This window comes from Aythya ferina (genome assembly GCF_964211825.1).
Source record: "Aythya ferina genome assembly, chromosome: 4".
Lineage (NCBI taxonomy): Eukaryota > Metazoa > Chordata > Aves > Anseriformes > Anatidae > Aythya > Aythya ferina.
Genome location: NC_140300.1, coordinates 35,887,991 through 36,032,169, shown reverse-complemented (window position 1 = coordinate 36,032,169; position 144,179 = coordinate 35,887,991). Strand labels below are relative to the sequence as shown.

General features: G+C 38.3%; 5 protein-coding genes across 10 annotated transcripts in view; 1 reads left to right on the top strand and 4 right to left on the bottom strand.

Moving 5' to 3' along the window:
• Positions 1-7,429, top strand: part of MFSD8 (major facilitator superfamily domain containing 8) — a 21,740-nt gene extending 14,311 nt beyond the window's left edge. For 4 of the 5 annotated variants that reach the window (XM_084519063.1, XM_084519062.1, XM_084519060.1 and 1 more), the window contains exon 15: positions 7,199-7,429. The gene's annotated coding sequence lies outside the window, so the exon portion shown is untranslated. The remainder of the gene's footprint in view (positions 1-7,198) is intronic. The other variant, XM_084519064.1, reaches the window with a different exon arrangement.
• Positions 1-11,352, bottom strand: part of PLK4 (polo like kinase 4) — a 15,633-nt gene extending 4,281 nt beyond the window's left edge. The window contains exons 1-11 of the mRNA XM_084519058.1: positions 11,248-11,352; positions 10,802-10,897; positions 9,919-10,014; positions 9,712-9,826; positions 6,743-7,775; positions 5,523-5,623; positions 3,522-3,895; positions 2,490-2,594; positions 2,015-2,117; positions 1,045-1,194; positions 31-161 (exon numbers count right to left, since the gene is read on the bottom strand). Of these exons, the coding sequence (XP_084375184.1) occupies positions 31-161; positions 1,045-1,194; positions 2,015-2,117; positions 2,490-2,594; positions 3,522-3,895; positions 5,523-5,623; positions 6,743-7,775; positions 9,712-9,826; positions 9,919-10,014; positions 10,802-10,897; positions 11,248-11,277 (2,334 nt within the window). The 5' untranslated portion in view covers positions 11,278-11,352. The remainder of the gene's footprint in view (positions 1-30; positions 162-1,044; positions 1,195-2,014; positions 2,118-2,489; positions 2,595-3,521; positions 3,896-5,522; positions 5,624-6,742; positions 7,776-9,711; positions 9,827-9,918; positions 10,015-10,801; positions 10,898-11,247) is intronic.
• A 21,136-nt stretch (positions 11,353-32,488) lies between these two features.
• HSPA4L (heat shock protein family A (Hsp70) member 4 like) lies at positions 32,489-56,790 on the bottom strand. The gene is made up of 19 exons (XM_084519057.1): positions 56,613-56,790; positions 52,641-52,698; positions 51,097-51,237; positions 49,272-49,394; positions 47,973-48,072; positions 46,024-46,157; positions 44,799-45,043; positions 44,586-44,662; positions 43,234-43,385; positions 42,625-42,731; positions 42,099-42,232; positions 40,698-40,900; positions 38,477-38,578; positions 37,825-37,962; positions 36,791-36,916; positions 35,547-35,654; positions 34,345-34,464; positions 33,609-33,770; positions 32,489-33,183 (listed from the first exon to the last, which is right to left on the bottom strand). The coding sequence occupies exons 1-19, from the start codon at positions 56,717-56,719 to the stop codon at positions 32,989-32,991; spliced, it is 2,532 nt and encodes an 843-aa protein (XP_084375183.1). The 5' UTR covers positions 56,720-56,790; the 3' UTR covers positions 32,489-32,988.
• Positions 56,791-59,437: 2,647 nt separating this feature from the next.
• On the bottom strand, positions 59,438-66,963 carry SLC25A31 (solute carrier family 25 member 31). Its single transcript, XM_084518585.1, has 4 exons — positions 64,114-66,963; positions 63,369-63,496; positions 60,980-61,134; positions 59,438-60,725 (listed from the first exon to the last, which is right to left on the bottom strand). Exons 1-4 carry the CDS (start codon positions 64,172-64,174, stop codon positions 60,662-60,664), a joined length of 408 nt encoding a protein of 135 aa, XP_084374711.1. The 5' UTR covers positions 64,175-66,963; the 3' UTR covers positions 59,438-60,661.
• A 683-nt stretch (positions 66,964-67,646) lies between these two features.
• INTU (inturned planar cell polarity protein) lies at positions 67,647-116,853 on the bottom strand (the record flags this gene model as incomplete). Of its 2 annotated transcripts, none has more annotated exons than XM_084519055.1 (16): positions 67,647-68,503; positions 70,323-70,474; positions 74,458-74,647; positions 75,321-75,418; positions 75,962-76,384; positions 76,942-77,163; positions 78,516-78,578; positions 79,956-80,009; positions 83,415-83,604; positions 84,707-84,784; positions 85,383-85,472; positions 86,316-86,434; positions 90,960-91,163; positions 96,572-96,657; positions 106,163-106,749; positions 116,710-116,853. In XM_084519055.1, the coding sequence occupies 16 exons, from the start codon at positions 116,820-116,822 to the stop codon at positions 68,392-68,394; spliced, it is 2,781 nt and encodes a 926-aa protein (XP_084375181.1). In that variant the 3' UTR covers positions 67,647-68,391. The 2 variants fall into 2 exon arrangements, with proteins under 2 accessions (XP_084375181.1, XP_084375180.1); XM_084519054.1 differs by lacking the exon at positions 116,710-116,853 and adding an exon at positions 110,835-111,004.
• Between the last annotated feature and the right edge of the window lie 27,326 nt (positions 116,854-144,179).

The following is a 144,179-nucleotide window of genomic DNA, read 5'->3' as shown; positions in this document are numbered from 1 at the left end:
CATTTGAAAGGGCTATATAAAACCATTTACCTCATTTGCATGATCCATATATACTTGTATTTCCTTCTTCAAACCTGTTTCACTTTCTCCTTTCAAAGTGAAGGATTTCCCTGATTTTTCAATCACACGAGTTATACCAGCTGTCTTGTGTATCTTTGCTCCTGTAAAAAGGATTTTCTAGTCTGATTTGTATAAAATGCTAGTATCTATGAAATAGAAATCCCCACCGTTACATTGTACTCTACTAAAATGTGACTCGTTGACAGAAGAATTACTACAACAATAGAACTGCTCCTGGTTAAGCTCTGTGCATCTAGCAGAAACAAATGCCACTTAAATTGGGACTGTGATGTTAGTGGAACATTTTCTTTCACCAAATATCACTACTTATGTAGGTTGAATGACGCATTCACTACCTATTAACAAATGCCTTTTTAAGCGTTAATCTGAGACAAAATTGCCATCTCTAATAGCACTGCCAAGAATCAGTTCAATATGATCTATTAGTATTTAATATGGTTTTAAAGATACACATTCTTTCAAGAGCGTTCTACACAATCACAGAACTGTTACTGAATTGTTCTTAAAATCATAAATTCTGTGCATATGTCTACTTATGAGGCAAATCAAACTATTTCACAGTGGTCTATAGTGAGAAAACAATAGTCAGTGCTGTCTGGATTAACAAGGGAGAGAAAGTTGGAGAAGACAGTCGCTTTCTCAAGTTAACAATGGAACGCTTGATGTATGGACACACCTTTCATTAAGTAGGTTAACTATCAAAAGTAGATCCAAAGAAATTAAACAAATTCATGAAAGGTAACAAGGTGTAGGTTAGCAATACTTCTGTCATGTACTCCCTTTGAAAGGAAGAAGATAGGCAGAAAGAAACTAATGAATAAATTCATCTGTGAGTGCTAGAATGGGGCAAAGTGCTAAGTGGTAAAGTCTTGTTTCTAGTATTTTCTTCAACCTGAAGCTTTGTTTGGCAATGTTTTTAGTACAGCTTTAATAACATAACCACTTGCAAAAGTGAATACATACCATCATAAAAACAAACTTCAACATCTGCAGTGGGTGAATTTTCCATTAACATGCACTTGGCATATCTTGTGTAGAAGGTAACTTTGGGGGTTTTTGTTCTTACTAACTGCACAAACTTGGCTGCATACTGGTATTTTTTCCAGTACTTTTCTAAAAAAAAATATTTTAAAACATTTATCAGTCAGATTAAACACTGTATATCAGCTTGAAAACAATTTAAAAATACGTATTTTACAGATGAAGGCTATAAATAACATTTAAATAATTCACAGAAATATGCTTAAAAGAAACTGAATTCAATTTCCACTTTTTTTTTTTTTTAAGAAAAGTTTACATCTTCAGTAGCTGTATCTTCTATTACCATAGTTCATAACCTCAACAACATAGAGGAAAGCACTGCATGCATCATTTACAAAGATAACATGGTCCAGCTGGTTTCCTGACTTCAAAACTTGTCTTTGACCTCCATAAAACTTTTCATAAAACTTGTCTTTGACCTCCAGTTAGTAGAGCAGTCTGCTCATCTTTCAAGAATTTGTAGTTAGCTTGTTTGTTCTTCTTTTCTCTAGATTAAACACTGTCAATGCTTTCAAATATGTATTTTCCCCTTCTCACCCCATGCAATAAGTACTACGAAATGCAAATTGAAGTTGCTTTTTAAAATTTGATTAAAACAGCTTCCAATGTGAATGACCAGAATATGAAAGCGTCCATTTAAACTACACTTTAAAGAAGGCAAGTGACTCCTTATAATTTCAATATAAAATGACTTAAAACCTGTGACTTCAGTCTCATCAAGTTTCAGAAGTTTGCGGAAAGTATTCATTTAAACTGTAATTTTCAGCTTATTCTGAAAAGCGTTTTATCCTCCTGATTATTTGAGTAGCAGGTAAAAGCTAGTAAGTCTCAAAACAAGATCCACTTAAGCATCAGATTACTTGTAATAGTTTTAAAATAAATGTCACATTACCTGGCAAGTTGTCAAAATTATACATACAGATGTCTTCAGGAAGAGCAGGAGGTTTGTCATCAAGAAGGAAGCCTCTTCCTTCATTTGGATGATAAACTGCAATCTACAAAAAGGGAAGAATTGTGTTTACATTTGCAACTCATATGGAAATACGTCAGTTTAATTACCATAATAACACCATGAACTGTTCTATTCCACTAAGTGATTATTTAACAGCTGCAGTTCTCAGCAATACTCCACTGTTCTCTAAGTCAAGTCCAATCTTGCTGGGAAATAATTGCTTGCTACCTACATCTGTATGGCTGTACCACAGCAGGGGTGGGGGTGCAGGGGAGGAGGCTATTTGCAATTCTAAACAAATAATTTATAACAGTAAATCATAGCAAATAATTGCTAAAATGAAAGTTAATAAAGATTTAAACAACAGAAAACTGAAAGAAATTAATATTACAATAAAGAATCCGAGAAGTCTCACCACATTTCCATCACAAGATATTCTGAGAACTTCTTTCACAAATTCTTGTGAATGGTGTTCTTTTAGAAACTCCATACACACTTCCCCAGTATCTAGAATGCTCACCTAAAATAAATTAAGAAATACAAGTTAGACCAAAAAGCCTTACTCTCTGGCAATCTAAGCTAACATTTTTTCTACAAATGGTTTATGAACACAGCTTTCTAAAAATATAAGGACTAGAATATTTCTAGAATATAGTGCAAACTGATAAATACCTCTTACAATAACTTTTACTGCTAGGGCTATTAGAACTGTGCTTCTTCATGACTCAAGGTTATAAACCTGGTCAGCAAGGGTGTGGCTTGTTAGCTGACAAATCAAACTAACACCAGTTGGTCCTATTATGTTCTTTAGAAAAAGAAATGGAGAAGGGAGAACAGGTGAGCAGGACTGTAAAAAACTGAACAAAAAGCAGAAGGAACCAGAAACAGACCAACTAGAAAAATCACGTGAGCCGTAAGGATTAACAGAATTTCTTTTGCTTTCTTCTTCACCCACAAGTTAGGGATGAAACAGCACTATAGAAAAACATCCAAGTATTGGAGAGCAAAACTATTTTAATTTCTAATCCAGTTATCTACCCGGTTCTTAAAAAATGTTCAGTGTATCAGACATAGTTAAAATCTTAATATTTAAAGTCTAAATTTGTATCTTATACAGATAAGCAGTGCAGATGTTTAGAACTATAGGAAGTATATATGCACTTAATATTTCTTATGTCTACCTATAGTTTCTTTGCTTGTAAGCTAGAAGCAATGCGACATCAACATTTGCAACAAGTAGCCACCAGGTTGCAGTATTCCATATCCAGAAGAACTAGCATCTTATTGATATAATTTTGAATTTAATCACTAGTAATATAGATTCATATAATCTTAAGTAATTACAGATCTTTAGAAGAACAAATGCTTCTGGTTTTCTAACTGATTTTTAAAGAGATTCACACTATTTAAAAATTAAATCCTTTTAGTTCTAAGAACTGACACGTACCACTGCATTTTTTGTTTTTTGCCTGATCGGTTTTAGCCTGTGAGCGTTGAGAGGCAATACTATACTTCGCAGTGTAGGCTTCTGATATGCTGGTGGTTCCTTGCCCCATGCTTGGTTTTGTTCTGTAGTTGACCAAAGGCCACACGAAGATGACTGAACTTTCTCAGACTGGCAGAGAACTTCAGAGATGTATTTCTTTGGGTTTCTCTGGTTTAAAGAATGTGGAGGGATGTCAAGGGATGCATCATGATTCCTGATATCTTTCAAGGTGTTCCATGCATTTCTTGATGCATCTTGCTGCACATCCACATGATACTGGAAACCTCTATGTGCATTACTGCTGCCAGTTAGGTCTGCAGATGGTCTCAGCTGACCTGAAAGCATTGTAAGAAGTACATTGGAAATTTGAAGAGCCTTACTAAGGAGGAAAAAGTCACTTTTTAAAAAAAGATTTTAAAAGTAACATGTTAGAAGGCTTATTTAAGCAGAGAATGATTTCTGTAATCAGTCCAAATTGTTAGGCTATGACTTACATGTAGGTACCAATCAATATCAGCCCTTATAAAATTGCAGTGTTTATTTTTAAACTGTTACTATATCTCAGTTATGACAGCCTTTGGTCTTAACATGCACCAAATCACCTCACAAAAGCATCGCTAAACAAAACACTAATTCAAATATATACTTCCCCAATAACTGATCTGTTGAAAGCCAGTTTCATTGCCATTCAGATAATCACCAAGTTTCACTGAGGTTTCAGCTTAGCTAACCAGAGTGTTTTAACATCAACCAGGTTTCATTGCTCCAAATGTTAACTTCCCACTCCAAAACCTGTGTTTTATCCCCAGTCACTTGTTTAAAAAAAAAAAAAAAACAAAAAAACACAACTATTTTTATATTTAAACTTCTTATAACCACTTCTCTAGTTTTGATATTTAAGCCCTTGGACAAGGGCCCAAATATCAAAAGGGGCCTCACCCAAACAAGTAATGCACTCCTCCTGTCATGTTGCAGAACAGCTGAGGAGGGACCAAAAATTAAGTAGGATTACTCCATCATGACCATGTGTCATGATTCCAATTCCCTATACAGACAAAGGAAAGGAGTCCAGTAATATCAGAACAAAAGAGAACAGAATGGATTTATGATTGCTCTATGATTGAATTACATTACTAAAAAATGTTGTAATATGATGCGTAACGAAGAACACCTCCTTCCCTTCTGTGTCTTTTGTCCTTTCCTCCACCCCTCCTTCTGCAGCCTAATTATCCTTCTCTCATTCACTGAGGTCACATTTTCTCTGAAGGCATATTTGCACAACTGAATTAACAGAGTTTGAGTCACCTGCCAATCTTCTGTCGCATATATATAAGTGATTCAGGTCAAAACTGAATAATTTGGGCAGGTTCTAAAATTGCATTTCCCTCTTTGTGGCCTTATTTACTTTTTGCTGAAATACTGAAAAAAAAAAGATGACCTTATTTTAGGAAGCTAAGCATTCAAATGCAACATAGAATTTCTTCACTGTTCTGAAGGCAGTTATATGTAGCTCATTGTACCAACTCAACAGCTTGGGGAGAACTAACTACAAAGCCTCCTGAATTTCCTACCTCAGGAAATTAAAATATTACAGCTTAGTCCAAAAGAGAAAACAAAATATTATCAATGGCATGGCTCTTGCTTTAGAGTGATTTCACAGATGAGTGATGCTGGAAATCATTTTGCCTCTTTCAATAGCTCTGTCAATTTTTGGCAGTGACAAGTCAGTTTAGGGTCTCCCATGCTTTTCCTTCACAAAGGAAGTCTTGTGTCTGCAGTGGCTTCTGTTAAAATCCAACCACTGATATTTAGGATGCCAGCATTTTACTCCAATATCACAGTTACTTGGCCAATTGCTTCTATCATGAGTTTAATGAAACTAAATTTGGAAAAACAACAGAAACAGTTACAGGACACAACTACAACTGGAGTGCAAAAATACACAATCGCTTAGTAACGCACCGTTTGTTTGCATGCTTCCAAGCCACTGCTGCATTGTTTCAGCCTGGGACTTCTGCTCTAACAAACCAAGGTGGGGCTTCATTGGGCACAGATAATCTGAGCTGCAAAATAAAAGTTACGCATGTAATCAAAATTACATCAAAGACACTTGCACAACAAAAGTTATGATGTTGCAGCTGCAGAAACCACAACCTTTAAAATGTTTAATTCAGGCAGCATTTTGCAGCTGCAGACAGCATAGAACTTGCTTCTCCTTTCACAGGGAACATTCATAAAAACCCATTTCCAAGTGTAATAGAAAGTTTGTACTAATTTTTAGTATGAATCAAGTCTGAAACACTTTACAAAAAGAAAAACAAATGAGACCACACACAAAGTTGCCACTTCTTCACACTGAGGGGAAAGCAGGAACTAGGATATGCAATAGTTCTTACATTAAACACAGGGAAATGTTCATCATTCTGCTAGCGGGAAAACATTATCATAACAGAGGATTTTAGTTGCACAGCAGTGCACAGGAAGCAAAGCTCAGGCCTCCAACACGCACAAACATCCTAGCATCCCTTGCAGATTTTACACCTGGGCTAGTTTGCATGAGCTAGGAAAGCCTGTCAGATATGAAGAAAGAAGTCAGGATTTTCATCCAGAACTTCTAAGGACATAACTAAGTTTCAAGTAACTTTGAAGGTGTTTTTTTTTTGTTTTTACCCCAAGTGCAGCAAGCATTGCTCATTTTATAACCCTTAACTTGTACTTAAACTTTTTTTTTTTTTATCTTGTCTAGGTATAAGGCATAGTAACTGAAAAACCCCAGAGCAGCAAGTATATGCATTAGCAGTCATACTCTGAATGACTTCTACTCTAATCTGTATTTCTAAAACGAGCAATTAGAAAGGGTGCCCTACCACAATTGCTGTGGGGAATGAAGTGTTCACCTTGCTGCACATGGGAATAAGTAAATAATAGAGTATTACCAGGATAAATGAAAGCTACAATCCAGCTGGTAGGCATGTAGCATCTATGAACTTTAAGATGGACTAGTGGGAAGGTGAACCTCTACATTAGCAACAGCATCAATTATCACCCTCTTTATATTTGTATTCAAGCTATAAGCAGAGACACTTTTGGCACTTACTGCAGTCTAGTACCTGGGGAAAAAAAAAACATTCACTTTACACAGGACAGCTCTACATTTCATCTTAATAAAAAATGATTCTTACTGTGGTTGATCTTTCACAGGTGGAGACATTTGCCCTTCAAAAGGACCAGAACTACCAGAAGTCTTTTCCTTAAATATTTCTCCCACATCAGTATAGCTGCTTGAAGGTGAAAAGCATTCTGTGTTTTCCCTTGTTCCTGCTCTAGGCTTGGAAAGCAGTTCCATTGAGTGACATCTCTCAACAATATTTGATATTCCTTGAGTCTGGCTATGGGATGCGCCAGACCTATCTGAAGAGTGGGCTCTTCGGAGGTAGCGCGAATGTGGTCTCTCTTCAGAAGGTTGCATGGTTCTTCCCCTGCCAGTTACGCCAATTTCTTTTCCCTGAATTCCCCACTGATGAAAAGAACCGCTTCCATCTACAGATGAAATGTTACTGGAATTCTTGTTTTTGGGAAAAAAAGTAATTTTATTCGGCAGCGGCTGCCCCACTAACAGCTTCTTCTTTTCCTTCAAGCAACCACTGGTACTGATGCTGGAAGAGCCCGTAAAGGTTGTAGAGATGGTAGCGTTTCCGCTGTCCATGGAATCTTCTGAAGTTCCTGAATCTTTGCTCCGCGTAGACCTGCACCTGGACATAAAAGGATGATCCAACACAGAGGAAAGACTCAAACGATCTGCTGGATTTTTGCGAAGTAATTTGTGTATGAGGTCTTGCGCCTCTCTTGATAAAAAGGCTGGCATTTCATAATCTGCTAACACTACTTTATTCAGTGTGTTCTTGACCGTGTCCGTGTCAAAAGGTGGCTTTCCAATAAGAAGAGTGTAAAACATGCAGCCCAAAGACCATACATCAGATTCAAGTCCATGCGGACTCCTTGTGGCTATCTCTGGAGCAATGTAGTTAGGAGTTCCACACATGGTATAATGCTTTTCGTGAGGCATTTTCAGCTGAGTTGCTAGTCCAAAATCAGCAATCTTGACGTTCATATTATTGGTGAGTAAGAGATTAGAAAGGGTGAGGTCCCGATGCAGTATTCCATGAGAATGAAGATACAGCATACCCGTGATAATTTGATGCAAGAAGTGGCGGGCTGTCAAGAATACAAGAAAACACACATGCTTCAGTAGTATAATTGAAATCAAAGTCTTGAAAATAACCTTTTCAAGTCTGCTATTGGTCTTGCCTTTTTTTTTTTTTTTTTTTTTTTTTTTTAAAGTGAGGATGTTATAAGGGTTGTAAGCATCACACTAATGAGATTGGAACTTTCTGCTCTTTTGCTTGGAGCAATTCAGTATGACTATGTTCTAGGACAGTCCATAAAAGGATGTTCTGTAATGCATTAATCCATGTGATGCTTTGATAACAGAAACATGTAAGATGTAAGGAAGGACTGGAAATATTTTCATTTCGCCTAAGCTTCTTAAAATTAGGTTTCTGAGAAGCTAAAAATTCAAGTTGCACTCCCACTTGCAGAAACAAATACAAGAAATCAAGCATCATTACTACATGCAGATAAAATACTGCACACAACTTGGATGGTTTATTCCCAAACCTTCAAGGCTACCAATATTTCAGTTTCTCAGTCTTCTATGTTCATGATGTTGGGATAATCTTTCTGCTCTATTACATTAGAAATAAAACCTCACCCAGGCTGAAACAGCATCATTTATAATGATGTTGCAATTACAGTAATTGTAAGAATCACACTTTCTAGAGCAAAGAATTTACAATCCTTCCTCTTAGCAGGGGGCAGACACTGCAGGACAACAAACATTACTAGAAAGCTCTTCTCAAACGAAGAGGCTTCTTTAAACCTGAGCCAGTGGTTTTCAGCTTTCAGACCTGTGTTACCATCAGATGAACTATTTTTGCTGGAGTGGACTTGAATTCAACAGATGCCTCTGTAACAGCACCTCTTTAGTCCTGTCCTGTGATCTAGGAATTTCACAGAATAAGATTACTTGTTTCCTTGTTTCTCCATCAGTTTCTAAACTGGAAGAACCAGACAAAAAGATCAGCATGGTAATTCTGGGAACTGGCATAGGTATTAACCACTGAACCCAGATCAGATGAGGACAGAACAATAAGTCTGTCTGCACCCTAAAACACTGCACATAGCAGCATGCTTCCATGTCCCTTAAGTTTTGGAACTGCACTGTCCCACTTAGCCTTTCAGTGATCCATGTCCTAATGGGAATCTTCTCACTGACAGCTATAAGAAAATAGAACACGAGTAAGCTCATAAATGCAATTCTTTTTTTTTTTTTTTTTCAGGACAGGACTCTGAGACACTACTCAGAAGAATAATAAAGCCAATTTAAAGTTTTTAAATTACACTGACAGTGAGCTCTCAGTGTAAGATATGATTTTTTATTTTAGTTCACTGACTTCCATAAGAAACAGATAAAAACAGCAGGATTTCTCCTCAGCTGCAGTCCTTCAAGAATTCTAGAATTGTCAAACTGGATACTTGCTTCTCATACAGGACTTCTTGTTAACTCAGCCTTCAAACAACTTTTAAACAATTAACTGCATTTTCTTCGTTTACACACGTCTTGAAACAAATGTTTCCAACAATAATGTGTAAGATGAACTGGAATCTGGAAGGCTTTCCAACTGGTGACATGAGGCAGTAATACTGAGGTGAAGAGGCACAATGCAAAGCAAACATAGCTGTTTACATGCAGTTGCCTGTTTTCCTTTACTGAGTTTCCCAGTTTTAAACTCTATTTCAAAGTAATTTGGTGTATGAAGTACTACCTTTTGGTAGATATTGATGGCTTTTTTTTTTTTTTTTTAAAGACAAAAACAGGTAGTACAAGCTAGCGTAAAATGGCATAAACCAAACAAAAGCGTACAGACATTGGAGTGAATATGCGTATAGTCCTAATTCATCCCTGGATTACTTTTCATAAAATTTCAAGCTATGCTGATTGTTTCATAAAGATGGCAATTGTAAATATTCTTTCAGTACAATTAAATTTATTGAATAAGCCAACGTGACGTATAAAGAAAAAAAATCTCACCTTCTTCTTCTGAAAAGGGTTTCTTTCTGTTCTTTATGTATCTGCTCATTTCACCATTGTGACACATCTCAAGTATCAAGTACACATAGTTGCTATCTTCAAAATAGTTATAAAGCTAGAAAAGAAAATTAAAATATTAAAATACATTTTGTAGACTACACAGCAAGTCACATATACCGTTATTGCTACAAAAAACATGATTCTTACCTCGAGTATAGATGGATGCTTTAGCTGACAATGTATTTTCACCTCATTTTGAACCCTCTGTACCATTCCAACTTTGTGCATGGCTTTTTTATCTATCTGGAAGTAGAACACAATGCTTTTCAAGTACTGCAAGACTGACCACACAAATTAGTTTCACGTGAACTTGAAATTCTAAATATTCAATGCATAACACATTTGCCTGAAAATGCTGAAATACAAGCAAGGTTTCACATAGTATTGCCTACTAGGTGCTTTTCATGAGCAGGTGCCTTAGAGAAACTGGAACATACGAGTGTCCAGAAGTAGACAAGTGTGAATATTTTAAATACTAAAACCAATAGCAAAGCTTTCTGAAATAGTTATGCAGAGAAATCTATTGCGTATTTTGCCAGGCAGATAAGCTAAGTATAGTTGATATTAAAAAGGTGGCCAAATAGAAGCATTACAAACTGTAATTAGATGTAGCAAAACACCTGTGAAACATGAGTTTCTTTCATAACAGTTTGTGCTGGCAGTCAGGGAAATTTTTCAAGACTCTTACAAGTTAAAGGGCTGCAGGCTCTTACGTGTGTCCAGGACCTCTCCAGCCAGATGAAATCTAAATTAAGGTTTTGTGGCTGTAGGTTTCAGTATAAGAATTACAGGGCTGAATGTCCAGCCAGAAGTGAGTCTTTCAGCTCAAGCTCTTTTAATAGGAATGTATTAACTATCAATAGAGTCTTTCTGTTGGTGCTGTCTCTTGCAGGAGGAAACTCTCCTCTAACCGTCAGTTACCTAGAAACGAGTGACCAGGCACAAATGCCCAACGCCATAACACAGAGCCTGCTGCAGCCTGCCCTCGAGAACTCTGAGCGGGTTGAGATCCCCGTGCCGGCTGCCTTACCATTTTGATAGCCACTTCCAGGCCCGTTTTCAGGGACACCGCTCTGTAGACCCCGGCGAACGAGCCCTTTCCCAGGAGGTTCCCCACCTTGAAGTCCTGCAAGGCAAGCGGCACGGCACGGCACGGCTGTCACTCCCCCCCCGCTCTCCTTCACACCCCTCTCCCAGCCCGCAGCCCCCCGGGGCAGCCCCCCGGCCCCGCTGCCCCCGCCCTGCCGCGGCGCTACCTGGAGGGCGCCCCCGGCCCCGCTCGGCACCATCCTGCCCGCGGGGCGGCCGCCTCCCGCCGCCCCTCCCGCCGCCCGCCCCCGGCTCCCGCTGCTATGGCAGCGCCACGCAGCGCCTCACACACACCCCACACCCCCCCCGCGGCTACCCCGGGGCCCCGTTTGGCCACCGCCGCCCCTCGCAGCCGGGGCTCGCCCCCAGCAAATGGCGGCCGCCCACCTCGATGCTCTCGCCGATGCAGGTCGCCATGGCGCCGTCCGGCCGCTCTCTCGCCGCCCGGCTGCCGCTAGGAGCTGTCCCCGGGGCGCCGGCCGCGGCTCCCCATCGCCCTCACGCCGCCCGCCGCCGCCCGCCTCGGCCCAGCCCCGCTGCCTCGCGGGCCCGGCGGCCGCTCCCCCCCCCCGCCGCCTCCATTTTGAAAAATCGCGCCCCGGCCCTCCCGCCCCGCCCCGCCCCGCCCCGCCCCGCCCGGCGCCGTGACGTCACGCGGGCCGCCAGCAGCGCCGCGGCTGAGGGGGGAGCGGAGCTGCGCATGCGCGGAGGCTCGCGCAGCCTGCGGCGGCCGTTAGGCGGCGATGGGCGCGCGCGTGCGCGCTGTGGGGGCGGCCGTTGGAGTTACCTCAGGAGCGCCCTGGGGGAGCGGGCGGGGAGGCGCTGCCTGAGCGGCTTCGAGCGGCCCTGCGGGGAGCCCGCGGCTCCTGCTCGCCCCTCACACCGAGCTGCCCTGCTCGGTTTTCTTTTTTTTTTTTGCAGAGCCACCGAATATCCTGAGTAGGAAGGGACCCACAAGGATCAGAGTCCAACTCCTGGCTCCACACAGGACCGCCCTAAAATCGGCCCCCATGGCTGAGAGCGGTGTCCTAGCGCTGCTCCAACGCCATCAGTTGGAGCAGCCTGGGCAGCCTGTCCCCGTGCTCGAAATAGCTGGAAAACCTCGGGCCGCTGAGGTTCTGCAGGCTGCCAGGCGTGCCGGTAGTACTGCAGGCAGCGAGCTGTTGGAGCGCATGCTGAGCAGTTAAAAGGTCTGCGCTGAGTTTTGTTTTGTGTTTGTAAAACCCCATGTATGATCCCCCGATCTAGGGGCTGTAGTGCCAAAATAACCTACTGGAATGGTGGCATAGCTTCAACATAAACACACTGTAAGATGGTAACTAGTTTGTAACCAAGGCAGCATGCAGCACTGAGCTGACAGTGGTGATTCCCTCTGACTAAAATCTGTTCCTTGGGTGGTTTCTATCCTGCATCATATAGAATATAGACATTATTGAAAGCAAACTTAAATATGGACATTAATAAAGGCAAAGAGGAGGTATTTTTATATTGAAACACCACTGTCCATCAGCAGGTTGTATTTCTCTTATAGAATGTGTATATGGCATTTTGACCTGCGTATATGAAGGCTTACAATATAGATTGGCCTTTCTCAACAGAGACAGCAGTTTCTGACTGATGGGAAGCGTGCACATACTTTGAAAGATAGTAAAAGTAGATCAGAACAGGAGGGGGAGCTGTCAACGCACCAGGCAGAGAAGAAGGGACTGCACAGAAGTAAACTTCCCAGCGAGGGAGAGGAGGGCTTCTTGCTTTGCTCTTAGCAGGAGTCAATGAAAAGTGCTTTTCTCACGGTCTGGGAGTGGAAGTAGGGTGCTTGGATGCGCAATCATCTTGTGTAGTGAAACGTTTAGCAGTAAGAACTCTCTGAGACAATCTTTTCTACCAAGGGACCAGGTCAGCATTCTCACATTTGAACTGATCGTAATTCTTTAATAAGTGACTGCTTCCCTTAAAACAGCAGGTTTTGTCACTTTGTTATGATGTCCTTTAAGAGACATACCTCTTTCCTTTAATTGTCTGTAGCTTCTTTCTTCCAAAGACCTTACTGTTTTTCTAGCCTTTGATTTATGAGAGACGTAACTGGAATAGCAATATGTTTGTTTCTTTTTGTCACACTTGTCACACTTAGTGTGACAAAATATTGCTCTCTGATCATTACACATCTTTGTTTACATAGCTTGTCACACTTAGTGTGACAAAATATTGCTCTCTGATCATTACACATCTTTGTTTACATAATCAAATTTTAAATTCTTGCTGGGTTACAGCTTGGTTATAAAATTGTCGGGGTCACAGGGTTTTGAAAGTAGAGCCAGAGAGATTTTAAATTACCTTTAATGCTGTAGAATCTAAGCTACGGATGGGTAGTCAACATTTTTGGAAACATTCATTCAGAAAGGGAATGGCACAGAAGGGAGAGCAGTCTTGTTTCATTATTTAGTTTCAGTTGTTTTACTTGCTGTCAGATTTCTCTTCATATTTTGGTTTCTTTTACTTAGGATGAAAGTGCTTAAGGTAGATCTGGGACTGCTCACTGATTCCATAACTATTCTGCCAGCATCTTTGTTCTCAGTTTATTTCTAATCTCTCAGTGCTGCCTGCAGCTTCAAGCCAGACTTTTACAACCAAATTCCTCTTGTTTTAACCTTATTCAAAAGTATTGTAAATCCTGCTTCTGTTAGTCTGTTCCTCTGATAGGAATTATGCCAACCTTACCGTGGTGTTTTGTTTGTTTGTTTGTTTGTTTTTCTTCTAATTCTTACTAGAATATATCACAGCTTTTGTTTGAGTTGTCTTCTACCAAAACAAGAAGAGGTGAGGGAAGAAAGTGATGAGTGTTGAGTACAGGCAGAACTGAGAGGCAAAGACAGAGCAGCTGGGTTAATCCATTTGTGGGTTTAATTCCTAGCTACATTGGCTTATTTTCCAAAAATACTATTTCCAACTGCATTTCTGCCAAAATAACTTCAGAAAGGTGAGTTTGATTGGAGCTTAAAAAAAAAAAAAAAGGGTCAAGAAAATAGGATGTGAATCTCATTCCATCACCTGTGCTTAGCAAGCTCTTCTTTCTTGACATAAATCTTTCTTTAACCTGAGGCAAGAATGCATTATTGGGCAGAGCCCCGAGTGTCACAGCTGTTGGCAGACCTCCAAACCTACATCTTAATGACAAACTCATCCTTTCTAAGGCTGCTGGTTCATGTTAGCTTGGCTTGAGTTTATTCAGGGCTGCCATTGTCTCCCATGTTCTCTCCTCTGCTGGCTATGATGTTTTTTTAGCTGGCTGTCAAGCTGTTCCAAGAAGCTGAAGCAGCAAAAAAATGGTTCTCGTTCAGCAGGGTTAGGTTTTTCTGAATTTGTTCAGTGTGTTTGTGCAAGCAGTAGTGCCAGCGCCTTGGAGGGGGCAGGAGTGCAAAATGGGAGCAAGAGGGAAGGTGGGACAGCAGCAGCTGTCTGGGATGTGCAGATGTTGCTGTGGAATTGCACCCTCTGTGAGAAGGGGGTGAGATGAGGATAAACTGGGAGAAGAGCCCCTGTGCTCTTTCCTTTTGTTTGTGCTGGAGAGTTGGCTGGTAAGTGCTGTTTTCACATGGGAATTGAAAACTACTGACTGCCCTTGCTCTGTTGTGCTTTATGTAGGATATAAGGTAAAATCCTCTAGCTATGCAGAGAGAAAGATTCTCATATTGCCTGTGTCCTTTGGCTCCTGCATTTAGCTTTTGTTTATTATGTCAAAGTGGCAATCAGATCTGGTCAACAGCACTTCAATGTCTAACATAAAACAGAACAAGCTTCTTACAATAAATTTGTGTTTGCGGACTAGTTGCTTTTACCTGTTGCAGGTATGACTGATGAATTTTCTTTCTTTAAGATGAACTTAAAATGTGAGGAAGCATCTTCAGGCCCTATTACCTGAGCAGTTGGTTTACATCCTCATTATTTCTATTCCTTTTTCTATTCCTAGCTACTCTATTAAAATTAAATTCATCTTTGGGAAAGCGTGCCTTCAGACAATATTCAGACTTAAGCAGTGTTGTGATCTGGTGCAGGTGCCTTGCACGGAATAAGTTTTCCCCAGTTTTGGAGAAGCTCTTTGCTCCTCTGTTTCTTATTTTCCAAATGGTACTTCAGTTGCTGACACTCAGATGCAGCACTGCTTAAGCGGGCTGAAGCAGACGTGACAATTTGTTTCCAGCCTCTGTTTCTTCATCAGTTCAGTGGCAGGACTGTGCATGTGGCTGCCCAGTGAAGCAGAGCTAGGAATGGGTTTTGGCTGGAAAAAAGCTTTTTTTTGTTGTTGTGGATTAGCCTGCCCTCTGAATGACTCCACCCCTTGAATGACTTCACTGGGTGCACAGTGAGCACTCCCAGAGATTTACTCTGGCTAGGGCAGGCCAGCATCCGAGCTGCAAGCAAATGCACTGGTTTGGCACTTCACCTTCGCCAGTGTTTGTAAGCTTGTTGGCTGTAAACCTTAACAGTTCCCCCACTGCCTGCCAGCTTTCCTTGATGGAATAAAATACGGAGGTGGCTTATAATCAAGCTGCACTTTCCAGTTCAGAAAAGGAGGCCGCTCTGGAAGTTGCAGGGAGTCATCCACTTCTTAATGGATGTAAAATGGGTCCCTGATAATTACAGATAAGTGCCTGTGTCAATTGTTGAGAATCCTTAAATGTAAAAAAGGAAGCCGTGTGACTGATTAAATAGGTCTGGTTTGTGGAGCTGTGCAACATTAGCAGTCATCAGTGGTTTGAGTAATTAGGCTGGAAGATCAGCAAAAATAAGACTTTCAGTTTAATTTCATTGCTAGATTTTTAATCTGAACAGTGATGAGAAAAGTTGTGAGAGAGAATTCATGTGTCAAAAATATGACTGATACACACTGATGTCGGGGCAAACTACACAGCTAATGAGCAGCGTTCGAGATATGCTGCATGACGATACAGAAGACAAAATTTGTAGGTAGAGGTAGTAACTTGTAATGTTAGCCACTGTGCCTGGAAAAGTGTACGTGCTGTAGGGCACAGGCTCTGGTTTCTGTGAAGTTCTGCTGCACAGTGTGTAGCTGGGGTTGCCTGGTAGTTAGGAGGTTGTAAGTAGGAAGTCTTCTGAAGGTTATCGTGTTTCTTGCATAAGATCGGGAGGACAAAGTCATTGTTTGGTTTGGCTTCTTTCTCTTTCATGTCATGTAGTCCCCATTAAAAGGGGAGCCAGAGAGTCTTTGGACTTCCAGCGAGTGGGTAACTGCTCCGCCAGTAATTGTCGAGCCGGCACCAAGCCAGTGAAATGATACTTTGCTCTGCCTGACTAAAAAAGAACTTGAATTGCTATTCTGCTGGTGAGTTGAATTTTGGACCACAGGGGTCAGCATCTGCTGTAAGCTGAGCTTGCAGGAAGAGCTAGTGATGTAACAAATGCCTCGCTAACTCTTTTTATCAGGGAACAAATGCATATCTAATCTTGTTCTCCATCCTCAAGCGTTGAAAAGAATGCTAACATAAGGTCTCTTTAAAATAGCGTTAGCACAGTAATAGAACTCCCTTTAAATGGGACATGCAGGCCTTCTTTCAACATTGCTGCATGAACAGAAAGGAAAGAGTTTGAGGGCTCTCTGTGAGGGGAGAGCTCTGTTCAGCAACAAGAGTGAGAAGAGGAACTGAGCAAGAAGGATGATCAAAAGCACAACCAGAGTACTCAGAACACAGAAAGTTGCAGAAAGAAGGGAAGTATTTCTCCTTTCTAGGCATTCAGCTTCATGCAGGTGTCCCTGTAACCTTCCAAAGCCACTGGAGCTCTCCCAGCCTTCCCCAGGAGGGTAGGTAAGGGAGCACCAAGAGATTTTGGGTGGAAGGCAAACAAGAACTGTCATGAGCGCTCCTGCAGCTGCAGCCCTGATGATGGTTTAGCCCGTGTTTGGAGCACTGCGTGGGGCTTGGGGCACTGTCCCCTGTGTACGGCACCAGGCAGGGAAAATGGGTATTTTCAACCTGAGGTCTTTTGGCTACGTGGGCTAATTTTACGAGCACGGATAATTGCCTTTGCTATTGAAATTCATCTGGGTGAATCACAAATGATGCAAATCAACTTCGTCCTTGAGCAAAATGGCAGAGGTGCAGTGTCAGTAGGTTACACAAGTCTCCATGTGGCTGGCGAGTGTTCTGCAGGCTGACGGGAGAACAGTATTCTCAGTAGTCCTTGTCTTGCTCTTATGTGAAGTCTCTAGATGGGTTTCTTTGTGCCATCTCCTTGCCATGAAACAAAGACAGGACAAAGAAGACAAAAAGGGCTCAGTGGCTCAGGCCTGCTTTGTTTTCCACTGATGTGTAATCAGGTCTATGCAAAAGGCTTCATATGTCATGCAAACTGCATGATCCAAGGTCACTTTTTATGTTGGGCTGGCCGCTGGTTCCAGTACTCGTCCATAACCAATAGTGTGTGCGTTGTGCAGTTGTATTTCTGCCTGCTGGTGGAGGCTGTAAGCAGCTAGCAATTAGACCTTTCCTGTGGGGAAAGTCAGAAGTGAGGATGGTCAAATTGAGCCTGTTTTCCTATTTATTTCTGACATGAAGAATACACAAGACTTTGCTGGATCAGAACAAGAGCAAACTTTTTATTTTAGAAGACCTTTTTCATTGCAGTTTTCTTGATTAAAAAAAAAAAAAAAAGCCTTTGGTTTTTGGTTGTAGCTCTTAATTTTAACAAGCCATTTAAATAGGAAAGAGTTACTTCTAAGCCTGGAAGCAGTCAGTAGATTTGTAAAGCAGTGTTAAAAGATAATACGGATACAGTCGTGGGGTTCATACAGGTCACAGTGTGTGTTTGCAAAATAAACATGTTTATACAGCAACACTGGGAGCACTCTTGGAGTGCTTGACCACAGGGCATAAAGTTAGAGTTGACAAGTGACAATCTGTCATCCTTAGCTGTCCTGCAGCTTTGCTTGCGCCTTGGCAGCAGGCTCCATGACACTGGTAGTTTCACAAATCTGAGACACGTCCATATTTATTTCTTTGCTGCTTTTGACAGAAGCAGGGAAGGGTTGTCAGATGCATCTGCTAGTGTGGTACCTAATAATAGTCGGCTCTCTGTTCAACAGCATTCCTTGTATACCCTGGGTAAATGATGAACTGTAAGCATGTAATGATCCATCCACTGCGGCTTGTATTTTCCAGCCAGGACTAAAACAAACAAAAACACACACAAACAACCACTTGTTTTATATTTTTGCCTTTCAAGTGTTATTTCCAAGTTGAATTTGACTCATTGTTTTCTACAGAACATAGCTCCAGCAAATCATATCCCACTGTACCTTAAACACAATGGGTTAATTTTTGTGACAGGAACCAAAAGTGAAGGGTAGTTGGAGAAATTAAAAAAATAAATAAATAAATAGTGATGTTTCAAAGGCTTCTTTCTTGCTCCAAGAGGTGAAGTTTGAATGAGGGAGCCAATGGCTTCACATGTATTCTTTCTCCTTGCTGTCACCACCCTTGCAATGCTGCTGCCAAGACTTGATTTCTTTAGCCAAGCAAATTAATTTTAAGGCTGCTTTGCATGTGTCTTTGTAATTTGAGCACCATGGAAATTGTTAAACGAAAACAACTCCTCCTATTCATTGTTTTTTATTAATTGTGTTTATTCATTGGGCTGCAATGAGACTCCAGTATCATACAATTTGCTGTTGCAGGCCATTCTGGCATATTTCAGAAACTGTCCGTGCTTTGTCTTAAAAATACAAGATCTTGCAGTTGTTGGAAAGGCTCCTTTAGAACTTACCGTTCTGAAGGTTTAAATATCCTTCTCTATCTATGTATATATATACGTAGTCATCTTAAGCATACTTGTTCTTGCCCAGGCATACTGTGGCTTCTTTATCTCTTCTCTGTGCCTGCTGGATGTGTGTATGCTAGAAAATTGAAAGGGTCCCAGACCTCTCTCAGGTCCTCATCTGAATGGTGTGTCACAGCCTGCATCCTCTGCGTAAATGCGCTCTGCCTCTCACTGCCCTGTCAGGGCGGTGGTGGCCTGGGTACCAATTACCTGGCTTGGGCCCAGATTGGAGAAGTATCCATCCCTCAGCCTTTGGTGCGAGCTCACCTGCATGCTTCTCCTGCACGACCTGAATGCCTAATGGCATCTTTCACGTGGTCATGGGTGCTCTAAAAGATGTGGTGTGAGAGACCGGTGCCCAGAGAGACTCAGCTGTGTGCAGGCTGCATCTCCAAAGGTTCGTCTTCTGAGCACTCTCGGGCTCTGTTTACGAATGGCAGAGGCTTTGATTCATCTGCAGTTTCCTTTCCTCTGCTGATTTTTTTCGTGCTGACACTACACTGCAAAATTTCTCCTTCTGGTCACAGAAGAACACTAATTGTTTCTAAATCCAATTCTGTCTCTTGGGGACTTTTTGCCCTAACCCAGTGGCACATCTGAATCCCAGTTTGGAGTTCCCCTCAGACTTATTGTGTGACCTTGTTTTATCCATGGCACTTCTGATTGATGTGGTCATCATCATGCTTTGTAGACTTGAAAACAAAATTAATTGGGTTAGGGTTTCTGGATTAATGATTACATGATAGCTGTCCTTTGGGATTCAAAGTTTATACCAGCCTTTTGCTGGACATATGGTACTGTAAAATATGTTCGAGCCAATTTGTTTAAGAGAGAAACCTCTCCCTGCTGCTCTGCTGCAGCTGCCACGAGAAGTACTCAAACTACATCATTTTCTACACAGCAGAGAAGGAAGAGTACCGGTGGTGTGTTTGACTGAGAGGCCCACAGCTCTGCAGTTCCATCTCCAGGGATCCCATTTCCATGTCAAACACGTCAAGTGACAATGACTCTGCCTTGCCTTTAGCTAAGTTGTCTCAGTAGTTAATTACCCCCACTTTAAATGTGTGCATTTGTGCTGGAGTGAGCATACCTAATTTTGGCTTCAAGCCATTTTGTTCTGTGTTTCACTTCTGCTAAAACAAAACTCGCTACCATTGTGTTTTAACAAAAATGCAAGGTGGTGCTAGGTCCTCTGCCTTTCAGAAGTGTAAGGATGTGGTGTTGTGTTTGGTTTGCATTTTGGAACTTCTGCCCAAGCACGCCCGGTGCGTCTGATGCTGTTTGTGTGATCCTGTGCGGCTGCAGTTTGTTGTGCCAGTACCCTTTGTCTCTTTCACATCTTCTACTTTGGTCTGCGCTGACATCATATTAATCCATCCGTATCTCAGGTCATCCCATTAACTCTTTAAAAATAGCATTGCAATATTATTTTTTAGTAGTTTTTTTTGAGGCTTCCTCAAGTTTCAGCAGCTTAGATAACTGCTTCAATAATCTCTATTTGAAAAAAACAAAAACAAAACAAAACAGAGAGGTGGAGTCATTTAGAGAGTAACCTCTGATTTTTTTCCCTCTCCATTTTATTGCCTCAGAGAAGTGCCAGTCTTTGTTCTTTGTTTTTCTCTGCTTTAAGTCTGGAGCCAAAAGAGATGCTTAGTTTTAGTAACAATGGACAGATATTTCCACACTGAAACAAATACACTGCCTGCCATTTGTAATTCTTTTCAGTCTGGGTTGTGACTAGGGTTAGCCTAAAACCTGTCCATGTTTACATAAATCTGTACAGGTCAGTTGTGTTTCATGCTCTTTCTTGTCCAACTAAGAAAGACACATCAGCAAAATGATTAGAAACTGCAGAAGATCTGTTTGTTCATAGAAACTTTGCACTCTACATTGGTGAGTTGTTCTCTTTTGAAGCTGTTCCTTTCTGGTACTCTTGTGTTTAGTTAGTGGTGCTATAGACGAAGATTACTCTAAAAAGCTTTATTCTTCTGGTGTAATATAGAGATGGTCAAGCTGACCCTTTGTATTTCGGCGATGTTTACTGTCTATTAACAGTATTTTCCTAGCTATTATTCTCTCACCCAAGAAGGCTCAAATCGTTTGGAGGATGACTCAGGGGCACCTTCCCTCACACCTTGAAGATCGGGGCAGGTGTCTGTGCTTTTGAAGAAAGCTTGTTTAGACCACATGGCAAAGTTTGATGAGTTCTTCGTTAACTTCAGATTTAATTTTTTAAAGTTTGCATAACTTCTCTCATTTATGACTGCTTTAGTATGCAAGAATGCTAGAAATAACATGTTCTCAGGTGAAGGGAAAAAGGAAAGGAAACAAACCACATAATGCATCATTCGCTCTCTTAAGACAATTTAAGGTGTGGCACAGGAAGATGTTGAAAGGATCCCTGTCACATCCTGCTTTGAAGTGTTAACTTTATATTCTGAATGTCAGAGTGAATTATGCCTCAGCTTCACAGGCATATGCACAAGAGATTGCGGTGAGCTGCCAGCGAGTGAGCTCATGGGCAGCATGCTTGTGCAGGAGCACGTTGCTCTGTGAGCTGCTGAAGCCAAGAAGGGCAAGCGAGGCGATGCAGGCACCGGGGCCTGTCCTACAAGTCTGCCTGCGAGCATTAGCAGCATGATAAAGGCAATGCAGTTCTGCGAGACTTCTTCACTAGGAACCAAGTCACAAGTGTCAAGAAGAGGGACTTATTCTTAAAATCTGAAGCTTGTAGTTGTATGGACACAGAACCATAGTGGGGTATTTAGCAGTATAATAGCACTGGAAGGCATATTTTGTTTTCGTATTTAGCATGACTGCCCTATGAAACAAGAGTCCAGTTGCTGCCTCAGTGACACCACACAGGCAGTTGTTCTCCCATATCCTCCCCTCTAGATGATAATGCTGGAAGGAAAGGACTGGTTTACCAGAAAATTAGAAGTGAATCAAATCCGATTTAGGATTGTAATGCTTTTTGTTGTGCATTTTTATTCATTTATTTTATTTGGGGAAAAATATGTGATCATGGAGATTTGGATGCTCCTCTCTGTTTCACTGAAGAGAGTTATGAGTTACCCCAAAACATATCAAATTTTATCAAATGCAAATTTTCTTCTGTTTCACTGCCCACCCACACAAATGCTTTCAGAGTTAACCTTTCAATAAGAGAACTGAGCTTTGCTTTCAGAGATGAGAAACCCTTCTCTTGCTGAGAATCGTCTGTCTGATGAAAACTTGAGCGGTGAAAAGCAAAATTTCTGTCAGTAACATTTCATTAATGCATGGTTGTTTGAGTCTGGCATTTCAACAGTGTGATCATTAATTATGGAACATACTTGCTGGACTTTGGCTGTGCACAGTGGTCTGCAGTCTTCACATTGTGCTTCTTGTGTTAAACACGTTAATGTAAGAGCTGCAATAGCAACATCTCACGGATCAGCATAAGAAACTATTGTTTTTTTTTGTCGTGATTTATCTTAGAAGGCACCAGGCCAAAACTTGTGAGAACAAAACCTCTGTATCTCCATTATGCTGGAGCAAATCTCATTGAAATTTTTGTTTTCTATGTGTGATTCAGAGCGTATGACCTTATGGTTATTATCCATGCCTTCAGTGTCCATAAATTTGTTTTGTTTTCTAAATTATAAACTGTCCAGAAAATCTGAAGTGTTTTCCTATGACTCAGAAGATAATCTGGAAAACAAAAGCAACCAAAACACCACACAAAGAAAACAAAAACCCAACCTTTTAATTTTTGGCTTATACAAGGGTATGGTCATCACCTCATTCCACCTCAGATTTCTCTGTGCTTAATTCAGCGTGCCAAAATGCCCGGGGAGGAACACTGCAGCGTCATTTTGTTACAAATGCATTTTATTCTTGGAAAGGCTTCGGTCTCCCAATTTCTTTGTCTTGGGTTCTTGAGCATCCCAATGACCAAAAGTGACACTAGCCTGCAGCTGAGATGCAGGTGGAACTTCAGCTCTTTGTCTTCAGCTCTGTAAACCTTTTCCTCTTGCGTTTCTTTCTCTTTTCTCTTGACAGCTGAGCGCCTTGGTATGCTGGAGATGCAGGTCCACGGATACACCTATTGGCTGAAGCATATACTGAGTGTATCTGAGGATTCGTTGTTTTTATCCTTGCATGATGCAGCATCGTTTCCCCCCTCCAGATACACTGCCTAACATATTAGTTTATTCAGATGTTTGCTAGAGGTTTCTTTGGTCTTCCTTGTTGAATACTCAATTGCCAGCAGTGGGTGTAGCTGCCTGTGTTGACAGCTAGTTCCATTTGCAAACACAGACTGCTCCCTTAGGCACAATTCCTTTGTTAATGATGTTTCCAAGCTATACAGAGTTACGCAACAGTCATGAGAGTAACTACTGTCTTATGTCATACTTTAATCCTTTTTCTAATTACCATCTGTCCTTATATATGTTTTCAGAACTTGGATCGTTGCGCTTACCTGTGAACTGAGCTTCCTGAAAGCAGATTTTGCATGTTTCATAGGATGCAAAAAGACTGCTGAATAGGAAGCAACTGGATTTTCAACTGCACTTCAATGCCTCCATGAAGAAGACAGGAACATAGTAAGCAATGCTTTTGATGATAAAGATAGCATTCCTATCTGAGCAGTTTTTCAAGTTAGCAAAAATGCAACCTATTGAGTATAGATCACCTTAAAGACTTCTTCCTGGACATAAAAAAAAAAAAAAAAAAAAAAAAAGAGTTAATCTCCCTTTTTAGGATGTTGTTTGTTTCATTCTTTTATCAAAAGAGAATGAGTAGATTTACCCTGATGTTTACAGTCTTTAGCAGTAAAGCTACCTAAATTATAGAAGGAAATATAGGTACCAGTCATATACACCATGATATTATTAGCTGTATTTGTTTGTGCTATGAACAACACTTAGATCTTCTGCTGAACCATCAAATGTTACCTACCATCGCACCAAGCACAGAAGTCTTCTGAGTGAGTAGATGATCTGAAATGCTGTCACTGTATTCCTGGGACCTGAAACAGCCTGCAACATTTGTGTAACTGCAGAGGCTTGCCCAGCTGTAACATGCTCCGCTTCCTCTAAGAGAGCTTAGCAAAAAAGAGGGTAAGATACCATCAGTTTTATCAGTAGAACAAATCATTGACTAATGCATGCAGTTTTTGTCCACCAACTTGACTGAGAATGTATCAGTTCCTGCTTAAACCATGCAACTGTTCTGAAGTAAGCATAGAACATTGCTTTGTAAGAGCAGAAACTGCAATGGGCTACGTTCAGATCTAAACATAAGCAACTGTAATTCTGCTGAAATTCGAGAAGTGGTATTGCTTCGTGAGAGGTTTCAATTCATTCCTAGGTTGAGGTTTAAAATTCTTAAAAATCATGAAGTTACATTTCTTCTGTGACATTTCCAGCTCAACGGTATACAGCCTTACTCACAGGAAGAAGAATTTATGTCTGTATTTACTTATTTATTTTCCAGTAAAATTCACATACTGTCAGATTCCTTATTTTTCTGTGTGTTTCAGACTCAGGAATACTTTGACCAAACAGCTTCACATTTGCTCCACTACCTGTACAACAACACGTGTCTAGTTTTCAGCAGAGCCTAAGGTTAGGCCAGAATTAGTAAGTCTCTGTTGAGCTTTGTGCTGATGTGACTAAACCAGTGCTTGAACAAGGCAGTTTAAAACTGTCCTGGTTATCCCTACAGTGTGACTGAAGTTGGAATATACGTGGAGCTGTATGTAGGTTTTCCTTTGAAAGTCCTTTCTCAGACAAAAGCCTCTGCTGAGCTTTAATTATTGAGCTCGTAGCTCTCCTCCCTCATACTCTGTCCTACCACTAAGAGACCAGACTGGTTTTCCTTGAGAACTTTCCATGGCATGTTCATGCCCATGATTCTTTATTGCTTAAGGGCTGAGAAGCAATAGCATTGTTACAGTACAGTCTCTGTTTTTCCTTCCAGTAGCCCAAGATATTTTTTATTAAAAAAAAAAAAAACTTTTTCCACTTCAGATTCCTCTCATGCAGCTGCTCAGGAGAATGACGTTTCTCTCTAAAGCAAGTTTAGAGGGAACATGTGAATGCAGATGTCAGACTGCAGGAACCGAGACTGGGAGTTGAACAGGTATCTCAAGAGCTGTGTAATTTTCAATGCTTTGCTCACAGAGGAGAGGGCTGTGATTCTCATTTGTCTATCTGATGGCAGCTTCTCTAGGGAGAGTATCTCTTTCAGACAGAAAAGAGAACTCCAAGCTTCTTCGTCTCATAATTGACCCTGCCGCTTTTTTCCAGAAGAAAATAGAGCAGGCTTTTTTCTTTTATCTTCTACCCTACTCCTATGCTAGTTAAAAATCCATTTATTTCAAATAAGTATTTTTTTTTATTATTATTATTTAAATCCATATCTTTAAGAAACAGGTCAAACTTGTCAGCCATGTGATTTAGTTTACTCATCTCTAAAACTGACAACATATTTTTTTCCTTAGCTGAGGAGTGTGGGTGGAGGGCAGTTATTTGTAATGTAAGTGAAAGAAAAAATACTTTTTGCAAAGAATGGTTGTTTCTGAAATGTTTGCTGTTAGATACACTGCGGTTTGAGTAAAAACCTTGGTATGTCACTTTGGCTTTGTTTTGGTGACTAACACATTTTTATGGGCATTCCAACCTTGAACCCTCCCATCGAGTTACTGGCCCTGCAGCAACATCCCTAAGCCTGGGTTACAGGAATACCGTGTTGCATATATAAATTAAATATCAAAAATACTTGATAAAATATCAAAGCCAGGTGAATATTCACTTTTTGCTAGCAGTGCTGGGCTACAATGCTAGCACTTGGTATTGCAGTGACATTACTCAGTGCAATTCCACCACTTACACCAGCAGCAACTTTTTTCCTCCCTTATCTTTTGCATGTCTTAGCGATGTTACCGTATCTGTGACTTTGTGTCATCTGCAGTCAAATCCTGCCTCTGTAGATACCAAGCCTGAGATTAGTCACTGACTTAACATCAGAGCCAGGATGGCGTCATGCCTGTGTTGTTAGGGAAACAATTAGATCATTGGGATGTTTCGCTACTAGAGCTGAAGCCCTGGCTCTATGTTCCACCATTTTTGTCACTATATGGAACGTAGTCGTGGTTTTGTCATAGTTGCCACATAGTGTTCTTTAGTAGGAGTCAAATCACTGTGAAAGTGGCTTTTTTATTCTGTCCTCTGGAAGTTCAGTCCTCAGTCTGAGGGTCCTCAGTCCCCCTCTCAACGTGTTAGTTTTCTGTACTTGGAGGTCAGATCTTGGTTTGACTTCCCCACTCCCAATTATATTTATTTGTTCACAGCCTTCTTTATAACTGTACTCCTCAGTGGCTATCAGTATGTGGTAGGTGCATTGGCTACAGAATGATCTCCATGTCACTGCTGAAGAACAAAAGCAACTTAATGTGACTTACAGTATAGCTGCCTTTCCCCTTTCTTCCCTGTTCCATCAAACTTCTCAGTGGCAATGATGTGCCTTATGCATATCTGAATACCTTTGAAAATGAATTAACATTTCTATTCTTTAACAGCACGACAGTAAAGAATAGCGAAATACAAGAAGTTCTAGATGTATGAGTGCTTTCCTTACAGAAATTTGTCTACACAGACCTGACAAAAATGAGACTTCTTCACAGTCAGACTGGAGCTCTGTAGCAGAGCTGGGGGCTGTGTAGCTAGTTCTCAGTGCCAGCAGTAACAGCTAATGCTCCATTCCTTACAGTAGTTATGAAATCCATTTAGCAAGAAAATATCTTTAAGAGCTTTTACTTATTTCTTTTTGTTTTTGGTGTTCTCTGTGAACCATCAGAGTAGGTATTTACATTTTCAAATGTATTTACATTTTAACTATAATAGATTGTCTTCTGAGATTATGAAGTCTGTCATTTTCAAGAAAAACAAAGTATTTGTTAGGACAAGTACACCTGTTTTATTTTTGTCTTGTAAGATTTAGGTGGACTAGATGGCCTCCAAAATATCTTTCCACGGATACTTTTCCGTATCTCCATCTTTTAATATTTTCTGCTATTCTCTTGATTGTAGAGCAGTTGTGATCACCAATAGAGAAAAGTATTGCAAGTTGAATTAATAAAGTAAGGAGAGGGATAGTTTAAAGTTTGCTCAACAAAATGTCAGTTACATTGTAGTTAGTGTGCCTGACTGAAATCCTATTTATTTTTTTCCCGTTTATCCTTTGCCATCTGCCCCCTTGACTTTTAAAATTGGTTTATTGACGTTATCCACAAAAACAAAATGCCACCTGAGCATAAGAATTGTTTAGATGAGCATAAGCAGTTGTTTACCAAGGATTTATAGATCAGCATATTAAGACAAATGTTTTTTAGTGCCCTTTTTCTGGCAAACTGGTCATTGTGCTGTTTTTTCTGACATGATACTGATGTAAAGGAAGACAAATAGTTATCTAATGGTTTGTTATATAGCCAAGATGCTGTAGCAAGAAATTACCCCCAAATCAGCTTCTTGTTTGCTTACCTCTATTCCTTTATATCCTTTAATAAATCCTATTTTTCATTTAATTCTAATTTGAATCCTGAGCCATTTATAACATCTTGTATGAACTCAGGTAGTTTATCTTGAAAAAGCATTATTGTGATAAATCACAACATTAGACTATGGCTATCTGTATTTCTTTTCAAGCAAAGCCAAATGCAAATACTATTTTCCTGTGTATAAAGTCATAGGAAAATTATTAAAAAACTACCATAGTCTTGGGCAACTTAGTAAATTTAGATATCAAATTATATTTATGTTATACTTTCTGCAATTGGGAATAAAATAAAATTTTCCCATGATAAACCAAATCAAATAAATCCCCCTTGAACATCTGATGTCTTAATGTGGATTTTTAGATTCTTAAACTGAAAACTGATTTCTGAAAAATACTGGAGTATAAACCAGCCTATTCAGCTGTCTGAGGTACTCAGATGACAAAGTAGGTTAAGAGTTTTCTTCCATGCTGACTTGTTAAGCACATGGAATTGATTTTTAGATCATAGTTTTTCATAAACCCTTCCTTATACGTATATATGTGCAAATATCCAGCTATCCAGAAATTTCTTTTTTGTTTGTTTTTACAGGAAGGACCATTCTTCACCCCTAAGTCCCAAACCGTGCTGGTAAAATGAGCATCATTGAAGTATTTTATTAGAGCTTATTCCTTGAGGTCCAAGAAGTACATAAAACCTGGAAGAAACAGATTGATATACATGTAGATTTTAACTAAAATGTATCGAGGATGATGGATATCAAAATGCTGAATCCTGTTGTTTTGATGTTTCCATAGGTTATGCTGACACCCTACAGTCATTACACACTGGCGGAGCACAGAAGGATTCCCATTGCTGAGACATGCAGCAAGAACTCCTGGAGTAAGCAGGTGCCAGACTGCTCGCCTTTTTGCTGTGCTTCAGTATCTTTTCGCTCAGAGAACCAACAACACCTGAAACCATTGGCTTTCCCAAGCAGTTCAAGACCCAGAAAGGTTACGCTTTGAACTTGTTCAGATGTTGCAGTAAATTATTTAGTGAAAGGGGAATTACCTGAAATTCGGTGGGCTGCGCTCATCCAAATGCACAAATGTGATTTCAGATATGAAAATGACAATATTGTGCAATTCACCAGAACAGCAGCACGTTTGGGCTCCAGCGGGTGAAGAGCTGCAGTTGTAGAGTTGTGTGGTGAAGCCCAGAAGTGAGGCTGCAGCAATTGGGATGTGTGAGAGAAGCCCTACCTAAGCAAGCAGGACAGGGTGAGGCGAAAACCCGTTAGCTCTTACCTGGGGTCTTCTGGACAACTATGCATTAGGTACATCCAAGAAATAAGGCAAAGCTTCTTTTAAGAACACTGAGGTAAAAATTAGGCCTCGGGTGGTCATTTATGGTTCAAGTAGCGGTTTATATATTTATTATAATTATACACAACCTCGACAATCTATATTGCCATTCAAAAATAAATCGAAGTATTGTCAATTTGCACATGATCTGTCACTAATCAAGGTCCCATTTACATACATAGTAAACATTTTGCATACTTAAACACTGCTTTTAATTTTAATCCCCCTTTCCTCCCCCCCAGTCTGGTGGAGATATGTTTAGAATATGTAAACAAACTTTTCCAACTATGTAACATTCAGCAACTACCACCTTTTTTCTTTTAGTTAATTCAATTAAACCATCTCAGCACTTTATAAGGGTAGCTGATAGGTATAGCTCTTAATTGCATTTTGTTTAAAATGGTTCTTCATATATCAGTGCAATGATTCCTGCTTTTCACGGCTTATAGTGTTTCCCTCCGACAAGAAAAATAGCAAATGGAGCTCGGTAACTGCCAGGCAAGTCACATGAGTCAATTCCCACTGTACCATTCTGCAGCACCAATAGTTATGTTCAACGGTGTTCACTTGTTATTTATATTTGTAGTAGATGGTTGAAGTCTTCAAATTTTAACTGTGGAGAACTACAAATTCATCTAAGAGTCAGCTACCACACAGTTTCTCTAGCATGTTTAAGAATTTGTACTCCTAATGTTATCTTGGGAGCTGAAATTAAAACATACAAGGCCTTAACTGCCTATTGTTAAGCCATGTGTTTTTACTATCTTTGTCTTCTGGTGCTTCAAATGCTAGAAAATACAGAATAATGAAAAAAGCATCAAGAAAAAACAAAACATTCTGCCATTCAGTTAAAGAAAACTCATAGCTTGTTATGAGTAATGTAAGCAGCATTAGTATTTATAGGCAATACATTGATCCACACTTTAAGGTTTGTCATCTGGAATTCAGTTTAGGATGGCTCACAGAGAAGTCAGAATAGTGAAATATTACTGCATGACAAAAGTCGAAGCACTGTTTTGAGAGATGAGGGTTATGCTGAGACTAAGCAACACCAGGCCGGGAGAAGAGAGTACCTCCTGCCAAACTGTTTTGTGAAGCCTGGGCTGAAACACGCATTAGGTGCTTCACCCAAAAAGCTTCGAGTGTTTAGGCTCCAATCAGTTACTGAAGACTTGCAAGCACGTCCTGAAGGCAGTAGTCATACAGGAGGTTGATGCTACCAGAATGCTACCAGATGCAAAGAAGGGAGAGGAGTCTTCATTCCAATTCAGACATACATAGCCAACTCAGTGACCAAGCAACAAAGGCAGGTATACACTGTTAAAACTCCCTTGTCAGATGAACATAAGAGTGCACAAGCTTAAGGGATGGTTTAAAATCTGTGCTGTACATCGATGTGACTTCCCAAGAGAAGCCTGACTTTTAAAATAGCGTGATAGAAGGGAAAGAATGTGTACTTTTTACAGGAAAGCAAAAGATCTTGCTGGTGAAGCAGAAGGAAAGGGTTGTGATGTTTTGTAACTGAACTTTTACATAAACTTGTAGGCTGCTCCTCTGCCCCCCCCCTCCCCCCAACAAACAAGAAACACTCTACTGCCTTTATAAAGATAGTGTTGCTTCCTATTTTATCGTTATGGGATGGAGGGAACATCTTCAACCATAAGAAACCATCTTGTCCTCAACAGAACAGGAAGCATTGAATAGGATGTTAGCAATGAATACCTGTTTTTTTAAACTATCCAAGATGCAAGGTAGCACACTACTGTTGGTCCCCCCTTCCCCCCCCCCACCAAAGCTTGTTGTGATGTAAAGGTTAATTCATTCTGGTGCTGTCAGGGTGGCCACAAGGTAACTCAGGAGTCTGACGTGCAAAACCTGTTCGAGTTGTGCATAGTTTGAGTAGATGAGCACCTATGTCTATGACCTGGTAAAGTTTTCTTCTTCATAACAGAAAACAGATTACACGTTAACAAGTCATACCTTCACACGTTAATATTGAACTTGCTCTGGAAAGACCAAGTTTGCCCTTACAAACCGAATTCTTAACATATACTTTGTTACCAGCAACCAGTTGCTGTCTGTAGTCTACATGTAGCAATACTCTCCACATCTAGAGACAGAGCACAGCAAAACGCTACTCTAGTAAGAAAACAGTCTTACTAAGATTACTTTTGCCATATCGGCTTAAGCTTGACATATTAAACAGCTGTAGAATTTATCTGGCCTTTATGCATAAAAATTGCTTCCACTGCTTGCAGTATAACATTGAGAATTTAATGACCAAGAGCAGGAGAACCATTTTTTGTTCTTACATCTGACCTTTCAGCTACTGGAGAGCACATTGGAGATTTCCAGTGATTGAGCTCTTCCTCTGCTAGGTATCAGGAAGCCTACTTACTCAACAAATTAATGTTTAGATGGGTTTTAGGAAGCCAATACTTAAGAACTCTAGTTATTACATTACTATGGTAAAGCCACGAAGATGCTCATAATGTTCAAGCCTATGGGCTGAAAGCTTGCTCAGTCATGTACTGACTTACACAAAGGACAATTAACACCGAAGCACAGGCACCACTTGGGTGCCAAAAATGTGCGACTGCAGCAGCGCAAGTCAAGACTGAGATTGCAGAGTAGCTGCAGCTTGCCTCAAGGTCACTCAGCTTTTGTTCAAGAGCTTTCACAAAGTAAATGCAAGGTGTCACACCACCCACAACTCACTGAGTAGGGGAGGTGCCTGCACCTCAGTCATAGAAGTACAATCCCAGCATTGAGCTAGTTCAGCAGTTATAGCTGTATCTGTAAGTGATGCTTCCTTTTTCTGTGAATATGGTGCAGAGTACAGTTCCCTTCTGTCAACCACAGCTTAGGCCTAGGACTCTTCTTGTAGAATCAGGGCACAGATGAAGATAAAATAGCTGCCAAAGCTGGAAGCAAGAACACAATCCTTGGCTTGTTTACGAGAGCAACAAGCTTATACAGGAGAGCTGCTGCTGGAACACCTAACACCTGAACAGATAACCACCAATCTACAATGGAATTCATGTCAGTAAAATGTTACGCTGCAATTTATCTCACTCTCAGGCTGACGTAGCTAATAAACCACTTTTCATGGAGTAGCCCATTCCTCAGTCCTGTTCTGGTAATAGAGCTGTTTAAAGTCAGAAGTAAAGCAGCTTGTTTTTAACAAGTGCAGCAGTAACTCCGTAACTAGCAGAAGCCTATAAATGTATGAACAGACATTGGATCTTCGTGACATGCAAGACAAAGAAAATAGTGACTTAGCTATGTAACATGACACTTTCATTAGAAAGTAAATGAGCAAAGGTAACAGGTAAGCAATTCCAATTTCATCAAGTATCATCAATTTCATCTTTGGGGTGAATATCCAGTTTGTATGCTCTTTCATTTAGATCCTTGGTCAAAAGAGTGTATGTCAAGTACCACGGGTTAAGTAAGCGCTCAGTATTTGTTTCAAGTTTGCCACAAATAGGATTTAAGCAGCTTCAAAATTAGGTGTGCCAATATCCAGCTCACACAGCGCCATTTCTGCTGTTTCTCCTCTCCAGCACAACATGTGATCAAGATGCAGACTTCATTCAAAAATGGAAGTGGAAATAACAACATGTGCAGCAAGACATTTTCAAGGGAAAGCTATGCAACAGTCCCTGTATATTCTACCACTTCATACTATTATCATTAGCATCACCCTATCATAAGCACAGTCCATTATGTACAGCAATGTGCAACGAGACCATTCATTTCATTTCAGCAAATGGCAGCGCCATTATAAAGTATTTTGTAACTAAGCTTGTTAGTGGTATGGGAGTCTAAAAGTGTTTAAGCTTATATTAGTTTATATGAAAGAGACCGTACAATTTTCATGGTACATCAACAAGATGGACTAGTATGCCAACTAACCTCTATTTTAATATTTAAATTATAACAATACAATAACTAGAAAAGGTCAGTGCTTCAAGTGACAAGTTTTGCCACTTCAATTCCAATATTTTTCCAAAATAAAGATGCAATTAGATCTACACTTGAGCATCAGTAGTGCAATACAGTATCCTTTCCTGAATAAAGGAGCTGAGGTTTATCCACAATAAAAGCTTTAAATAAGGTAGATTGTTGCCATTTATATATCAATTCTGTATGTTTGATATAAAATATATTGGGAAAGCTTAAACTGACTTATACAATCTACATTTGGCTAAAGCTCCACATAAGCAGCATCAGTGGAAATGAACATCAGAGGTGTACTTAATATGAAACACTTTCAAAACTACTCAGCAACAAATGACAGAAGGTTGGCTAAGAATAACTCAACATCTGAGGTGTGTACCAGACAAAAAGAATGGACCCTGTGGTTACTTGCACTATTTTAATTAAGTAAAAGAAAAGCAAGGTTTAGTCCACTTCCATTTCTCCAGATGGTTTGGTCTGCTGAGAATTGTCCTTCGCTGGATCAGGTCTTGTTTCAGTACCGCTCTGTCCATTCACTGGTCCATTGTGTTCACCATTAGCTTTGGACTGCCCATCGCTGGGTGGTTCTACCTTGGGTTTGGGCTTGTATATGATAGGATTACAGAAGCTATCCAGTTCCTGGTTGTAACAGAAGTGAGAGAAGTTACTTGGTGGCACGGTAATTTCATTACCATAGAATGTCTCAATTTATTTCAGGTTCATAATGATGTAGACTTCAAACTTCAAGGACTAGACTTCTCAATTCTATCAAATCTAGAAGCTTTACAGAAAACAAAAGAACCTTCCAATAGCTGAAGGGCTTACAGCAATCTATTTTCTAGCAAACCTGATGCTTTAACTCTGAATGTTTTAAGGGCTATTCAGAGGTACTGGCTGCAAGTCAAGAGCTAGGACTGCTAACACTGATAAAACTGCCGTTCCCTCTATATGACTCTTACCAGAGCTTTGAAGATCTCTGTAGGTATTGTATCCTAGCTCAATACAGAGGCTAAAATCTTTTAAAGAAACCTTTATTAAAATACAACATTTATGACAATTTTTACCTTGGATTTTGACAGTATTTCTGCCACTTTGACAACTGGATCCTGAGTTAGACTTAGTTTGTTCTGGGCATTCATTTTGCTGTTCAACCAATTCATAGCCTCACTGATGTATTTTTCAACTTTTTCCATCTCAGCAGGGTCTAGGTGATCATATTTTTCATCCTAAGGAGAGAGATGTTTATATCATCAATTAGCACATGCTTTTCAACCACTTAAGAATTTCAGGGACACACAATAGGGTAACATTGCTACAACCCACTAGAAAGAAGGGCTTCTAACTAGAGTTTGGTATGAAGAGTGACTGTAGTACTGAACACAGGATATTATTTTTAGACATATTTGGAAATTTGATCTTAAGTGCACACTGCTGAAGCGCAAGTTTGTAAGGAAATTTCGAGAGAACAACAATTCACCCAAGTAACTAACCCCAAAACACTATCTTGTTAATTATAAAAACACAGATAACAACCCTAAGTTGAGATAACCATTTCAAATGGTACAAGCCACCACAAATAACATGGCTGTGTTTAATTCACATTCATGAAGAATTTTTTTTTTTTTTTTTTTTGCTAACGATCAAGAATGATTTTTGAAATTCTCAGGAATGTAAGCACAACAGCCATTTCAGAGCAGCTTAAAAGTTCATCTAAATAGGATTTCTTTTTCAGCACTAAAAATAATCTTACAACCAAACACACATTCATAATAGTTCATTCCCTAAATAATTTGCTTCTACCTTATTTTTGTATGCTTCTACTGCTTTCATAAGGAGCTGAATCTTTTTTCCGAGTTCATTTAAAACTTTTGGTCTCTCTTCATGTTCCATGTATCTTTCCTGAATAGGCTGTCCAAATTTCTGTAAAGACAAGCACAAACATCTTGACAAAATAGAAGTTTAGCATACTCTGGTCAAAGAATAAAACATGGCACCAGAAAGAAGACTGCTTTTTCGTCCTTTTCACACCCATTCCAAAGCTTAATCTATGCATTTTCCTTCAGTGCAACAAAAAAAGCCCACAACTTTGAACGAGTAGTGCTTCTGCCCTTATATGGCTTAGTATTTCGCAGTTATTTTCAGAAAAAAGAACTTGTGGGACAACACACTTGCAGGAGAAACAATACACATTTTGCACACAGATTGGCACACATGGTTTGAATTTTAAAATAGTCAAAAAATATTTAGTTTTATCATGTTTTTTTTTTCCTTCTTTTGAATACTGGTATCCAGGCAAGGTAGTTGCCCACACCGCTGTTTACATCCCCTTCCCACAAAGAAAACCTAACTGAAGAGAAAACAGTTGGAACTCAAAGAGTTAGAGATGTATCCTTAAAGATTTTTACAAACTAAGTAGTCATCAAAATTCATGTTTGCCCTTGAGACTACTGGAAGACTTCAGTTTCTTTTTTTGGTCATTACTACTCAAATGGTACAGTTGAAGCAGCTATTAACGCATTCTTCAGCCTTTATCATTAGAGGTTAGTCCAAAAATTGCATTTTATGATATAGTTATGCAAGACTATTTAAAACAAGAAAACCAGAGCACCTGTTTTCAAGTGTAGTTTTGAATACCTGGGAGAACAGTCAATTACTCTAAAGCCTCTTCCAGTCTGTAGCAAAAACTACATAAAGTTATCGCAGCAATTCTATTATTTCTCACTCAAGACCGAATGCTTCACTGCGACTATTCAAATTAGAAGCACAACTGCCATTAGAACAACCTGTATTCCTAGTTCTACATAGTGCATCCACTGCACAACTGGACACTAGCCACATACACAACCTGGATGTCAGTCCTCTGAAGTGAGTGATTTACAAGACTCACATATGGGTACGGACATGCACACCCCTCAGCACAACAGCTTGGCTTACATTAGCCATGTGTATGTATACACCCAGCCCCCAACGCCTTTTTTCTAGAAAAGCACTTAGAGCCTTACTCGTAATTCCTGAAGCTTATCCATGTACACTTGTTTTGGCTGGTCCTCTCCATCTTCATAAAGCCAGTTTTCTGTGTCTTCCAACATCAAGGTCAGCTTGTTGGTATCCTAACAAGCAAGTTACAGACACTGTAGGTTGGCAGGGAACAATACAAATGAGACTACTGAACAAAAACACACCTGTTTCCTTCACCTTTCCTTTGCCTTCAACTGGTGAAAACAGACTTCAAGAACAGGATTTTATAGAAAGACACAAAAGGCAATACAGTCCTACTAATGTGATTTGCAGGTGAAGTTTGGAAACTGAACAGCTTCTGTTTTAGTTTCATATGCAAGCATAAACATCGCTAAATAAGATTCCTGTGTATTCTTTTTACATCTTAAGTCCTGCTGTTCAGGTTTTCTGATAGCACAAGAGAGGAACAGAGTATTTGGACACACGTGCACATCTGTAACTCTGAAGTTCAAATAGTTTTATTTGAACTATCAGCTGTAAACAAAGATAAAGACCTTATCTTTATTTACTTGGAAATTAATACCTTCTTTATGCCCTTAATATATTTAAGAGATTGTTTTGAAATTGGTATGAGAAAGACAGCCTTAGATCCTTGAGTTTATACTGGAAGGCCCTCTGTACTCATAATTAACAAGAGCAGGCCTTAAAACATGTGCAGCTAGGGGAGAGTTGTTTTGACAACTCACTGCCTGTGTACCAGCCACTTATTTAAATGGCTGTTACAGATAGACTGTTACAGAAGTTATCTTTCAGTACTGCTTTTGCAAAAGCCCAGTGTACAAACTTTACCATCTTTTAGTTGGACTTTAACAGCACATCAGCTTCGACATACTTGTAAGTGGGGCAAACACCGTATTTGTAAGTTAATGAAATGCAGATCAATACAGCACAGCTATAAATGCTGTGTTCTGCTCATTTTCATTTATTCCTACCCATTTATGCTCATTGTGATCTGTCCTGCTTTCCTACACCCCTAACCACAGAATGTTTTGCCTACATCTGGAACGCTTCCCTGCCACCGAGAAACTTCTCTGACATGCAAATACGCTGAATTCTGTACTGTCTGCAATGTCAGGCTGAAGCATAGTCTGAACTTCACTTTTGTGAAGTTAATTCATTCCACGTTCTGAGACAAGTCCTACAGATTCCTGCAGCCTCTACATATACCACTGAATTTTAAAGCTTTTTTTTCCCCCCATCTGACAGTGGAAACGTAGGCAAATCTTACTTCTTCAGTGATAAACTTCTCAAAGACTCCACACAGCTTGTCTCTGAAGTCATATACGTATTCCTCAACAGCATTCTTAGCATCATTTCTTTCCTTCTCTAGTTTGTCTTGCATCATCATCTTCCCCTAGGGCAGATAAAAACTTAGTTAAAACTCAAAGCATTTCAGGTGTCAAGCTTGAGCATTACTCTTTTTGAAGCGTACTATAGAACTTTCAAGAAGCCTATTAATTCACAATTACAGATTAAACTTTCACCTTTGCGTAACTTCTCTTCACACCCAGTTAGAACTGGAAAGGGGGACAAGAGCGTGTTCCCATTTAGGAGTGCTTCAGCAAGTGCTTCAAAACAAATGGATCAGGTAAAAATTACAATCTGACCAGCACAGACAACACTAGTAAAGTACTGAAGTACTGGCTTCAGTTTAGAAGTCACTAGGATTTACTCTGCCCTACAAAAGGTATTCTGTTCTTTGCCATGACCAGCTTTCAGATAGCAACTTCAATTGGTACGATCATCACAATAGCAGACACAGCACACCTATGAAGTTAGACAGGATCCTCTGAAAGCCATGTTTTCTATATGCAATACTTTCCAGTTTCCTGCTGATACATCACTTGAAGGACAAAAAAGATGGTCTAGCAAGGACATGGCTTCCATAGACCACCAAAAAAAAAAAGTCTGCAAGTGCAAATCCTGACCTTTATCAGGTCAGTCAGTAACAACTCACATGCCTGTCACATACTGCACAGCCTTTACTGGAAATCCTACGAAATTCCTGCCTAAGAAAGGCACTGATTGTTCAGTAATGACAGGCTAAAAGGTTCACCTCAGACCTGGATAGTTCAGCTTACTAGTAAAACTGATCAACTCCACCAATAACAAACAAACAACAACAAAAACAGCAAAATGAAAACCCCCATAACTGAAGACAAAGTCCCAAGAAATTCTAAATTAGGAAACATTTATGGTTGCAAACACTTTCCAAATAGTTATCTAGTGACATTAGAGTCATCATCTGCTTATGCTCCTTACCTCATTTTCTATATAGCAATTGATAAGATCTTGTCCTAGTTGTCTGTAGAGGCTTGCCTGTATAGGTAGGTCAATACTCTTCACTTTTGCTTTAGCCTTTGGCTGGGTTGGATTATCTTGCTTGTCTCCAGAAGCAACCTGTAAGATTTACGTTTTAAGAAACTTTAAGGAACAGAAATATTACTACATTTATGCTCAAAAAGAGACAAACCAAACTAATGAAGAGCACTACAAATTAGTTGCACGTAAACAAAGTACACAATTATACATCTGCTATTTGAAATCACCATTACCTTAGTTTTGAACCAAACTTGTAGTATTTAATTCCTTTACACATAACATGAAGAGCTTTTCAGAAAACTTGCTGAAAAGCTAAAGGAATTGTATAATGCCTAAATTGCCCTGAACTCCATCTTCACTATAAAACTACCTTAAGTAAAAGAAACCTACTTCAAAGCCTTGACCGCGTATTATGTTGAAAATGTAAGCACTATGGTAGGATTTCTAACTCAACCATTTCAGTTTAGCTGTGCTCTTCCAAATACAGTCCCTACATATTGCAACTAAGACTGATAGAATAAATTTGAAAATACTAGGCAAAAATGTCTAAGGGAAACAATGTTACATTTCCTTATCAATACTGAATACAAACTTTTGTTTCGTTTCCTGCATTTTCAGTTTCCTCATCTGCTTGGCTCTGTTGTTCAGCTTGACTCTTCTGAATACCTTCATCTTGATCAACCTGCATTTTATCCTAGGGGAAAAAAAAAAAAACAAAAAAAAAATTACATAAATCATACAGCAAACCTTTGCATTAAGACTGAGGCCAACTTACATCACAGATGAAGTGGAAAATTCAGTCTTGAAAAGTTTGATTCACTGTATTTAAACAGACATTTTGATAATGCTACTTGTATTTGTATCTTTCTCAAATTAAATTAAATGGAGATTCCACTTGACCCACCCCCCTTTTAAATAGTTATGATGCTACCATCCATAATATTATACTAAGCCCAGTGAATACTCCATTTTAATTTCAAAATAAATACATATGAAATGTATGCAAATAATGGTTTAGAAACACAACACCAACACAGACAGTAACTACAGATTCTCTATGGAACAGCCAGAACTTGGAACAAATACCATTTCTCCCCTCAATTTTAAGCTTTATAATCAAAGCAGAAGTAATTCAATCATTGCAATTGTTACCTGCATCTGTCTCACAGGACAATGAAAAAATCATTTCTGTAGTAGCCTTTTAGAGCACATAACTGATTGCCTTCCCCTGCCACCCCATTTTTCACTCAAATTTATCTGTAGTTCACTTATGCCTTATTTTAAATTTAAGTGTCTTGAAGACATCACTGAAAGACTCAAGTTACGCTATTCCCTGTTGTCATTACAAAATCCTTCAACAGCGTATTAATGAAATTTCAGGTTTTCAAAATGACTCCAGTATTTTGGCATTCAGACCATCAATAAATATAGAGCAGCAGCTGAGGTGTGAAAGGTCAAAGACTACCTCTATTACAAGGAATTAAGATGCGTGGATTCACAGACCACATACGCATGTAAAAATAGTTTGCCATTATTTCTGGGAAATACAAGAAATTAATTATTTAAAAGCTTTCAAACTAGTACAGGTGCAACATCTTGCAGGCTAGCTGTAGCTGATTTAGCAAAGCTGTAATGGTGAAGTTGAAGGTAAGTAGGCTACTTTATCCACCTTTTTTCATTTCAGAATAAAAAAATACGTATTTACTGTTCTTACTGTTCACACAGGAAAGGCAACAACCAGAAGGAACTGTCTTGCCTACACAAAAAGCTAGAGGTGTGGGGGGGAAGTACACATATACACCACAAACCTCCTCATCAGAGTCGGGGGCATCATCCTCAATAATGAAAGGAAATTGCTGACAAGCACAGAAGATGTATTAGGATGAATGAGGCACTAACAAACAGAAAGCCTGAGGATGGAAGTCGTTATTCTTGCACTGAACACAGTGCACACAGCTTAGTAACCTCCACATGCAGCATGCTGGTAACACGAAGTGCCAGCTACATCACTATCAAGTGCTTCACTTGTACACAAAGCCCAGATGCAAAGCACCTGTCCACAAGGAGCAGCTGCAGGCCACCATTGGGGCACCTCTCCCAGCTGCAAAAACACTCCTCCCAGGTACCCAGGCCTCACACCTGGAGCATCAGTACCGAAGCTGCACCTTGTGACTTGCAGCCATGTACTTTTGTTTAGTATACAAGACACCAGAAATGAAATTAATCCTCCTTGCACTTGGATGGGAAAACTGACAGCAGAACACTGTGAGCAGGCACCTCTGTAGTACTTCAACATACTGACTATAGTGAGGTAAGGAAGTCTGAAATCCTAACCTCTCAGTACTGGTAGCAATGCTGTTATACATTTGTATCCATTAATCCCCTCCCTCCCCCAGGCTTACAAGCCATTTTATAAGAACTACCAGTAGTGTAGTGCTGTAAGTGAAAGGTTTATGAAAAAATACCACGTTTTTCTACTCCATGAAAATGTAGTACTTAAACAGCAACACTTTTTGTGATCTGGCAAATTAATTGCAACGTTTTGATACCAACATAATACAAAGACTAGTAGAGAGATGGTAAAATACAATGAGAACTATTTTCTTTGCAATCTAATTGTTTTACACTCTTGTTATCATAGTACCAGTACTTTAATAATAAACAATCATGAAGAAACGTGTTATGTAACTGAAGAAATCATTCAAGGGTGGAGAAGTAGCAATTTTCAAAAGCTATACACTATGATTTCATCGCCAATTATCGGCTCTCTTGTCGGAATTACAAGGAGTGTAGATATTTACAAGTTTACATACCTGCTCATCATCTCTGCCTTGGTTCTTACTTGATGATTCAGTGTCCATAGGTGTGTCATTGTGATCTCCCACTATGTTCTGCTTCTCTATTATAGAAGCACTAGCCACGCTGAAAAGGCCATGAATATTAACACGCACTTTAACCTTCACTTTGGAATTGTCACCATCGTGTTGGGGACCAACATTTTGAATAGTGAAACGCCCTTTAAAACAAAAGATTTTAATTATTGTGCAAAAAAAAAAAAAACACACACAACAAAAACATACAAATAGACAAAGTAAGAAAGATACACAACTTAAAAGTTTTTGTTTTAAATAGCAACTCTATCAGATCAACTCTATTCAGAAACTTCTTACTTAGTTGTTTTACAATGTAACGTCTACCTCACAAATTAAAATCTGGTTCCTCACTTATTGCTAATTTGTACAGCCACAAGATACTTTTACTTTTTATCTAAATTTTGGAAAGCATTCAACATAACATTATTAGATGTTACACTTCTTTGTTGCCTTCTCGAAACCATCACACTAAAGAAACTTCAGTGATTTGCCTCAAATGGTTTCTTTCATTCAACTATCTCTGCACTGAAAAATAAAATGGTAACAGAGGAAGGTGCCCTTTGAATTTGATAATGCAGATACACTGCACATTTTGGAGACCAAATGGTGTGTCTATCAAGGCCTCCAGAAACAGTCAGGTTGATGTTCTCAAAACTGTTGCAAACATGAAGTAATGCAGGATGCGTATGTATAAATGAGAATGCTCCTTCCTGAAGATGACAGACATCTTGAAAAGACACTCCTAAAAGGCATTACCAAGTTTATACCTGACAGAAATTAGTCAATAAAATCAATTACCTTAAAGACCCTGAACAGTCAGCTACGAATCATGAATAAAGCAAGATTAGCTACAAGTAAACTAATTCATACGATGCAATTAGAGTTTACTACAGATGTTTACATTCAGTGGACACCTATGCTGTATTTTCTCATATTAGCAGAAAGAGACATGACAAATACCTATCTAGACAGATAAAGCATCAACAGCTCCTTTGATCCAATTTCTTTGAAAAAATCTAGGCTGGTGGGCACATTGGATCATGTTCCGTTTTAAACAAGCTTCAAGAACCAGAAAATAGAGCATTGATCTCTTTGTGCCTACATTTTTAAAACATTTAGAAATGATGAAGAAAATAAGTTTCCTAGTAACTACCGTAAGATGACATCGATATTGTTTGATCACTGCACCTAAGCCAAGAAGACTGTTTTGAGCCTTTCTAAAGGGGCGAGGCTTTTCTATAATCCAGGAAATATGGAGGTAAAGTCTCTTACATAAAGGAGAACTATCCTTTCTCATTGTCAACAAGAGCTGTTTTTTTTTTTTAATTCATGTGTTCTTACCTATTCTTGAATCAGGATAAGGCACTTCATGTGGATGGGTATAGTAAGCTTCCAGGTCAAAAGGCTCTTTCTTGTGAAAAGTAATTACTTTTGAGAATGGAGCAGCATGGTTCTTACTGAAGACTTCACATTCCCTAAAATGATACATTAAGTAAATTTAAACCACTGAGCATAATACAATGGATAATCAAGTTACCTTACTACCAGCAGCCATACTGAACAAGCCACCAAATAATTTACTTACAATGTCAGTGTCTGACAAGAGGTGCACGTTAATGGGCTGTATGTCTCGAAATGGACTATGTACTTTATGTCACTTTAGCAAAACTAAATAAGTTCACACAAGTTTTTCATTTTTAAGCTGTATTTCCAATTAATGATCAAGAAATAAAACAAGAGAAGAATAAAAGAACTGCTCCAATAGCTAATTCAGAACTCTGAAGGCCTGGTCTTCCACACAGCTCAACATTTTTCTTAATACACACATAAAACCCCATGTTTATTTAGCAGGCATTGTACAACTTACCCTGTTCCTTCTTCGTAAGATGATTTCCATCTTAACGTTATGGAATAAGGAACAACATCAGTGATGGAAAATTCACGCACTTTAAAAGCTGGGGAAAGAATTGCACACTAGAAAACAAAGACCAGAATTTTATTACATCCATGTATCACAATAAAGTACAATAATTAGAAAAGAAAGGTTACAATGAAGAAAGGCGTAGAAAGGTTACAATGCATACAAGTACATGGAGGTCCTGACTGCCACCGTATTTTTTAACAGAAACTTCCTACTTGTAGTAGAAAGTTAATTCAACTGAAAGACGCCACTTCTTGAGTGATGGTCATTAAAGATAGAGGCAAAGCTTCTAAATGACTTACATGAAGTAGAACTGCGAATTCAGGTCATCAAATTTAGCAGGTCTCTAACAAGACCATTCCTTTTAATGGGACTCAGTGGCAAGCTACCAAACCTAATACAATCATTTCTGACATTGTCACTGTCACCTATTGTTAACATAGCAAGTACGACTTCGTGTCTTGTTTAATCTACAATGCCTCTTGGTTTTGATTAGTTACACTGCAGTAGACCACAACACATTAAATGAGCAATACTGAATTTTAATATCCATACCTGCAAGGCACAGCCTCTTGCAACAGCTTCGTCAGCATTTAGTGTGGTGCTTATTTCTTTACAGAAAAAGTTAGAGATCTGTTCCTTCACTGCTGGAATTCTAGTAGCCCCACCTACTATTTCTATACTGTAGATATCTTCACGGTCAAGTTCTAGAAAAGAGTGCATGGCCTTCAGTTATCATCAATATATCAAAAAGCTGTCTTTGGACAACCAAAGTAAGATCGAGTTCTCTTTCTATGCACTGTCACAAGCACTGAATATACTCAACAGCCAACAAGACCTTTAAGACCAGATTCATAGTGCTCTGTCTTACTCAAAATCCTCATCCTTCCTACAGACTACACAATTTTCTGGTTGCACAATCCTGAAAAATGCAGAAGCGAAGCATCAAATAGGGCTTACTTGATGACAGCTGCTCTTCAAAAGTGCCTTGTCTGTATGTATCCTCTTTCTGGTGGGCATAAACCCAAGCGTGTGATAAGGTTTTCTTTGGCACCCCTGTAGTACTGGGTGCCAATACCTCACTCCTCCCAAGTAGGAACAAAATAAACCCCAAATACATAAACCCCAAACATCTTATGTTTGGTTTAATGTTGGTTGCCAATACGTAAAAACAAACCCTTGACTAAAAATGTATAAATATTAAACTGTGCTTGCAGGATAACTTTAATTCTGGATTCAAGATATGTGGAGGAAGTGATCCCAAAATCTCAAACAGCTGTCAGTCCTTGTATGGTTTTGCTCAGCAGTTACTCAAGTTCTTATTTCCAGCATTAGTTAGAGCCAACTCAAAAATAAGCAGATGTTTTCCCTTTTAGTTGAAGATGCTAAAAACTGCATAAACCCTTTTCCTATGAAAGTCTATTCCTCTCCTTTACAGCACACTATACAAAAGAATTGTTATTTGCACATGCTGCAGGTAACTTATTTTAGGAATATACTGCCAAGTTCTCAGGTCAGTGAAGATGTATGTATCATATGGAACAGGCTGGCCAGACAGTTGCGAAGTGTTCCAGTAAAGAATGACAATTGTGTTCGCCCTCCCCTTCCCCGCCCCCACTTTTTTAAAAAACAATAATCTTTCCATGGCCCAACCTTTTCCATTTCACAGGGTGAATGAGGGTCAATAACTCGGGGTTGCAGAGTGGTTTGTGCACTGAATGAGGCAGGAATGGGATCATGCATACATGACAAGCATATGAATGGAACTTACATTTAACTTTTCAGTACTTAGCTTTGCAATTCTAATGAATACAAAAAATACATTAAAGAGATAATCATTAAAGAGATCTAGGATAACTGCATTACTAGTTACATTCTAGAACCAAAGGTATCCAGCTCCTACTTACTTGCTTGTTCCATGGCAGCTCTTAGAGGAGGTTCCACTCTGGACAGAAGGGCAGCGCACAACTGCTCGAACTGAGCTCTGCAGGAACAGGACATACGTTTCATGTTAGAAGAAGACAGCTGAGATACCGCACTTGACTACACTTCAGTAAAAAACAAAAAACAAAAACAAAAACAAAACAAAAGAAAAAAAAACAGACAACAAACCATGGTACCTGTTCATCTTGCTGGAGACATCAAGGTCATTCATGAAGCATTCAATATTGAGTGGAAGGTCAGAGGCGTTTGCACTCATAAGCTTCTTTAGTTTTTCACATTCCTGATACAATCGTAGCAGTGCTCGAGGATTCTCTTTTACACTCAGCTTGTATTTTGTCCTAAACTCTTCAGAGAAGTAGTCTACCAATGCCTCATCAAAATTCCTTCCACCTAAGAAAGGGTCAAAGGTAGTAGCTAAGACCTGTGTAAGAGTGAAAGAATGAATTACAAATTATTAAAAAAATATTTGTTTAGATATAGAGAGAGCTCTCATATTGTCACTGGTTTTACAAGTCAGCACCTTTAAAAACAGGTTTGATGTGACAGAATCCCTTGTAGATTTCTCACCATCTTCTGTCAGGTAAGTGAAACAACTTAAAAAAAAAAAAACAGCATGACTCTTCTCAATTAGCTTCTGCCCTTGCCAAATAAAGTACTACTATTATTTTAAGAAAAAACATCACATTTATCATGCTTTTTTCTACCATGCTGCACCCCCTACTCAGTTTACTAGCTCACTAAAGAAAAAGCAGACTAGGATAGCTATTTTCTCATGCTATTACTAGTTCTATGACATTTACCCAAAACAAACAAAAAACAAAAAACAAACGTTATCTTCCACATGACTTCAGATGAAGACCACATTTTGACAGCAAAGACATTTATAAAGCATTCAACCACCAATAGCTCAAACTTCAAAGATTAAACTCTCAGAACTACAGAGTGAACACAGTTTTATTTCATGTTCAATGGGATTTAGATTTTAAACCTTCACATTCATGGCAGGAAAAATAATCATCACAGAACAATTTAAGGCAATTCAACAATTCCCTATAGGTAAACAAGTTGCTCAACTACAACAGCTGTGAGATTACCAGAATACACAAATATTTCATTCAGATAGAAAAATGACAAAACCCATGCATTTTGCATTTGCTTGTCAAGCACTGTTGAAAACACCCTTTGGGTTACTTCATTTCTGCATTCTTACAAAAACTGCTTTGCCAGAACCGCCAAAAGAAAAATCAGAAAACTGTGGTGTTCTGAATTTCAAAACTAATTTACCTTTTTTTTTTTTTTTTTTTTTAAGTTTAAAAATCTTCCCATCAAACAGTATTTTGAGTACTGTTCTATTAAATACTTTAGGAATATAAGACTTTCCTGTATGACTTAGAAGATTACCTTCAGCTTTCCCTTGTTAAAAGCACAGATGGAGACTTGGTATGCAGAATGCCCCATATCTACAAAGACCACATTTCTTGGTTTCTCATCCAAGGCTGGCAGATCTTGCTTGTATATTCCATAGGCTAGTGCAACTGAAAGAGAACAGCCCACAGAAATTAAGGCAAAGCTGTGTACCAATGTAAAGCATCCATTAAAGGCACTACCAAAAGGAGGATGCTGCTTATTTCCAGTTTTTCTGACTACCTCCATTACGCTACTCAGATAGAATATAAGGGTGCAAGGGGACATGAGTTTTACTCCATATGAGTTGCCACATTATTTTTATTTGATTTCCAATTTTACTATTATATCATATGCATTCATAATTGTCATTCAAGTGTTCTGTATCATCTCTCTTTCCAAAAGCAACTACATGCTGTGTGCCTCCAAAGCACATTAAGTTAGTAATACATGCTCCATCATAAATTTTAAATTTTTAGATCTAGGATATTATCAGAACAGTTATTTTTATTTTCTGTTTTAGAGGTGTACATATACAGTGAACAAAAATAGACCGTTCATATAAAGTCATCATGAACAAAACTAGGATGTTGAAAACAGTCTTTTTCATTGTCAACAGAAGAAATCAATGTCAAGTGAAAGTTTAACATTAAAGCATCACAAAGTTCTGCTTGTACTCAAATTAACATGTTCAAGAAAAAAACGTTTTCAAAACTGGTTTACAAGAAACTAAGATTTCAATACCAGCCTTCATTCAAGGAGCTGGTTTAAACTTCCTAAAAGAAAATTTAAACAACAACAAAAAAATGAAATTACTGGTTTAAACTGCTCCAAATTCAGTTCCCAGGAAGCGTAGCATATTTCTATAACCCACCACAGAACACATCAAAAACTAGAAAAGGGCAGTAAGTAACTCACTTTATGCAAAAAACAGTTGTGCCAACACTACAACTGACAGATTTTCCACAAGCTTAAACTGTCATTCTCCCACAGACTTATGTTTGACTCTATTTGAATAGTTTGAAAAGTCATAACTGAAGTTTCTATATAAGATCAGCAGGTCTGTTTGAAAGAAAGTTCCATAGAAACGCAGTTTGTGTAGAGGCAGCTTTTAAACCATACATGAGTAGTAGTTAAAAATGGAAGTTATTTGAACTACACAGTTTGAGATTTCCCTTAACAGCCTTTTATTTCAAGTAAATATTAGATTACAATAAAAAAAAGTTTTTCCCTAAGTATTTCCACAAGATTTATTTTTACTCCAGCATAGCCAATAAGCTGGAAAGAAAAATCTGTTATATCCTTGTTTTATTTAACTTTGGAGAGGAGAACTTTATTAACAGCTAACTGTAAGTAAAGAGACATGAATGAGGTCATTTGGAAGTGTGTTGTAGAGCAAAGTCACAGGAAACGTCACTCTTAAAAGACCCCACAACAGATCTATGTTAAGTAATGTATTTACTGTAATCTTTCAGACAGAAAATATGCGGGTTACATCTGATAACAGTACACTATAGTACTATCTTAATACAACAACTGAGAATTTAGGTCAGGTGCGTATCCCAGCTAGGCTATTAAGGGATTCCAATAGTAGCTCTGGCTTTCTGGATCTCTCTGCTGTAGCTCCACGGTACAGCAGAGGTAGGCAGAGACACCCTCCTCCCTTCATTTCAGAAGCAGAGGAGCTATTTTCAAGTAGCACTGTATTCAGGTTACGAAATCCAAACTTTCCTCCTGCCTCATAAAATCTGAGCACCACCCCACTGCCAGTTACTGCGTTTCCAGTTCCCAAGCTGGATTGGGCAGTACAAGTCCGGATAGCTTTTTCCCAAGCTCCTAATTGTGTAACTGTAATGTGTCATCGCCCTTACAGATTCAATAGCTTGAGCTGTTAAAAAAGCATTTATCCACATTGCTGCTTTATTTCTGTTCACTTAGGCCTTTACCTGCTGTAGTTTCATTCATCAGCTTCAGACAATTTAGTCCTGCAATCTGAGCAGCTGCCATTACAGACCTTCTCTCAGCATCAGTGAAAAAACTGGGTACCTGTTTCCAAGAAATAATTACACAGGATATTATGACATATGAACCTCTTTAAATTAAAAGTCAGACTTACCCATTAAGGAAGCCTATAAATTTCAAAACCACAAGAAACTGTTACAAACTAACCTCAGATGAATAAGGCAGTCCAAGTAAAACATTTAAGTAATTCATTTTACTGCGTATTTTAATTAAAATTTCAAAACATAACAAAAATTAAGTGGAATCCATACTTGTTTTAAACAGTGCACTTATGCACCAAAAAAAAGAGTTCAGATTCTTCTGATGAACCTTTGATCTTAAAATTACCAGTTCAAAACATTTTAAGAAAGTTTCTGTAAACATTTACACAGCATGAAGTCAAACAAATTTGCTAAATTAAATAGGAATAAATAAAAAGTCCCCCCCAAAAAGCTATTGCAGAAGCTCAACAGCACTAAGTTTAGCTTCAGCACCACTGACCAGCACCACTCTGCACTACAACTGGAGCTATGTCCAGCTGTGAATTTTTTTGGTTATCATCTAAATGACAGCTCCAGCTTACAGTCCCCTACCATCTTCAGTTCCACCAAAAAGAGCCAAAGCACAGTCAAAGCCTATGTAGAAAATGGCTGCACTCAGTTAAGATACAAGGCTGTATTTCTAGTTTCTATTTTGTTGGCTACCACTTCAGGGTTATTACCAAGAATCGTTATTTGTATGGAAGGTATTCTCTGTACATGTCTTTGTATGCCATAAGGAAGCAAGAAGAAAGATCAAAGCAGATTTCTAACAGCTGAAGGCTAGATACAAAGACCTTTTCAAACAAATGCAGGCAATTCACGCTTCTTTCTAGTATGTTATCCTCAGAGACATGAATTTCAGGCAACTCTCAACTACACTATAAAGAATTCAACTTTTGGACTGGAAAAGAAGTGCTTACACATAAAATACTTCTCATTTATAGCAGGCAAATTACGTAGCACTGAACCAGCCTGGATCACCTAAGTAGTATGCTCTCTCAAACAAATTTTAACAAAAATTTCCATTTTCACACACATCACTACAAAAGCATTACCAGCTGAAAAAAAATGTAAAAAAAGCCCAACTTTTTGGCAATGTGATTTCTACCCACTACTTGCATCTCTTTCCCATTGTACCATGGCATAAATGATACTAGCTTATGTACAGTTATCTATAAACAGAACCGTGGTATTACAACTTACTGAGATGACACAGTCTGCCACTGGTTTCTTCAGAGCACTTTCTGAAGTCTCTTTAAGCTTGGCCAGTAACATTCCTGTAATTTGTTCAACTGCAAACAGCCTCTCTTCATCAAGGTATCTCACCTGAAATACAGAATTGCAATTCTGTAATAAATCTTATCATGTTAAGCTTTACCAGCAGCAACGGGTATCATTTTGCACTAACAAGCATTTTCTCCTGGACCAGAAGGCAAGTGAAGATTTTCGTACAAGATTTCAAAATAAAATGAAATTAGAAAAATGTGCTCCCCCCACCTTTTTTTTTTTTTTTTTTGTTTTTTTTTTTTTTAAAGAAAAGACAAATACCAGCAAAAATCCTTTCATACATCAATCACCTCTTCTCTGAGATACGCAGTTTGGACATGTTTATAGTTTTGAGCAATGAGTCAAGTTTAACACCACACTGAACACAAGTAACTCTCCATATGAATTGATGTTATGGATTCATGCTACTTACTCCAAATTGTAAATGGTTCAAATTAGCTGACCATCGTTTTGTGGAAAACCTTGACGACCGAATTATCTCAAGGGGCTATTTCTAAACACTGCAGTACTTTTATTGGGTGGTTTTGGAACTGAAAAGAAGTGTAAAACATACGTAGAATCACATTCTTCCCAATGCAAGCTAAAAAATTGGAATTCTGGAGAAAACCCAAGAACATATTTCCTGCAAGGGTCACTCAGACATGTGTGGCAACTCCTTGCCACAAACAAGGCAAGCCTAATTGCCCTATTCTTCTTGGGAAGTACATCTGAATCAGGAAGCTTCACAGGAGGTCTATGTCCTGAACTCCTGCTATTTAATAATCCCAAACACTCCTGTGCATGGAAACCCAGAAAGAGGAGCAGCAACTCTATTTACATTTGCCATTACTATGATAATAAGTACCTGTACAGGGCAAACTAAACTCACTTCATGTGGTCTAAAGTCCCTCCACAAAGCAACCTGAAGTGCAAGCTAAGTGAGGATGACAGGGAGATTTACTTTGGAAGCACACTCCTGATCTAGATTAAACTGCTAATGGTAGACGTATTCAGAGACTGAAGCCATAAAGTCTGAATTTTAAAAGTACAGTTTCCAACCATTTAGTTTGGAAGCAAATTAAAAATAGCTTGTTCAGATTAAATCTTCAGAGAGTTACCCTGTTTTCCTAACACTTGGTCTCTGCATTTCCAGACAAATTGAGATGTCACTACCAATCACACACTGTAATTGAAGCTATTTGAAGGTAAATCTAGTAAACTACAAACTACTAAGGGAGACTACAGAAAGCTAGTAAAATTGACGAGAAATCTCAACAGACATCTCAGACAGACAAAGTACTATGCTTAGTGAATGTTACTGCAGGGAAAGGAATGTTCATCTTTTGAGCAGAGCAGATTTATTACACAGTTTTATTCAAGGTAATTAAACCTAAGCTTAACCTTTCTGAGGTTAGTTATTAACATTTTATAGCACACCCGTACAACAGAAGACAACACATTTTTACACTACATTTAACAGAAGACACAAGTATGTAATATAGAACAAGTACTCTAGAACTTCCTGAACAGAAATAAATTAATGAATTATAGGGAAGAATGAGAAACATAGCTAAACTATGCCAAGGAAGGCTTTGCATGAAATAAAAGGTATTATTACTGTACGGGTTATCACCTGACATTTCTTTACAAAAACAAGAATATATTTAGAGTTTTTTTAGGGAAAACACAATTCAAGTATGAAGTGGCAAAGGTTTCAAGCACTCATCTCTAGCACTTGAGATACACTGTATGAAGCTCTCACCTTCACTCCTACAGAGCCGTTCGGCATCTTCTGAAGTTCGTAAGGAAGTTTGGCCCTTTCAGCTTGTATGTAAGGATCTTCAAAGGCTCTTCCATGCAGTTTTTTGAAGCCATGCAATGTGTTTTTTACATTTGTGACAATCTGTGAAAGACATTTTATCTTTAGTTACCTATGACGTGTAGACTACAGAAGACCACATTCTTGTTTTGTTCAGCTTACTGCACATCCCAAAGATCTATTTTAAGCCCCACACATTTACTGGAAAAGAAAGGGTGCAGGGAAATAAACACCCTGTTTTTAATCTATGGTCTCCATTATAAAGTTCAGGTTTGCTTCCCTCTTTAATAACCATTAGCTTGCTACCATCAATTTTCATTGCACCTTTTAATTTAAAGGAGCTTCCCAATATAGTATGCAGTACAGGATGTATTAAATACTGCAGCAGTGGCGGTCTACAGCAACAAGTTAAGCTATTACCTACATTAACTTCAAATGAAGCTTTGACAAATTAATGCATTCCACTTCCTTTAAAATTAAGCTCTAAGACAGATTCCATCTGGACATAAAATCTTCCCACACCTATTCCCTCGTCAGTGTTTCACCTGGATTATTTAAGGACAGATTTTTAAGTAAACAAAGGACCTGAACAAATGCTAACACAATATATTTAATTAAGCTATCAAAAGGAGTTACTCCAGGGTAATCTATTCCAGCACAAACTGGTCTAGTTTACTAGGCTAAATAACAAGGATTATAGTCAGAAACACTACTGACAGGACACCTTCTCACCAGCAAGTTCAGGGGCTGAGTTCAGATGAACAGTGTAAAGTTTCATGGAACAAGAATGGCAATGGAACAAGAGGCAATGCAGCCTCTGCCGCATTCAGGTCCAGCTGCCTACTGGACCACTACTACAGGGAAAGATGTCCCATCAGAATGTCAACATGATGCATGAATGCAAAGGAGAGGGGAAGACTTAATCTATTTTGACTTTCAGGACTACTACAAGTTTTTAAGCATTTTTCTTGCAAAGCAGTTCTCCTAGGTTGCAAGTGAAGTCAAACACAATTGGGGGAGTTGTACTTCTTTTCAAAGTTCCAAATTAGAACACTAAATTACACAGGCACATGAATTTAACTTTATAACCAAGAATTAGTATTTATACCAAGCTTTTGTTCTTCAATTTGTTTCAACTTTTCAAAACCATACGTATGGTATCCCTACCCCCTCAACACCTCAGAAGAAGATTTGAGAATGAATTCTACTCTTGCTGTCACAAGTAATCAAGAGAAAGATATTCTACTGGGAAAGAAACTAGGGATTACCCTGTTTCTCATCATTTTGTATTCTAAATGAGGAGATGATGGAGAAATAGCGCTTCAAATTTAATAGCAAATGTACTATTGATGCAGCATTATTGTGAAACGTACACTTGTAGTAGACAAGTTACTTTAAAAGACCAAGTTTATTCATTACTTCTCTTTCCACAGTTCAACATGAAACAAGTCAGGCCAGTAATAATCCCACTGCCCCTGTCTGTTTACCTGGCTCTTTGCTGCATTCCCAATGGCCCGGGTCTTGGATCCTAAAGATATACAAGCTCTAAGTAAAAGAAGAAAACAAAAGAAATTCAGCTTTAAAGGGAAGTGTTATAAAATACTTCTACATTACTTTAATAAAACAAAAAAAACAAGTCAAGAAGTACAGCAGCAGAACACACTTGCATTTCATAGCATTACTGCATGAAGCACCAGAAATTGCAGTGCAATTCTGGTTTTGTTCTCTGCAAATTGATTTAGAAACTGCAGGCAACTGCAGTTGTATTCTCTGCATTTAAAGAATCCTTTAAAGCTAACGTGTTCCACAGATCCTGCCACGGAAGTACGGAATTAGTAGTTTTGGGTGACAGGTCATAACCAGACAAGGTCTGGGCCATCTAGTTAAAACCCCTGAGCTCTACTGCTCAAGTTTTCTCAACATGCTGATCCCGCAGTCAGAAAGCACCACACCTTGGCACCGAGACAGCAACTGTGAGTAACCCCCAAGCCCAAGGTAAACACACCAGCTGCCAGGCACCAAGGGCTGTGGCACTCCAAGTGGCTGTGGCACCCACAGTTGCTGCTTCCCGTGTACCCCTGTGCCTCGGCTCCAGCTAAGGCCACCTGAGGACACCAGCTGCCACCTGGCTGCCTCCCTGCTGGCTTCCCGGAGCTCTGCAACAGCACCAAGCACCGGCCTGCTTCTGAAAGAGCACCAGCACCGGTGAGAAATACAGGTAGCAAGGCACCAGCACTGCTCATGGCCTCAGCCAACTGTCCCAAGCAGCTACTGAAGTGTAACCTTAGCTGTTAACAGCTCCACCAATATGCGGTTACTACGTGTTACTTTTAATTTATTCTGTAATCAGTACATCAGCTCGTCAGTGCATTTCCAAGTACTGTCAGTGGTGCTCTTTTCCTCAAGTAACCATCACCTGCTTTGTTTCTACAGATATCAAATAAAACTTGTTTTCAAGTTCTTGTTTCCAAAAGAGAACCAATCTGTCTAAACTAATTCAGCAGTAAATAACAAATACAACCCAGATTCATATGGTTTACTCTTCACTGTTTAATGAATGCATAAGATCACTATAATGGATTACTTTCTGCCTCCACTCCTCCTTCATTACATGAGGGCGCTGCATCCAATTTGGCAGCATCCAATTTGGCAGCATTACCTAGCAACCTCTTGGGCTGCAACACCACCCTAAACACTCACAACCTTCACTGGATTTAACTGCTGCACACTGACAGCATGCTGCCCTATATTTTCAAACACAAACTCAGTTTTCAAGAAAAGCTTTTACTATTTTTCATGTTGTTTGAACAGTTTATAAGACGTTTATTTTATGGATTGTGATTACAAATTGTTACTGTTATTATATTACACGTTTTCTGTGCAGGGATTTGCCTCTGTTGACAGGCAGCATTACATGCTAATACCCCTAGGCAGGGCATGAAACATCAAGTCTGAAGCCACTCAACCCGATGAGTCTTGCCATGGTTCACTTCCAGCCAGTTCCCGCACAAGGAGATGGGTGGTTTCTCCCTTAGCTGGGAGGCTGAGATGTCAAAAACCAGAAGGCGCCTGTCCTCTTCAGCTCCAAATGCTGAAGCCATATCCAAGACAGCCCTCTAGGAAGCACAGCCACCACCAGGAGGAAACAAATGAGGTCCCACAACTGCACTGCCTGCCTCTCACCCGCCTCGGCTTAATGGGAAGGGAGGATCTGAGCAGGACAGAGACCTTTCTAAAACAGCAGCTCTCCTCACCAGGACATTTCAACCCTCTCCACTCACTGTTTTGAAGAAGATGCTACATCATTGTTTTAATTATAGTTTGTGATTACACTAATTACATGTGGTCTGAAAAAATAGCTATTAAAAAATTATGAGCTATCAGCAATCACTTTTTTTTCCTCTCCACGAAACCCTGGTGGTGAGGCATACTACTTGAAAGCGCCATTTGCCATGGAGCTAACACCCCAGGCTCACTGGAAATGCACGCAGCATCTGACCTGCTGGAGTTCTCAGCTCAGAGAAATGAGGTGTCAGTTAACATCAAAAGAGACAACAAGGCCGAAAGCATGAAGAAACACTGCAAGTCCTGCTGAAATGGATGGCTTAATGGAAGAATGTTTCCTTTCAAAGCTTAAGGACAAGCACTGCCAAAAGAAGATGCACATTTTACAAGCGCTAACAATCCCATGCCTTCAATTATACGAGGTAGGTTGGAGGCAACAAATCACCTAAGTGTTTTTACAACTGGGACACTGGGTTTAGGACTCCAAGAGTGCTGTATGGAACCGCGATAATGTGGCGCTGTCTTCCTGAGCTCTACCCCGCATGCTTAGACTCAAGCTGTACAGTCCACAACAGTATTGCACAGGTATCTGAATCAGCTCCAAAAGGTAGGCACTGGCTGCGCTAATTAGCCTTGCCCAGAAAGAGTAATTAGCCCTGCACAGCACAGCCAGGACTGTCCTATCTTTAGGACGTAACCCAGTATCTTTACATGGCTTAATAACATACTGTGAACAGAAGCGTACCAGCTTGTCCAGAGCCAGTTCAGGTGTTTTTTCATCACACTACATTGACACAACAAACATCAAAACTTTGTAAATCTGAAATTAAATCCTAAGTATTTGGGATATATCCAACCAATGTTAATTATTAGCTAACGTCAAATGTTTAAGCGATGTAAGCACCCCTATAGAAACGTATAAATAGAGAGCTTGTTGAGCATAGCAACGCAGTAAGTAAGTGGAAAAGTTTTGATGGTTTAGGCATTATATCAGCCCAAAACTGCTTAAAATAAGGTTTAGTTACTATGGTAAGCTTCTGTAACAGTAATAAACCTGTAACGTTTCTGTTTCCTTTTTCTTTTTAAGCTTGCTTCGAGACATTACCATTAGAAAAGGAATTCCTTTCTATGTTATATAACCCTTTTATAGTGCACTTTGGAGAAAGAGAAAAAAAAAAAGCCAGGAGAAACGTCATTAAGTGAGGTCAATACTGCCTTTACGTATTCTGCACTCAAGGCACTACCTTACAGACTGCTTGAACTCCCTTTCACAATCACTCAACACACATCTTGAAAGTATGGCTACTTGTAAGTTTAAGTGAAAAATATTAAATACAAGAAAGCCTACCTAACATCTACCTGCAAAGAATGCACTCCACAAATAGCTAAGAACTGGCAGCACTCATTGTCCTGAGGGGGGAGGAAGTCGGCCCTAAACTGGGGTTTCTTAGGGCCAAAGTTCCAGGGGCTTCCTTGAGCAGAATTAAAAGGCCCCAGAGGTTCTGTTTTCATCAAGTTACACAAGGGTAACTCCTCCTTGGGACTTCCCAATATGAAAGGCAAGATACTTCATCTAGGTCGTAAAAAATATTTTCAGAGCGTACTCTGAACAGACAGTATGCGTATGGTAACATTCAACTTCCTTCTGCGTTTAAAAAATAAAAAAAGCTTAAGAAGCCAACCAAAGCCTACATTTCTTCGAGATCACAAGGACAGCGATGCTGAAGTTATGACGGCCTCGCATGGCCTTACACAGCCCCAAACTTTCCGCTGTTGGCTACGAATTCCTTTTACAAAGAGAAGCACTGCCCAAACCTGGAGCTTTTAGGGTTTCTCCCGACCCCCTCCAGGCACGCACAGACGGCGCTCCCCGCGGCCCGGCCGTATCCCCTGGAAACGGGGCCGGCCCGTCCCCCCCCGCCGCCTCTCCATCTCCTCACGGCGAGCACGCAGGTGCCGCAGGGCCGGCGGCAGCGCAGGGGGGGCTCTGCCGCACGAAACCCCAGCGATGCGGAGCCGGCATAAGATCAACCATCAACCCGCCGTGCCTCCGGAGCCGGCCCGGCCGCCTCAAGGGCGCGCGGAGGGGCCGGCGGCCGGCCCGGCCTCAGGCGCCGCCTCAGGGGCCCCGCTCGCTGAGGGAGCCGGCTCCCGCCGCGCCGGGCGCTACTCACGGCGTGCAGCGGTCGCTGTACTCGTTGGCGATGGTCTCGATGCCGCCGCTGCGCGCCACGCCGATGTAGCAGTTGAGGAAGCCCAGGTCGATGCCCACCACGGCCATGGCTGCGCTCCCCGCCCGGCCTCCTCCTCCTCCTGCTGCTGCTGCCTCCCGCCCGCTCCGCTCCGCTCCGCTTCCCCCCCCCACTGCGGAGCGCCGGCCGCCAACCGGCGGGGCCGCCCCCCCGCGCAGGCGCGGTGCCGCCCGCCCGCCGCCGCTTCGGCTCTTTCCGGCCGGGCTCGGGCTGCGCGGGCCGCGCGGGCTGCGGGCGGCGCGTTCCAGAAAGATCTGGAAAGGAACGGGGAGGGGAGGGGAAGGGAGGGGGGAGGAGGCGCGGCACCGCCCCCCCCGCCCGCGCGTCAGCACTGCGGCGGGGCGCGCCCACACGGGCCTTAAAGGGGCCGGCGGCGGCTATGGGGGGGGGGGGAGACAGCTCACCTGAGGGGTGAGGTGGCCGGCGGGGCTCTGCGGGGCTCAGAGCGTGAGGCTTGAGGAGAAGGGAGCTGCTGTACTTCTTGGTGCTGGCTTAAAATAATAATAATAATAATAAAGGATCTGTCGTGCCTTAACTGACCCTGAAACACATCAGCAGCCTAGGGCCAGGCTCTCATTTCACTGCGGTTCGTGGTGCAGCAATGTTAGCTACACTCGCGCTGGGCTGACAGGGCAGGTGAGCGGCTGTCACCACAGCACACTCAAGTACCTGCCACCAGCTGAAAGTCCAGACCTGTAACATTAATACCAGCACCATGCTGACACTGAGAATTTTAAACAAGGTAGTTTCTTGGTAGTTTCTTGGAAATGAAAACTGTGCTCCTTAGTTCCCTAAATCAAACCAAAATATCTGATTATATAAGCAGACATGGAAAAACGTCCAAATGATTTCTTAAATGTTACACAAGCAGTACTGTTAAACTAAACGTTCAGTGAGAATGCTATCATGAACACTGTGTGCACAAGGCAGGTGTTCATCCACTGCTCTCATCAGATCCCAATGAACAGTCTGAAGCATCACGAGGAAGAATTTCCTTAATTTTGTCACAAAGAACTAGCACTAGGGCTCCTCCTGTTGCACAAAGGATACTGGAGAATGCTCCATGAAAAAAGCATTAAGCCCCTCTTGCTGGTAAATTTCCATAAAGCAGTCAAGGGTTTTTTATTGCCTCCCCACTCTGCACACGAATCATTATTGCTCTGTACTGAGAAAAAACTTAGATGCTTAGCAAAATCTGTTTTTCTTCAGTAAAGAACACTAAGGAACATTTTCCTCCTGTTTCACCTACAGCAGAGATCTTTTAACTATTTACCTGATGTAATGCTCTCTTATCTGGTTGCAATAGCTAAATTTAGAAAGGCTGTGATCCTTCCTCTGATGCTTCTTTTAAGCTTTACTGGGCAAGTAGAAGGCTTAAGAATTAAATTCTAATCCTAAAGGTGCTCTGAAATGTTTAAATGTTATTAAAACTTCTACAGCTTTTTTGTTTCCTTCCAATCATCAGCTGTTGTTTAAAATGAGTTTAAAATGATGTTAAGGTTTTGACTAGTACAATAATGTAAAAGCGTAAGAAAGCTAAAACAGAGCACACAGTACAGTTTTTGATCTAGCCCACCTTGATTTTTGAACATTAACTTGCTCAACAAAAGAAAACAAAGCAAAAAGGAAGATTTGTTAGAGACCTTGGCACATGGACTAAAACCTGCCACAAGTGCTTACAGGTGAAGGAAAGAAGGGATGAGGAGCAGTGAATGTTCAAGAGCATGGGCATTACTGTTTCTGTGCAAGTTGGTGCTCAACTTCTGAACCCTCCCTTTGCCTTTTTCAAGTGCAGTACAACTGGAGATTGCGGCAATTCTTAAATTTTTAAAAATTCAACAGTGTAGTAAAGACAGCCCACAGGAATATCAGACAGTTGTGCTCTGCACAGCAAAGCACTTGGGAAATGCAATCGCCCGCTGTGGAACCTAGCATAATGACTGCAACACATCTTTTAGATAGCTCAGAGTAACACGACTGTTCTGACAGATTGCTTTCTTGTGGATGTGCTTGGTGAATTGTCAAACCATTCCTGGTTTAGAACTGCGGTCTGTCTTGGGGACTGTATTAGGAACTGACACCAGTTTTGTCTTCACTCCCAAAAACATAATACACATTTTTTTTTGAGAGATTAATCTAAAGCTGACATCTTTATGTGAAATTCTACTGGAAACAAAACACTGTATATATAGATATGTATAATGTTATATATGTATATATATTTACTTAATGTAAATTATTTGACCTAAATTAGTTACATTTTAAGCCAAATCCACCTCCTATACCTAGGTAAGCCTCTAGTCTCTTCTAGACTCTCATCAAAGTATGAGATCACTATAGATTTCCTTAATATAAGAAACGCAGGAAATACAGCAATGAAAAAAAAAAAAAACAAAAAAACAAAAAAAACCAAAACCATAGTAATAAAACTACAAAGCATTAGAATATCTTATTCTAACTCTGCATGAATATATGCAAATTAAAGGATATGTGGTAACGGTTAGTGTTATCTAGCTGACAGAAATCAACTTTTACTGAATGCAATAACTGTACCGTGCTCATTATTTCAGAAAGTTACCCCAGCTAGCAAATACATTTTTAACTGAAGAAACAGAAAGTGCTGTATTTAATCCAGGGCTTCCTCTTGGATCAGAATGAGTGTCACAATATGAAATTGATTCTGTATGAATGTTAATTTCACCACCATAAAAATCATACTGAACAGCAGCTTTATTTGTACCTGAGGTTTCAAAACTATGTAAACAAAACAGGGACACCACCTGAAGTACATACATACATACATATCCACAACATATCCAAATAATCTTGTGTTGTTTCTTGTGTGCTAGTAAAACCATTATCTTATTTAATATATTTTACATTTTTAATAATCTTGATGTTCTTCTCTATCCCAGCAGTAGGTTAACTACCAGAAATACATGCAATTTTTTGGTAAGGCCAGCCTTGGGAAACATAGTACTTCTAAATATGAACAGCACTAACTATAGGCTGACTGCTCACTGAGCAGAAAAAGCAGAATCTGAAGACAGTGAAATCATATTTAGTTTGTAAGGAAGAAGTGCTTTCTAATGGTGTTTGTCCACTACAAGCTTCATGGATTTATGTTATTTGGGACAGATTTAGGACAGATTACCAGAGGTATGCAGGCATTACATAAGAAGCTAAGTATCTCCTGGAGTATTTTGAAAACAACTATGCCAACATTTGTTCTGATTTTCTTTTCATTTTCTGGAGTACAGTGAGAGTACATGTTCCTTTTTGTCATCAGACGGCAAAACTTTCTCAGTGATGCAGGGAACAAGGTCCCAATCATTTTAATTTTATTTTTTTAATTTCACATTCAAAGATGCTCTTGATGGTGAGAACATACTTCATTAAATGTACTTCAAATGCTGCTTAACTACCTAGTAAAATTACCTAATAACTACCAACAAGATAGCTAAAAACATACTTTCCCATCCAGTCAAATGATGAGAAATAATTCCCAGCATATACTGAGCTTTGCAGAACATTGATTCTATTTCACACATGAAGAATGGCTGTATTCCACAAAGCTTAGTCTTCCAACTGTATTAGCTGGACTAATAAAGCATATTATTCTGCCCACAGACCCATCTTAATCCAAATACCAAGCATCTGAGTAGGAGAAAAAAAAAACAGATCTCACTTTTCTACTAAAATCTCTCATCAAGCTGTTAACTGAACATATTTTTAGCCAGATGCCTGCAATGCCATTATTTCAAATCTTTCTTCTTTTCTTTCTGGAGCTGTTTCTCCTTCTTTTTCTGAATAGTCTCACATGCTGTAAGGCTATACAGCACTCCAGTTAGCATGCCAAGCTGCAAAGATCCAGTAATTTCCAGAAAAGAACTATAAGCTAGATCATACCTGCATCATCATGCGTCTCCTGACAGTGTCAAACGGATATGACAGCATTCCTGAGAACACAGTCACAACTTGAGCAATGAAAAAGGAAAGAATGAGTGGTGTTTGTTTTGGATTTGGCAATAATCCCTGCAAAATAAAACAAAAACGTAAGCCTGCACTAGGTCTGTAAAATGCACGCCCAATCTAGCAGATAGCAAATAATTCCATCGTTTTTGTTGTTAATCCTACTGTAAAATGACTTGGCTCTTCAGTAATATACTCTGTTAAGCATGCATAACTGCAAAGACAAACGCTATAACTAACCCTTTAATTAGTTCATAATTAATTAATATTTAAAATGATACAGATTTAAAACGTGCATTTTGATTCATAAGAGCTACCTTAATGGTATCGTAATATCCAAAATATGAGGTTCAGTATACAGTGATCCCCTGTACTGAAACGCCAAAACCCTGGTACCAGCCAGGAAGTCCATCTGTCTTTGCAGTTTTAACAATGCAGTCACCAAGTCCCTGGAACTGTTGCTCAGCAGCACCTGATATAAAATAAATTTATTCACATTGTTATGTACTATGACTGAAACATTTAACGTATCAAAATAGTATGAAGAACAATTATTTCCTCCACTTATGAACAAAACATTAAGAAAATATAGAAAAACGTGGATGGATGAAGACAGTTTATTAGTTCTGATGGAGACTACTCATTCCAGTAAATATAAACCTAAAGGAAAAGTCAAACAGATACTGGTACCCAGCTGCTGAAACACTTTCAAGCCAAATAACTATCACTTAATTTTTGTCCTAATTCATCAAAATACTGAAGTAAGAATTCTCTTACCCTCTCCTGAGATTTCTCCCCCTAATGCCATGCTTCCACTTTCTCCCCACACATTCTTACTCAAATATGCGGTAAGTACTACTCATTTCAGCTTTTCCCCATAGCAGAACACTAGCCATAAGCTCTGACATAGTTAAAAAAAAAAAAAAAATCCACTTTTTATATCTGTACATTCTTCTAATTTACAGGATTCTCAACAGGTGAAAACTCAACAAGTAATAAACCAATCTTACTTCAAACTCTCAAAGCATGCACATTATTATACTGAAGGTATCCTGAAGATACGAATTCAGCCAACACGAACTGTTGCTCACTTGAGTAGCAAGCAGAAGGGGCAAGCTGCAATTTCAAGATGATTGACTGTGCCTGTATTACCTTCAATGCAAACAGTGTCTGGCATGTAGATACAGCTGGCGTTCTTCAAAAGAGGTTCCTTTGCACTTTACTTTCCACAAGCTATTTTTTTTTTAAAGATAATCCAGAAAGCAAAAAAAGCACGCATGCAACCATACTGTCTTCTCAATTTCCTATCCTGCACAAAGCATGTAAGAAAGCATCCCAAGACCCTGAGCTTTAAAAATGCATATGCTACTTTGTTAAATATGCTTCTAAAGAAATTAATCTTGAATGCTATTCAAGGAATGTTTCTAAAATTTGAGTCAAGCACATACACATGTAGGCCATCTGGAAACATTTCCAGGAGGCGGAAAGGAGATTTGAAGAACTATAAACACTGTTATTTACATCATGCATGTTTTACTTTTTCCACTGTTAAGAAAAGAAAGAAAACAGCAACCTTAAACTCTTTACATATGAAGAAAGTGCAGTTGAAAAAAGACAGCTTAAGAATTTGCATGCAATACAGAGAGATTAAACATTAACGACTGACAACATTGGTAAGAAACACCAGGAAAGCCTGTGGCAAGTACATTTTCTGGCATTGCAGAAAAAAACGTCAACAAGAGAAACCACAGATCATTGGACTTCTGTTTAAATTATGAAAACCTAACCAAAGAAATTCTAAAACAGATAACCTAAAAGAGACACAAATAAAGCAGATTTTCAGCTATTTCCACATGAAAAAAATAGAGATGAAGAACTTATTTTCCATTCTGATATGAATGAATTTTATGCAATTTTTCAAATTCCAGTATGAACACTTTGCATTCCAAGATCTGTATTTCTTGTAATTAATTCCCTGGGTGCTGACCTCTAGTGTCTTCACAAAAATCCATCCAAGTTAAAGAACGTTCTTCAAGTACATAACATTGCAAAATTAGTCAGCATAACCTAAAATTGTTCCACTCCTTTTCCTGCTCCTTTTGTGCAAAACTTGCACTGTAATACCAAAAGCTTCTTCTGGCAGTTGCATAGTAACAATTATCAAGAAAATAATGCAAAGAGAAGTAAGAAGATAGATAAAGACAGACTTCTGCTTGAGGGACGCAACCCAAGAATTTTATGCATGAAAATAAAAACAGCTGTAATTTCATGAGTGAGATTACCCATGAACATAAATATTTTTGAGATTAGAGTCCATTGTGCAATCATAACTGTGAAAATGTGACTGGGATTTTTGACAAAGCCCTGAAACACAGGTGCCTGCGTCCAAGATTTTGAATATACAACGTAAGACTTGCAACGATTAATTTTGAAATAATTGTATGTCCTGAACAAAACTTTGAAAATTTTGACTGCAGTTATAAGCACTTATACACACCTTATGAGGTTATTAATCAATGAAGATGAAAACATAGATTTCATTACCTCAACAATAACCTATATAGTAAGACACGTGCGCTTTAAAAACACTATCTATCTACTAAAAAATCTATCACTAAAAAATCTATCAACATCTTATCAAGAATTACCAACCATGAGTGAAAGAACTACTCGGTTCTTGGCCAGATCTAGTAATAGATTACTTACCTGTTTTTCTTTATCCACTTTGGATATGAAAATCAGTTTATACTTGTCCTTAAAAGCAAAGTTTAGAGCCTGTATTGGAAAATATGATATAACGTTTGCCAAATTGCCATGCCAGAAATTGAGAAATCCTACAGGAAAAGAAATGGATTATTAAAATACATTTCCACAGTTCACGTTACACCAAAGCTATCATGCAACTTTCCTTCCACTGTTTCTACTTTGGTCTGAGCTGTAACAAAGGCCAAAAATATTCCTTTTCAGGACATTTACTTTATGGGTATTTGGATTTATTCTGAGACTTACCAATGGATGTATGTGTTAGCACAAGAAAATCTATAACTACAAGACAAACGGCAATAATGCTGAGAAATGGGAAACATTTTCAACGTCCTCACTTCAAAAATTTACAAGGCTAAGGATACCTGTGTAAACTGCAGTCTGGAAACAGGCTAACATTTCACCTGTGTAGAAACTGTTTCCTTGAAGTAGCCTGCCTATGCATTTTAGCTTCCACAGGGGGTGCTCAGACACCATATTAAAGCAATGGCTAAATGGTTTATATGCATATGAGAAACTTCACAGGGCCTTTGTAATTACATCCTTTTTCTAAAGGAAGAAAAGGATTCCTTTGGACACTAAGAAAAATGCACTAAGACGTTAAATGCAGCTGAGGAGCTAATGCAGAAACAGATGTTATGGGAATCGTGAGAAGAAGCATATGCAGAGATGTACACAGACATCGCACCTGCACTGCAGCTGGCTCTGATCAGTGCTGTTAGATTTGGGTAGGCAGTGATGACAGACATCTCTGTAATGCGCAGCCATGCTCTTCATTCAAATATCTTGTTACCATTGGCGAAGGTAAAGACTCCTTAATGATAAAGAAAAGTCAAAACTAGGTGTTCATTTCTTACTTCAAGTACACTTTCATATGCATCAACATGGGGATGTCAAATATATAAGCAGTGCTCTGCAAAACTATCAGAAGGAAAACATTAAAGATGTTTTCATACTGTCCACAACCACTGAGCACAATTTTGCTACTATGCCACATGAATGCACAACCACTCAGTGGCTGCAGGTTTCACTCCTTTTCTGAAAAAACAGAAATCCAGGGGGTACTCGCATGGCAAACTCACCCTCTCCCCAGGTAACACCACTCTGAACACCAGCAGCCCATGATGCAGCCCATGATGGCTTCTCCGTTGCTGTCGACACAGAGGTGTTTCTAAAAGCTTTTGTTTCCTGGGCTCCATACCTTGCTCATATGCACAAAGCAGTTGATCATGCCCTTCCTTGTACTACTGGTCTGCCTGCACCTGCTTGGACGAAGCCTGCACCTGCAGCAACAGCTTCACTCACTTGATGGGCACCATGGCTGTCTTGGAGATGGCAGCTGCCACACTGCTGGCCAGCAGGGCCTTTGTGAAGGACATGGGGTCGAGCAGACCCCTAGCCCTGTGGGGCTGCCATGGTGCCCACCTCCACCCCATACCCTCGGTGGCCAGAAACACCTGGTCCCTGCGTGAACGTGGCCCCTGGGCAGATGGCAATGCCTAGTGGTGGCTGCGCGGCTTCACCCCGCCATTAACGGCCTCAAGGGGCAGGGGGGTGGCACTGCCCTCCCTTGGTGGCTGGTCATTTCTGCCACCTTTCTGGATAACTGAAATCCAGGCCCTCAGTGGACACTGTGGCAGGTTTTTTCCCTGTTGGCTGCCAGGGGGAAAGTTAACCAAGAGGCCTGTTACAGAATCACAGAATCATCTAGGTTGGAAGAGACCTCCAAGATCACCGAGTTCAGCCTCTGACCTAACACTAACCAGTCCTCCACTAAACCATATCACGAAGCTCTACATCTAAATATCTTTTAAAGACCTCCAGGGATGGTGTCTCAACCACTTCCCTGGACAGCCTATTTTAATGCCTAACAACCCTTTCAGTAAAGAAGTTCTTCCTAATATCCAACCTAAACACATCATTCAGGCCAATTTGGTGATCAGCTGGCAGAACATGTAAGGGACACAGACTATACCTGGGAATCGAAAGCTACGAGAGTGAACATGGCACTGCTATAATGTACCTACAGCTACCTTTATATTAAACACAATTGAACAAAGAGCAACAAATCTTATTCCTAAATAGCCTCCATCCCTGAACTGCAGTCAGCAAGCTTCACAGAAACTTGGGGAACTTTCCAGAACATTCTGTAAGCTGTGGAAACTGGCCTCTCTCCCACAAGAAGAAACCAGGAAAAAGAACAACTAACAAATGGTTTAAGCCAGAATATTTGCTGATTCCATTGAACTGTGTGTTAATGAACATCATATATACTAAGTCAAAACACAATTTAGTATGTTATTTATACCCATTCTGTTACAGTTCGTAAGCGTCAATTCCTGCTAGAACTGCTGATAGCAAGAAAGTATTTTCTTTCATTGCTTTACCACCCCTGTATCTACAAACTTTATTACTAGCAAAGGCATGAAGCACCATATTTATTCAGTCATTTTTAATCATTAATGTTTTTAAAATGATTTTATTGCTTGCATTCCCTTGAAATTAGTCATTTTAACCCCGATACTCCACTGATTTTTTGTACACATTGCCTTGCCAATAATTCTTGTAAGTCATAATTTAAACACAAAATAAATGCATTTCTTCTGAACTTTAACACTGCCAGTTCAACTCCTTTAGTAGCTTCTCCATATCTGTTCCTTTAAACATTAATTCCATACACCATGATTCACAGCTATAATCTTCCTGCAAGTTACTATGCTACAAGATTTGTATCAAAGCTCATAAAAATCTGTGTTCTGTAGGAAATTAAGTCCTATCCTTTGGGGCTCTTTTTAAACATCTCTTAAAAATCTACAAAATAAAGTCTATGCTCAGCTGGGGAACAAATTAACCGTTAAGAGTCTCCTTAAGTGTAGTATCAACAAGATTAAGGCAGATTTTGCAACACATTTTATTGCTGAACGACACTGAGTATAAAAGTTGTACCATATCCTGATAGATGCCATTAATTCTTTTTAAGATGGGGTTTCTTGTGAAGGAGCAAGCCAATCTAAATAGCTGGTTGCTGCTGAAGGAGTCTCTTTCCTTCCGTTCCCTCTTTCTCCACACATACCTACATATTCACACTGTTTTTTTTCTGCATTGACTTAGCACAATTAAGTCAACAGAGTTTAGCCCACAACTGTGGCAGCAAAGTAACCTAGAAAAAAAATCTTTTAATAAGTTAGCAAAATTAACTAGATCTAAGTCTTTGTTTACATTGTTTATAATGATGGCCTTCTTTTCTGTATTCCTTTTACCATCTACAGAGAAAAAAAATATTCAAAGCCTTCCTATTTTAGACTTTTTAAAGGTGTTATTCAAGTATTGTCCATACTCCATACTGTTCCTTTTTTTTTTTTTTTTTTCTTTTTCTTCTTTCCCAAGCAGTATATCTCATATCATTTAATTTACAGATGGGGAACACAAATGCAAAAGCACTATATGCAACTCAGCTCTGTACATCTCAAACTGATACACTATTTCTCATCAAGGGGCCATAAATTCTGGAGAGGGCTGATTTATAAAACCTTCCGTCACATGCTTAAACTTCAGGCCTAAGACTTCTACTGCTTGGAATTAAAGCAACTGTTGAATGATTCAAGCCAAGCTGTGAATCACTTGTAGGGAGTGAACAGTCAAAGGCGTCTGATTGATTATTTTAGAATTAGTCTAAACAGTGCAATTTACTTGTTAAAACAAGATCAAAGGATTTGATCATGAGAGCCTATGGAACTGAATTTACTTTTCTAAATACTTAATTTTATTTTTTTGATCCCATTGTTTGAAATGCAATTTTAGTCATGCATTTTATGAAAAACACTTAGGAAAACCAAGTAGAAGCAGCAGAAAGGAAAAAAAAATGCACTGTTGACATGGAATGTGATGAGACACTATGCAGATGGCCAAATCTAAGTGTGCTGGCTAGGGGTAAAAATGGCCCAAAATCATACATTTTAAACTAAACCTTTAGTACAGAAAGCTGTAGGAGCAGCTAGTCTATAACAAACCTTTCAACAATTTGTAGGAAAGCTGAATTCTGCAGAAGACTTCTCCTGATTTTGCAAGTACTTTGCCTTCTCTTGCCTTGTACTGATGTAAGCTAAATTATTTTTTTAATATCCAGTGGTAAATTGTAGAAGACTTAGCTAAACAAACACTGTTCAAATAAACAAAAGAGAAAATATGTTAAGTTAAAAAAATAGAGTAGCATTGTACTGGTCTTTGAAAAATAAACATTTTTATTAAGAAATTATGATTATAATACAAAAGTAGCTATCCATGCATAAACAAAAATATCACCCTCAGCACCTCTTTTTTTATGCCCTCAAAATTGTTTTTTAACAAATATGTTATTTACAATAAAAATCATGAAATCAAGTAAAACATCACTCACGCTATAGGCCTTGGGTGTGCAGCAGACTATACTGACAAAAATTGTAAGACATCAGTTTTGTGTGGCTAAATGCCATTAATCTGCTAAAATATTTCTCTGTGTTGATTAACACAATGTTACTGAATACACTTCAGTATTTTTTATGCCTTTAGAGGTACAAAATTTTCATTAATGGTAAATATATTTTTCCCCATCGGTGAGTGCCTAATATTCACAGAGCACTTTGAGGATATCAACTCATCATTTTATATTGAATACTGTACACTGAACAGCAGTGAACGTACAAATTATGTGAGGTTTTCATATAATAAAGTTACAATTGGGATAAATAATTTGGCAATATATAAAAATAAAAACTTTGGTTCTCTGAAAACTTTTAAAGTATTCAATTGATGAGGTCATTGGAACCATCTCTGAAGTTTCACCTGTGTCATACCACAATGACAATTTACCTTCTTAAAAGCATTTCAAAGATACGCTATATGTGGATACCACAGTTGAGTTAATTTCTCATTATACTTAAGAACTTTAAAGAGACGACAAGGATGGCTGAATATTCACGAAGCTCATCTATGTAGCTAAACCAAAGGACAGTTTAAAGGCTAGTTCAACAGCGACTTCTGTGACCGAGTCATGAAAACAGACATAAAACTCCTGAGGTTTTGGATGCAGGAAGAGTCTCCTGAAAAACAACAAAACACATAAAAATAAGAAATCACATGTGCAATCTTTTTCTTTTTGACCGTTCAATACATTCTGGTTGTAATCTTAAGGTTTCAGTATGACATTAAGAATAATTGCTGCGTAAAACTGCTAGCAAATTGCTGTGGCTCTCCTGCATTATCTTACTGATTTCATGTATTAGATTCTTAAAGCAACAATTTCTGTTCAGTTTTCTCAAGACTACCTGAAAACCAGTATTCAGGTTTTTAGTACGTATTTCAATGGTGCTGTTGTGTTTGCAATAATCCAGCTTTCGGGACTACAAGCTGCAATCAGGTTACTTCGGCACAAGCTCCTGTATTTACATATTTACTCATTTTTAAATTTAATACGGACTGGCCTGTACATTCCTACATGTCACTCCAACACAGTCTTCAAGGGAAAGAACTAAACAGGAAAGCTCTTCATATACTTGCGCACAACTCTGTGTAGCATTAAAATGTATCATATAGCTCTGTAAATATTAATGCATTGTCCCAGATGTAACACATGATCTGATAATGCAGAGACTGAAAGATTATTGTTATTACTTAAAAGATATCAACAGCAGTCTTGACATTTGACAGGTTCTTAATTTTTCCATAGCGCTTATAAGCAAACGGATAAGGATAGCGCTTATTAGCAAATGAACTACAGTTCTGTACAATCCCCTGTGAGATTCAGTTGTTTTTGTTTTGCTTTTAAAACATCTGACTTAAAGGCAAACAGGTTCAAAAAAAGATAAAAAAAAAAAAAAAAAAAAAAAAAGTAGAGGATTTCTGCATTATTATTCCTGGCCAAAATCATTACCTGTGGATGACATTTCTTCTCATTACAGTAGAAATAAGTTCTTATGCCATATTCAAAATATATTTTGCCGATTTTAAAGACTTTCATATTTGTGCAATAGTTGAACTAACCAACAGTCATAATTCAATGAATTGTAATCATTTATCTTCCTTTCATACCCTAGCCATACTGAGTTATCATTTCATATGGTGAAAGTATAGCTTCCACTTCACCAACCATTTGCATTTTTCTTTCTATTTTCTAGTAGGAATACCGAAGATAGAAGATAAATCCAGAAAAGAAGGCAAAATCCTGCTGACTGACTAATCTTGACATGACTGTCTGCTTAATGCAGATACAAAGTAGACATCACAGAAAATACGGTCAATAGAGGACAGAACAACACATAAGAAGTGGTGGCTACTGGCTTACTGGCCTAGGCTTAGAACAATTATAAGAGTTGCTATGTTCTTAATTGTCAAGTGATGATACATGCTATTTTCTCATTACACTTAATTATTTTTTAAAAATCTTACTATTACTATTTAATACCTAGGGCAACATGCTGTTCTGTCAGGCAAATAAGGCTTAGCTATGTAGCAATAACCACGTATGTCATTATGAAAATCAATTAAGTGACATCATAGCAAATGGATTGTGATTTGTGGTAATGGCAGAACTTTGAAAGCAAGTTCAGAGTATGATTACAGTACTTTAGCATGTTTGCAGAGCACAGAGCAGCATGGTGCAGTGCTGTGCCTTGTGCCAGCTCTGTGGTGTTAACACACTATCATGCTGCCCCCAAGTTAACAACATTTATGTTTAACACCAGGTGGAACATCATAGTAATGCAGCTTCCTAGATCCCAAATCAAAGCTACCTCATCAGAGTCCACTTGAGTATTTCTGTGATTTGTTACAGGGAAATTTTTTCCTAAAGAGTACAGTGGCACATTCAACATGGAAAATTTGGGGAGAAATACATGTAAATACATTTGTCTTTAAACTTACCCCACAACCCAGTAACTCATTGTTGGTGGTGGTTTCTTCTGATCAGTCCAGTTATCAGGAGTGCACTCAAACAAAACTCCATGTTCTCTTATCAGATCTAGGTCGTCATCTGCTGTACTAAATTCTGAAATCTTACTGCCTTTCTTCTTCTTCTGTAAAAAAAAAAGGTGAAGTGTTAGTAAAGAATTATTTTTTTTTACGTAAATTACTAGCAAATATAATTATAACATGCTTTCTTCAGGAAGCTGCTGAATGATATTGCTTTCAAAAAGCCAGATTTAGAAGAGAACTATTTTGCTTATATGATTCTTTTCTCCACAATTTTGTTACTTTGGCATAAAAAGGCTTTTTTTTTTTCCATATTATGCAATCAGGAGGTTGTATATTCCTGTGTATATTCCACAATCCTTTTTTTTTTTTTTCTATCCGAAAAACATTCTCTTTAATAAGATATTTGAGCTCTTACAGCTTCATTAAAAACAGTGTGCTAAACAGTTAAACAGTGTGTTAAATAGTTAGCCAACCAGTGTGTTAAACAGTTAAACCTCTCACCCTCTCATCTTCCTTTCTTTGTTTGCCTTCTTAATTAAGAATTGCGATATTAAAAGCCTATTCAATAAACTTGGTCAGGCAGGTGTTTCTTTTTTTTTTTTTAAGCAAACAGTTGAAGTACTTTGCTCAGAGCATTTTGTTGCTTATACTTAGTATAAACGCATTGTACATTTTTTTTATGTGTTTTGTTGATTTTATTTTTTTGAGGGCTATGCTTTATGTAGAGCTTTTGAACAAAACCTATAGAAGTTCCAGGTGTGGAACTGAACCCCTGGTATCCATTCAGTAAGGATGAAATTGCATGCGCAAAGCCTACTTTGCTCTGTCTTCGTGCTCAACAGTTCTGTAAGTCCAATAAAGCTACTTTTCTTTCTACCAGAAATGGAAAGGGAACAGACACTGAGATAAGCTGAGGAGAAATTTTGAAAGGGTTTGTCACTTGTCCAACTCTTCTCCCCCTGAAGTCAAAGGATGTTTATTACTCTTTTGCATACATCTACATAGTGGAAAAACAAACTTTGTATCTTATTTTCTTTTTGAAGCATGAGAAGTGAGATGAGATTATGGAAATGCGTGGAAATCCCTTTGAAACAAATCTGCTTTAAGAGAACTGTTAAGATGAGGCATCTCTGGTTCCATTGCGACCATGCCAATCAGTTGCTTCTGAGAGGAAAGAAAAGGTTTTCCTGGAGGGGAAAACAACAACAACAAAACATACATAGGGAAATAGGGAACTTGTCTGCCATATGCAGAAGCGTAAACCAACATATCTCAACGTGCCTATAACACTGAAAATGTGGGGAGTGTCTAGAAGAGAAAAGATGTTCACAGTACCGTAACTATGCTGTCTCTCTCAAAATGTTGAAGAAAAATGAACTTTAGTACTTGGAAAACAAAATGGCTAATATTTGCTTGAGCAAATGTCTTTTAAATTTCCCTAAGCATGCTTTGGATTAAATTCATACAGTATATTCTAAATTACTACACACAGTAGAAGAAATTTCACAATAGATGACAATACTGCATCTTTAGTATGTAATATTATAAAACATTAAACCTGTTTTTGCTAATGCTGCTACTGAAGAGATTTAAGGAATATGTTAGAATGCTGTCTAATGATTTTTCCTCAACAAAAAAATGGGGTTGCTATCATGCAATTTCCAAGTGGACATTTGTTTAAATTTTAGCATGTCTTACATGCATACTGAAAATATTAAAGAAAAATAATGCATTAAGATGGGATACTGGATAGAAGTGTGGACATGATTTACTTCTGTACTTTTATGTGCATAAAGAATTATTTCCTTGTGATTTTAAATGTAAGAATATGTGACAATGATTAAGAAAATTAGGCCAGAGCTGCCTGTTAGATCCAGGCATATATATTATAGGGTTTAAAGCTACAGAACTTATTTTTGCTCGATTTCAACTTTTCTTTTTTTCAACATTTTTGTGCATATTTAGAAATGGTAAATTTTCAGTTCTCAAAAGGTTGGTAAAAATTATTACTAATTACAATAATTTTGCATAATTGCTGCAATTTTCTAAATCCTAAACCATAACAATATTTACCTGATGTGATGTCAAAGAATAAACAGTATGATAGTGTATTTTTTTTTTTTTTTGTCATGCCCTATGAACACAGAAAACTTCTATTCATTCTTTTACATTTTCCTCATGCTCTAATGCAACTGGACAATTTCAGCCTTAATTGTTGAAACCAACAAAACTACCCCCAATTTGTAGAGTCAAAATACTATTAATTCTTTTGTTACCACGCTGGCTTACAGGAGATTCTTAGATTTTTCTCTAAGAGAAACTTTGTTTTCCAGCATGTGTTTAATTATTTTTGACTTTCAGGGCAGAATGAACACAGCTGCCCCAAAGAACCCAGAAAAGCCTATGCCAAGATACCTATTGCCAAAACACAAGTTTTCACTTTTAAGCATGAGTTCTTCAGTTTTTATGAATTATACCTAGCAGTTGAATGATTTGTTTATTTATTTTTCATATTTCATTTGTATTTTTGGTTTGAATTATAAACCGTCCATTTAACATTTGTAACAGTTGTAAACGAAAGCAATTTGATCATAAGACACATTTGTGTATTCTCTCTGCTTCCTTTAGGATTTCCAGATCTCCTGATAGAAGCGCCCAAAACACAAGACCCATTGCCAATGTTCCATTCGGCCAAACCTCAGTGTCACTGGAAGTTGACAGAACAATCCAAATTAATCCGTTTTTCTAACACTTAAAAATAAATAAATAAAAATTTCCATATGATTTATGAGACACGGTCTAACCAGAATTGACTTCTTCAGTAACTTAAAGAAAACACGAAGAGAAATTATACTGATATTTCCAAATGGCATTCATTCAATTTGTACTGTTATTCCCCATTTCTCATTTAACACACTTGGATCGTCACTTTAGGACCTAAAAAGTTGCAACTGGTATACATCATTCCACTTATATTTCATTATTTCTCTTTTTCAAATGGATTAAATAGATGGAAAAATTATCATGGATGAAATGTTACCCTAATTTGGCTCATGTCAGTAAAAATCAACTGCACAATTAACAAACCAGACTTCTAGAAAAACAAAAAGCGCATTGAACGCAAAATGTCTGTTCTGAGTGTCTCTAATTGATTCTTATACCTATTACTTAGATTTCTGCATTACTATTACTGTTTTACTTTAAATGGATCATCTGAAGAAAAATGAAAGTTGTAACCAAAATCAAGGCAGGGCAGCTGCTGGCATCATATCTTTTTTTTTTCCTAGTACCCGCGTAAAGGTCTGGCAGCTGCCACTGGGCTTCAGCCTAACTGTAGAGCAAAGCCTGAATTGCTATCTTTGTACAGAGAAAAAACCGCTCACCTATTCTGCCATCCCACATGATCTAAAATCCAAGAGATGATTTAGCAGCATAATTAAGAGGAATTGATCATTGTAGCCAGTCATCTTCTAGACAGATGCCACTGTGGGCAAACTATTAGAGATGTTAGTGTCTGGCAAGTGGCTAAGCAATCTCAGGTAGCACAGAGACCAAAAACCCAGAATGAACACCCTCTCAGCTGCAGAGAGGCCGTCTTCAGGGCAGTGCTCAGACACTATGACAGGGCACTGAGGGGAGGCTGCACTATCACTGTTCATATCAAACATTTTCTGTGAAAAACAGAGGGCCTACATCTCCTTTTCCTGCCAGTGTGAAGTTTCCTTATAGAAGTAATATGACTAAAAAATGACCCTTTTCACTCTTACAGCTCTTAAACCCAGTATTTGAAACTTTTTGCTAAGTTAGAGTCCTAACATCAAACAGAAAAAGAAAATACCATACTGGATACATGGAGTACTTACTTTGAGGGCATGGCTGGAGGGACTGACCATAATTACATGCACACATGGTTGGATGCTCTGAGAGAGAACCCTCTCGTAACAGTGAAAGTGCATTATAAGCTACTACACAAAGAGCTGCCTGTCAGTGATCTTTTTTAAATAGTGAAGTGAAAACGATCTTGAAATACTGAGTTGAGAAGGTAAATAGAGAGGAAAACTGAAGTAAGACAAAGCTTTCATACTTGGTTTTTCATGGACTGCTGAAAAACTGAGCGAATTGAAAGACAGCAACGATGAAAATTCTCGATTAACTGTGGGTGGATGGAGCCACCGAGCTGTGCTACTTCCTTGTGAGTTGGAGTAATAAAGATTCCTTGCATTGTTTCCAAAGATAAATAGTGGAAGAGGGTATTCTCAGGACCAGATGTCAACCTTCAAAAATAGGAGAATTCATTTAATATTCAAATACATTTGTATGAAATTTCAGTTAAACAATGCAAACTTTTTTTTTCCTTAAAACAGACCTGTCTTTTCCAGTAACTACAATGGAATACAACAAAGGACACATTTGAAAGGTGCTTATTTTTATACCAAGGAAATCTGCTAATTTGGACTGTTTATACTCAAATACGTATTTTTCAAGCAAGTCTGGTGCTAGTTAGATATTCTGCTTGTGATCTCAAAGCTTCTCATCAAAAAAGAAAAGGGAAGGGAGAAATAAAAGCTTTGAAGGAAAGGAACGCTTTCTTTAGCACCCAAAAAAACCACCAGATCAGACTGCATTGTCACAAGGAACAGGTAGAAACAAGGAAGGTCATGGCTTCTATGTCCTTTGTGCTTAGTGGCACCAGGGACACAAAAGGTGTATGCATGCCAAAAACTCATTTATTTGAGCTTCTAAGGTTATATAATTATGTGACACGGATACATTCTACTGAAGTATTCTTGAGAAAGTCTTCTCTTCTAATTTATACTCCATTAAGAGCTTGCATAGCAAAATTTTGGTTAGAATAAAAGTAAGCAAGAACTTCTGTGATCTGTGCATCTTCAAAAATCCATGCATGTATGACCTTAAAAATCAAATATTTAATAAAAAAAATCTTACTTGATAGCATTAAAGAGTTCTATATCCTTTTCTGACAGGTTCTTTTTAGGGTTTCCTAAATTAAATGGATTTGGTAGGGTATGTTTTTTTCTAGTGACCTGAAAAACAAATAGATAGATGAACTAACAGACAAAATAAAGGTAAGGAAAGAACAAAATCAAACCAGGAAATCACCTATTTAAAAGAAAAAAAAAATAGTGCTTTTAAAAAGGCTCAGTTGCATCAACTAACATAAATGTATTTTAGTCTATTTTAGGCTGAAATTGATTAGAAACAGTTGTACAACTGTACAGCAAGTTGTCATAATCACTTTTGTTTACACCATTATTATTTTGGGGATATTCTCCAATTACTTCTGCTGATTCCAACACAGCTGTGCCCAATTTAGTCATCCGAAAACCAAATATTTAGAAGTGATAATAATCACAATAAAAAATGTGATGGCTGTGAGGCTGACCCAAAGCTTCCCAAGACAGCAGTATTTTCTACTGAATTCAGTAACTCTTGAATTTTTATTTACTCGTAGTTTTTTTTTTTTTTCCCTGTTTGTTTGTTTTTAGTTCGTGATTTTTTAGAAGAATTGCTACCTCCCCCAAGCCCAGAAGAACCTTGAACAATTTGCTTTGTCCCTGTTCTCAGACCTGATCAGCTACAGCTTGTGGATTACTGCTTTCATCTTCTGCGGGACCTTCATTGCCATGGTCAGGTCCTCCACTGCTTCTCGTAGGACTTGGCTTACGTGTCGTTAAGGATGAGTCACCAAACAGGGTCCTTTTGCTTGCTGGAGTAGTTACTGTTTTGGAAGCATTTTGTATCTTGCTTAGGATGGGTGAGGTGGTCAAGCTCTCCAGTTTGTCACGTGTTGCAGGAAGGAACCAGTCTGCACAAGATAAAGGTGGAATGGAAGGAGAATCTAGCCTTTCCTCTATGCTGGCATCTATTCCTTCCAGCTGAAGTATAGTGGCTTTGACCTGATCTACATATATACAGTCTGGTCCTGGATTCCCAATGGCTTTTGATGCACAGCCTCCTGCCTCTAGCAGAACACACAGCATGAAGTGTCTCTGTAAACATGGAGGTAGCAACATTAGCCTCTGATTTCAAATATAGCATTATATCTTATCAGATACTTGGACAAAAACCAGCACAATATTCAGCAGTCCTTCCTCCTCCCCAGAGGAGTTTTTTATTTTTCTAATCAAATCATGTCCAAGGAGATCTTTCTCCTTACATGTTATCTAAGTTAACATGCAAACAAAAAAGAGTATGATTTACTCACTCATTAGATACTTGCCTTTAAAAAAAGGCAAAAAGAACGCACAACACATTAAAAAAATCTTAAGTGAGTTATCTGAAAATACAAAATCATGAAAGTAAAAACATTTTCAACTGAAGTGAGAAAGTAGAAAAGGTAACGAGAATTATTAGAACTTGCAAGCTTTACAGACATAGAAATTATTGTACTACCTAAGAAATTCTATCCCATGAACTGCTACAATATGAGTATTTTCTAAAATTACTAAATTAACAGGTGTAAATTTATGATCTTACTGAACAACAGACAATACCCAACACCAACACAGAGCACAGGAGAAGGGGCATACTGCAGGTGTTAACTTACCAAGCCAACTATCAATAAGAAGTATCTTGCTTCAGGTTCTCTGTATCCTGTAAAACTTGACACTTCACATGGCTGGATGTGATGCTGTGGAAATACCTCCCGCCATATCACTAACTGACCAATCTTCTGTTCTGCTGCCAAGGGTAACAGACAATAGTGCCGGCTATATAAACCTATATCAATAAGATCTTCCTTTGGCAAGTGATTACCGATCAAGTAACCCTTAATTAAACACAGAAAAGGAAGCGTATTCAGTAAGAAATGTGCTGACAAAACTATGCAAAAAAAATTATGCTGACAGTTTACTCTCATAATGCTACTGGCATAAAGATCAATTGGATGACAATAAATTTCTTAAAGCTACAACTGTTATCTTTCTCTTTCTTTATATTGTCAAATACATTATCTATATTTAGTAAAATAAATTTATAATTAAGGTCGAAGAGAAAAAAGCTGTTGATCCAAATTTTCAAGTCTTTGATTTGAAGACCCATTAAAAATAGAGGAGCTGTTGTCTCTATTAAATAATAGCAATGTCCCCACAAAGAGATACTGTTAGAATATCACACTGAATCAATTCAAGTGTGATTTTAATCTCATAATACCGTCTTTCTTCAATCCACGGGTCATATGACAGAATTTACGTAGGACAACTTCAAACAAGTATTTTGTCCTTATTGATCATATAGCACATTTCACTTCATGAAATCTTTTTTTGTTGTTATGGTGTTTGAGTTTTGTGTCACTAAAATTACACTTAAAATAATCACATTTGAAAGCTGCCAGGCAGAGAAGGACCTGGGAGTGATGGTGGACAGTCGGCTGAATATGAGCCAGCAGTGTGCTCAGGTGGCCAAGAAGGCCAACGGCATCCTGGCTTGTATTAGGAACAGCGTGACCAGCAGGGCTAGGGAGGTGATCGTCCCCCTGTACTCAGCTCTGGTGAGGCCGCACCTCGAGTACTGTGTTCAGTTTTGGGCCCCTCGCTACAAGAAGGACATCGAGGTGCTTGAGCGGGTGCAGAGAAGGGCGACGAAGCTGGTGAGGGGCCTGGAGAACAAGTCCTACGAGGAGCGGCTGAGGGAGCTGGGCTTGTTCAGCCTGGAGAAGAGGAGGCTCAGGGGTGACCTTATTGCTCTTTACAGATACCTTAAAGGAGGCTGTAGAGAGGTGGGGGTTGGCCTGTTCTCCCACGTGCCTGGTGACAGGACGAGGGGGAATGGGCTTAAGTTGAGCCAGGGGAGTTTTAGGTTAGATGTTAGGAAGAACTTCTTTACAGAAAGGGTTGTGAGGCATTGGAACAGGCTGCCCAGGGAAGTGGTGGAGTCACCATCCCTGGAAGTCTTCAAAAGACGCTTAGATGTAGAGCTTAGGGATATGGTTTAGTGGAGGGCTGTTAGCGTTAGGTTGGAGGTTGGACTCGATGACCTTGAGGTCTCTTCCAACCTAGAAAATTCTGTGATTCTGTGATATTTCTCCTATTTGTAAGGTTCTGAAAAGAGTTACTCCGTGACTGGGTTAGATTTCTAGAAGTTGTATTTTCTTAATCTATAGACCTTAATCAGTAATACTACCTTGTAGAAGAGACAAGAGCCCATAATCACATATAATCTTCTCATGTCGTAGTAATCTTCAGACTGTGAACAAAGGCATGGATTTTTAGTTCAGAATTTTTGAGTGATACAAGTAAAACATTTAATTCCAATCAGCTGTAATCAGACTTATTCAGTATTTTGACTTCTTATATCATGAGGGCATCAGAAAGGCATTAATAACGGTATTTTGAGCAGTTAAGAGAAATACAAAGTTTTTAGCCTCCATTATAGATTTTCATGTCACTACAGTTTTCTCTAACAATTTTCAGCTCAAGGTAAGATGCTCAGTTTTCCTATCCAGTGTTTATCTATTCATAAACTATTTTTGTAGGATATGCTAATTCTCACAATTCTTAACAGCAAAGTAACTGAAGCATAACTACTGACACCAGAGGCCCTCCTAGAGCAAAACTTCCAGGTCAAAGCATTTTCTTATCCAGTATTTGCAATTTTACCCCAAATACACCTATTTGTTATTTTTTTTTTAGTTTAGATGCCCATTGGTCTCAGTGAAGACTAACTTTATATGGAGTCTAGAATATTTTAAATTATTGGGTGCAATCAGTTTCTTTGAAATAAAATACAACCTAAACATCCTTTTCTGTAAATATTCATCCATATTTTGTTTTTTGTTCTTTCAAAACATTGACTGTACATTTACCTAATTTATATTTTAAGCTTTAAGCAACTTTAGCTATTTTTAGTAATGAAGAATATCTATGTCCCAAATTGTTATACTAAATATACTAAATCAAGCACCTGTTCTTCACACCTAATATTTTAAAATTATATTCTTTATTAGGTATATTATAATTATAATAATTTAAAAATACACATAATTATTCTGAAATGTGATTTTAAGAAAGCTCTTTCAGAAGTAAAATTGAAAATTCAGTATGTTTACATCTCACTATCCTGTAGAGGAATTAAAGAACATATACTCGAGTAAATTACTATCTTCTTCTTTATGAGCGTTAAAAGTATGCATAACTTGTAATTGTTTTATTCAAACTGATAACTCAAGTTCTCTGAGCTCCACAGAAGCTTTGCGTTTTATTCGCAATTGCTTGGGAAGGAGACAGTTTCTATACAAAGAAAAAGGAACAACAAACAACAGTTATGTTGAAATTAGAGTGTTCTTGTAAATAACCCATGGACTTAAATTATAGTAAATGATGTTTCTCAGTGACTAATCCTAGAGGATTACAATATGGTAACATTAACCATAGAGTAAAATTCAGGATAAAAATGGGTAAAATTGATCCGTCTTAAAACAAGAGTAATGCAGTATACTTTTACTTTGACTCCCACTTGATTTCAAAACATGGATGAGTTTGTAGTTAGTGCTTTTTTAAGCTACTGAATATGAGCAAGGTAAAGGGATACTGTGCAATGCAAATAACTAAGACAAATGTTTACCAGTTCTGCAAAATCAGCTGCTTCAAGGTCGCTCAGTGCTGTGTCAATTTCCATCTGAAATATTTAAACATTTTAATAGACTCTTCTAACACATTAATTTACAATATCAGCATATTCACTAATAGATAGTTCACTTTATCTTGCTAATCTGAGAAGATTAGGATTCACATGTACAAAGTGAATGGAGAAAAATTGCAGTATCAGGTATCAGGAACACCTCAATTTATTAGATTAAAGAAATATTCTTCAATTGCTATGCATTTCCCTCTTTGAGACTAAAATTTCTCTGCTTGCTTGCCTTCTGACCTGCTGTTCTGTATATAAAGGAGATGTCCCTTATTCCAGCGTGGTTTAAAATATGAGGCCTAGTGACTACTCCTCGAAGGCTAGAGACAACACAGAAATCTGGCAAGCTACTATATCCAACTGAGTTATTAGACAAATCTTTTTCACAATACATTTGGTTTTTGTTTCTATGGAATTCTGCAGTACTTTCTCATACATTAGCTCTGTTCTGCTTATACTGCTCTATGCTTTTGCATTTCTCTTACTTCAGGAGGTTAGTTAACTCAAATTTTACTAAAAATACTTTGCTTTAAAGAATATTGTACTAGCCACTGAAGTTCACGACATAAATGTGCTACTAATGAAAAGAACCTAAACCCACCATGACAAACTCCTTGGGCTATATAAACAAGCTGACTCTAATTGAAATACAGCCAGTTTTGCAAACAGAAATGTCAGCTACGCTGTTGGCAGTCAACAAACTAACCAACCTCTCAGCTTTTTCCCCAGTTAAGATATAAATGGCTTTCTGCCCAACAAGCAACTGACATTTGTATTCTCCAAAGAATACACAAATAAAAAGATCTTCACTAAAACTTATGTTGCAGAAATTTCCTCTTTTTTCTAGGAAAAAAAAAAAAATTCTTACAGATGTGGATGATCTAAGGTAATTTTGGAACCCCCTGTTCATATCATACATATAAAATAAAATACATTGTTTTCTAAATTCCTGGAATTTTACAAGAAAGGAAGCAACCTGAAAGCTAAGGTAGAGAACAAACTGTTACAGTCTCTCCCTGCAGAAACGTAAGAGAGAAGAAAAAAAGCATGGAGGAAAAAAGACATGGAGAAAAAAAAAATTGTCACCAAATAGCACAAGAAAATAAACATGTCATTTCCTGTGTAAGAACATGTGACAACGGAGATACACTGAGTTACATTTCTAATGTATATTAGACTGCAGATTGGCCATATTCTACAATTACGTATTGCATAAACATTTTATTCCCCTTGGTTATGGAGCATGGATTTTGCAAGTGAGTGGATGTGTATGTTACAGGACTATGTGCACCCCCCTAGATTTTTCACTTGGATAGTAGATATAACTCCGGAGTTATGATATACAAGTAACTTTCTTGAGACACTCAGGGAATACACACTTCTGTAGCTGCAACATATATAACATGTAGTATAAATGCAGCAGTTGGACTAAATTCTCCCCAACATATCCAGCACGTTTAGCAAAAATGTATCTAAACAGATACCATGGGGCAAGGGAGAGAGAACTAAATCATTATGGGTCTGCTAACCAAGTCAAAGAAGACAATTTGTATTATGGAGAAAGGAGAGAGAAGTCTGCACTAGCAAACAGGAATCTGTTTAGTAATGAATGGCACTCAGTGATGCATAGCTTGCAATGTCCATGGCAACTTTTATTAATGAACAGTAGCAAGCCTGAAACAAGTCTGCAAACCCTGTCAATATTCAAGTTGAAAGACTTACCACTTATTCCCTCCCCAGAAAGCAGACTTACAAAAATCATACACAAGGTCTTCTCATTAAACATGCAATTCAGAAAGCGAGGTAAGTCTTAGTTAATAATTTGCTCTTTATAGATTCTTTATTTGAGCACACCACTGCAGAAGTAAGGTCATTTGAGCATCCAAACTCAGTCCTCTTGCAGAGCCATTCTGAGAAGAACTTGTAATTTTCCATTGCACGGTGTCTTTACTTTCATGGACAACAGTGAAGATTGTTGCAAAGTCTCTTTCCTGTTACTCATTAAATAAGTTTAGGTAACAGCTTCTGGTCAGCTCAGATCACAATCGTTGTCTAATAATTAGTATTAACCTTAACTGTGTTAGCCACAAACATACAAATATTTTGGGTCTTTCCATGGAAGAAAACTCCCAGCTTAAAATTTTCCAACTGTTTCATCTGCATTAAATCATGGCAAATAGTTACTAAAGAAAACAAACTCTAGAAGGACGGCACTAACATACCCTTAACATCTTTCCAGCTTCATTTTTTTTCTGCTGTGAAATTTAGTAAAAACACATGCTGACATAAATATGATATGCAAACAACTCTTCACATGATATGGAAAATAACTTCCTAACTGAAGGGTTGAAAATACTTAAAAATCATGAAGGTAAACAAAACATGATTCCCTAGATTCACTAATATTCACTGGAGGATGGAAAATGAAAATGCAGTAAATCTTTCTTTCACTCATTCTAAACCCTGAAGTGAAACCTGAAAATCTAAGGGGTCCACCCTGCCTTACTACAATACCTGATACTTCTGGAATATAGGATAATATATAAATTAGTAGGAAATTGTCATTACAGTATGTGCATTGTATGGAAAGTAACCTTCTCAACAGGAACTTGACTAGATATTAGAGTTTTATATGTTAATAAGACTGTTTTAAATAGAAAAGAGTAAAATTTCAAAATGTGTCTGTCTCATTGAAGACCAACAGATTTTAGCTACTTGGTCACATGTTTAGTCCTTGAATGAGGCTGCATTTCATTAAATACCTACAGTATAGACATGCCTGTTTGAGATGGTCCCTTCACTTCAGGCTGTCTTCATAGTTAGAGTCCTCAGGCATGATTCATCTAATACTAAAGCAAAAAGCTGGAGTAGAACAAGTGAATTGCTGAATTTTCCCCATTCATTAGTAGGAAGAGATCAGGATTAGCACCTCAACTGTAGTTCTATCACAGACTGAAGAAAAGGTGAGATGATTGCTACCCCAAGTCACACTACTGAAAAGAAAGTAGGTGCAAGGAATATCCGAATGTTTAAACTAGTTCTAAGAACTAAGAATGTTTAAACTGGTTCTAAGGACCCCACCAAACAGTTAAGAAATGTCACATCAGGCACAATAGAAGAAATAGAAAAACAGAAGAAAAATAGAAAAGAAAAGAAATAAAATAGAAGAAAAGGAAATCACCAAACTACACTCACAATAGCATTCTGTTTCCTCTGGAATTGACTCCATACTTCTAAATTTAAATAAAAGATCCTGGAGGAAAAATGGTGGCTTTGGATGGGTAAAGCACATTTAAATTACACGATGACACCAAATGATATATGCAAGACCTGAGTCAATTTTCTGGCCTTTCATGTATAAGTTTTTCTGAAGAGATGTGAAAACAAGATTACCTTGATTTCCTGAGGCAATGTCAGCCAGCGCAAGCCTGGGAGATTGTCTAAGAATAAGGCACTGAAGGTATCATTGTATTGAGCACTGGAGCTGGCATTTGAGTTGAATCTTGCAGGCTGAAGTGCTCGCTGGAAGAAGAGGTTGAAAAAATGATCCAGACGAGAAACATTTTCCACCTGGCAAAAAGCACTGAACAAACATGAACTCCAAGTTAGAATATCATCAAGAAATGTATAGCTTGTTTATATAACCCTCTATTCTATATAAGTCTTTTTACAGCACAATAATACATTTGAATTTTTTAACATTCACTTTAAACAAACACCAGGCCAATATGCAGACAGTACATACATACAAAGATGACGCTGCCTGCCTAGCTGAAAGCAGTACAGTATTATAGTGGATATCTGAGAGCAACATAAGATGAGGCAATGATCAGATTCATCCTTTCAGAAATTCAGATTCTTCTTTGTCTTTATTTTAATAATTTAATTACTTTGGTGTGCTAGACATCACTGTATGACTTTCCTTCAGAAAGTATAAAAAAATTCTACATTTCTAAATAGTCTGCTATACTTAACATAAAAACGACCTACTTTACCCTTCATATTCAAAGCTAAATGTTTTCTGAGATGCATTTAAATAGCTGCAAGTATAGCAAGGGTAAGTTGCTCATAGTGAAGTGACGTTAAAAATGCTGTAAGAAAAAGATACGGCTTGATATTACATGTGATTATTCTTTCTATATTTCTACATTTCTCTGTGTTGAACAGCACAAAATATAAATGCTAGGATTTTCTCCATGGCATACACACTTACACCCTGAATTGAATGCAAGCATATGAATAGCCTACCTTGGCAATTTTATTTAGGTTACAGTCAGACTGAAAATTTTCTGGGTGATTTCCAAATGCAGAGAACTCTGCCAAATAAAGTTGAGAAGTCTGAAGTGTTTATTTTATTACAAATATAACACTGTGATTCATATGTGCGTTTTACAGACAGTGCTTTAACACATTTGCAGAGTGCTGTTGACATCTAGAGTGACATTGGTTATGTGAATGATTTAACCTAATCAAGGACCAAATTTTCTGAAATAACAGAGACTTTTTAAAAAGAGTCTTACTAGTGTTAAGACTGAAACAAAAAGTCAAGAACAGAATCCTGGTTTTGTGCAAAGGTGAAGGAACATGCAAAGAAAATCCATATAAACATTAAAAAAAAAAGCTTTTTCAGTGAGCATCAGTTAAAAACTAGTGACTGAAAAGAAAATACTTTTGAAATAACTCACCTGTCTAAAGAGCTGTACATAAATTTTAAGGTCCTGACAACATTTTCCAACATGATCCTTAACTGGGAAAGTGGCACACTAAAAAAAATTTCAAACATACATCTATGTTTATAACATCTTTAACTACCGTCAACACACATAGGCATCTTCTGAAGAGAGATGCATTCATAACTAGTGATAGATTGCAAGCAAAATATACTTTATCGTACTGTATAAGAATTTTCCTTTGAGTGATTTGCCCATGACCACACAGACATAGTAGTAAAGCTGGAAAAAAATAATCTGCACTTCTTGCCTCCTAGAACACATAAATAGCTAATACTACTCTTGTTATTCAGTAGTCTCTAATTAGGACATGACTTTAACAAACACTGAAAATTACTGTTTTACAGTTTATATGTATTTCTGAGATGTAATGAGAACTCATTCCCTTCATAAGGAGTAAAAAGGAAATTGTAACAAGGTCTATATAAAAGATGTGTACAAAGTTGATCCAAGAAGTGGGATAGCTGCTATAAAATCTATGTATACTAAAAAATCTATGTATACTAAGAAAAGTATACTAAGAAGAGTACATTGTAAACCCTCCCTTTCTTGCTTTTTGATAGGAGAACAGTACAATTTGAGGACTGTACTTGAGAAAAATAAGGAAAAAAAAGAAATATTTAAAACTCACTTTTCTTCAGGAAGGCCAATTACAAGCAACTTGTCACATTCTTTCCAGTAAACAACTTGAACCAGTTTTTCACATAAGAAAAGGGAGGAACTAGAAAAATTAAGCCGGGAGTATTTCCATTAACAGTATGCAGTTATAAAAGGTCACCATTAAAGCTGGAATGATTTATATGTATTTTAGATACAAAGTCTTATGATCATGTAAAGTAACAGGCATGCAACTGGGCTAGATAATTACATTAATTATTAGAAAACTCAAAGACACTCTTATTTCACTTCCAAGTAAGAGGTCAAACCAGTACTAATACACACACACTGATCATAATTTACTCTTCTGACAGAAAAAGCTTCATAGAAGAGCTGGGCATTTTCTATTATATTTCTTGAAAAGATGAAACAGTCAAAACAGACGAAACATAGAGACCAGCAGAGGTGCTTTCATATTTTGAGAATTCATCTAAACATGGGGAATGGAGAACTTAACAGGAAATGTGATTTGAAGTCATCATGGATTTCTGTACTGTCTTTCTGATAATACTGCACGTACAGATCATCCATAAATGGATTGACTTGTTTTTTTTCAGATGTCAAAAATGCTTCTATAGGAGAGAATTCCTATTAATAATGCACAAGCATTTAAAAGTGGTAAACACACCTCAGTGCCAATTCATGTGACATTGCAGTAGAATACTGGTACATGTAAATGATCAGCAGCTTAGTAGCTGCTGTTAAGAATCAATCTGCATTGTAGCAATCGCTAAATTAGTAACATGCTTTTATTAAATAGAATTTTTTTAAGCACAGTTAAAGCACTGTGCTAAAACTTCTCAGCCAAAATAGCAAGATAGCAGCACATGACCCACGTACATTGTTCTGTACACATACATATAAAATATTAGAAGTAGTAATACATAAAATTTCAAAATACTTTTACCTGATAATCTGGGTACCAGTAACACTTTCCAGTATGTCAGAGAGCGTGAGAAATATTCCCCTCACATTTTTGAGTTTTTGGGATGCTTCCGATATGGGGTACTGATAAAGAATTTCTTGCTGTGAACAAAACTAACTGTTAGTTAAGCAAAGCAAACACAAATAAAACAAACAAACAAAAAGTTTTGTTTTGTTTTTTTTTTTACTGGTATCATTTATATATATATATTTTTTTTTTTTACATTTTTGAACATTTGTTTTGATATCAAAACAAGCAATGCATGCTTGGGCTTACTGGGAAAGTTCTAAAACATGAATGTTTACAACAATTTAATTTCTGCTTTATAGAAAGGTAGGACTTATTTTGAATCACTATCATATGGAGAAACATAAAATGACAAATAGCATTGCCACTGAATTTTATGGTTTTAAATACATTGTTAACAAATCAGATTCCAAGAGATTGCTAACATTTGTATAGTTCCTTAAGTATTTAAATTGTGATTTAAGAGCCCATCAAGAGGACAACTCTTGAAAACCAACACATAAGAATATAGGAATCCTCATCTCTCGCTGTAGCCCTACCTAATCACCCTACATCTACAGCAAAAAAATAAAACTGAGGTATACATTCAAATAATGTATAAAACCATTAACAGTTCTATCACGAAAACACAAACTATCATCATATGCTTAAAAAGGTCAATCTTAAACTGAAGTTCAATAAACACAAATATTTGTAACAGTTATTTATATTTTTCTAACTAGTTCTTTAATATAATGCTATTGTATTAAAATAATTTTAAGTATGCTGCAAATTTTTATATTATTTAAGGAACTGTAACAATAAAGCAGTAATAAGTGAACTACTTTTGCTTTCTGCCAAATCATGATGGTCAGAAATAATCTGTATAATACTAAGCCTGTCCAATGCAAAGGGGAGGCTAAATTATCTTTCTACACAAGCAAAAGAAACACCAATATGATTAATCTTGCTATTTTATTGCTCAGTGCCAATATCCATTAGAAAATTTTCCTTCATCAAGATTAAAAGTATATAAAGTTTCATTGTAGAAGGACCTGGCAAACTCTTCATTCTTATCCAATTTAATTAGCTCTATTTTCAAATACTCATTAGTAGCACAGATTTTTTTTTTCTTAAGTCAATCCCTCAGCAGGAGAAAAAAAATGCCATTTTCTAATTACAGCATTACAAAGGGCTAGAAAGAAAACATTCTGTCTTTTCCACTCCTTCCTATGAACTGGGGCCTTTACGCAAAATTCATTTGAGAATTCTCTGAACACTTTCCCAGGGAAAGAAAAGACAACTGCAACAAAAGGTCTTAGATGCATCATATATATACACAGTAATGAGTTGTTAGCAAGGTTCAGCACATACTTCCATACAAGATCAGCTGTCTTCAGAGTAAGATGAAGAATACCATTATATCCGAAAGCTTAGAAGCACTTTTCATTTGTTTGTTTTTTAAATGTGAACCCTCCCCCAACCCAAACACCCAAAACCTGGACAGAGTATCTAAATTGAAGGCTTAGCCTTTAACTTATCAGCTGCCCTTTTATTTATTTCTGTTTTCTTTATTTCTCAAACTCAGCCTAAATTGTTTTTTTTTTTTTTTTCACTCAGCGCAGTCTTGACAACAAACAAAATGGATAAAAGGAATTGTGTCGTAACGATGCTGACTAGATAAAAAAATTCCTACTGTCCTCACAGTACACTGACAAAAGATGCTTTAAATTGCACCTTATATGAGAGTAAAAATAAATTACAGATTAAAAGAACGCTATAAATTCTTCAAGATTCATTTAGAAATAATAAAAATGGAGTGAAATGCTACAGGAAGCCCAAGTGTCTGTAAGAACGAAGATATCTCAACAGCCTACTCAGTAACACCTACTTTGCACACGTACTAACCACGTGCTACCAGTAAAACTGTCATGTAGAAGGAATACAAAGGCCATTTCTTCTAAAACATGGTATCACCAAAACCAGTTCAAATGCATAAAGATGTTGTAACGTCTGCTGGTGCAAATAACGCATGTTGGTACAAATAATGTATGTTATAATCATAACACCTACCTGGAATTAAAGCATAAAAGACAAGATCAAACTTTCTCACTACACACATGCTCACGTCCTAAATACTTTCCTTTGTGACTGTCAGATTGAGTTTACAAGTCTCAGAGATCATTAATTTGATCTTTGGGTGCCAAAGGCTCACAAGTGGAAGAATTAGTAACTAGCCCTAGTTGCCACTGTTTGCAAGGATGTGATCTGCATACGGTGCTTCCTTTGGATATGGGTAAAGAAACTTAGTAAAGGGCCATTATATTTTTCGATTGTGCAAGATGGCGTGGGTGTATAGTAATTCAGTGCTAATTTGAAATACTGTAAACTAAGTCTGGAAAAGTAAATCTACAGGATAAATGTCGCTTACTGTATACCGAATGAAACTAAAGACAAATGCCTCGGAGAAGCCAGTGGTCTTTTGTTAATATATGTTTTAAAGAGCTCGATTACACCAGCAGAGCATATCTGCACATTAGAGACTATCTGGGGCTACATAACTGCCAAGACTTATCGGGAAACAATTCTTCCACAGTGTGAAGGGAGAAAAAGTGCAATATGATCCCTCTTTTACCTCAGCTCAACATTCTGACTTAATCCTGTTTCTAGGGAGAAAGTAGAGAAAGAATGGGGCAAGAAAGCACTGTTCCATTTACTCTGAAGTGCAGGTGTTACCATTAGGCATTTGCATATCTATTTACCTTACAACAGGGGAGACAGAGACCTTGATTTCTTTATTTTTTTATTTTTTAATATTTCATAAAATTTATCTAAAGACCAATGTTTTCTTGGTCACTTAAGTCTACAACAATTGCCCACAGCTGTTCCACACATGTAACATTTATTTAATTCACAGCTAAATGAGCTTTTTTGTTAATTTTTATTACAGGGAAATACCAAAGCAGAAAAATACCGTGGCTTTGTATGTTTTAATGAAAGCAGTCTCAGTTGTGTGTGTGTGTGTGTGTGTATAAATCACAGAAAGAAGGTTCTATAAAATTTGCAAGAGTTTGATATAATTTCTACTGAAGGTACCTTCTATGAAAACCTATAGTCTCTTACACAAGATTGGAAAGAACTGCAAACCAAAGCTTACAGTGTCAGTATGTAGCTGCAACACATAATGAAGCACACGTTACCTTAAAAATATTAGGGTTAAAAAGCACATGATTTATATTACAAAGTCGAGTACTCCAGAGTTATGAAGTACTGGATTTATGGCTGCCTATTAAGCCTTATTTATACATACTCATCTGTCCATCATCTTCTGCTCTACACAAGACTGGCATCTTTCAGAAAAAAATAATACAGACAATGTCATGCTAAATATATACAAAATGTCTCAAAATTGCACAAGCAGCCATAAATCTGTCATTTCCTAGCTTTCACACAACTGACTCTACAAATTATACAACATTTTTAATGGTATCATAATATCATGCAATTTTCTAGGGTTCTCCTCCCTAACCCTGTCTTTAGAAAATAAACTCCATTATGTGTAACACTTTCTCTATAGTAGATCAAAGCAATACTGACTTCTATCAGTTGAAAAACAGTATTAAAAAGCTAAAGACATCCCAGAGAAGGGATGGAGTGCTGCCTGGATCTGACTAATTAGGGGAGGGAAAAAGAACTGTTTGTCTTCTGCTCCCCACTCTGTCACTGTCCCACCAGTCCCCAGAGACTGGAAAAAACTGTTTCATTTGTTACCTCCACAGCACAGATAATATAAGTCACTGGGGCCTATATTAAATCTGAGGAGACTCTACGGACGGGGACAAGAGTCTTTTTCCAATGTCTGTTTCTGAAGAGTCCACTTTGGCCATTTGTCATTTTCAGGCCAAGCTCAGCCCTCCCCACAGTTCTGTGCCTGCCCTGCATTCTGACCGGAGCCTTTGTAGCTATGGCTACGCCAGGAACAACATCCACACAAACTTACAAAGGGTTATACATACACTGGCACAAGTTTTCTGAGGAGCATGAAAGGAAAGAGCAGTGAAAGGGAACTTTATGGGACAAAGAAAGAGTACTTGGGTAGCTCAAAAAATGTTGCCCATGCAAGAATCAACAGTTGGCTGCAAGCAGCAGACATGCAAGCAAGAGTCTTCTAAGAAAAGGCACATTAGCATTTCAAAACAGGAGGCACTAGACAGATTATGTATGAAGGCTGCCAACTGCTCCTGCTGGGGAAAAGCCTTTTTTTGATTAGGAGGATTTCATACTTCAAGTTTGAGAGGTGCATTGAAAACGTCACAGTGAGCTTTTGGGAGACAACAATGAACTTCTGAATTTGCCTCTGCTTTCTCTGTTAACACCTGGTCTGTTCTTTCTATCAAGACATTCAGTACTGCCGAAGTGATTTCAAGCATAATTAGAATTTGCCAGCAATGATGCTGCCCCCCCCTGGAATTTCAGGCCTTGTTTCTGTCAAAAAAAGATATTTGGCAGGCTATTCAAAATGATTACCAGGATTTATTTATTTTTTAATACCAACAGACATAACATTTGCTGTTGTCAGTTTTTATCTTTCACCTTCATTTTTCTTAGTTTGCAACATACCTCATCCTTAGATGTTTCAGAGTCCAGTTTCAGTGAGAGGAACATAACAATATGAGGCACATCTCGTGTCGCCTGTTGAAGGTCCGCACTGTCTTCCCCCCACAAAAGCCGAACCAGGTTGTTCATACTTGACTGTGCCCGCTTGCTCCTTTGCTGAGATGTTCCTTCAGGCTCAAATATTGATGTTTCAAATGTGAGTTTTACCTATGAAGATAATTAATCAGTGTGAAAATGATGCTGTACTTACAATTACATTCTAAGATCAGATGACAGAGACGTAGTTTTAGCCATTTAAGAGATGGCTTTTCTAAAGGCAAACTTCTCTGGCACAGTGGTAAGTTTTTGTAAGCATACATTCAAGACAAAAGCATTCAAAAATTGCTGCTGTCTGAGGAAAAACAATTATACACGCAGTGTTACATAACCATTTATTATTAAAAACAAAGCTAGCTATTACATGCTCTCTGAAAGATGCGAGTAAGCATGTGGTTTGGGGTGTTTTCATACTCAAATTTTACGGATTTGAGAATGGAAAAATATACTTACTGCTCTGGGTTTGTTTGAACACAAAACCTATTATCACCATCTTTAAACATACACAATATTTGACTTCTTTCAAAACATCAGCCCTTCCATAAATATATATCCTCAAGGCTCCTTCATGACCATTTCTTTGCTGTTTTGAGCACACTGACAGATACAACTGCACAGGAAAATCCATTTACATTGGACAGCAAAAACCAAGTAGGCCCACTCTCAGTTCCTCATTTCCTATGTTTTTATCCAAGATGGTTTGTCGGCTTTCAAGTATCCTTAAAAAGCTTGTGGACTGGGAAGTTCTAAGCATCATGTGTCACACCAAATCCTGATTGTCTTTGAAGCCAGTGAGTTTAGCCTAGTGATTAGTGCAAAGGTTTCTTTGTTCCCCAGTTGCAATCAATCTGAAAAGCCTAAGTAAAGGCAATTTATACATTTAAATATAGATACTTTTATATTTTCATAATTGTGTGTATGTACACACTTTGAAAGGAGTGCCAGCAAGGAATTGCAATGCTTTAAAAACACCCACTGCCTGTCACTGGATCTGAGAGCAGTGCCATCATCAGCTCTTCAAGCTACAACATTTGTGTCACTGGCTGCCTCCTTCCCGTTCCAGTCTACTCCCTCCCGACACTACTCATTAATCTTTCCTCGCCTATCTTGGCTGCTATCAGCCTCCTCCTCTTTTCTATTCCTGTTCTTTGGAATGGCACCGCACTCCATCATGCTCTCCTGCCACGTGCTACCATTTTCTTTTCTGACTGCAACTCATCCCTCACTCTCTCCTCATCATTTCAGTTTCAATTCATTACACTGCATATTAACAGGACTCAAGGAGCAGCAACATCCAGCTAAGAGGCAGTGGCTTTTTAAGACCCAGTAACTTGATCACTCACAGTTGTAGAGATGCAGGTTTCCTTCTGCAGCATTCTGTGACCCAATTCTCTCTTCGTCACTCCATCTGCATGTATTTCAGAGGATTTTGTTCATACCCTGTTTAACTTTTTGCAGATTTCCTCAAGGCTCAAGAGCTATTTCTCTTAACTTCTACTACATCTTGTCTGTGGAAACTTATAACACTTAGGCTACAGTTCCTACACTAATGATGCACAGATGTAATTTTTGCTGTAGTCTATCTTTTGGTCTCACAAACTAAAAAAATCTCAGTCGGTCTTGTCTTAGAGACATAACCATATGGCCCCCCAAGCAAGAGCTCAAACTAAATTGGGCCAAACAGAACCTCAACTCTCCCTCCTCCTGCAGGGCTCCATGCTGGCTCCCCCATCACTGTGTGCAATGCCGCACTACTCGGATGTGAAGACACTAGATTTGCAAGAACTGTATCTGTAACGTGGCTTCCAGTTCCTTTCCGAGTCTACTTAACTCTATATAGCAGCCAGAAGCACGACCTGTTCTGTTCCTCTTCACTCTTATCCAAGTTCTAATCTACTTTTTGTCTTTAAAAAGCTCACTGTGAAAAAGATCATCTAGGCTGGAAAATGTTGAAACAGAGAATGACCAAGAGACTACATTTTTACATAGCCTATCCCTCTAGTGCCTTTTTTTTTTTTTTTTTTTTTGTAGAGAAGAAACAAATCTTCATCCTCAACAATGCACAGGATCTGATTAAATGTGTGACAACTGAAGAACTCTTCTGTGAATACTGAAATCTTTCACAGCTTTAATTCCAGTTCTCTTAAAGAAAACCAGGTCAATGCACAGCAGAAAATAGAAAAGAAAATGAAATCATTTCAAAATGGAGAATTGGAAAGGCACAGAAAATATTAATATTCCATTCTATAAAGTATGGATATATTCTCAATACTTAGTTCTCAAAAAAAATTTAATCTAACTGCATGAAGGAACTGATGAAGGTGACAATAACAAAAAAACTACAAGGTACATAGATGGGGATTTGTCAGCTTAGGAAAGGTAGGACAGAAATGGAACATGACAGCGCTCTCCAAAATCTTAGAATGATAGGACATGGACATGGACAGCTAACTACTACTCGTAACACAGGAGCCTGCAGGTACCAAAAGCACTTTTCAGGTAGCAGTTTGAAAACCAACAGAAATTAACAGAACATGTAACTCAGTTATGTAAATCACCGCTCTACGATGCTGTGGAAGTCAAGGCAATTTTACGCACTACACTAAAATAAGCTACAAACCAGTAGGTGATCCAACAAGGCCCTGTGCAGTCTAGTGGACTGCTGGAATCTGGAAAAATATGATGCAATGGTCACCCTACACTTGATTTTCTTCTTAAATCTCTTTGCTTAAACATTTGTTGGTGTAAGAAACAGAAAATATTGCTGTTGCCCCTTTGGTCTAACCTAGCAAGGCATGTTTTGTGTTTATCTGCAAGAAAGCTGTATACTCGAGAATATGGATTTTATTATAGGGAGAACTGGTGGCATTGCCTGCCTTTCAAGGTTGCCTGCCATTTCCTGTTTAAGTCTCTGTTTTCCATGTGCTTATGATTTGCCAAACCATTACTCAAAATTTCAAGCTGAGATTTCTGATTCTGACTATTTGCCTCAGGCTGAATATTTTTAGAAAGTTTCAGGTAATATGGTTCTGCAACTTCCAAGTATCAGGTTAAAGATAAGTATACTCCTTAATGCACATCTTCTTCCTATTTGGTCTCCTCTCTCTTGTGCAAGGAAAACATCTCAAAGGTTCTGCTGCTTCCAAGCCTGTCCTTGAAGAACTGGTGGCTGGGCAGACAAGCAGTAATATCTCTGCTACCAGTCACAGGCAGCACAGGACATCACTGTAATTCTTACACAATAAAAACAGCAGTAATGATGTTCAAGAAGCACCTTTTTTGATCCTTAAATTACAAAAACAACTCTGTTGTTGTGAGGAATATTTAGTTTCTCTGAAATATACCAGCTTCTTTAGGAACTTGGACTACAAAGCTCACCAAAACTGTCAGGTACATTAGGTTTTGGGATATTTAAAATGTTACCTGATTGAAAGAGATCACTATGACTTTTTTTTTTTTTTAATTTTTATTTTTAACTATCCCAGTGACTAATTTAAATTGTCACCTATGTGTATTTTAGTAATTTCACCAGAAACAGCTCTGCCATGCAAGGAGGTAGAGGGGGGCAGGACTTATGTAGCAGTTGACTGCTGTTCCTCAAGAAATATGCTGAACTAGCCCAGAAGCAAGTTTGCCTAAACTCAGGTAAGGAAAACAAAATCCGGGAAAAGTGACACAATAAGGAAAGAAGTTATACCACCTGCTGCAACTGAGAGAAGCCTTGTATGTAATTTTCTAAATTACTTCCAGTAATTTTAAACATTAAACCCACAGAACAGTGACGCAGCTCATTATTTAGTTAACTTATAACTATGTTAAAGATTCTTTAAAGTGCATCTTTTTTTTAGATGCAATGTATAATGAATGAGAAATCATTTTTTGCAGTGTATAATGAATGACAATACATTAGCAATTTTGCTTGTGTAACAGCTGTCTTCATTACTAAATCTCAGAAATAACAACCCTCTGCTTCTTCAGCAGTATGAACGCAGTGTTCTACACCGCAAAAAAAACAACCATGTATTTAAATTCTCCATTGGTCTATTTCAGCAATCACTCTTCTGGCTTGACTGAAATTGCACAGTAAAAAAAGGAATAATTGCACTTTAATAGAAGGTTTTGGAAAGCCAACATGACAAACAGTTATACGTTTCAAGTAATCACTGTCTACTTGACAAATTTACTGACAACGTAAATGTTAATGTTGCATTAAAAATAACTACTAAACAAAGGGTTGCATTGCATTTTAGCAACAAGTAACATATATCCTCTAATCTAGCAAGGATACAATTAAGTTAACTATATCATCTCTGTTTTTCTTTAATCATTCTGTGTTTAACAATACTTACACCAGCTCCATATTTGGTCAAAGACAGGCAAGACAAGGTTTGTCTGCCATGGAGCTCTGCCAATACCTCACCACAACTCCGGTAGCTTAGGCAAGCTTCTTGCTGTCGAGTATCTTGGAAAGCTTCCTAAACTGACATACTAGTACTCAATCTCACTGCAATTGCAGATGCAGTTCTATACGCACTTACAGCAGATTGTCAACAGAGGCATGTATAACAAAACCTAAAATTCCCACTTGTTTTTATCTCGGGGCAGAAGAACACTTTTATTATCATCATCATCTCATATATTATATCTGAAGAAAAATTACCAAGGGGTTACAGACCTACTGTAAGAAACACTAATTTTAACTTGTTCTCTCAGCGAGTTACAACTTTCACCTTGTCTTCCTGTTCACCAGTGAAATGGATTTAAGCTGAGTAACTCAAAACCACTTAATTTTATGCTCCTAACATCCCAGGTAATTAACACTCTTCTGTTTTAATTCTTGAATAGCTATGTAATTATATAGCTCCAAATTATAGCTCCAAAATAATTGTTCATCTAGAAGACAAGATAAATGCAGTAGGTCTTGTGGGAAAGGGCATTCTTCATCTTTTTTGTTTGTTTGTTTGTTTAATATCAATTTCAATCACTTCAATTTTTAAAGATCTTAAACACAATTAATCTCAAGGCTTTTAAATATTCATTTTTTTTCTATTTAAATGTGAAAACTATCATTTTCTCCATTTAAATGCTTTTAGATGTCTTTAATAGCACTGTCAATTTTAATTTTACTCTTGTGATTCTCTTATATTGATAGAGTTTTAAGTATTTGCATGGCAATCATTAATATTTTAAGAAAAAAGCAATAGACAAAAAATGCCATTCAGACATTTTTTGACACTTTGTCTATCCAAGGTAGATGAAAATAGCACTGTATACATTATCTATCCATTCAATACCACTACCCGTCTCCAGCTGACATTTATTTATTTGAAAGCTAGACATCAATATCTTGCTTCATACACACTACTGCCAGATTGCACATTTCACTGATGTCAGTGAAAAATTAGACCTTCCCCATCTAAGAGCAAGACCACCTAAGTTCTTGTTCCTAAGGAAAAAAAAACTATAAATAGTATTCATTTTTACAAAGGACATATTCAATAAATGTTCAACTACTGTACCTGCATCGGACCTGGAATGCAAGACAAAACCCTTTCTATGTTTTCAGAATTCACATCAACATCATTTACAGCAACTAGAGCATCTCCTGGAGATAAAACAGACAAAAGCAAAAATTAGAGGGTATTACACCACAGTACAAAGCCAGAGTTTTGTTTTAAAAATGAATATGGCATCCAATTATAACTAACCTACTGCAAGTAAGTGGATTGCATGTACTTGCAACATTTCCTGTACTTAGAAACAAGTTTATTACCTGAATGTTCCTAAGTCCTAGCTGCCACACTTGATTGCTTTACAAAAACAACTGGCACAGCCTTTTCCCTCTGCCCAGGCTTCTGTCACTCCTGTTGACTCAATCTTCCTCTGTGCTGTTGACAAGTTCCAGCCCATTGCTTACAGAAGAGGTTTCAAGGGTGAGCTGAGAGAGGATCTCACCATCCCATAGCCCTTCTCTTCAAAGCAGTCCTGGCATTTCCTGTGCGCTCAGTTCTCATCTCAGTTCCCTGAACTGGCAGAATGCTCTTCACTCCCCTGGTAGGTACTTTTTGTAACCCAGATGCTCTAACAAGCACTAGAGTTAGCAGAAGAGAACAAGGACTGTAGAGGCAAGATATGATAGATTTTGGCCACCCTTATTTTGTGATGGTGGTGAGCAGTTTGTTTGGCTGGTCATCTTGTGAAACATCACTCATCTTCATGACTTTTTAATCACAGCTACCTCATTTCATGCCTACACCTCCTTCGTCTCTCAAGCCACATGACAATTTAGTGCTCTCTTCCTTCCAATGCCTTCCCCTCTTCTGTGGTATCTTAGTCAGCCCTCTTCATGCTTTTAGCTGCCAGTTCTTCCAGCCTAATGACATCTCATGTTTTCTGAAATCTGACTCTTTTCCCATTACTGAAAATGCATCTGAAAACAGGATCCCAGAGAAATTCTTCAAGTGCAAGTAGAAAGGGTTTGAAAAATTAAAGGCACAGTAATAAAAGCCAAGAGAAGCTTTACTGAAGTAAAGCTTACAAACTTAAAAACCACCCTCACACTGGAAGTACAAAAATCAAATAGATTCTTTACCTCAAGTAAAGGAAAATATTTTAGAGAAATATGACAGTAATCGTTAGTTGATAACCTCTGCCTCATCCCCCTCGAAAAAACAGATTGTTTAACCATGGAGTGTGTACGGAAGAAAACAGAGATTGATGAGGAAAAAAATTACAAAATAATAAGCTAAGAAAGAATCTCAAAGGATAAAAGTAGTTAGACCTGACAAAAGGAATAGAAAGTAAGAAGTAAAAAATAGAAGATTTTTTTGGACATTCATCTACTTTCAAAGCAAATGGAAGCTCCAGTAAGAAAAGGATACAAATTAAAGGTATTTCATGTTATGTATTTCCCATATCATGTATTTCCTCAGTTCACAGTATTCTTATTACTTGTACCTACATTTATAACATTTATGCTCCGTCCATTTAGTATAGGAATTCCAGAACATATTTAGCAGGCTAGAAGCTGCTATCATGACACCTATCCTGTTCTCAAGTGCCAGGACATGTGAAAAACTGTCAGAGTTAGCATTAGTAATAGCATTCAGCTATACCTGCAATAGGCAAATCCTATTTGGAAGGACTTTTTTTTTTTTTTTTTTTTTCCCCCTATTTCAAGTAATAGTAACTCTCCCCCTAACCTCTGTGTTCCTAGATGTACAACACAGTGAAGTTTTCACCCAGTGAATCTTCAACACAAGGACAACTGCAAGATAGGAAAATTTGAAGTTAAACATCATTGAAGAGCAACGAGGGGAGCCCAAGCCTGAACCCCAGGACTTGAAAGTTAGCAGTCAAGAGTGGAGCATTCAGGCTGCACTAATGCAACAAGAAATTATAAACAGAACTAAGTTCTTTGTTGAAGAGCAGCATAGTACCATATATATTTAAGATCATGGCTCGCAAATACAAGAGGAAACATATGTACTAATCTAGAAATCTGGAGAACTGTTTAAAAAAAGTTGTTTGTATTCTGCTTGTTTCATTATGGAAATTATGAATTGTACTGCAAAGACAACAGTCTAAGCATCTAATCCCCTGCTCCAAAACGGCATTCAAACCAGCTGCATACACTTAGTGAAGACACATGTACCTTAGCACTTAGGGAATATTTTTGTACCACATCTCACAAGGTGGAATATACAAATACACTTTGAAAGAAGAAGATCCATCAATATTTACATGTTACATACTCAAAATGGTTTTTATTCATTTGACACCTAATGTATGTATGTAAAACTTTCATTGGAACGGTAAATATTTATTCCATTCAATTTGTAAAAATGTGATCATGTACGATAAATGGAATAGCCTTCCAGAAGACACAGCCAAGGCAATCCCATGAGGCTGTCTTCATTTTGCCAGAAAATGCAGTATCAGTATTACAGAACTGCAACTTGACATACGACTAAGAAAAGCTACATTTATCAGCATGCCCTTCCAGAATCGGAGTGGGGATGTTTGCCTTTTCCTTTCACCAAACACAACAGAATTGAAAGACACCACTGGCACAATAGGAAGTATGTAAATACATGAACGCAGAGTATCTTTGAGTGGCACATGACCACAAGATCTACCCAGTGCGATAATTAACACCAGTGAAAGTTTATATATGCAAGAGTTCCTTTGTTAGTCTTGCTTCTACATTTTCACTGAGAAATGTTTAGTCCCCTTTAGCAGCATGAAAAACTTAGAAGTGTGAGTGACTTACACTCTTAGTTAAAACTATTAAAAAGACTGCACAAATATACAAAGTTTAACTTCACTCACATTTAAGCAATTCAGGTTAAACAAAATAAAAGGCTAAATGATATTCACAATTGTTTCAGTTGATCAAAAAAGAATCATGACTTTTTTTAAGAGGTTGATAGCTTGCAGAGTTAAGTCAAATTTTCCCAGACTAAAACAACTGAATTTTGAGATGCAGAAAGATATTTCACTAGAGATAAAAAGGTTGTACAGATGGTACTGCAAATACATTGTCCCATCATTTCTGTGCTCTATTAACATGATAAAAAAAATAAAAATTACCTTTGTAACTACAGAAATCAAAGTGAACTTTATCCTTTTTTGCTGCAGTAGACATGTATACTTACATAGACAAGAAGCAGACATTTCCTTGAAATGGTCTTTTCAAACTTGTTATACAAAAATGTAAAACTTTCCTTTTTTGTTTTAGCTTTTTCATTAACCATTGTATACAAAAATTATACTGTATAATAAAATGTTCTGTGGAATAGCACTTGACCTGCTCTTATCGGCTTGTATTTCTACCAGCGCATAAGCTTGTAATTGCCTATCATGAAAATCACCGTTATGTATGTTACAGGATGAAGAACATTAGACCAAAGTCTCAGTTCCATCTTTAGGTACACTGTGAGCTACTGCAATAGAAGATGTACATTTTTTTTCTGATAGCATCAGGATATCAAATCTCCAGTCAGTAAAGATAGCTATAGAAAATATATATCCTTCTCTTAAAGGAATAAAGTTTTTGTTGTTGTTGAGTAATGAAGAATGAATAATCAAGTTTTTGCGTTTTATCACTTTTTTTTTTAAAGATTGTTCTCAGTCCATAACAAAACTATTAGATGTCTCTACATGTTCTCCATCCAATGGCAAACAGAATTGAATTTTATTAGAGTGATGGAACATATACATGTAGAAGAGAATCAGGAATTTGCTCCTGTATTCATTATTCACTCTTCATTCTCTGTTGAGAAGAAAATGATTTCTCACATCCACCCATTACTACCTAAGAACAACATGCATTGATCTCAAACACCTGGTTTAAAAATTATATTTTTTTTCCCATCTGTAAAAAGATGAAGTTCAGGAAAGTATGGCATCCCTAAAATGTTTATTTCAGGACTGCTATCACTTTACCCCCATGAGGCACAGATTAAACATCCATTCCATAGAGTTAAACCCTCTTGCAACATTTCTTAAATCAGAACTTCTTCCCATTAACCAGGGGGCATGGGTTGATGAATGAATACCACTTCCACACTGTGATGGGAAGTGAACATTTTTAGCTGAATTAAAAATCAGAAGCATGCTGTTCACATGGGAGAGGACTGAGAACACTTTTTTTTTTCCATGAAATCCTGATATTTAGTTTTCTCTGTTCTTGGTAACGGCTTAGTGGAAGTACTTATAAATCTTCAAATACTTCTCTCCAAAAAAGGCAAAGCGTGGAACACATTCTCCTGAAGAAAGCCAGATCAATTACTTGTTTTATATGTTAACAGGCTGCTTTTACCAACGCTGTTATGCTTCAAGAGGAGATTAAAAGAACATAAATGACTTCCCAAACTCCACAGTGAGAGCACAGCAAAGCTTACACAAGCTCTGTGTTTCTGTCTTGTGTGCCCAGTATCTCCGCCTTGGAGAGCCTTTTCAACAAGTACACCATATATGGCAATTTCTCACGGAAAATCTCAAACTCTCACAGTATTGGGGTCCTTTCAGGAACATTTTTCTGCCAGAACTCTTAGCTCCATCCTCTGCAAATGAAAAAAAACAGTATTTACCTTGACTGTCTGAGGATGACTGCAGGTTTCTTTTGTAGATGGATTATTGTTTGAAACTTGTGTGTATCTTCTAAATTTGTGTAGTACAGACCACTTTCCAGTGACAATAGCCTGTTTTAGCGATCTGTGTCCAATTGCTAAATTCAGGTATTATGCAGAGGAGTTGAACTTTGGACCTTCAACAGCAGAGGTACTCTAAAGGAGTAAAAACTGTTTGTACTATTCAAATGAAAGGAGCAAAGTTTACTACTTAAGCATTTCTTTATTCAGTGGAAATAAATAACCCTCCCACCTAACATCAACAGAATTACTAAAACCCCACAGAAAGCCATCCATCAGTAAGTGGGATTGGGATCTGGATCTTTCAACTGAAGCTTGCAACAGTGGCCTGCATCTTTTAGATAGCTGTTCAAAGCCAGATTGTTATACTCCATCTTCACTATGCTTCAGGAATAATCCCTCTCCCTAGGTGGTGCTCACATCTTTTTGACAGTTGAGCCTACTGGTCAGATGAGAGAATTCATGCAAAGCATTCAGATCCTCAGCGATGAATGTAGTAAGAACAAAAGATAAGAGCAAAGAGGGTGATGATCATACTCTGATAGTGAAAGAACTTCTCTGTATTTTCAGTATCATTCAAATTAGTTTTCCATTTATACCACAGTAAAGATGGCCATCATCAGCATTTACAGAAAGTATCCCCTGCTGTAAATAGGTTTCAACATGATGTTGAGAGAGGGGAGGAAATCAAATTATAATGGCATTTCCTATTACAACCCTTATTTGACTGGATCTAAGTGAGTATTTGGCGGAGCTTTTTATCTTTGAAGATACAGTTAGAGATGAAACTAGAAAGATTTACACAGCAGATGAGGCTTGGCATATTGCTAATAATGAATTAATGAAAGAAAAAATACTCCAAAAATACTAAAGACACTTAAGGAACATGAGATAAAAGTAATTGTATTTTGTAACACAAATGGAAGTGACAGCAAGAATATTAAAAAAAACTATGAGGACTTGCTTGATTCATAAATTTAAGATGGATACTGGGCTGTTAAAGTAAATAAATAAACAAACTGAAAAATGACACATAGATAGTGTGTTATTTTTTTTTTACGGGGTTAAAGCGTCTTTTTTTTTTTTGGCTTACAAAACTTTTATTTACTTTCATATGGTCAGCGGCTGCATTCTACTTGGTTAATAAATTACAGCAACAAGACTTACGACTTCCATATGCAAACTTAAAAAAGTTATAGTGCACTGCACAAATAATAAACAGATGTTTCATTTTCTGAGTGTTCGATGCTGTACAGGATACACATTTCAGAATAAATTGAAGAAGCCACCTGAGGAAAATGATTATTTATTGGGGAAAAAAATCTGTTATTTCTATTAAAAACATTAAAGTAATAACCACTTTGTAACTGGTCATTCAAAGTTAAAAAACAAGAGTGCTTAGTCTCTCTCCTGATTCAACCTTTGCAGCCACTAAAATAGCTAACATACTTGCTGCTGATAAATCAACTGAATTCCTAATGAAAATATCAGGTAATCAGTAACTTGATTATTTATGTATCACAAACACAAGTCTTGGAGAGGAAATCTAGAGAGCTCAGATGTAAAGACTGGAGAGTTAGAACGCTCCTCGGCACACCTGGCAGGATTTTGGGAGCAGGGTGCTCCAGGAGTGACCTGTTTGGAAGGAGCTCAGTGTCACTGCTCACAGCCAGTTTTGAAGCAACTCACGATGCACCCAAAACAGCCCAGTGAGGGGAGCCCATGGCACTTCTGCCCAGGTCTATTTAAGAAAGTGAAGCAGTCAGTAGGCAAAGGGTTGTGGCCCACAGAAGATTCCTTCCCTGAAAGATGTACTGGGTCTGGCTGGAATGTTAACTTTCCCGGCAGCAGCCCATACAGTGCCGTACTCTGTACTTGTAGCTGGAACAGCAGTGTTATCACACCAGTGTTGTGTCTACTGCTGAGCAGCAGTGGCACAGCATTGGGCCTTTCTCTAACCCTCCTAGGGGGTGGGCAAAAAAGTGAGGAGAGAAACATCACCAGGGCAGCTGACCTAAACCAATCAAAGGGATATTCCATACCATGTGGTGTCACACTCAGCAATAAAAGGTGGAAACAGGAAGAAGAGGGGAGGGGTGGGCTCTCGTTGAGAAGACGTCGGTCCTCCTCTCGAACACCGGCTGCGTGCGTTGAGGCCTTGCTTCAAGGACGTGGTCAATCATCGCTCATTTGTGGGAAGTAGAGAGTAATTTCTTTCCTCTGCACTTCCATATAGCTTTCATTTATTTTGTTTGTTTGTTTTCCTCCCTTTTTTCCCCTTTCCCTTTTATTTCCCCTTAGTTAAATTGTTTAGTTCATGGTAGTCTTTATTTAATTATTATAATTATTTCCCTTTAATTAAATTATCCTTATCTCAACCCGTGAGTTGTTCTTTGCTTTACTTCTCCCCCTCCTTATCTAAAGGAGGGGGAGTGAGAGAGCGGTTGTGGGGTTTAGCTGCCCAGCACGGTAAAACCACCACAAAAGACTATGGTCCGTGGAGGAGTCTTGATGCAGCAGAGGAAAACAAAAGTCAGTAGCAAGGAGTGGCAGAAGGAAGCCACCATAGGCACAATCCCAGCCTCCTGCAGAGGAAAATATACTTGGTACCCACTTTAAGAAAAGAAAAAAAGGAAAAAAAAAAAAAAAAAGACCTGCAACCATCCCTAACAGGTTGCTAAAAGTAAAGCAGGAAGCTGCAAGTTAATGAAGATGAACAAAGTTACACCTAAGCCAGCCAGCAGGCATCATGCTGCACTGATCAGGTATTTCTCATTTGCAACAGCTCCAGAAATTACTAACATTTATGCAAATACTTTCATTTTAGACTGACCACAGCTTTCTTTACTGAATGTTTCCAAAGTTCAGAACAGAATTCCTAGAACTTATAAGCTCTCCTGTATTTTTCTTAAATTTTCTGTCCAACTTCAGATCCTCTGAGGATCTTAGAAGATGTGAAGAGGCCATCTACTGAACTAGAACTGCTTATAAATCATGCTTTGGGTGTATATTGTAACTATCTCATCCTCTGATGTGCAGTGCAGAGACAGTAAACCAGACAGTTTTTTTTTTTCCCACAGAAACAAAATTATTTTTACTGTGTATTCTTTATGCTGACAGCACTGAAACTTAAGCATCTAATTTATGCAAAGCTTCTCTGCTTCTAGGCACCACATAAAAATTTTAGAGTACTCAGTGTTCGCTATAGATGTATAATTTTCACATAAAAATACTTTCAAATTATACACTTTATACCATTGGCACAGAACACAGCTCATTTTCCCAACTGCAAGCTGAATAACTATAGTATGCTTGAAAATATTTCTTTCCAACATGTAAAACCAATGCAATATTGGTCGACAACCCTACACACATTACACTGCTAGAGTCCTTAGATTAATTTAAGTGTTCTTCTATTTAAAACAAAACAAAAAAATACATCAAACAATTGTGCTAATGTGCTCATTAGCTCTGGGAAACATCAAATGCTGCAGATGAAGATGAACCACAGAGAAGGCTTGCCTTATCTCCTGGACCTCATGTTTGCCTATACCACCCTGACTTCATGGCTGCTCTTACGAACAGGTAGTTACAGAAAAATTTGTCTCCCCAAGTTAACTTGCAGGTTATAAATACCCACCATTACCCTAATTGGGTTAAATACCATTATATTAAGCACAGCAGATGACGCTGAAACTCCCTCCCTCCTCCTCTGATTCTGCATCCCCCACTTCTTGACTAATCAGTTCTTTCTGGTAAAATTTGAAAGTTATCCAATTTTCCCTCTGGAGTATTCCTTAGCATCCCTACTGAAAACACGTGCTAGGAGAATCAGCTAGTCAAAGCACGATTTGCCTTTTTATGCACACAACGTTGGAATTTCAAACGCACTCATGCTGACTTTGTGGGATTTGTGCTACTACATTATTAAGATTTTCATGATCTTCTACGCAGTATCACATCTTTGCTCTCTCCTTACGAGGGAGGAGCTTCAGGGGCAATTAACCATTTCCTGCCCTTTAGAGATGCAGGCTAGCTGTCTCACATTTACTGTCCCTGACACTGGGGGCTCATGAGTGCTTTCAGTGTCCTCCCAATGCGAGAGGTGGGAGTCCTTGCTTCTGCTCCTTCACTGCTGGCCACAGAAGTTCATTCCTTTGTGTCATTCAAGCCCTGGTGCTTGTCAGGCCTTCTGTGACCCAGTTTAACTTACCACCAAAAACTAGACAGGCGATATTTCTTCTGGGTTAGTTTTCTGCCAGGTTACTTAGTTGTACCAGCTTGTGGAAGTGTCTGAGGAGCCAACCCAGCACACAGGAGAGATGCTACACTGGGGCTCGCTGCCTTCTCAGGCCAATAGCCTCTCCAAATATTTGGAAGCCATCTGACCACAATTGCTGAAGAAGCTGTTGCTAAACTGATGAATATCCACACAAGGCTGTGCACAAAGGAAGTCTATAACATATGAATATATTTCACTCAATGCTTTTTCCTCATTTTTGTGTCCCAAAATCCATTTAATGGATATTCAGTAAAGCATCTTACCTACGACGGGCAGTAGAAAAGAATCAATACAAGATACAGTTTTTGGCCTACTCAAGTTTTTACCCAGTCTCACTAATCTACAAAGTAAATTCTGCATTAAGTAAAGGCGGGCAGAAGTATTTGTTTTTCTTAAGTTCAAACTGCTCACTCCTTGTAGGCTAAACGGACGGCCATCTTCTTGCTGTATTAACACCTTCTGGTTTACGTCACATATTCTTGAAACCACTAATACAGTAAAATTGAATAGATAATAAAACATCCAACGCAGCGATGTTTATTTAAAATACCACCTCAAGAATTAACAAAATAGTTGTTGTAATTATACTTACATCTTGGGAATATTCAAGTCAGCTGCCTCTCAAAAAACCAAAACTTTATTTTAAAGAAGAGTGCATTTATTTGATTACTTACCAATCAGTATTTGACCTGTTTTCATTGCTGAACTACCTGGCACCAAACCATGCACTACAAGCTTCTCTTCACTGATTCCTCTGATGACTTTATCCTTCTTGCCTTGTTTTTCTGCTCTTCTGCTGCTCCATGAGGACTGATGGACAATCCCTACCAAGGCCTCCAGAAGCCTTGGCTGCTCATCTTCTCCAGCACCGCACAGTTTTCTGGGATTTACATAAACATATATATCTTTGTATTTTTGCTGAACAGTGACACCCGTTTTCTGAGTGGATTGGTGTTTCAGTATGGAAGTAGGACCAGTGGAGTGCACGTTACAGCTTCCACTCCCTTTCTTACCAGAATGCTTTGGCAAAAGATTCTTCTTTTTTAATATTTTTGTCAATTTCTTCAGTTCATATTTTCTTTCTTTTCGTGATCCCTCCTGAATAACTTCAGCTTCATTTTCACGAAACCTGACATGATTCACTGCTGGTATTTCTGGACAGGTGTTCTGAAGTAAAGCTTCTTCTTCACTTTCACTCATTTCTAAATAAAATAATTCCCCATTTTTCTGGACACCATCCAACCATTCAGGCTCAAGGTCACTGGGAAGGAAAGAAGAATGATCAGTGATAGCTCTGATAAGGATGACTGCTATGCAAGTGACATCTGCTTACTTCCAAGTGGGGAGGGGAATACAGAGAGTGCAAGGCAAAAAAAAAGTTATGCTGCCTCTTGAGTATTGGAAGCTTAGCAGCTTGAAGTTTGCCATGAAGATACGAGCTCTTCCAGGACAGATGATGGATACAGGAAGGAAAGACATTCCTCCCAGATACTAAAATTGATTCTTCAAATGCCTTACAGGAAAATAGTCATAGCAAAAAGTGCTGTCTTTACTGAAAGCGAGCAAACAAAAGTGTTACAAGTTTTAATTAGTAGTTATGTTCATGGGCACGATGGGGCTTTGGCTTTGAGAAAAAGAAACACACCCTATTTGTTCTCTCCCATTATTTTTCCCCTTACATACTTAAAAGACTCGTACTGCAAGGTCATTGAAAGTAAAGAACATTTTAAAATCTTAATATAACAAAAAACAGATGAAATCCAGGTAACACTTTTAAAGAAACGTTTAAAATTAGTATACCCAAACTCACATACAAAAACACAGGAGAAAATAGGCAGTGCTGCTACAGAAAGTTCTAGCAGCTGGAGCGGATCACTAAGCCACTAGCATCAAGCTGCTGCAAGGGCAAGGCAAGTGCAGGATGTATTAGCAGGAGCGCCATCGGCAAGGCAGGGAACATTTTTGTCCTAATTTGGCAATGGCGACGTGTCAACCATGTCCAGTTTTGGATCAAACAGTTTAAGAAAGATGTAGTAACTGCAACAAGAGCACAGAAACAAGTAATAAGTAGTTTATAAACATGTTTTAAATGGAAAGAGACTGAAGGAAATCATGCTCTTTTGGTTGAGGAAAAAAAGGATAGCTGAAAAGGCAACAGGCCAAATTGTCAACTCCCCCACTCCAAGATGAACCACAGAGCACTAGTACATGAGGAGCGTGAGGATCACAACAGTCAACATAGGGAGAGCAATCGCTGTTTTAATTTACCAAAACATTAAAGCTAAATAGTAGAGAGCTTTTTGATCTCACGGACACACAGAATCAGCATTAGCAGTCTGTGTAAGCACATCTGGGATATTCTGCAAGGAAGATTTTCACCAACAGACAACACCAGCTCAAACTCCCTGCCCCTGGAAAACAGCACGGACTGACTTAATGACAGCCACATCTCATTTTTTACAAATCTGAGACTGCACTGATAACAATCAAACGAGGAAAAAATGGAATGGAGACTCACATAATACTTAACACCATTAATTGTGTGAAGTTAACGTACATTCAAACACTTTGTACTAGAACTAGCTACTTTGACTGAATAGAGGAAGCAAGCTTTGTTTAAAACCATAGTATTACCACATAATTTGAATACATGGCTTAATGATACTGCTTCAAAACTTAGCTAAGCAGAGAACATTACACATGGACACTGCATCACAGCACCTTTAACGGCTCAGAGGGAAGGTCTTGCTGGAAAAAAAGAATACAAAAAACAAAACATGTTGATAATACTCTCTTCCTGAAACTCCAGAGACTCAAAGATGTGGAAGGATGCTGCAGACAGGAATACTCATCATGCACTTTCTCTTGAAGAAAAGTCGCCTCCTGTGATAATTTGGCTACTCCTGATGGCATTATGGCCATGAGTAAATCAGAGCTTGTATTGCTTGCAAGCTCTTACTTCAAGTCTTGAGTAAAATATTCAAGGAAGTATCAGAATGATAGCAACACCTAACGGCTTTTGTGGACAGACACTTATCTGATCTATCATTGCAAAAGGTGCAATGTAAGAAATAACACGACAGCATATTACTTTTTTTTTTTTTTTTTTTTTAAAGTATTAGTGCATTCTGGCATGCATAAGCAAAACTGGGAAACACAAGGTTCATGAAGGGAACATTAGAAACCAACAAAGCAGAAACACCTGTGACATATTACAGCATTTTTACTCCCTCTTCGTATGGGATTGTGGTCTTTGGGGAAGCTATTTCTTCTTTGGGGTAGACATCAAACTTTCAACTTGGATATCAGTTCATACAATGATGTTCTCCACTTGTCATCTATTTTATTTGATGGTCCAAGAAAAAAAAAAAAAAAAAAAAGAAAGGGATGTGTAGGAGCATCACACTTGGTCCGCTCAAACAGAAGATCGAAGGCTTGTCAAGGAAGAAAACACAGAGTAAAGTTGTTCCACAGGAATAAGCCCACAGAAAATGGAGAACGTATCGTAAGGGAACAAACTATTTTCCTTCAAGGCATTGTCACTAAGGCACACTAAAAAGGAACTATGACTTTCCAAATACAGATCCCTACAGGCACCTAAAAAGAGGAAAGTCTGAAACAAGAAATCTGTACGTAGGATATGTTTATTTATTTGTTACCTAATGCTACAATTTCACAATTACTTTAAACAAGAGGAAAAAAAAAAATAAATCTCATTTCTCGCACTCTGCCTTGTGCCAGAACAAGCACACAAGAAACTGAGCTTCTGTGCAGGTCTGAAGGCTTCCATTAGAGATCTAACAACCTGGAAGACCTGCGTACCTCTAAGAAGTTTCACACAGAAATTTCTTCTTGGGAATGAACATCTGAACAGCTATGCAAATTGAAGTTGTACATTCATGGCAAGAGATACACCTTCACTTGAAATGAAGGAACCGAGTTCCGATTTTGAAGCAAGGTAAGATTTCACCCAAAGAAACTTGTAAGCAGTAACATCTATGAGCCTTGTTCTAAAGCAACTAATGAAGATAACAGATCAAGGTTTTAATATTTTACGGCACTGCATGATTAAATTCCACCCATATAATACTCTGTGGAAGATCATTATCTTCAGTTTCCCCAGCATTTGGCTAAGCAAGGACAAAGCAGAGCCGTGGACTGAGGCACCGGTGTGGCACACGCAGAGCTGCCATCCTCTTCACAGCTATGGCTGCCTACAGGGGCTCTGATCCATCAAAATTAAGTAGCAAAAATGACAGCAAATATTAAATTCTTAAAATAGACAAAATTACTAAGAAAAAAGTAACACACTGCTTTCACAGCTGTGTATGTCAGGTATTCCTATCACCCTTAATTCTGACCTCTCTTTTGTGTTCCTCAGCGTACTTTTGTTTTGTCCACATTTGTGGTACTACTGAGCACTATCAGTTCAACCACTGGAAATTTATTCGGGACATTACTAACTTTTAACAACTTTTCTTTCTTTAATTTAACCAAATCCGGCTGATTATGAAACCACATACAACTCATCTGTAAAGGAAGAAATGCCATTACCTCAAAATAGCTCCCAAACCTACCTTTGTACCTGCAACTTGGCAAAACCATACTCATTTTTCACTACAGATCCCATCCTACCCCACTCTTGTTTCTGAACTTAGAAGGCTGGAGTATTACAGGGGTATCTATGCCAACAGGAGGAACTGTTGGACCTAAAATTAGGGTCTCATGGTTCTGTGGTGCAGTGACAGAAATGATACGTTTTAACGTGTACAGGAGTATTTTATATTGTGCTCTGTGTGGAGAACTGTACCACAGCTTGATCTTCAGAACATGTTAGGAATGACAGAAAGATGGTATTTTAGGTGAAACCATTGGAAAAGAAAAGCACACAAAACCAAAAAAGCACGGCTTCAGGCAGAAATGCGTCACCGCTGAGTTGTGGCTTATAAACGGGCATGGAGTTACATGGCTGTACCTCCAACAGCTTTGTTTCTCTGAGCTAGATGGGCGGGATAAGCACAAAACAAAGAATATTTAAACACCCTTCAAAGCTCTCCCACTAAAAGTTTCTTTTTTTCTTCTCACATAATGAAAACAACGTCCCCGACAAAGTGCCGTGAATTAGAACTGGAAATACACGCCTGAACTGAGGGGCCAGGGAGGCCCCTCGTTGTAAGTTTAAAAACTAAGCAAGAAAAACAACACCAACAAGACCCTTTATCGCCAGGCTAAACGCCGCCCCGCCACGCTACAGCAAGCCCCGCTTCCAAAGCCCCGCCGCGGCCGGGTCTCGAACCCGCGACCCTCCGAGCCCCGAGCCCCGAGCCGCCGCCGCCCCGCCCTTACTCGGAGCTCGCGGACAGGGAGGAGGCGCACGAGCCGCTCCCGCCACTGCCACTGCCACTGCCACTGCCGCCGCCCTCCGCGCGCCCAACGCCTTCACCCTGCAGCGGCTCCGCGCCCGCAGCAGCAGCAACAGCGGCGGCTCCGCTCCCGCCGTGCCCCCCGGACGCCATGACAGCCGCAGCAAGCCCCGTCCCGCACGTGACGAGCACCGCGCCCTCCTATTGGCGGCCCGTGGCCCGGAGCCATGGAGACGCGGGAAGCCGGCGGCGCGTGCGGAGCGTTAACGGCCGTTAACGGCCACGGCGCCGCCTCCGAGGCCCTGAGGCGGCGGGGAGCCCCCGGCGGCCCCGCAGCGCTCTGAGGCGGCCGTAGCGCAGGGCCCGGCCCAGAGAGCTCCTCCCGTGCCTTCTCTGGCTTGCCGGCAGAGCAGCCCAGCCCGTTGGAGCGCCCAGCCTCCCCCCGCCCCGCTTCCTCGAAAGCACCATCTGAGTCTCAGTAGTCTCTTGAAAGTCTTTCGGCGGGTAAGTGTGGAAAGCGTAATGGAGAACAGACTGCTCAGCCCTCAGACGGCGAGGCCCCAGCTACGGTCCCATAAAAGAGGCTATTGATGAAACTCATATAGTCCTGGGGTGAGCCCCGAAGCACTGCTTATAATCAAAACCTGATCTGGGGAAAGAAACCTGAATTAGATCGTAGTTTTCATCAAGGGGCTAGCAGCAGAATGCGCCCATGCACTATGTTATGCTCTATTACACTCCCTTAAAGAGTCATGAGAAACAAAGATTACTTCTCTGTAGGCTACTTAGGACAGTGGGTAAATGAGGGAGGAAGGGCAAGGACGTGAGGCAGAACCAAACAAGCTAGATGGTTTGGCCCCTTAGTGCAGTCAATGCAGGCCATAAATGCGAAATCATACACAGTAAAAAGAGGAACCCCCCCCAAAAACCCAAACCTTACTCAATTTTCAGAACTTAGATTATTCACATGCATGAGAATAATCAATCATGCAATAAGAATAATGAGAAGCAAGACCCGTGGCAGCCCTGCAGACAGCTTGCTGTGTAGCTATGTCAGTAAACCTGTCAGGATACACATGGTAAATAAGGAAAGGGATGGAGAATAATTGTTGGAATATTTAAAATGTGTTGGATTTAATCTCTGCTCAGTGGGATATTTGCACAGCTTCAGCAGAGAGGTTTTATAGTGCTGGAACATTTTGCAAGAGTCGCAGAATTCTGGTATGAAATTCCTGTGTTTGAAACTGTCTCATGGAAATGTTCATTAATAAATACAATTTCAAGTGAATTAACAGACAAGAATGTTTTGGACTTGTATCCCCATGATTAAAGCTTCAACCACAGCAGTTGGAGACACATATCTTAAATCTTGTGGCACCTCACAAAGTGCCAGTACAAGAGCTTATTTCAAAGATATATCACTGTTGTGTGGATTTTAACAACATGTATCTATTCAAAGGAAGGACGAATATTCCAGACGGAAATATTCCCTACCAAAGAAAAAAAAAAAAAAAAGTAAATTTGTTCCAGTACAGTTTCATTCAGTTTAGGACAAGATGTATTAGGACAAGATAATTTTTTTCCTCTATCTGAGCTGGCAAAAAACGCTCTACGCAAAGACTATAATCCATGCATGGTAGATGATTCTTAAAAATTCACATATTTGTTTCCAATTGCCAGAATGCAAGCTATGCATCAACTTTCATACTTTCTATTGCTTCCAGAAAAACAGGTGGAAAAAATATTTTAAAAATACCCAATTTCCCAAACAATTTACTTTGTAAAAACAGAATAGTCTGCATAAGCAGCATTTCCCAAAGCACCTGATAAGTTGGGATTTTCTAAAAGGAATACTGCAGGAGTTAAAATTTTAATAGAGGTAGGTGAAATACACAGTCCCACCCACCCTAATTCCACATATACTTGCAAGCACTTTTAATACAGTGAATGGCAGCACACTGAAGTGTTTCTGGAGAGAAGTGATAGTCTATGCCAGATGGTCCTGTTAGTTATGTTAAATTTCACTGAGTTCAAGAGTTGGTTAATTGTTTCCAGTTGTTTGCTCAATAAGTGAGAAATATAGGCTCTCTGAAAAGGAGGAGGCAGTCTTACACCACTTGCTATTTTATAGGGATAACCATATCATGAAGGAAAGGATAATGGAAGATTTTAGTCTACTGCTAGTTGGGAATCACCTCAGTATTTTTCTGAAATCAATGTGGAATTTTGCTGCTGTGGGAACAATTAAAGATTGAAGGACGTATCACACACAGCAGAATTTTATTTTAGCAGAGACACAGATTTTCCCACACAATCCATAAGAAGAAAGCTTCTCATAATTTCTTGTGCATAAATATTAGGAAAAGATTTGAAATACTTTGTTTTCTGAAGACACTTTACACATAGTCCAAGTAGTTGGGCTGATACTTCTCACTAATGAGCCCCTGAGCCTCCTACGCTACGTTGCTGATACTAATAAGCAAATGGTAAAAATTCGCCATGGCCGCCATTGGCTTCAACACTTCTACTCACCCTTACTGGACAGCTGGTTAATGAACATTTTAAAGTGGATAATTAAAAAACATATTTGCCTAAAGGTTTTTCTGATTAGCTGTTCCTGTAAGGAACTAACTCCATGTGTGGAAATTCATTTCAGAACAAGAGTTCCTTGTTTCTTTTCGGCTTAACCTGCATCAGGAGGTATTGTGCTTTAAAAATAAGTCTATCTTGATATCTACACATATGCTTGGCTGTAGACAGTAGTTAAAAGAGGACAGTGCATAGGACTTTCCAATGAGATATACTCCTTTCTAATAAAGGAGAGAAACAATGAGCATGCAACTCAGTTCTGGTACCGTTGCATGGTTACTTCTCAACTCCTCCCCAACCACTGTCCATGTACCCGAAAATTTAAACTACTAACATTTGTACACATTGGCAACTGATTTTTTCAACCTGGTGAAGAAATGAGCCGGGAATTGTAGTCTCTTTTAGCAGTTAGCTGTAAGAGCACATGGAAAGTCAGGATTTGTGTTTATGATTACTCTAGCTTGTCCTGTTTAGTTTTGTATAGTTAGGCACAATTTTTGCAGATTTACAAGGACCCACAATTCACTGTCAATGTCACATTGATTTCACTGATTTGCATTAAGGTGTGCTGGGCCTGAATCACAGATGTGGCCATGCTGTCTTCAACAGAGGGCTGAAAATAGGGACAGCGTTATGCCTCTGGTACAGAGGAGCAAATTACAGCTCCCTCTGCTATATGGGAACTCCACCTGATACCTAGGAGTGTCCGGTTTATGCCTGTGAGGTGCCAACACACTGTCCAGGAATTACTGGGTATTACTATCCAGGTCACTGCTTTGTCAGCAACCTCCCCTTCCTCTTCAGGGGTACCTGCCCTGCTAAATGCCCATGGGGGTGAAGAACAGAACTGACAGTTGTACTACCTGAACAGCGCTGCACACTGGGAGAATTCTCTGGCGACTGCATCTCACAGCTGTCTGGTTTTTGGTTTTGTTTTTTGTACAGTGCAGGCTAACCCAGTTCCTAGTAATACTGTGAGAAAAATCCCACTGGATGTGCTGGGATCACACAGCTGAATCTTTCTTCCAATTGCCAGTTTTATCAATGGCATTTTAAGTGTCCTTCTGCTTTCCCCTCTCCTTTTCCATACTTCAATAACAGCTCTTCTTTATTGATAAATAAATAAGGCCCAAATAACTTACTGTGGCTTAATTCTTTCCTTTCTGCTAGTTTTCAAATCAGTTGATATTTCTGAGAAGACTCTACTAACAACTGGACAGACATACCATGACGTATTACAGATAAGATGGACAATACTAAGAGGACAACATTTTCATCTTTGTTCAAGTTTCTTGAGGTTAACACCTCCTTTACTCAAACATCTGAAGAAGAACTGATGGTAAAACTGGATTGCCCATTCCAGTTCTTATCGTTATTGAGTCCTATTGACTTTTTATTTCATCGTGCACAGCATCAGCAAAAATGAGACAGGAATGGTACTCTTTGTTTAAGATTAATGACAAGAGTACAGCTTTCCCCTCCACCAACAAAACCTTTCTTTACTTCAAAGGCAAAGGCACTTTTCAAAGGCTTTTCTTAACAAATAAGGTTTTGTGATTACAATAAGGTTTACACAAGATTACATGAATAAGACTGTGATTACTAAATCTTCTGTTCACAGCTTTTCTGACATTAGTATACAGAGACGATCCACAGCAAAGTGTCATGAATTGAACGGAATACTGGACTGTCATTTAATTGGGATATTTACATTTCAACAGACTACACAGAGAGTGAAGGCTACCTTTGTGACCAAAAGAATTTACATTTTATAGGAAAACAAACTAGTGCTGAATAAATTGACTGTTCTTTATCTTTTTAAAGCCCCTCTATCAGCTTCCCTCTATGTGATTGTCAAAATGGATTGTAAATAGTATTTCAGAAGAAAGTAGAAACAACAGAAGATGGCCATGAAGAATTCAGGAACACCAGTTCAACCTAACCTATCTCATTCTTTCAGGAAAGAATCTTAGAAGGCTGAGTTCCCACCAACATGAAATGCAGCTGTAATTTCAAATAAGATTTTTCCTACTGTTTTTGCTTTGCTTGAAATCCACAGGCTTTTTTAGGATCACCTGCTACACATAGCAGGCATGTCAAGCATGGAAGAAAGTTATTTGCAATCAGTCTACATCAAATTGTTTCAAATACAAAAATGCAACTCATTACACTGAAAGTATACATGCAAGCAGTACCAGGGGGCAGCATGTTTTTAATCCGACTTTGAAGCAAAACATTTTTTGTTAAGTCACTAACAAATGCATTCCCAGTATTTCAAATACCAGAGGACCCCCTGGTAAGACACAGGCACATTTATTGCTTATAGATAAAGCAACTTCAGAGAGCGGCACAGGCAGCTACACAGACTGGTCCCAGAGTGCCCTATTTGCTGCAGTCAGTTTTCATCCCGAGCGCTCACAGAAATGGTTTTTAAGCAACTATTCAGTTTGGTGCTTTCAGCTGAGGAGAAATTGAGCTCTTAGTTACCTGTTAGCTCCCATAGCAATATCTCTTTGGAGCTGGCACTGAGAGAAAGTGCACTTTTTTTTTACAGTAGGAAATAAATCAATGCAGCAGAGAGAATACTTCAGGAAAGGGGCACAACTGCAGATGAGCTGATGTTGGGCAAAGCTGGATGGGACGGTGTTTGCCGTGTGCAGCTAAACAGCCCTCAGCCAGCGCAAAGATGGCAGCAAGGGTGGCTTGGAAAGTCCTGTTCTGGCCTCCTGGACACGGTCTCACTGGCAAGGTTTCTCTGTGGTGGGGTACCGCGGAGCATTGCCTGTTAGGGATGGTGAAGGCAGGGGAAAAGGGAGTTTCTTCTCAGGCAGTGCTTCTGCACACTCACTTAAGGATCGCCCATCTGGGACTTGCGTGCGAGGGCAGATCTTTTTCTTCTCTCCTTAAAGGAGGACTCAAAGCGCTCGTGGAGCCGATCCAGCAGAGTTTCTGTCAAGTCGCTCTCCCACCCGTGTGAACACCCCTAATCACTGCCGCAACTCGGCGGAGCCTGGCGGGGTGCCGCCACCTCTCCGAGGCGCCTTAGGCGGGCTGCCCTCACCTGCGTGCGGCCGCGGCGGCGCCCCCGGGGGAAGAGCCGAGCACCGGGGCGGCCCGAGCCCCGAGAGGCTGAGGGGAAGGTGCCGCGGCCCGTGCTGCTGCCTGCCTCGGCAACAAAAGGCGAGAGGGGCGCCGGAGCCTGCCGAGCCCGGGACGTGACCTCCCTCCCCGTCCCCGTCCCCGTCCTAGTCCCCGCCGCCGGTACCGACCTGTGCAGCAGGACGCTCTGCACCGAGTCCAGGTCCTCCAGGTTCCTGGTGACGGGCCGCGGGATGCTGTACCGGCCCGCCCCGAACATCGCGGCCGCCCGCGGGCCCTTCATCGCCGCTGCCCGCCCCGCCGTACCGGGGACTGCGGCCGGCCGGGGGCAGGTGGGCGCCCCTCCGCCCGCCCCCGCCGCTCCGCCCGCTCGCCCGCTCCGCCCGCCGGCGCCGCGCCGCGGGGAGCCCCAGGAAGCGCAGCCCAGGAGCGCGTCCGGGCGGTCGCGGCTGGCGGCCTCCCGTCGCCCGGCCCGGCCCGGGGCGCCTACCTGCCGCCCGGGGAGCGCTGCTCTCACAGCTGGCGGAGTCCCGCACGCCACTCCCTCGGGAAGCTCGGCGAGAGAGCTCCCAAGAGGCGGCCCTGGAGCTTGTTTTCTCCCGCGATGGCAGAAAACCGCTTTTCCTCACTCATGTTCCTCTTGGTTCAAATAATGGAGTTGCCCCGTGGACTCACTTTCCTTAGACATCGGTGCTAAAAATGACGACCCCACAGAAATAATCCAGCCTTTGTTTCCCTCTTTCACAAAATAGAAATTACAAGCGCTCCTAGGTGATTTGAGAGTTGCAGGGCTCCTCACTGATTTCCCAGCTGCGAAACTCTGACACTGTGCACTGAATGAACAGAGATCTGGAAGTATAAAAGTGTGACCCAAATCTTTGCCATTTTTATTTCTTACTTATAAATAGCCATCATTTATGCTCCCTTTCACAGAGGGGTCAGCTTTCTGTAATGTTTTGAATTTGACAAAACTTGGTCATCCCCTCCACTTTTCTTCTGTATGTGATTTAACAGAAGCTAACAGATTGCTAACAAGTAAGACCTTGCAATCAGTTATTAACAATGCTGGTTTTAGTTCCTCTCAGTCATTGTGTCTGAGATAATTACAATAACATAAAAATGACGTGGTTTCCTGGAAAGACCGTTAAGAGGAGGACCATTAGCGTGATACAAAATGAATAACAATCTGGAAGCTGCTGAATGTTTTGTCACCCAAGTCGATGGGATTTTGGCCATGACACTGAGCACAAGTTTCAGCTTTCTTGGAGACCGTGCCTTGAGGAGACGGTGGCAACAAGTCACTGGAGAGGGTGAATGCAGGATCACCATAAGTCTGTGTCTAGAATTCTCTAGGTATCTTTCAATCTATTTTTTCCCCCCCCGAAAAAAATCCTTTATTTGATACCAGCTGGAAATTATAAGAGAAGGGCAGTATCCTCAAAATAATGCTACTGTCAAAGAGGGGAGAACCAACATCTGCTGAGGTGAGCAACAGCGGCAGTACTTTCTAGGACTGTGACCATAAAACCTCTGCAGGAGGCACTGTGAGAAGAACCTTTTACAATATTACATCCTGATTTCTGAAAGTTGATGCAAATAGCATGGTGGTCCTGTCCCCATTACTCTATGACTCCACTTAGGCACAATCCCGGTTTCTAGGTGACAACATCAGTGGGCAATGTGTGATATGAAACTTAGTGTGTTCCACAGTATGGCAGTATGGATCAGATGGCAAGGTTAAAATTTTTCCTTCTGTTCATAAACAGAGCTACTTTCATGTCTTCACAGAATGTCTGCTATGGTAAAAGTAGCCCTGTGAAGGTGGAAAGGAAGTAGTGGAGCTCATTTTAAGCTGTCCACTCCTGTGTATATCCTGAATTGGGGGTGAAAAAAAAAAAGGCAAAAACTAGCGGATGCTGTTGAAAGTAGCATTAATGAGTCCAGAAATATTTTGTAACTTTTCTTGAAGTAATCAGCTTTCAGCAACTCAGAATCTGAGAGCAGCATGATTAGGAGCTAGAGATGATAGCACTGCATGTATTTTCCCTGGGCAAATGAGAGGCAAATTCCCCACATCTGCATATTGAGGCAGTAAAGTTTACTCTAGAATTTAACATCGATCTGGGACTTCAACAGATTATCTGGACCTCTGGATTCCCATCAGTCCTGTATAATGAGAACAACCTTACGTAACAGCAGCAGAGCAATAAGCTGCAGAGATTTACTTTATATTTTATTTTATTTTATTTATTTTATTTATTTTTTAATGCCCTGAGGGAGCAGAGATGTTTAATTTAGTACACAATGGGGTTGTGTTTTCCCAATTTGCTTAGAACAACATGAAACTCACTTCTAGGGCTGGCATTTGCTTGTAGAGAACAATAAAACCAAAGATTACCATCAAAATCACATGGCATTGCCAGAAGGCCTTTCCAAGATATTCGTCAACTTTTCTTTGTCCCTGTGTTCCTTCTTATAGGAGACCATTTTTTGTGAGTTTCTTACAGCTACTCACCTAATGCTGAGCTTAATGATAACACAATCTGCTACTAATATTATATCTTCACATTGACCTAAAATTGATAGTGAATTGATTAGAATTGCTTACAACTCACCAAAAAAAAGCATGTAAGTATAAATCAAGGGTGCCTCAAAATATGCCAAAATGAAAAATGGGGATTTAGGTTTTGTGTAGCATATGAAATGAAAGATTCATCAGCACTTTGCTGCTGATAAACAGTTAATTAAAAATTGCTCATTTAAAAATGAAATGGAATGTTTTTCTAGATATGAATTACAACTTTGTCACATTTAGTGTGGCTAAGCTTAATATTTACAGATGACAACTGGAAAAAGGAAAAGGGAGCAGAAATTCCAAAGTGATACGGTGTATACATTCAGAGCTGCGTAGTTTTTTCCCCTGGATAAATTTATGTCCTATGCACACAAGTTTAAGTTAAAAGAGAGAGTTCTGAGCTAGAAGGATTCATTCTCAAAAGCAATTTATGCAAACTCAGAAGCCTTTGATGGTTAAAAGAATTATTTTAGATGAGTCTTACAGACTGAAGTTTCACTGGTATATGAAGTGCTATTCTGTTGTATTTTGTGCAAGATTTTAGCACGTGTACAGTATGATACAGAAAAAGGAAGGCCATCACTTGAAGTCAGCTCTTGTATTTAACTATGTATTAAGAATATGGCATTACAGTGTATTTCTTGTCCAATGAAATACATGCAACAGGAGGAAGATTAAAAAGTTCTGCAATGCAAAGAAACAAAAGCAGTAGGGACTGGGAAAGAAACAAATTTAACCACGTTAAAAACAGAGCAATGACAACAGAAAAGAATTTTAACAGGCATTCTGCATACAAAATAATTGTAGTGTGCCTGGGCTTCCCTTCCAGTGGAACTTCTGTAGTACTTTTTTTTTGTGGTACTTTTGCTGCCAGTTGAGCTGCCTTATGAGTGCCCTTTTGCTTTGTTTAAGAGCAATTCTGGTTCTTCTGATGTAAAAGAAATAGCAAAGTACTTTAGCTATAGCAAAGTACTATATAGCAAAGTACTATAGCTACTTTTGCTATATTTGACTTCCTTGAGCTGGCTAGTGAGTTTTAGTGTGCCCACGGATCCAAGAGTAATCTGCTTTCATTGGCTGCAAAAGATGAAGGTCAGCTTATCATTACGTTCTATTTGTCATTTGCTGTTTATATCATTAGCTTTGAGATGCTAGCACTGTGGGGACGGTTGAAATCTTTTGGAAAAGTCTCTATTCATTCCTTCCACTCAATTTGGAGAGGAAAATACTAGACAATTACTAATCAGTCCCCAAAAATGTCCTAGTTATTCTTGCGCTCCTCTTGAGGCAGCACGTACTTCTTTAGTCCAATATACTGGATGTAGCCAGCTCTGGGCTATTGTTGGCTGCAGACCCAGGGTGGGATAAGTACAAGGCTTGCATGGAAGTAAGTTAACTGTAACTCCATTTGGTTAAGACAGAAGTTGTGACAAGAGTGTAGGGATTTAATGGAAATTAGGAATGGTAAGCAAAGATAATTGGTCTCTCTTAGTTTATTTTTGTTCTGGTGATAATTTGTTTTGTCCTGGTGATAAATTCATAGGAAAAGTTTTTTTTTAAAAAGCTTTTTAAGCTCAGTTATACCTGTGAGTGAAGTAGATAATACCTACTGCAGTCCAAAAACTAAGGGTTGTGGCAAATTGTTGACTGAGCACAACGTTACTTTCTTGGCTATTCCATCCTTCCTCACCTCTTTCCTTATGAAACTACCCTGTAACAGAGACAGCAGAACACGCACTGTAAATGTATTTTACCAGCTGCAATTCATAGTCCAGCATATTAACTTAAGCCCCTGTCTACTTCCATTTATTTTGTTATGCCAAACTATAAGCTGTGGCAGCTCAGTATCAAGCTCACATATCTATTGCATTAAGCTGTGGTAACTGAAGGGATCCAGGAATGATGAACCAGAGACCACGTTTTCTGCTCATCTGAAAACAGATTTGACAGCCTACGGATTACTTTCCTCTGTTTTTTTTTTTTTTTTTTTTTTTTTTTTTTTTTTTTTTTTTTTCCTTGTAGTTTACCTTTTACTTTTAAATAGAAAATTGTTTATATTTGGTTGTAGTAGGCAAGCAGGGGCTCTACATTACCACAAAGGATGAAAACCTATAATGAAACTGGTCGGTTAGCGCTTGGTTGTTCAATGTTGTGTTATACTGCCTTTTCTAGTAAGCAGGTTCATTGCCAAATTTGCTTCCACTGTATTAAATCTACTAATAAATCTACTTGGAAAAGTGGTCTGAAAAATTAATATGACACTGATGGATTGAAAAGACTGATAAAACAAGATTTTTTTTTAAGTTCTCATAAGTTCGTCTCTAAATGCAATTTGTAACTATCTGGTGTTCTGAGAAATAGATTAGAACCATGAAAAGGGGCAATTTATGCTATACACGAACATCTGGGCAAAATGTAAGAATCTATGACGAACATGATAAATGCAAGAGAAATCCCAGAACTTTGACCCCAGATTTATTTTCTTTCACAGATTTCTCCTTTCCTAAAATTGATTTTGCTCTTTCTCCCTTTTATCCCCACCTTCTGCATTTGTCTGAGTTTCTGGTGGCAAGGACTTCTGGTGTTTGGCTAGTGCACTCTTTCCATCTTCTTTAAGCAGCAAGTAATTCTGCTTGCCTCTCCCATCCAATGCAAGCATCCTGATGGTGTTGCATTATGGTTTTATTTGCAAATACTTTGCTTGAATGTTTGTTCTTGATTTTTTTTTTCTTTCATAAAAATCAGTATCTTCCTTCCAAGTCCAGTTTATAGAATCGTGTGAAAATTTCATTTTACTTTGAAGAACATTATTCCTACACCTAATCCGAGTAGTTTCAAAGTAGACTGTGAAAATGACAACCTTATAGGTGGTAAGTAAGAAGGCAAAAGCTTACCTTAATTATTTTCAGATCTCATAATTAAAAATATCTATTAATTATTTGACTTCTGGTAATTAATATTTGGGTTTGGCCGTGTAGGGTATGCCACAGTCACTGATGGTAGCCCATGACAAAGAACAATGTCCTATATTCTTGTAATGGTAATGTTGAGATTGTGTATTAATCTGATTTAACTCTGAAGGAAAATTACAGAGCACAAGTTCAACACCCTGTTTGTAATTCAAAAATTTGCTAGCAAATGTATGTACTTGTATGCCATTTCACAGACAGTGCTTTTGGATTAAGCTGAATTTTCTTGTTCATGTGAGACTCTCAAAGAGACATATGTAGCATTTTTTTTTGGACTAAATAATTTGTATAGCTGGTTTAATCACGAGCTAAGTAAGATTATTACTAAAGCTAAAGACACTTTACATTTTCTCATCAGGTGTGCTGATAATCCTCTGCTTCTTAAATACACGAATGCATAAGACAAAGAGCAGTCACACAATTGGCTTATAAATTGAGAAAATAGATAATTTTCTTGCTATTTAGTTTTAATCATAGATTATTCTTAAAAATGTAAATATTTAATAGTTCATAAGATTTTTTTAAAAAAGCAGAATAGCACCACCTGGTGCTAAGCAAAGTTTTTACGATCAAATCACTTTTTTTGAGATTATTGCTATATAGATAAACTACTGCCTTTCACTATTATGATTTCAGGTCAAAGATTAAGGACATTACATTATTGCTTTCTCTATTATTATTGTTTCCTGGCCCTTTTTTCTCATAGGTACTTTTTCCTAATTTTTTATCTGTTATTTGCCACTGTTTAAGGACTTATAAAGAAGTTCTTGTAGCTTAAATGTTCTAGACATACTTAAAGTTACAGATTAAAACCTGATTTCTAGTCTTTTATGCATCTAGTGTATTTATGAGGAAGATGAGGAACTACAGCAGAAAGTGAACTTCACCACTTTTTTTCTTTGTTTTCAATTATTTCCGGGCTTCCTTGTGGTTCTGGGAAGTAAAAGCACAATTGAGGTTAAGACATGCATACTGAAAGGACTTGAGATGCCTAAAAACTGTCAAAATCAACAGGAAGTTGCCTGAGGATGTATCCCTAAGAATTCAGTTAGAGATTCGTCTTCTAGCCATTACATATTTATTTTTACAAATGAGAGAATTAGAGATAGCATCTAGGTCATCTATTTCCTGCTTGTTATTTATACAGTCTTCAATTACCTTGCTGATAAGAAGTAAAAAAAAAAATAAAAAAAAATCAAAACCCTTTGTATGTGACAGCCCAGAAGGAACCCTAAATTCAAGCAACATCTTCTAGCTACATAAAATTACAGCTTAGGTTTCAGTCTCCGACTGTGCTGTCACTTTTCAGGCTTTCTAGTACTGAAGATTGCACAAATAATGAAAGGAAACCAACATCTCACTATTAAAATAAAAAACAAACCCTATCCCACAAAAATTAGCTGCATCTTTCCTATCCTACCTTGCCCTTAAACAGTAAATAAAACTGCTTGGGAAAAACACTGAGCATAATTTTGTTCCTGCTGAAATTAATTGGATGACAAACTGCCATAAAACTTGATACACTGGCAGAAAAGGTTAAACGGTTTTTACTGTTATTTGCTATGAAGAACATGAAAGAACAAAGTTTTTTTTCTGCTTAATGTTTTTTTTTGAAGCTTTGTCCTGACATTGGAGGATAGTTCACTGCCTCCCCAGCAGAGAAAGTTCTCTGAGCACAGAAGTTTCTCTTTATTGGGTAGGAGCAACTTCCAGTACTGCGTCTTGGATTTGGTGTCCTCCCAGCCTTCAGCTGAAGGGCTAGGCCAGTGGGCAGTGGGTGCTAACTGCTGTTGGTGGCTACTGCCATAGTTGATACTGGTGCCTCAAGAAAGCCACAGCATAAACCTGTGACACCCCCAAAGCCAAGAAGTGCAGGTCATCTTATTGCATTTGGGGATGTTATTGAGGGAGATTTCTGGTACTGTGCTTGCTATCAGGGGGCTACTTCTGTAAAGAATGGTGTGGTAACAGTACAGCGAACTTTATGGATATGCTGTCTTTTGGACTCGAGACTTTCTCCTCTTATTTTTTTTCCCCCTCCTTTCCATTCTCCGTAAGAATTCCTCCCACTGATGCCAGTGGGGCATTTTCTTTTTCTGGTGACAAAAAGTTGTAAAGAAGTAAAAAAATAATGAAGAAGTAAATTTATATTTATTGACGTAATGTGAAAACTCGCTCTATACAGAGAGCCCAAGGAGTTCTGAGATTCTGCATTTCTGAAGCTTGTTCTTGTTTCTTTGTGCTCCATCTTACAACATTCAATGTCAGTCTCTCACATCCCCATCTCTTCTCACCAGTGGAATTAGAAATCCATCCAGCCATGGAGTTTGGGACAGAACGCTCTCTCTTACTTACTGTGGTAATGCAGTTCTAATCGAACTGTCATGCAACTTCAGTCTCTTCCAGTCTCTGGAATCTCATCTCTTTTTTGGTCTTCCATCATATCAAGAAATTCTGATCTGACATGGCCTCTTTCTACCTCCTTGATTCCTTCCATGTAGAAAGTGCATAGGATCATATAGCTGAAGGGAGACAGTGGCACTGCAGGGACAGAGCTACCTAATCATGTACCCAAAACCTCTGGAAGGTTCATTCCTTAGCTGCAGGTAGCGTCACAGCTTCTTTCTCACCACATGACCATAGATACAAGTGCATATTCCTCATGTTTCTTGTGCAGGCATATGCTGAATGCAAGGGTTTACCAATAGACAGGATGCTACAGTTTGAAAAAGATGTTGAGAGGACTGCTGCTCAATGTTTTAATTTCAGACACTGAAGTCATCCCACAGCCTATCTTATTTGAGGACAGCTTTACTTAATCTTTGTGCTTCATAATATGGCTATGTTTACAAAGGGTTTGTTTTCAGTATCTGCACAGGGACTTAAAAGTCTAAGTACCCAGCCACACTAACAATTTTTCCCTGACTATAAATTCGAATTTCCAAGTAAAAAACACTAGAGGGCATTAAAAGTTCTGTGCACGTATATCTGGTAACTGCAGTGCTCTACTTTAACAGCAGTCTTCACAATGAGATTAGCAAATAAAAGATTACTAAAATGATGGAAAAAGCTGTGAAGGCCATGTGCAGATTGAGAAAAACCTCCTGACATTTAAAGTATGAGTACAGTGATTGTTTTGGTCAGCAAGTACGTGCAACACACACAATACAAACCATGATTGAAGTTGCACATGGATTTCTCTCAAAATGGAAGTAAAACAGTATTAGGTATAGCCATTTCTGAAAGTGGAATTGCATAATTTGGGTCTGGGCTGGTAGGATTGTATATTCTAGCCTCTGTCTGGGATGAGAAGTGGAATGCTTTTTTCCCTATGCATTGTAAAAATTCCATCCCAAACTTAACAAAAATACTGTTAATGTCACTAGCATCTAATTTAAGTGATTTCTAAGCTGTGTGTATTCTTCATAAAGAGAGAAGTAAAGACAGAGTGAGTATACACAAAGGCAGGACTTTAGGAGTAGTTTGGAAGTAATTTGTCAGTGATAGGAGAACCTGCAAGATGGTTCATTGATTTCCCTGCAAAAAATATGGTCTCTTCAGAAATTCTGTGTCTGATAATACATACCACTGATCTTTCTTCTTGGAAAGAACAGTGCAGGAAAGATTCCAGGGATGCAAAGTATTCCTGAGACACAACTGTGCACATGGGATATAACAGAGGAATGCCTTTGAGAAGAAAAAGTTTCTTACCCTCCCCTACACCCTTATTTGTTTTACATGTCTGATTACATGTGTACATAGCAGACATTGAAGGAGTATTCTCTGGAAAAGTGCAAATGCTGCCATAGTGCCAGATGGATGCAAAGTGGTGCAAGGAAAGGCTGCCTCCTCCTGCTTCTCTGATTCCTCCCAGTTTTGCAAACCTGTGGAGAGCTATGCACCATCACATGCCAAGGGTCCCACCTTCTGTCTTTTATTGCTGTTTTATCTGTAAGGTGATCTGCGATATTTTATATTCAAATATTTTTGTGTCCAAAAATGATGAAATCTGGCTGTTTTTTTCCTTAGTCATTTTACATATTTCTACACTACCCAGCCCATGTAGCTATTTTAGCACCATCTGTCACATCTGAACTGTGCTCAGGGGTCTCAGTGATTGCATATCAAGAAAAAGTCATTACTCATATTTATGTCTCTGAGTTTCTTTTGGAAAAATCAGAGGAAATAAGGCATACATTATACAAAACTAGGATACATACACACATTGATGACATTATCAGGGATATCACTGCAGTGATGCAGAGAAATAGAAAACCAACTCCAACAAAAACATCATGTCCCATGACTGTAAACCAGTTTCAACAGACATATTCCCATTAGAGAATTAAGACACGTAGTAGATAGGAATCCTATGAAGTATGTTTTGAAATAAGAAAACAAGCAGACAACAGTGATTTTCCAAAGGGGAATCATTGTCCATTGTTACTTTAAAGCTTTTGTGCAAAATCCAGTGTAGAATGCTAGCATTAGAGTCATAGTATTAGGCTTGCACACATGAAGTAATAGTGATTTAAAATGCACTTTTACAAATAGAAAATAAGTTATTTGAAGATCTGAATTAGGTGTCATGGCCACAATACAGATGTGGTTTTGGAAAAAGTATGTTTTGTAAGAAAAAAAAAGCAAAACCAAGGTATTTTTTTTCCCCCATCATTGGATTACTGTTTCAAATTCACTTTCAAAATATCTGACCAAAATAAAGATAAGCAAAAGATAAAATTTAACCACTTCTGAGAATACCAGGGACAAGGTTATACTACATTGTATATTTATCTGGTAGTAACAAGCATAAAGAATAGCTTTTGGCAAGGGAAAACATCAAATGGACTTTCTCTTGCTGTCATAAACCCCAAGGGTTACAAAAAATAACAGAAATCTTATTGCACCCATCACAAGTTGTCAATAAAAATTTTAAGGTTCAGAAAGACCTAAACTCCCATAGTTTTTCCCATTGTAGCAGCATCAGATTCATGCTCACCAGCTTAAGCTTCTGTGAATAGTTTTTTTTTTTTTTATTGTTATGGCACACTGCAGAGAGTTGCCACTACAGTTTCTACCAGAACAATTGCACCATGTGATTTGAAAACATCTCCATTCAGAGTCTCAGATGCTATGGATTCTGCTCTTTGCTAGCAGCTGTTAGGTTGGGAACTTAGATGCAGGCAGATGAGCTAAAGGTTATCACTGACAAGATGAAAATTACTAAATGAGAGGTGTTGAGGAACTGAAACACAGTATCTGCCACTGCTGCAGTGGAAATACTTTGTGTCTTGTCATTATTTTTATCTTAAAATCTTGTTTTCTTTACAAATCCAAATCCTTTCCTTCCATAATCAGTTGTAGCTAACAACTTGTGCAGCTGATCAGTCCTTAATTGTTGCCCACCTTATGTAGTGGTGAATGATACATTATTTGTTGTTGTTGTTGTTTTTAATTTATGGCTAATTAGAAAATCATTTCAGCACTTTTTTTTTTTGGCAGTGGAGTTGCCACAATGATCCATGCCTTAATCCACACCTTTCAGGTTCCAAACTATATGGATGTTAATAACAACTACACCACTGCAAACCCAGAGACAGTGCAACTATTGGTCATGATCTGTGTCATAAGTTGAGATGTATCGTTCTCTCTGAGCCACTCCGCAGTGGGCTTTCTAGCATGTTACTGGCACAAAGCAAGGTGCTGGGCTCTGAATTCAATGGACCTGGGGTTGCTTTTGCTGGGTGTTTCTGGAATATGCAAATCAGTTGGAAATGAGTAGGGTGGGATTTTTTTTTTTTTTTTTTTTTTTTGTGTGTGTGGACCTGATCTTGATAAACACCAAAGCACAGTAGAATTGAATGAATTGGATCTGACTTTATCAAGATGGGACAACATTCATATCATATCATTGCTCTTTAGCTGAAGAGAGTAACTGGATCTGTAACACATCAAATATTTCATAGCTGAATAGCTGAAGTGCTACAGGAAAAAGTATTGTGTAAAATAGATTGAAATCATGAAGTACTCTACCTGTTGCTATACCTCACATCTTTGCAGATTAAAGGACAATAATGGTCAAAGTGAGCCACATGGCAGCTCATGGCGTGACCGTGTTTAGACTTGAAGAAGCTTCACCAGGTGGCATGAATGACACAGCCTTGTTAAAAGGGTATCTTCTCTCAAAATAAGCTCTAAAGATAAGAACAAGAATAACATAAAAGCTCCAGACTTTGAATCTGACTCTTAACCAGCACTACTAAGATCACAGTTAAGCCTTGCAATAAAGATATTAACAGTTTTAGCTTTGAGTATTAATGGGGTCAGTTAACAGCACTGCATTTCTGCACTCAGGGATGCTGGCCTCCTGTTTCTTACCGCCTAATGTGCCTGAAATCTCACTTAGTGGCAGATATTTACATCCTCCCCACTAATTTTTGTTAGAAGTCAGTTTCTAGCAGTTTAAAGGATAATTCTTCACATAGGTAGAAGATTGCCATTATGTGCTGCTCTTTCTAATGTCTATCCTATATATGCTCTTTCAATTGTAGTTAGTAAAACACAGAAATATTTGTGGCTAGGTTAAAGAGTCATCTGCATACCCAGGAGCTAGCCAAAATGAATGAGGGTGAATCATTTTATGGTGATTCTTGCTGCTGTCTAATCTGAGTATAACACCTTTGTCTTCACCAGGAAAAGATGTATAATGAGTTTAATGTTAAAATCATAGTGTACTTAAGGGAAATGTAATTACATTTTTAGATAATTAAGATAAAGCCTCATTTCCTTCTCATCAGAATCATAAGATGGAGCCTTTAATGGTGAAATCTGCAATTATTTGTGTCTTTAATGTGCAGAAAATGCCTGGCTGATTGCCTAGTAATATTCAGTACTATCTTGAAGAAGAAAAGCAGGATTCATCTGGGAAGCCTTTAAGAAGAGAAACTACATCAGTGTATTGCCAACCAGTAAAGCAACGTAAATGCTTCACATTCAGTTCAAGGAGACTGGTGTGACCTATACAGTAGAAAAGACAAATCTTCATCTGTTAGTTTGGAACAGAAAAGAGGTTAACTTTAAACTGTTTGTCATATCTAGTAGCTGCTGCACGAACTGCTTCAACTTATCTTTACCGTTAGCTCTCTTAATCACAAGTGGTTTATATGAAGAAAAATTCAACTGTGTTACAGCAAAGCACATATTTTCAATTTAAAAGAGCATGTCTAAATAATAGCAATGCATTCCAGAAACATCTATAAAGGCAGAACTAATGCAGCTCTGTTTTTATTAATAGTCAGATATGTCAAGATATATAACAGGCCTTCATGATTATAATAAATCAATGACAAGGTATGCAATAAAACTCGTACTGTAGCTTAGGGTTATGTTTTCTTATTGGTAACTGATGAAGTCATACTATGAATTTACTGGAGATTGCTGGAAAGGTAAGGTGTAATCATATTGTTTATATTATGCACTAGTTTCCAGTTTATAGTAAACTATAAAGTACACTTTTTTTTTTTTTTTCCTGCAGTATTATTTGAAACATTTAGAATGTTCCAGCCTGTATTACATGTGCACATTATTTTTAAAAATACTTCTAAAATAAAAATAAGTCATTTAATATACAACCATTTTAAAAGCTCACTGATTGTACTTGCTTTGGCACCTTTTATTGTATTTACCAGTACCACAGTGGTACTGTGCATACTGTTGGATATTTGTTAAAATATCCTGCTTTCTTCTTTATCTTATTGGGTATGAATGTTCAGAACAGAGAACTTTCTGCACAATTATGTAAAAATAAAATCTACCATTATTGCAAAGGGTGGCAGGGTTACCTTTATTTTCTAATCTAGTCTAATTGATGCACACAGACCTTTAAAATCTGAGACCTGTAGGGTGAGCAGGGGCCTCAGGAACATCTGTTTCAAGGAGCATCTGCTTGGAGATATTGCAGATGTAATTTTACTCCCGTCACTGAAGCAGTCTAGAGTTTACTTAGGCAATCAGATGGATCTTTAGAAATGCAGATGTTTGCCTAATCCAGCAGTTCTCAGACCTCTGTGCTTGCCGACCTGCTTCTCTCTGGGACCTCTGCCTTGCCTGTGTTCCCAGCAGCTGACAATCCACTGGGTTTGATCCTCCTGCAACAGAAAAGCTCTGACCCCAACTGGGGTCATGGCTCCTAATCAGGGAGCTGCAGGTCTAACCAGGTCGTAATGAATTAAACACATTGTCTTGTACTAGGCTGCTCCAGAATTTCCCCATGCTGGCAGTTTTGGATTTTTTTTGTTAATATCCAACTGGATTTTCATTTACTTTTATTTGGCAAATTGAAGTTTCCTTTCCTTCCGTCCTCCCCACCCCTGTTACTGTGGAGAAAAATCAAATGATATTCTCTTTATAAATGCTTTTTGCAGTCTGAAAGATGTCTTATTCTCACCTTTCTCTTTTCTGAAATAGAGAAAATAAGTTCCTTCAAGTTTCTCTGATACGTCATGTTTTCAAAGTGTTTCCTTCCTGTTCTCCTCAAATGCTTTCCCACATGTTTATATCCTTCCTACATGACAGCTTGAAACTGTGCGAGCGCTCGGTTGAATTTCTGTCACAGAGCAAATTTTACACGTTTTTGACATGACAATTATGTTTATATATTCTATTCTGGTCAAATCTTTTTTTTTTTTTTTTTTTTTTTTTTTTTTTTGTAGCATTGCACTATTGACTTGGACCATTTGGGATTCATTTCACTTCCTGATCTGCTATGTATTAGTTATTTCCCATTTTTTTGTTTATTTAGTTTCATTTGTGACACTTGGCATTTACCTTTATTTGTTACTATCATTCTGAATCATATCCCAAATTGCCCAAGGTAATTTTTGATTCCAAATCTATGCTTTCATATGCTTGCACCCCCTTTTCTTTGCCTACTGACATGCATAACTATAACCTTGTAAAATTAGTTTTATAAAAATGTAACTAGAGAGAGCAATGTATACGTTGGCCTCCTCTTAATTTGTTCTCTTTCTCTATTAAGTAATGGACTAAGATGCTGTCTTTTTTCTTAAGGTGTAAAATGCATTCCTCCAATCAGGTAGTGCATGTAGCTTTTTGGTTGTGCTACAGGCCCCTTAAGATGCAAAAGAAAAAAACATCAGTCTTCCTGAATGAATTTCTGAGCTATGGCTCCATTTTAGCTGCCCAAAAATAAATCTCCATCCTGTATTACAAAAGACGATAAAACTGTTTCTTATGAGATAAAAATACAGATGTAGTGAAATTAAGATACTGATCTAGTTGCATTAATATTAGGATATTGCTTTTTGAGGATAGTAAAAGAATATATCTTTTCCATTAAACTCATTTAGAAAACTCCCCAAGAACTGAAAGGAAGAAAAAAAGTTTTACTTGGTGGTATAATCAGAGGGGAATGTATATTTCAGGTGTTTAGTACCTGGAGAATTAGTTTCAAGTGTTTAGTACCTGAAGTACCTATAGAATTTGGTTTCTAGGTGTTTTTAGGATCAAGAAGCTTGCTTATGTTTGCTGAATAATGTATGGAAGACTGCATTTGGGCGAATATAGTCAACTAGTTTGCAGGTATAATGGAAATAAGAAAAAAGGGAGTTTTCCTCCCTAATTTACTATCCATTTAATTGCTGACCACAGATCTCAAAAATGGGCAGTTTCAGAACTCCTAAGAAGATAAAGGGAACAATACTTTTATTGCCCTATCTTAATATGATTAAAAATAATAAACTCAGTATTCTTCAGTATGTATTCTAGTTTGAGTCTATTGCTACTAAAACTCTAAAGCGTATGTAGAGAATTAATATGTTACGAATTTTTAATCATGTTAAGTATACAGACCATATTTTGGGTATCAGTGGACTATCAGTTCCAATCAGTAAGAGCATTTTATGTGTGTAGTTGTTCTTCCATTATAGATCATTTAATTTGTTTTCAAACTTCTCTTTTCAGGCAACTCTGTCAAAGAATAATATGTATACTTTATCTTAAACTGAAAAGTTGCAAGGGTACTGTCAAGTGTTTATGAAATAATTCCAGAAGTACTCAGACATGTATATAAAAATGTCTATACCATCTCCACTAAAGGAAATTTAAACCATTAAATTTTATATTTTATACCACTAAATAATTATTATTTTTTTTCTAGTGGGAAAGAGTTATATCTGTGTTCTTTGAACTAATGAGGTACTAGCTGACTGAAGCAGAACAAATTGCACAAATTGTACAGCTGAAGAAGTGATTGCATCTTATGTAGCAAGTAAGTTTAAGGAATGGCATCTCACTGCTTCCAGACACCCTTTACATTCAGCTCACTCAGTGTCATATGACTGTAATAAAATATTTCTTTTAGCTGTTAGAATCAAAATATTTTAATCAAGACATGGGATACTATTAGTCAACAAAATACACTTTAAAAATACAGTAACAATATCAAATAACAGACTCTTATATTATGCCGTTTGTTTTAATTCCTCCCTGTAGTGAGGATTTTATAGCTGTTTTAAGATGCTTCACTTTTCCCCTATTTTTTTTTTTTTTTTTTCCTGAAGGAACTGTAGAAGTTCTGCCTCTCCTGCTCTAGGTATCTTTCTGATCAGAGATAGTCAGTAAAGGCTAATTTTCAAAAATATATTGGCACTTACTACTGAAGCCATTCAAAATTAAAGCACTGAAATAAAACTGATGAAAGGCAGAGATGGTCAGATACAGTTCTATTTTGAAGTGGCGGTGGGCTAAGCCATTTCCTCCTGAGGCTGGGTTATTTACTGACACGGGGAGCAGCCAAAGAGGAGAAAGACACATCTCTGACCATACAGCAATGATTTCTACAACTACCATGTAGATTAATGGAACTGAGAGAGCCATGGTGTGAATTCCCATGGCTGTGCCAGAGAGGGGTTCCCCTTAGCTCTGCATTTCTTGTAGGTCCATACCTGCTGAGACCCTGGAGAATCTTGGGTAGCCTGGGCTTGATGGTGACTGCAGTTGTGTTACTGTGTTGGTTATGATGTTTCATTGTTTTAGTCATTCTCAATAATAGTATGAACAGATTAATATATATATATATATATATTTTTTTTCTAAATCCAAGAAAATGTCCCTGAATTATTCAGTCTGTTCCATGTATCACTATTCATTTTTCTCTTTTACTGACACTCCAAGCCTAATCATTGCTTTGTCCAAAGCATCACTTTCAGCCTTAATGTGAATATATCAGGAGGTAGAAAATCCACCATTTCCCTGGACAATCAGTTTAAGCAGTTATTCACAGTTAATAATCGGTGCCCTTTTTCCAGTTTAAATTTGTCTTCATTCAACTCTGTTGACACCATGGCTTTTTGTTAAATAGAGTCTATATTTAGTATCTTTTGACTTTGCTGAAGACATAAAATTCTCTTTCTCTCTCTCTCTCTCTCTCTCTTTTTTTTTTTTTTTTTTTTAATATCTATATTAACATTTCAGAGCATTTCAATATTAAATGTTTACTTTGGCTTCACTGAGAATTCATTTGAAGAGAATATGAAATTTTCATTGCAGTAGCAACAAAGTAAAATAGGAACATCTTAGCCTATCTTGATCAACTTGAACAGGAAGAAATTCTTTAAAATTTAAAATATCCTTTCCTGTGGATGAGCCTTTATTGTGAGTGTGGAAGTGGGACATCCCAGTTTTCAAAATAACTGGAAATCCTTTTTACTTTTGAGTATTTAAAGTTTACATAAGAATGCAAATAAAAGGTTGCTCAGTTTCCCACTGTGGGTGATATTATGATCACCATCAACAACAGGTTGCAAAAGTTGATTTAGATGTTTTTTTTACAGGCCAAATTTTACTTTGTGTTGCAAATTTATTTTGTGTTGTACTGGCTGCACTCTGAGTTGTGTCTGCATGTCCACAGGCACTGAATTTGACTCTTTAAGGGGCAAATACAGTTCTCAATTTTAACAAGTTTGTATATTCATTTTCATGATGCTGTACTATACATAGTGGGTACATTTAAAAACAATTATACAGCATTGATTACATAAGCATTTATGTCTCCCCAGTGTTCTATCAGAGGTAGTGAGCTGTCAACATGCAATGGAATCTTGTAACTTTTCAACATTATCTGATAAAAAAAAAATGAACCAGAACACTAGAACATTTTATGGATTTTTATTATTTGGAGATGACCATAATTGCTTTGCATTGAAAAAAATATATGCTATATTCCAACTATGTTCTCTAGAGATCTGGAACAGGAATTTCTAAGGCCAGCTTTTAGTTATATATCTCTGCTGGTGCTTTTGTTCTGAATTACCCATTCACTCATTGCTTTCTGTAGAGTTTTACATTACATGCAACAGTTACAAATACTTTAATTTTATATTTTATTATTCAGTAAAGCCCACCAGCTGGCCAGATCCCTCCTGTGTAAACATTCTGATGCTTTTGTTTAGAAGATATATCAGCATGTGCAAGGCAATAGCCAATGAAATCTCCATTATCTGTTTGACAGGGAATTCTTTGAAAGGCTGTATATTTTTAGTGAATACGAAAAATCAAAGACAAAAGAACATCTTGGGCCTTTATACATAACAAAAAGGGCATATTTATTGACACATTAATACTAAATGTCAGATTGCTGTGTTGACAGTTGGCAGTCTCAAGAGTTCCATCACCTACAGAGAGCATTAAATATAGAATAAACAGTTCAGTATAAACTGAAGGGTCATTTTTCTATCAGAGTAGTGGGTGGGTCTATTAAGTTAATTTATTAAGAGTGAAACTCAAGTTGCAGAACTTCAGATGAAATTCCAGTCCATAACTCATAACTTTATAGCTTTATATTCTGGTTTATTCCCTCCTCCCCAGACCTTAAACATATTTCTTCCTTTAAAAAAAAAAAAAGGCACTTTTTTTTTTTTTTTTTTTTTTTTTTTTCTCTTTTAAGCATTCTTCTAGGATTTCTATGTTTTGCTTCCCTTATTTTTAACAGCTCTTCTCCATCTATTCTCTTCCCTTCCTGTACTGTACAACCGGCACACATTCATTTCCCATTTTTGCCCTGACACTCAGCATTTGCTCTTCCCATTTCTCATTCTGTCTTTCACTAGAGCTCCCCTTTCTTGCACATCAAGATCTATATATATACTTGTTGGAGATTCAGGCTATATACAGGCCCTATTAAATATTTTGTTCATTATTCTTCCCCATTGTCCAGTGCTACATATTTTACTGAGTTTCTTTTTACTTCAAGTGACCTGAGCTATAAAAATCTCCTCAGTTGTGCATGAGCATTTCATCTCACAACAGAACTCACTGTTGGAAAATGTTTCCTCTGTGCCATTCCTGTTTTTATTCTTTGATTTCAAAAGATGCTAGAGTCAGCATGGGTTGCTAACATCCAGATTTATGAACAATAGAGACAGTATTTCAGTAACTTTTATGTCATTTGGAAGAATGTCTCTACCTAAATAGCCAGTGCAGCAGTATGCCTTATTGTAACATTTTCCATTTTTTGCCATCCTCCACCACATACTATTATCACTTGCTATATCTCCTCTTCAACTTCCAATCTGATTCAACCGGGCAAGGACCTGCTGTGTTTGGATAGTGTGTAGCAATTCAGCTCCTATAGTTTCGGGCAGTAGGTGCTATTACATAAAACAAAGAATAATAATCCCATTACCCTGATTTATAGTGCCCTGTTTTAAAGTAACCTATTCCTATCCCTCCTTGATGTTTACAGCATCTAATATGGGTGCATAGACATCTGTTCAAACTAGAAAAACTATTTTTAATACTTTTGTTTTTAGTGTCTCCTAGTGATGCCCCTTGTAAGGCAGTATCCTAAGCTCTCATTTTGTCAGGCTGTTTTTATGATACAATTGTCACGAAAGCAGCTCTGAGAGCATTTATTATGTATGTAAAAGGAAGATCATAACATAATTGTATGATTAGGGAAATGTAATGGCCGTGTATTTATTTTCAAAAAGGTATGTGATCTCTTTTGGCTCCACTAGGGTATCAGATCTAGTTCTTTATGCATACAGAAAGACTGATCATGCCTGAACCTAAATTATATAAATAAGCCTAATTTCCTGATAAACAAAGGAAAAAAGCATTAGCTCAGAAATTTTTGGGCTCTCAAACTGTTTGGATTGGATGGTTTTCTGGACGTTCCTAACCTGACCACAGAGAGCTATTGATTTTGCATATGGATAGTAATGAGGCCTTAAATAATTTTAAAATACAAGTTATTCATAATTAGAAGTAATCATACTTTCTGGTTATTGAATGTCTATAATTAGAATAAGATATGATAGTCTTAAATGTGAACAATAGATTTATAAGGTAAATACTACGCCTGTGCAGGTGTTGCCAAGTATGGAGGATAAGGGGGCAAGGCCCTGTATTGTGAGTAGTTTTAATGTGACGCACAATCTGGCCAGATATAAACAGTGAATTAGAATCTTCAGTAATGTGACTTCTTCCATTAGTACATGTATTCGCTCCATCAATTTCAGCCTGCAAAGTTTTCCAGTGCCTTGTGAAAATTTACTAGGGCAAAAATGGATATAACTTATCAGAACAATAGCAATTAGCAGTCTGTTTTATACTCTATACCAAAGACTCCAGGAAAATCTATCCTGTAGTTGATCCTGTGATGTCAGCAGCCACTCCATGTGTTCAGGGGTACTCAGTGCTAACACTTATTTGATCACAGGCCAGGCCTGCTGATTGCTGAATGTCAAGGAAAACAAGAAAAACTGAGCAGATAGTACAAAATTGTGCAGAGGAGGGTTTGTTGCTGAGAGAGTTCAAAAAGAATATTTTGGATGTGAGTCAAAAAAAAGTTGAGATTGTTTGGAAAAGAGTGCAAGCAAAAGGATATGCCTGTGAAAAGGCTGAGAAGAAAGTTTAAGGAAAATGCAACTTGTCTTAGATATTTGAGAACCTTGAATTAACATGCTGAGGCTAGATATTGTTGCAAAGTATATGAGTGATTTCACAACCAAATCCTATCAGGCTATCATGTTTGTACGCGGTATAGCTAACACATTCTAAGTGCTTGTTTAGATACAGCAAGTCTTGAATAAAGCCTGTGCTGGGTCCTACAAGTTCCTACAAGAGCTGCATTGGACCAGTCAGACAGGAGCACCTGGATACAAGTAATATTCAAGAGATCCTATGCTCTAATGTCCTGATTACATATATGTAAATAATCAGTTACATTAATTATAAAGTTATTTTTTAAGAAGTTGCAGGGCAACAGGATCACCTGATAAAAGACACAATTTTGAAAAAAAAAAAAGCTTTCATTAGTCCTCTTAGAGCATTTCAGAGTGGTTATGAACCCCTTTTGACACAAACTACTAAATTCCTGTTTTTCATAAAGGTGTGTCTGCACACTTTTTTGCAATACACAGAAGACAAGTAAAATAACCACACTGAACTGGACCTCCCGGGAAGCAAATTTTAAAACTTGTTTGAAGCTCCATACTATCACCACTAGATTGTGCTGGTACCCAGAAATAAAAGTATTATAACTTGCTGGGCTTTAAATACCATGCTACATCCCTGATGGGTGATGGCAACAATAGACCTTTATGGTTAACTGACTGAAGACAAAGTGCTCACTCAGAATGACTCTAGAAAGTGGTAATTAGGATAAGTGTTTTTCAGTTGTGCGCTTTGGGAAAATATTTTCAGCATGTCTTAGTTTTGTTACGCAATGGTGCATAAAAGTCTATCAAATGTGTCTCAAGGCAACAAAAAAAAGTTCATTTGAAGAGACTGTGTCAATCTTGAGATCAACTTCAGATCAACGCCAAAGTTGGTCAAGTCATAAAAAGATGAACCAATCATTTAAAAAAAGTAATTTAAAAATATTATAAGTATGCCTCTAAAATTGTACTCACTTTTAAATGCCAGCTGCTGTAACTCATTATCCTTTTCAGAGCTGCAAGCCTTGGGGCTTATTCTTTCACCGGTCAAGTAACAGTGTACTGTGCCCTTGTGGAGAAGATGAAATCAGAGGTTTTCATCCTTTCCTCATTCAAGTATTTCTTCAACAAGACCAGCATGACAGTGCTGTTACTAACAGTTGCCAAGGGGATAGGCCTGAGAATTAGCTTGGCTTGTGCTGGCCATGATCTGTGGAGATCATGTACTGTTCTCCAGAAGAAACCTGCCACTGTAGTTGACCCTGGAAGAGTTGCCTGTTTCAGAGAAGTGAAATCCCCTGAAAATCTCACAGATCAGGTGTACTTGCAAAATAGGCAGTAGGTAAATTGAAGTTGACCAAAGCTTTACTTTTGATGAATTGTAACACAAATAATCTGAGTAATAATCAGTGAAGAGAATGTCATGCACCACAAATTTTAATGTGACTTCCAAACTTCCCTACAATCAGTATTGCAATAAATACCCTATCAAATCTGAGCAGGACAACTTTTAAATGTATTATATTTGTATATGAAAATATATATTAATTCAGGATTTTAACTATTTTTCAAAAAAATAAAGTAAAACTTGAGAATGGTTAGTAGACAAGAGCTCAAATATACAGCAGGAAAGAAGTATTATCAACATTATGTATTCCTCTTTTCAAGATACTCACTTTATCCCTAGCTATATTTACTTACAAATGATATGTTCACTAGACCACATTTTTTCTTTTTTTTTTATGTCTAACACTCAAAATTCTCTGTCCTTCAAGTACAATGAATGGTACTACATCTCCCTTCAGAGTCCAGAAACATTAGATTGCTTATATCAGAAACTCTGCTTATATCTGGAGTAGTTAGGACTAAAATATGACTTAATACAGCCTCATTGCACCGGTTAAGGATGGTCTGATTTGGTCTTCAGGAAAGAAAGCAAAAATAATAGAAGCATTCTGATTAACAGAAGCTTATATTAATTTCATGAAATTAATTTTCATGAAATGTCCAGAGTGTTGTGAAAACTTTGCAGTGAGATGCATGCTCCATGGCCTTATTGTTAACATTCAGTTGAATTCTATGTGTATTTTAATATTTGTTTGTTCTGAAAACATAGCAATCTGCCTCGAGCAGATTAGTAAGAGACAAGCTGGAATATTCAATTCTATAAGGGATTCTGAACAAGTAGCTGAAAGCAACTATTTAAAAATCAGCAATTCTGTTTCAGATTGAGATAAAATGAGAGCCTCCAAGGTATTTATTTTACCAGGTTTTATAACTATTTGAACTGCAAAAACAGGGGATTTTTTTCTTTTTTTGAATGGCTTTGTTGCAGAAATACCTTCTAATAATGAAAAAATAATAAAAGTGAGTCTCATTTATACACAGGCCGATTTGCATCATCATTGCTGCACACAGAATAGGAACGTCAGTGACAGTGCCATTTTTGTTTGACAAAAAGTTGCAGAAGTAATTAGAAAAAAGCACACGAGTTTTCATTAGAAGTTACCATCTTGACTTATATATTAGTATCATGTTTGATAATGCATCTTAAAACTCACCATTTTCTGCATGTGTGGAGTGTCTCTGAATGTGACACAGGTCACCTGTTGTTTTTAAGTTCATTTGCAGCTCTTTCAGTGTAACAGCACAGCTGGCTCACCTCAGCCACTGCCTCTCCTTCTGCTGATTTCTAGTGTTCAAAAGTTCTTTTTCCCATTTCTCACCTTCAGCTTTCTCTTACAACAATCATGCTAACCATTTCTCTCTCAAGAGTGGGTCAGAGGCTCTCCTTTTTAACACCAGTGCTTTCTGTGGGACTACATGTGTGTGACTGAGGGGAATATGACCTTTTGTCATTAAGATAAAAAGAAAAAGGATCTCAGAGAGCAAATATTTTTGAGGATTTTTCTGTAACACATATATGTATGACTGTCTCTTTTGTGGGTCTGCTGTCATGCAGATTTGGAAATAATTTTCTGTAAAAAGCTTTCATTGGTCTTGTATCTGGTTTTGTTTCACGTAACACAGAGAGGACACTGGAGTTCTCATATAGTTCAGCTTACGTGGCACCAATATCTACCAGTCCACACTGTTCCTACATACATGTGAAATAAGCAGCAATACCTCCAGCAAGATGCAGGAAGAACTAATGTGAAGCTATAGAGTGATTAATTTAACACTAAAGAAATCATGGTACATTTTAATGGGAAAATAATGAGAATTCATCATTTACCCCAGGGCTGTAATTTCATCATTGTCGAAGCAATATTCAAGGATATTTAAAGCAATAGTAATGAGAACACAGTGTCTTAAATTGAATTGGTAAAGACATTCAGAAGTAAACTGGTTTTGTAGGAGCAAATGACACATCTTCTCAGAATTCTTCAGCATCAGCTGATTATTATAATTGTACACCTTATGACTTAATCTTGCCTGGCAGGCACAAACACATGAGATCTAATTTCAGAGACAGAAGAGTCAGAAGAGTGCAAACATTTATTTTAATATCTGCAATGCAGTTTTTTTTTTTTTTTTTTTTTTTTTTTTAATGCTGTTCACATCTCTCTTCTGATCCTTCATATAGATTGGTCTTTGCAGCATGGTTTCTACTGAAAACTTTCAGGTGATACATGAGCAGTTTTTGTTTTTTTTTTCAGATCATCATATTTAAGATTATGTTTACACTAAGGGAATAAGAAGGAAATTCTGAGTGATGCATATTTGTGATTTTATATAGCTACTGTTCTCCTAGGGAATAGAATGTTTGACTCACATAGTGTACTGAAGATGCAATAGATCTGGGATGCGATATGAAGGATCACCCAACTAATGTGTTCAGATTGCACTTCTCCCCACATTTTCTTTGTTTTTTATTAGCTGGCATCCACAAGTTTCTTACACAAACTTCCCAGTTATTACTCATTTGTTGACTGCTGCTCCCTCTTGTTTTTATTCCATCACTGTTTTCATATCTCATGGAGGAAGACTACTGTATATAAGAATTATATTTTTCATATGAAAATTGTATTAAATTTATTCAGAATGATTGATACGCAGTTTGATGATGGAGTGGACTTGAAGCATGTATCTTTGAAAGTTTTGTTGCTTAAAGAAACAAAAAAGTTGTTTTGCTTTCTTACTGGGTATCAGAAGATTATCATTATCAGTGCAAGTTGATTTAGCTAAACTTATGATAAGAATAAAATTATGGTTCTATTACAGAAGTATCAGTAAGAAAATGGAAACAAAATAACTAAATTAAAATATAAAATCCAAAGATTTGGACAGGCAGCAAAATAATAGCATAGGTTTAGTTGGCCAGTGTTTGGAAGTATGTATGTTTTTCCATTCATTAAACTAATTTTCTTTGAATTTCAGCCTTTGAGGAAGTGTTTTTATTGCTTTTAGCTTCTGTTAGTGATTCCTTTGGTGAAACTATGAAATAAATTGAGTAACTGCTATCTAGAGGTGATTTTGATGCAAAGTTTTTATTTGGAGGCTGGAAATTAATATTTCAGCTCAGATTCCTGTGATGACTCCATTGATAACTTGGATATATAAAATAAATTACACTTGTGATGCTTAGAATACCAGCAGATTTCCCATTACTAAATGTCTGAAAACCCCATCACCTGTCACCAGATAGGATGGGGGCCTCCAGTTCAGAAATGGAGCCTTTGTCTTCATGATTTCAAACATTTAGGGAATAACCCTCCTTAGAAGAGTTACAGACCCATAAGAGAAAGGAATTGCAAAAGAACATTTTTTCCATTTGTTTACTTGGGATGGTATATCATTTACTATACAATATTTTCAAAGCTGATTTATATTGAACTGATAAAAAGAATACCTATTATTAAAACAGCATTGTGATATATTGGTATATACTGCCTTAAGGGATTAACTGACTTTTATACCTTCCCCATGAATTAGAGTTTTACCTCATGTCATATGGTAAGAGTGTTTTCTGGTTTGATAGTGGGATAGTGGGAGAGCGTCTCAAGCATTGTTTATGTGTGCCCAGGTCAACATCCATTTGTGCTAAGAACAATAAATGTTGTACCTGATTCTGTTTTTTTTTTTTTTTTTTTTTTTTTAAATTATTATTATTATTTTTTTTTTTTTTATGGGAATAAGCCTTGTGAAGTTGTAGGGGGCAAAATGGCACAAATGCGGAAAGGCAGTTTTTCTATAAAAAATGGTTAGATTTGGCAGAAAAGGAAAGGCTTGGACTTCAAAAGCACACGTTCCTTAACTCCTGTGACTGCTTAGATTCATCAAGAGTAGTTTCCAATTGACAGCATAAACTGCTACAGCATAAACTGTATTTGGTCCATGGGTGAAATACAGATTGCCCACTAATACAAAACTGTCAGAGAGAGTTATTGCTGCACAGTGCCAACAGGACTGAGAGGGTACTGGAAATGGGAAGAGATGGACACTGTTTCCTGCTAGTATCTTGTTTAGTTTGTTTCAAAACTGGTGATCAGAAATTGCACGATGAAGCTTTGTGAAGTCTTTTGTGTTTATTGTTGACTAAAACAGATTGGACTTTCCAGGGTAGACAGCAGATTCTTGAAGAATGAATGGGTTGTCTGTGCGTATTAACAGAGGTCGAACTGTACTTTAAGTCCCGTTTTGATGTACTCCTTCAGTAACAGAAGTTGTTGCTTCCACATCTGCCTATGTCAAACAAGGTGGTCCTACACTTAATATTTGGGTGACAGTATCCTGCATCCTAGCTGTGATAATAAATAAGGTTCATTAGATCTAGCATGTGTAAACTCTATTATTTTGGAATCTTCAGACCAACATCTGGATAAAATTATTCAAAGCCATCTTTCTGCAAATTAAATATTTTTATTTAGACAATGTATGTGCCATGAATGCAGATAAACTAATATTAGTCAGGTACACTGATTAACAGCAACAGTAGGAAAATGAAGCTATCTCCCTTCATCAGTATGTTTGACGTGTGTGCATGGGTCAAACTCATAATAAGTTACCAAATTATATGTATTTCTTGTACCACATTCCTGTGCCGATATTCTAATCAGACTGAGATTCCTTTTTTGGTACTTTAATAAAAGAGATAATAATAAAAAAAGGGACTCAGTCAGATCTCTCAACTGTATCCAGTGCTATTTTAGGTGCTTTGAGGTATCCCATCTGGATTCCAGCTGGTGCCATAGGAGGGCAGCTCCTCCAGCTCTTCCATTTGTCTTTTGTCAGACCATGCCAGGCAATGTTTTGGATGCTCTAGGGCATCCAAAATGCCTCTGGTTGCTGTTAAGGCATTTGGGTTATTCCAGTTTCTTCTGCAGGCAGCACTCGTTAGCAAGTGAGACTCTCTAGAAATGGATTAAAACTGAAGATTTTTTTGATAGTTGAACTTTCTACTGTGATTGGAAAGCATAATCCCAACTACAGTATGCATTGCTTTACAGGCATATCTGGGCAATAACCTAAAGCAGTCCTACATATTTTGATACAGGGTATAAAACTGACTTGGCCCAGTTTAAATAAACTGAGAAACCTTTTAAGGATCAAATCTGAGAAACACTTTACACTGAAGTTCCATTTATAGTCTTTTTATATCTGTTACATGGTTGCCAGATGGACTCCTGTTCTTTTATAATTTATGGTATAGTACATTGCACTCTTGCACTTTATTATTATATTGAATTCTCAGTAAGTGATGCTGTTGCAAGAACTATAAATAACATGTAATACAAGCAAATATTGTTCAAATATGGCTGTTTCATGCCATTTTTAGATTGTTCGAAGTCTGAATTCTTTTTGTAACATCACAGTTCTGTTAGGATATGAAAGGGCTTCACCATTATGTCTTAAAATGTAAATAGACTCCTAGTTCCAACGCAGTATTTCTTCCAAGGAGTTTTAAGAAAAAGTAATTCTGATAATTTTGACAGACCATCTTTTAATATGTCCTCAATATCTCCATTTTCTTTTTTGCTAACTTCAAAATGAGGTGTATAAAACTTTATTTCTGATTGATTTTTAATTGTTGGATCCATCTGGTATGATGGAAATAGCGTGTTACCATTTCACAGATTGGTCTTGATGCTGTAGATTTTTAGTGATCAAATCTTACCTAAATTGGTAATACATCC

Excerpts from the sequence above, each read along its gene's own strand:
- HSPA4L (XM_084519057.1), bottom strand. The coding sequence starts at position 56,719 with ATGGCCGTGGTGGGCATCGACCTGGGCTTCCTCAACTGCTACATCGGC. Across the intron at positions 51,238-52,640 it reads GGAATGCAGCAAAGAGCCAG|ATTGTCACAAATGTAAAAAA; the intron begins GTAAACAGACAG and ends TGTCTTTCACAG. Across the intron at positions 45,044-46,023 it reads TTAACAAGGGAAAGCTGAAG|GTCTTAGCTACTACCTTTGA; the intron begins GTAATCTTCTAA and ends ACTCTTACACAG.
- SLC25A31 (XM_084518585.1), bottom strand. The coding sequence starts at position 64,174 with ATGTCTGTCATCACTGCCTACCCAAATCTAACAGCACTGATCAGAGCC. Across the intron at positions 61,135-63,368 it reads AAGTGGATAAAGAAAAACAG|GTGCTGCTGAGCAACAGTTC; the intron begins GTAAGTAATCTA and ends ATTTTATATCAG. Across the intron at positions 60,726-60,979 it reads GATATTACGATACCATTAAG|GGATTATTGCCAAATCCAAA; the intron begins GTAGCTCTTATG and ends TTTATTTTGCAG.